A 143,483-nucleotide genomic window follows, 5' to 3' on the forward strand; every position below is an offset into this window, starting at 1 on the left:
ACACACACGCTGATACATACACAAGCAGTACTTGCCAGCTGTTTTATCTTAAACACTGCAATCTGTTGACTGTGGGTCACCTGCGTCAATAACGGTTGGATGCAACTCTTCCTCCAGATAAGTGCCTTGTTCTTTCTTTCTCAGCTCTTTCTCTCTCTCTAGAGAGATAATCGCAGATTTGTAACAGGAAAAAAAAATGCCAATAAGTGCGGCTGGATCATATATCACAGCTTTTGTGTTACGGCTGGCTGTGTATTTGTTCTCATAAGAATTACTGGTGTATATCGTACATTTTCCAGCTGTGGGCTGCCATTATCTTTCATTTCTGACAGGCTCTGTGGCATCGCTGGGGCAAGCTGGGACTTGCACAGCCAGGCCTCCCAAGGTCTAAGGCATGCACACACATAATCATACACGCACACACACACACACAAAACACAGCTTGCCCAATCAAATGGAGACCTTGCGAAAGCCCCACAAGTAAATTACTGATTTTGGAGAGAATGCAGCTCTTCAGTTGGGGAGCAATCATACATGGCTTCTGCTAAAGAGGCTACAGTTGCCTGCTAACCCGTCTGACCTCCAAGTATCACCAAGGAGAGCGGGCAACATTTTATGACTGCGTTTCTTATAATTTGGCAATCATCTGCACAAAACAGAATGACCTCCAGAATCAGTGGGTACATTACAGTTTCGAACGTCCTCATTTTAGACTGTCAGGCTGCATTTTTAAGGCAAGCTGGATTTTGAATTGACTTCTTTTCTGCAGCTGTAACTCATTTCTTTCAGAGCATTTTAGGAAAGATTTGTAAAAATGACCTAAATTATTGACACTAACAGTTCACCCATGGTGCCCAGTAATACAAGCCCCTAAAAAATAAGAATATTAGATTTACATTTGTCCAATGCATAGATGTGAGTGTGAGACAGTGACAAATGTGTAATTAAAAAGATAACGTGACAGGAAAATGTTATTTGAGTTTTTAAAAAGTTTCTCAAAATCCCACAATTTTCCTCTTCCCAGTGTAGGAGCTGAAATCACACGACTGTGCTACAGGTGTGCAGGAACAAAAAGGTAAGTTTTACTGAAAACATAATGTTACATCAACACATTACTATGTAATGTGTCTATACATGGTAATACTGGTCAAGATGGCAATAAAATGGCAACAAGATCACAAAATGTGAAAAATCAGCAAACACAGCAAATCTGTTGCTGTCTACATGCACAGAGATTCATTGCTTTTATGTAGGAATACAACAGGAATGCAAGCAGTTGGCAACCAGCTGAGTAGAGTTCCCCACTGCAAAACAATTGTTGCAAAAAAGTTGCAGTCGAGTTTGTGTTTAAAGACTGCGATTATTTGCAAACCTTGCAAATCTGAGAGACTGCAGTCATTCTGGCCATGATCATTTAGAGCCAGGTTGCCTTCCAACAGGTGACTCATGTAATCAAACTGCGATTGAAGGTGTTGGTCACCGCAGCTACCAAATAATTCGGTGCAGTCACCAAGCAACAGTAAGTAAATTACAGTTTTCGACAAATCTTGAATAGTAAGTAAGCAAGTAAAACTGTAGGCAACACTAATATAATAGTATATTTTTTATACTTAAACATGATAAGCAAAAGAATGTAAGGCTACAGTAGTCATATGCAAGTTTGTAATGAGTCTAAATTGATGAAAGGGTACAAAGAAATTATGTTTAAGTGTGCATTGTACCTGTTTAAGTCATATAACAGGCATTTCTTCATCAAGAGGCTTTGAGGCCTCTTTTTACATGACTTGAGGGACCAAGTTTTTGTCCATATTTTCCTTACTCAGCAAAAACAAATAAAATGGTTATATACTATTATAAATGGCAACTCCATCTGTCTTTTTACTGTCTTTAAAAGTTGGTAATGAGTTCAAATTTCCCTGAAAGTCAGAAGATAAATTAATGTGTACATGAAAAGTAGACATCATGTAGCTTACTTTTAGCTAGTTAGCTAATCTTAGCTAATCTTAGCTTATCCTTTAAAACAAGATTAGCTAATATTTTTGGACTTTCTATGACGTTTCAAGTTAGATGCGAACGGTCACATAGTTAAAAAGGTAACCCCAGTACTCGTTATACAGCATAGCTAAGGTTTCTCAGAGTAAATGAGCATATAAGCTCACATGAGCGCGTCTCATCTTGAAACAATCTGGTCATACACCATTTGCTTTGTTCCTCCTTTTCAAAGTAAACACTTGACAGTTTGTCCTTAACAGTTTTCCTGTCCATTCAATCTGCAGCTCTATACTGTTGGGCACATAAAGCTGAACCCCTCCTTTTTACCCCTGACAAAGCCAAGTATATAAACCCAATTGCTCTACCACCCTGACTCCCTTCCCTGGTAGTATAGCCGACAGACAGAACAAGCGCGGTGTCGACCATTTACAGGGGGGCCTGGTTGGTCTTGCCAGGGTCTTTATAGCCTGAGTCGAGTTGTGGGATTGAATGGGCTCCTGCCAGTAGCGGTGGTCGGGCTATACATGGGAGAGGGTCTCTGCAGGCAACTATTGTCATGGTAAACGGGGGTTTGAATGGAAAAGGATGAGCAGGACACACACATAAAACAGAGGAAAACACGAGGAGGAGAAGGAGGGAGCGGAGACAAAACACACGACCACCTTAGAGATGACACATGTGAGCGAGCAGAAAGGCCTTGTCTCGTTTCCCGTATTTAATTTGGTTACTCCCCTACGCCCCCACTAAACTTGACAAATCTTCCGTCTTTAATCAAAAGCTTTAAAAGTCCAGGCTTCAAGATTTGGCTATTATTACTAGGAGGAAGGATCTCAAAAATGTCCTCAAGTTGAAGTCAACAAATGACATCTGCAGAGCCAGTAATTGCAAGGGTGTCGATTAGGTGCAACAGTGCAAATTTATAAATTTGGAGTTGTGCGTTAGGTCTCGTCTCAGACACATGAAATGATCTTCATTTGATTAAATGTTAAATATGCATCTATTGGAGTTTTTTCAGGCTTTTTTGCCTTTGATTTTGCACTGCATTGCATAAAGGAGCTGCTAATGTGTAATCAGTATACAGACACACAAAAAATCTTATCAAAAGAACTGGAAACAATATATTAAGCATGACTGCTGATGCCAACGATGGTCGATAGTTCTCTGTTCATGCAACATTTTCAATTCCTATTTGAACTGTGAACAGGAGACGACAACAACAGGGTGTATAACAGCCGCGTCGAGTAACACGAGGACTCTCCTGTTGCTTAATAACTGTGTATTAATTTGTCGTTAAGGTTAGAAAAAAGTGCGTGTCAAAGTTTTTGGATGGGGATGTAATTGAAGCATTCATCAACTGCCTGCTTGCAGCAGGGAGGGCAGAAAAAGGGTTAAAAAGCGCCCGACTGCCTGATAATCCTCCAGCGTTAAAAGCCCTTCAGAAAGACGTGACGTGTGCGAAGTAATCAGTAAAAGATTCAAGTGTGCCAGAGACTGTGTACACACACACACACACACACACACACACAGAAGCACATACACCATCAAACGGACAAAAAGGGAGGGAAAAGTCTGAGGCTGAGGAGGGAAGAAAAAGAGAACAAACACTCCTCCTTCTCACTGTTTCTTCTCTCTGTATCGCTCAGCCCCTCTTCTGCTTCTCCTTTCTCCCACTCCCTGCTGTGTCAATACAATGTGACAGAAATTTTCACCGGTGTTCCCTCTCAATAAAGCAAACACACGATACAACCTTTTCATCCGTCTTGTTCTGCCCTTTCTTACTTGTGCTGTTTGCCGTGGCCTGTCTTTGCGGGCAGTGGGGCCGCCTCGCGAGACAAAACTTTCTGTATATCACGCTGCGGCAAGACCAGAAAAACGACCGTTATTTCATCCACAAAATGAGCCCGTAATGACAGCTGTATTGAAAAAAAGCAACGTATGTACGGGCAAGAAGAAGAAAGCGATACTACAAAGGTTACCTCTAGAGAAATGAAGCATGTTTTCAGTGTGTCTGTAGTTCAATATTTCCCCCAAAGCATATTCAGACCAATCAGTCAATGGCCAACGATCTTCAATTGCCCTCTGTGTTGTAGCATAAAGCATTCAGAAATTGGCATTTAGATGTTTAATTGACTGTCACTGATAATGGTATTAGGTTTATTGAACTAGGGTGCTATGAAGGGCAGCACACAGCCCATGAACCTGTCAGAGAGGCTGGAGAGAAAACATGATCCTCTTCCCTAATAACGTCCAGATTTCTTATTTTCATTTTCATCCCATAATTTTCAATAAATAGACTAAATTTTGAATTCATTTTCTAGCTTTTTAGTTTTTTGGGGTTTTTTTTTTTCAAATCCTCACTTTTGTTAAAGTGAGTATTCCCATGCTAACATCCTTTATATTTTTTTGTCAGTCATAACATTTAGATTTTTGATTTTTTAATAATTTATATGATACAGTGTTTGGCACTCTGACTTCACAGCAAGAACATCCTAGGATTGAATCCACGCTGTTCTCCCAGTATCTGCATGGATTCTCTCTATACGAGACCTAAGAAGGCGTACTTGCTAGGTTAACTACTGATTCTAAATCAGATGTAGGTGTGAATGAGGGCATCATTCATTGTCTGTCAGACCACAGCCACTTTATTCATATTAGCGACTTGCTAATGAGTTTTGACATTTATAGCGGCTGATAAATTAGAATGAAGAGTGTAAACGAGAGACCGGAGAAACACCCTTCAACTGTGTTGTAGGCGTTGACGTTGCATAGTTTAGCCACCAGAGGGCACTCTGCTATTTCCCTGTTTGCAACATGCAGAAACAAACAGCACCAGCCGATCCAGCAGGATCAACATAAATGTACATGTAAAAAATATGTGTGTATTCTGTTTACATATTCTCATATTTAGAGTTTAGAATGTACTTACAAAAATAATATATTTTGTGAGGTTTAATTAAAAAAAAAAACCTGGCTGAACAATACAAGGTTAGACTGAAAAATACAGAAATTTATGACACTGTTTTCATATATTTCTGTATGTATGTTGCCCTTTAATAACCTTGGAACAATACCACTTTATATACAAAATTATATACTTTATATCCTCTTAGCACCGCACTTATACATATACACCTTCCCCTATATTTTTTATATGAAGATTGCTTAAAGGAGTGTATGAAATTCACCACACGTTTCATTGCATTAGAGCAGCACACATTTTGACATTTTTGTCTTTCTTTGATTGCTATTTTCCACTGTTCTGGTGTCATTACCAGTGCAATAACGAGCCCATCATTTTGAAAGCCAGAGTACATTTCAGGCCTGAGAACCTATTAAAATGTTTTGTAGCTTTAGGTATTGGAAGTTTAGATAATTTCTGTGGGGAGAAATCATGATGGACAGAAATGCTGTGATTGAATTTCATGCATTATTCTTTTATGTAACCAGTGATTTAAAAGGTTCCGACTTTGGGCCCTGCAACTTGTGGTGCAAAAGCTTTTCAGCACCTGAGTCTAAATTGGGAACTAGCACCATAGCAGGGAAAACAATGCATTTTTGCGTCATATATTCTGCATCTTTTTCCTATCTTAATGCACTTTTACAACCGCTTAACGTTTGTCAGCATTTTAAAGGTAGGTTTCCTCTTCCTTCTCCCAGCTTCCCAGAGGAAACCTAGACGTTAACTGGTATTGTTGGGGTGGCGGAGCTGAGCTCAGGGTGGTTTTTAATAGCTCGTGATTACTCTGGAGAGGAGAGGCCATAATTACAACCACAAATGATTTCACGCCCCTCACCCCCCGTGCGATGTGCTCTGAACCTAATCACAGGGAAGCACAGAAGGGGTGTCGCAGAGAAACTGGAGCTTTCACAAAAGACGTTCCCCCCTCTTCCCTTTGTTTTCAGGCAGGATATGGAGAAAATGCAAAGTGCTACATTTTTTCAAGTCTCCTGCACCGCACACCGTTCGCAGAAGCGGTCGTAAAGTTAGTAACGCCTACATGTGTTACTGGTTAGGACATTTCCAGCATTTGTACATCATTTGTATTCATCTAGGATGTTTAAAGTAAAAGACACCCTTGTTTGTTTTATTTAATTATATTTACAGTTATGGGGGAGATATGAATGACATGAATTCCTTCTTGTGTAAACCCAGAGCAAAGGCTTCCCTTGTGACAGCCTCTCTTTGAGTCCATCATCCTCAATCACATGTATTTGTGTGCTCCTTTTCTTTGTTTTTTTCCTCTTTATAGCCTACTGACATCATCCTTTCATCTCTTCCCGAAAAGCTTCAGAGGGTTTACTTGTCATTACCTCATTTGTATCGGCTTTCTTCATCCATTAAATGTAGACTGGGGGCTTCCAAAATCAACCCAGTAAGAGAAGGGAGGGTGGGATTTTCAAGAAAAATTACCTTGGTGTCCTCAAACATGACTCAAACATGACTGCAGTCCTACACACCCACACACTTTTACATGCTTTGATAACACTGAACAATTAAAACCGAGTTAGCATTCCGCCCACACATACGCACCTCTTTCGCTCAGGCCTGTGCCAGCCATCTAGCCAAGCCCGGCCAGTCACACAAACACAGAAAGGCCAGACTGCATGCCCTTAATGGAGGTGCAGACAAACAGAGGAATGCTTGGAGAGAGGATGGTGCAAACGGTACGTCTGCCCACATCAGCCAGCACTCAATAGAGATTGGCCAGGAACGCGTAAACTGGCCCTGTAAGAGTAAAATAGTAAAGTGGGGTTTCTCTTTTTGTTTTTTTCTCCCTTTTCTCTTTCACTGTGTGACTCTAAAGTCTGAAAGGGAAAATGCTGGAACTTGAACAAGTGTCCTACACCTTCCCAGAAGTTTTACATTTCCTTACATAAAATCTTTGATTCCCAGTTCATCTTAAAATGCTTCCCAAAAGATCACTCCTAGCTTTTTTTCTTCCAGAATTCAAATGTAGTAATTTCGTTGTTTTTTTTTACTGCAATATTTACAAAGATGAATCTGCACTGAATATAAAGTGGATGGATTTTTTTTTCTCTCTTCTGCTCAAATACATGAAACTTTTCATCTCTCTCCCCATTAATATTTCCCTTGATGACGTTCTCTGGCCTCGGTGTTGTCTCTTCAGCTGTCTCCTTCAGGAGAAGAGTAAACAAGCTGAGAGCTTTCTGCAGCCGCTCACACAGATCACCGTGGCCTTTTACTCTCCCCACCACTAATTGACCATCGACCAAAGGACAAACCTCACCCCTTTCTGCTGCATCCCTCCCCCCGCTCCCTCTCATCCTGTCTTTGTGCTGGTCCCCCCCTTCACTGCTTCCTTCTTTGTCCTGCCTGTACCCCCTGTCTTTCATCTGCTTTCTCTAGACATGTCACTTACTTAGTCTCTATCTTCTCTTCATTCGTTTCCCTTCGTTCTCTTTCATTTTCCTCATCGCTTCTCTTCTTTTGCCGTCCCGCTCTGTCTGCCAGAGCTGCCTGCAGTCTTGCATAATTAGCTGGACCAAGCTGCCGTGGGTCTGGTCCAAATCTGGCTCAGGCTCAGCCCGACTCATTACAGAGAATATGCCTGTCTCTCCTACCTCATCCTCCTTTTCTGCTTTAGTCCAAGAGATTATATGGGGCGAGTTCATGGATTGAAATAGTAAAAAGACAGAACCGAGTCTCTTTAATAAACCGTCACACTAGGGGGAAACAGTGGTTGGAGATCATGGCATGATTGTAACCTAGGATTAGGTGCAATGAACTTGTGATCTTGTTGCCTTTGAATTAGTTGCGTGGAACCGGACCGGCCCCTTGCAGACTGTTGCCGTCTTCAAAGCAACTTTGGCAGAATCAGTTTGGTAAATTACTGCAGTTGCGTCCAACCTCGTTTTTTTATATATAAACATTACCAGAATACAACCAGATGTCAGACAGCTGAGTCCTCTGTTGGAACATGACATGAGCTGTGATCATCAGCGCAGACTCACTCAGATTGTTGCAACGTGCTAACAGTCTGTCTGTATTTCTAAATTAGGTAGCAATATTTGCAAATCTTCTCAAATCTGTCTGAGAGTGATTCCAGTCAGCCTTGTGATTGAAAGAGATCACCCACAGGTGGTATAAGAACCTTAAGGTTAAACATCAGAACTGGGTAGTTAAGTGTCCTTTTAGAGCTTTTTGTCATTATTGTTGTAGCAAGTGTTCTGTAACATGAATGATATACAATTTGTATACATGTACAAATTATATACTTACGGCTCAGCCTAATGATAGTATGGGCCAGGGGCGTAATTTCCAGGGGGCTTATGACCCCCAATTAATCAGACCCAACCAATATAACCCCCCCCCCCCCCCCCCAATAAAATTATGAATTATCTTGCATAAATAGGCTGTTGATTTTCTTTACTCATTTCAGGTATTACCAGCAAAATAGTTGTATTTTTAATCATCTGGGAATTTACCCAGATTTATTTATTTATTTAGACAGAGATCTTGACCCCCCCAATGTTCAGCACAAAGTTACACTGATGGTATGGGCACTGAGAAAGATTAATTCATGGTTCCTTCCTCATCTCTGCCCAGCATTCATTGTGAGTATCAGGTGAGAGTGTATCACTGGTTTAATCTCTTAACTTCACCCAGGTCAGTGGCAACTGATCTAAGGTTAGGGTTAGTAGGGTTTTGTTAACACCTGTTTTTTCACTTGTTTGGAAAAACCAAATGGAAGACATTTAATGATGAAATGTTTTAGAATTGAATTGAAATGTATCATCTTATTGTTTCCCAAGTGGCTAAAACAAAATCTAAAAAGGTTAAGAAAGTAGCAGAAACAGGCTAAGAGAAACCCAGCTAATCTGACTTTAGAAAGAAGTGCAGAGGATACTGGTTTCTGAAGTCATCTAACTATCAGATAAGCTCTGCTTCTAAAAATCAATAATCAAATTCTGGTCACTAAAGCCAAGCAACACGTGTTGTATTTGGTTGTTTTAAAGGTTGGTTAAGCCAAAAAAACAAAACCCTGTCAAGTCTCCTCCAGAAGCTACAGCCTCCAAATTCATGGGTGTGTATTGTCAATGCAAACCCAGCAATGCCATAGTTGACAAGCAGAGAAAGTGAATGTTCTGTGAAATTTCTAATGTCAAAGTATGACATGAAATACTCTTCAACTCAGTTTTATTCATATAATAATCACAACGGTCGCCTCAAGGCACTTCAAGTGGAAGACATTTGAAGCACAGAAAACAGAGTAAAGATTAGCAAGAATTATGTACCACAGTGAACAAATAAAAGAATTTAAGTTAATATATTGATGTTTGTCACGTGATATCAAGCACACATTGCACAAGAGGTTGTCCACTATATCTGATGTGATTCAGCCTCTGGTTGCTATGGAAAAATGTGCGTTCATTGATTAGGTTGCAGTTGTTCATGGGGGTTGCTGGCTCTTGCTCAGACTAAAAACCTCTTGGTAATTCCATTGGTTGCAGATTACCATGGTTGCCTGTAGTTTTTCTTATAAGTACTACCCGAGCAGTAGTAAATGCATGTTTCAAAAGGTGCAACTTTTAATTTGAAGGCAACCAAACAGTCCCCATTTCAATGTTGTGTCACACTTTTTAGTTTCACTACAGCTCAGAGAGTAGCTGGAAAGTGTTTGTATGCAAGTCCATCACTTCTATTCAAACATAACCATAGCAATATGCTAGCTACCAAGGGAATAACAAGCAGGTTTTTGCCAACTGATTAGGGAATATATGCTTTTCCCTACCACAAGATGGTTTGCGAACAGTCACAGATTGGCGATTGAGACCTTAATCACTTGTCACACATCCAAAATAGTGGGCAAGTTAACATCTTGTTGTTAGCGGTCATGTGTCTGCAAAACTTCAATAAGCTAACCTTAGCATGATAATCCTTATGTGCTAGCACCCTTGTGTTTTTAGATTGTCATGGCTATAAAGCCATTTGCAGATCTTGCATGGTAACATCAACCATCATGACATAGAGCAAACAACAACACAGAAAATAGAATGTAAAGTAGAACTAATTAAATTTAGCTAAGCAGTACATTAGCAAACTGTTGCTATAATTGCTGCTACTAAACTAGCATGTACAGAAAAAGAGACAGGTTCCTGGAGCCCCACAAACTCGCTATGCTCCCAACTGCCCTTAGCTGTTTGTGCATATCTTAGCTATGCATCAACACAGAATGTAAATAATTACTTAGCAGGGGTTTACAGGTTATGTTATGTTAAGTTGGTCCTTAAGTGTAACTCTAACTTATCTGTGTCAGTGTCAGCAACTCGACACAACAGTGATTGTGAGTATAATCTAATCTACAAACAGGTCCGACTGAATATTTATATTTACCGTTAATGTAAAGTTCCCCACAGCACGAAAAAACTTTCAATTTTGTGAGCCTGTTTGTAAGTGCCGTGATGCCCTGGTTCCAAACACTTTTGGAGAGGCTCACAACCAAGCAAGGGTTCAGTGATGAATGTGAAGGCCTGCGATTATATTGAGGAGGAAAAATAGAAAATGGAATTGATGTGTTTGTGTATGTGAGACAGAGACTTGGACTGATATAAAGAATGTGACCATGCATGAAAGGCTTTGATACTAACTGAAAAACAGAAGCCTTGTCCTTTTCATGGAACCACATTGGGCTTTGTATGACTTCTATGTTATGCTAAAGAGGCATAAGTAGAACTTTTGCCCTCTACATTCACATCTGGTGACCCCTGACTGTCAGCATGTTGCTTTCAAATGCAGCTCAGCCTTCAAAAACATGCATTTTCTGACATTACGTTTAAAATGAATCAAAGTGTAAAGTATAAAACGAAATCCCTTTTTCACAGTGCAGTCCCTAACTACAACGACTGCTGTGTCCTTTATTATTTGACATCAGAGGGAGAACTGTCTAGCCTTGAAGCATAACAAGATCTCTTCAGACACAGAAAGTGTTATGCGAGTCTATCTGAAGGTCAGCTAAACCTTTTTTTTATGGTGTGACATTTTATCCACATTATTAAATTAATTTCTCTTGCAAACTAACTTTGTTTGTGCACAAGTTGCTCTCTAAGTGACATTTTTTAAAAAGGTAAATAGTCAACAGCATGTAGCATATGCCAAAAATGAAAGGTTTTCTACATCCGAAGCAAGAAAAACTTGTCAGATTAAAACAAAAGTTAAAAGCTGTTCCACTGGGAGGTTTTCAATCATTACGCCACTATTAGGCAGCTTAGACCGCCTCATGTCGAAAACCTTTTAAAATCTAACAACATTTTTGGCACAACACCTACTTGCTCAGATGTTTTCAGCTATACTTTTGGAGCGTATTAGATGCACTGGGAATGAAATTGCCACTAACACATGTTCAGCACAGGGTGAACCAAAAATCCAGCTGCTGGGGACAATAAGTGAAGTCCAAGCATAGATATTATACTTACAACATTATTTTCAATAAGAACTTGAAAAGTATCTATTGTTGACAAACAGGACTTGTGACCCTGAATAAGATACTAGTTTTGATATCACGTAATCAAAACTAGTTTTTGTTTGTCTTTTTTTAAATGTAGAACACCGACATCTTTCAAGACGATAAAAGTGTACTGGTGTATATTTTGGTGACATTCAATTCAGCATTTGCCAAAACAGAAAATGATGATTTGGCAGTAAAAAATTGAATGTTGCTATGGATTCATTGTTTACCATAACCGAACCCAATGAAACAGAACCCAATGAAACAGAACATTTTGACAAATGATGTCTGGATAACATGTGACTATCATAGTTAGGCAAACTCTAGTCACATATTGGGACAGTTTGAAATGTAAAATATCTGCAATATGTTAAACCTACTTTAATCAATATTTACTAAACCGTTATGCATTAACTGAGTGCGCACCTTTACACATCATATGCGTAAAATCCATGCGAATATTTTAGGTGTTAACAATATTTTTTGGACTCACCTATTCTTAATGTTTACACTGACTGGATAATTTAGTAAGATTAAGTTGTGGAATTTATTTTGTATTTTTTCTCCAAATCTATACACCAAGTTATGAGATAGACCAGCTCGTATGTGTTATGCCCTCTAGAGGTTAAGCACCACGCCCTAAAACAATAAGGTCTGGGTTCACTCAATTAGCGCCCCCCTCAGTTGGTAAGGTAAAATGTAGATTGGCCTAACTGGTGGTGAGTGGTAACTAAAGGTTCTTGGCTGTTGCTAGGTAAAGCTGCTCAGTGGGCGATTGCTTTGGTCACTTGCAGATAGACACAGTCATCTGTAGTATGCATGGAAACACTAAGTAATCACTTAGCGTGGCGAAACTTTAGTGTGATGCAAACCAAATCGAGCATGTTCCACGGAGGAGGTTTTTGGTGTATACCTTTTTGCAACCAATTTCACCTAGAGTCAGGAGCAGCCTCCCTTCTGGAAATAAACATTTCGGTCTAGTGAACAGTAACTAGGGCTGGGGTGGAGGTCATTGTCCGGGCTCTAGGCTTGCATGACTGGAGGTTTGGCAATTGATTTCACAGCAACTGCCACTGATCTCCAGCAATAACTTGAACCTGGTTGGGAATACTCATTTTTCCAGGTGGTTGCCAGGTGGTTGTCAACCAGTCTCTAGCCCTTGTGTGACAAGGACCTAAACTCAATGAAAACCCCCAAACTCTAAGCAATGAACTGTTAACCCTAATAAACCTGTTTTGACAAAAGTTGATTGGCTTGCATAAATGGAACTTTAACATATTTAAATTTCTTTAGTAGCTAAAGATCTGCAAAATCCATTTGGGCAAGTTTTATCCAGGCCATTTATGAGATAGATTCCACCTAAACCTGACTTCTACATTGGCATCTGTTGATACACAGCCACATGTTTAGGGTTCTTAGCAATGGGGGAAATTTGGAACCAAGTCATCAAACCTGCTTCAAATGTTACCAGCCGTTAGATGGCCATTATCACTCCCATAGATACATGCTGATATATAATCCCAGTGTGAAACTTTAGTATACTGGAGTGAAATATTTCTTCCTTTTCACTGTCACTGTAGTTAATTCACTTTCGTGTTCTAACCTTGAATTACTTCAGTTAATAGAACTTTACATCTTGTCTCAAGATACAATTACATTCCTGTATTGATCTGTTCATCCACACAACCTTTCCTACCCCCCCCGAACTCCTTGCACATAAAGTCTCTCAGTTACCTCCTCTTCCTTTCTCATGCTCCCTACTTTTATTTTCTCCAACTCACATACAACTCTCAGTTGTGCCTCTCATCTTTCTGCACCTCTCGCTCCATCTCCATCTCAGCCTCTCTATTTCTTCCTCTGGCTTCTACCACTTTTTTTCCCTTTACCTTTTCCCAGCGGTGGTCTTGTGCTTTGTTCTCCAGTGGCTAATTTGACTGTTCTACTTGCCAACTTAGCAGCGGGAGCTCTGTGTATGTGTATGTGTGTGCCTGTTGCAATTCTCCCTTGCCAGGTGCTGTTATACAACACTAGTTCTTGTCTCTACACACAAACACATCCCTTGCCAGAACATATACACACATACACGCACCTACAAAACGACAGCCTTTATCACTCTTTCATTCATGCATTTCATTGTTAACATGCATATGTGCAAGCTTTGGCCCTATCAGCTTTCACATGAACTTGAATGATCCTTGAGCTGATTATACTTTATATTGTGTGTCTAATCTCAGCAGAGGTAAAGATGATGATAGGAGGTTTAAATCATATATATGTCCCTTCTTCAGTGTCTCTCTATGTGACAGACAGGTGTGAAGTTAAAGCAAAGCAGCCATTGGTTCCACTGAGCGGAGTCTAATCAGCCATCAAGCATGAGATCCTTAAGTGTCTCTGAAAAGATGGGAGACACACTATTAAAATGCATATGTATCTATCCACAGAGAATGCAAATGTAGAGTGAAATACTAAAGGCCACACACAGATCTAATGACATAAACCCACGCACACACTGAAAGCTGTCCTGGTGTTCTAGTGGGATGGGTATCAGAGCACATGATGTGCTAACAGCCTGATGTGCTAAGCACATATCCGCACCGAGTCATGCACACGCACAAACACACGTGGATCATATGAGCCTGATGCCTTACTGTCAGAGGCAGGTGTGGTCTCCAAGGACCCAATCAGTTTTAATTAACCCCTCGTGGTTTAGGGCGGGTGGGTGTGGGGTGTGGGAGATGGGGAGAGATAGAACAGCAAGGGTGGAGCGAGAGACAACCAAGTGAGGAGAAATTTGTGCTTGTCATTGCAGGAGACACGGATGACAGATGGGAATTAACAGAGAAAAACAGGAAAAACAATCCACCTCCCCTGGAAAATCCTATTTGCTGATATAGGATGTTTGGATAATGGGCTTCAGTATGTCTTGTTAAGTCACAGGTCTAGTTTTGCCTGAAAGTGATTTTTGTAAGTTTTAAATACGAGTCTTGGGTTCAATGACGGTCATGAATGTATCTGGAACAATTTTTGCCTAAAATTGATCATATTTCTGTCTTTGTACAAATACAGTATTGTGCAAAAGCCTTGAGTCAGTCATTTATTTATATATATATAAACATACATGGAAATGCAGTATGTAAGGCAAAAATTGAGATTGTATAATTCTAATGAGCTTGAAAGTCAATATTCAGTATGATCATCTTTATTCTTGAACACAGTCTGAACTCTCTCAGGCAGCTTCCTTGTCATGTCTTTAAGTAGTCTTCAGTAAGAGTTCTCCTGGCTTCTTGAAGGACATTCAAAGCACTTCTTTGGATGTTGGCTGCCTTGTGTTCAATTGTCTGTTAAGATGATCCCACACCACGTCAATGATGTTGAGCTCCAGGCTTTGGGGAGGCCAATCCATGACTGGTAGTGTTCAACTGTGTGTTTGGCAGTGTGTGATCACTGTCATGCTGATAAACGAAGCTCAAAATCTGATGGTAGTTTTCTGTATTGATAATTCCATCCTTCTTGCAGAAGGATCCTCTTTTCCTTAAGAACAGCTTATTGAAACCACTGAAACCAGGTTTGATGAGGCTTCAGGCTTCATGTCCTGTATCAGGTGCTTGCTGGATCTTTTTTTCTATTTCCTAAAAAAAGTGACTTTGAGACACCGATGATCTGCTGGAGAATTAGTTTTTTAGGACTGCCACTTCTTCTTTTGTCTTTCACTTGTTCAGTTTTCTCAGATTTTTTGAGGACACACTGCACCCCATATCAGCTAACAGCTCTTTGATTGTTGGTTCAAAATTACTATTTTATGTCTCAAATTGTGTTATTGCTGGCATTTTTTCATAGATTCTGTTATAAAATGGGAATAAATTGTTAAAGATTTAAGCTATTTTGAAATTTGTTCTTTGCTAAGACTCCTCAGCTCCCAGTTCTGTGATCTCAGTAAACACGTTCCTGGTGAGTTTATTGTCTTCGTTAGTGGTTTCACATCTTTCTAATTCCAAAAAGATGTTCACTTCTGAAATTGTGGTTCCTGTTTTTCAAAAGATGTCGTAATCCGCTGCCTGGCAGGCAGGTTAGGACCCAAACGCAGGACTCAAAAAGCACAAAGGTAAGTCCAAAAACAGCTTTATTGCTATGCACTCCCAAAAACACGAGATACAAAAACTCACATTCTATTGAAACAAAGAACTAATCAGTTCAGGAAACACAGAAACTCTGAGCACACAAATAGATGGATGACACAGCAAAGAACAAAGGGAAACTCAGACAATATACTCACACATGAGATAATGAGGGAACAGGTCAAAGGTGGGAACACAGCTGACATAAATCGAGGTTAACAAGACAAGGAAAGCAAAACTGATACACATGAAGCAGGAGACTATGAAAGCAAAACAGGAAGTAACACACACTGAGCCTCAGACACATGGGCTTGACAGAGGGACAGGAACAAAAGTAGGATGATACCAGCAATCTAAAGCCTAATTAACAAAACTAAGATCAGGAAATACAAATACAGAGCACAGCAGAATGACAACTATAAGACCCACAACCTGGAACACAAACTTAACCACATTATAACAAAAGCCTGAATGACAACAATACACAGAACTGTAATATAGGGATAACAAATTAGAAAACTACTAAATATTCCCAAAACTCTGGGTCACAGACCCGGAACCATGACAACAGAGGCCATAAAGCAGGGTTTTGCGTAGGGATTTATAAACTGCTCTGCGAAGATAAAAGTGTCCCTCAGTTTTTTGCTGTTGTTGTTGTTTTGTTTTTCCCAGATCCAACTCTTCCTCATCACATTCAGCTTAAAAAACAACAAGATGGTGAAGGCAAAAATGTTCAGCTCCTGGCCCTACAACTAGATTTCATTAATCAGTAGGTTCATCTTTTATAACATGCAGAGAAAGACACCACAACATGCACAATTGGAAAACCAAACAAAATACCTGCAGCAGACTCGAGCGCTACCCATCATTAGAACTGTTCTTGCTGCTTATGGTAACCCAACATCTGACACGTTATGCTGGCACAGGGAGCCTGATATTGAGACAATGACAACCTGTACTTGCGTGCATCTTTTTCACACACTTCTCAAAGTAACACACCCTCACTAACACAGTGACCCCACATTCATTATTGACGGGTTTACGGTTTGTGCGACTAAGGCCTGGTAGATAGAGTGTCACTCCACTGTCATTCCTAAACAGATGCTGGTGAGTCAGCATTAAAGAAACCGTTTAGTCATGGCTATGACCCTCGCGTCTCCTCACAGGTTTGGAGATGCCTGTTTCTTTTTTTTGCCGTTCATATCCTGAGACAAAGAGCTCTGTTATGTGATATAACTACTTGTGATGTAAGTTAGCTTTTAAATCCTCTGATATGCAGATCAAGGATGGAGACATGGTTGGGGTAATCTAGATGCGAAATACACTTGCGTGCCCTGTGTGTGTCTTTGTGTGTTTGTCTGAGAACCCACGCATGTGTCTGTCAGAGTGTGTGTGTGCGGCTCCCCTGGCTGAGCCAAATGCTTCACTGCTTCACAAAGCAAATCGCAGCTAATCAAATAAGAGCCCTCAACAGCAGCACAGGGACGAAGGGTGAAGAATGGAAGAACTGTGTGACTGGAGGAGAAGGTGCTGGAGGCTGTCTAGTGGCTGGATAGTAGGCGGGGGTGGATGGACACACACACACACACACGTGCCCGCCCACACACACCCACGCTCACATGCACACCTGCATGCAAGTGTGGTTTTTCTCATTTACACACAGGTAAGCGCGAACACATATCCAGTGCCTTTTGTCTGTCTTATCTTTATGTCTTAGCTTCTTAGAATGTCTTCATAACCTTCATTTCCATCATTTCCATGTAAGCGGTCTTCTGGGAGAAAGTTAAAAAACAGTATTTTTTTAAAATGATGATGAATGAGCAACACTTTTCACTAAGTCCAAGGCTTAATGGATGGCCCACAGCATAAATAATTTGTCTTTCTTTTTTTTTTACCTTTTTAAATGGATGGAATTGAGAAACTACGGTGGCCCTGAGAGATCAAATGCACTGCAACTTAAGAAAACACCAACACAAGGGAACTAGAAAAAAAGAGTGAGATTTTTGCAGCATTTTTTTTCAAATGCAGCAAATATTCAACTTCCATAATTTTTTAAAAATACTTTGAATGTCGTTTTTTCTATTTTCTTTGCATTTTTTTGTTTGCTTATTTGTTTTTTGGTTGGTTTTTTTGTGTGCTTTTTCAGCATTTTTCTTTTGCCTGCTGTCTTTTTTAAGGTGCAGTAAGTTTGACCTCTCAGGGCCACTGTCAGAAACAGTTTCTGGAGGAAGAACTTTCTGGTCAGAACGGTACCTCCAAAAACTTTTTGTGAGCTCCACAACGATCTAACCAGCAGTTTTTCTGGCTGAGAACCTGGCAGAGCAGCAGGCCACATTGAGGAGATTGGTCCAGACTTGTTTTCTGCTCTGCTTCTTGGCACCGATACTGATGCTGTGTGAGTGGCACAGCTCCAGGACCGTCCTGGCTCGATTTCTACGCTCTCGTCCACGCTCAGCCTCCTGACACGCTGCCCTCTGGCTAGCCCTCTGTGTGTGGGCACGATTGTTGGACCTTGCGAGGGTTCATGCAGTTGTATCTGTGTGACTGGCCTAAGTCTGGGTGTATAATTGTGTGTGTGGGGGGCAGTTGTGTGCCCTCCTCCTGTCTGCCTGTGGGACAAACGGCTGCTCCCTGCGACCACAGAGACCGAAGGCACGGGACAAGAATGTCTTTCTCTGACCAAGTGCTGGATGCCAAGATGCACACACATCAGCTAACAGACATATATGCTGAACCACAGATTTCTTTATTATTCCATTGTGAATATATTCTAATGGTAAATGTGAGTACATTTGTTCTTTAAGGACCTCCAGAAAATGTTACTTGGCACTTTTATTGCTGCCTTAATAACTTAGCTCTGTTCTCCCTTTTTTTTCTTTTAAAGCAGCTGTATGTAACAAAGGAATAACACAAGATATTTGGAAATGCAATCACTGACATTCTTGCAGATTGTTTGATGAAAAGATTAAAAATAAGACCTTTTGTGATAATACTTTTAATATGCAGCAAGTGTCAGGATACTGTTTCGCCTAGATCAGGGGTGTCCAACTCCAGGCCTCAAAGGCCGATGTCCTGCAGGTTTTAGACGTGTCCTTGATCCAACACAGCTTATTTAAATGGCTAAATGAACTAACCATTTGATTCAGGTATGTTGACCCAGGGTGATATCTAAAGCCTGCAGGACACTGGCCCTTGAGGCCTGGATTTGGACATCCTTGGCCTAAATCAGCACAGAGTCCAGCAAGGCTCTGCTCAAAGGAAAAAATACTTGATGACTAGCATCATTAAATTTTTATAAAGAAACACTGTTTCTGCTCTTGCATTACCTCGTTATCTGCTTGCAGTTATTTGTGCATGTTGGGTATAGTTTCCTGAGAGCATGTTTACTCTACAGCTTGATATTGGTAGCATCCACTCCAGCCTTGTAGCACAGCCTTAGCAACGCTAAAAGCTAGCTGTTTTGGGGCTGGAGAAATGATAGCACTGTACCTCAGAAAGTGTTTTGAAGCTGCTGTCTTTAACTACCAGGTGTCCTTGATCATGTCTGGAGCACATTTGGGATTTTTCTTTCAATATAGAGTGCATTCAATATAAAGTGAATACTTTCACAGCACAGTTTTGTTCTTTCTACCGTCTTGCTAGCTGAGGTTCACATGTGTGCTGACGCTAAAACATAGCTGTGTGTCAGGAAGGGAAAGAAAATGATAACAACAGATTACATAAATTTTACATCTAGTGCAGAATGTTACTCAAGTAGTAAATGTGTTACTTTTTAGTACATTACCCACAAACATTGCTAAAAAAGTCATATATTGTTGGTTAAATCACTACAGAGGCTGGAATGAATTTGCACACAAAGTAAAAATTTAAATTCCGTGTCCTACAACAATTCCTTTGTTCCTTTGTTTTTAAAAGCAAAGGGTGACAGCTGAGGATCTATACTATTTTTATATCAGTTCATTGTGTACAAGACCATTCGCTGTTTGTTAGCCTAGGATAAAGACAAGAAAACTTGGAGCAGGTGAATATTGTTCCATTTTTGACAAATTTGAAGTAACTGGAGAAGTGGAGAATAAACGAAGGGTACCAGAGAGATGGCCCTCCACCTGATCCTTCTACCGTTCACTGACCCTTAATGGTCTCAGTTAAAAGGTATATGTTAGGAAGCCACTCTTATAAAAGGAAAACAGGTAGACAGGTAGGATATTACGGAGGTCTTAATTTGAAAAGTTGAAAGTTTGGGATTAAATCTCTCTAAATATGTACAAAAGTCAAGAGAGAGGTACAACTGTGAGAGTCTACAGCCATCTGTAAAACATGGTGGAGGCTCTGTCATGGTGTGATGCTGCATATCAGCCTGTGGTGTGGGAGGTCTCATCAAGATTGTGTGAATGACTGAATGATCCTAAACACACAGTGGAACACTATCAGTCATTATTCTTCAATCTTATTGGTAGTTACCTGCATGGAAGTTAGGAAAGGTTTATCTCATGCTATACGCTAATGCTATACATTTCTTACATACCTGCTGCTCCTTTTGACACAATTGGCTGTTTTGATTCACTTTGCATGAGTAAAATACACTGAAAGCAGCACAGTCTGCATTAGGAGACAGGAGAAGGTGCCGTAGGCCACTTTTCTTTGTTGTTACTTTTACGCTTAATTTGCGTCTTCAGGCACCAAAACTACCTGATTAGGTTTAGAAGAAGAACATTGTTAGAGGTGAACTACAACACTCACCACCTGCTTCAAAGCTCCATTTTCTCAGTTATACAGAAGAGTTACACGTCTCAAAGGAGTCTCCATAAACAGAAGTGGTGCAGGCATTTAATAAACCTTCATTAAAACACATTTCTTTCGACATCACTCTGTCATTAAAAAAACGAGTAATATGAATCCATGCATGCACATCACATGCATTTTGTTAACATTCTTATTGATGTTGAGCTGCTTAATACAATGATAATCTTCCAAATGGGAATACAGTTGCAGCACTACACTGGAGTCGCATCCATATCGGGCCTAATTTGCTGATAGAGCCACTGAAGATGTGCGGTACGCGGTGTGGCGGGCATACTGTACTGTCTGTGTTTTTCTCAAGTTCGACCTCACTCATTCTTAGCAACACTGTTGCTGAGGGGCAGTCAAGGATAACAGAGTAAAGAGAAATCTAAACGCTTAGGCCTCCAAGGTTAAGGCACTCTGAACGCTGAAAAGCATAACAGAAGTAATGAAAATGGTTAAAAAAATGCTCCTGCAGCGAATGACTAGTTGAGAGCAGATGATCATAGAAACAGAGGAGAGAAAAAGGCAGTGGAAAAAAAGAATGGGACACATCTGATGTGACATAAGCCCCAAGCATCCCTGATATTATAAGAGCCTCTTTGGCCTTCAAGAACACATATATGTTTTTATATGTTTTCATGATTGCCATCTGTGCGTTGCTGTTGCAGTTGCACTCATTTGCACACCTTTTTTTTTCACATTATGCCCTGAATGAATAAAAATTAGCACATCAAAACTAAAACAACATCTGGGGGGTGGTTTCTGGATGGACGTGTGGAAATACGAGATCCAGTCTTCATTTTCAAGGGACTAGAGACTCCTCTGGAAAAACTACAACAATAAAGCTTTCATTGAAGGAAAATGTGTTTTTTTTTAAAAATCACTTGGAGTAATGATTCTCATCTTATTGTATATAAACAAGACCATTTGGACGCTGCTCAATTATGCATTTGGGTGAATCCTTGATAATCTTTTTCAATAAAAGAACCCCCCCTCCACTTACCCGTGTTACACCTCAGCCCTTTTATTGTAATTTACCATCCGTACTTCCTTTCAAAACGGATCAGGCAATCTAAATGGAACCCTTATTAGCATTTCATGCATAAACAACAGCCTTTTGGAAAGATTATTTAGGTGTATTTCCTCCCTAAGCCCCTCCTCTTGTGTCAAGCCAGGCTGGAGAGGCATTAACAGATGGCCAGACCACTGAATATCACCCCAAGTCTTTTTTTCCCTTATCAATATGTGATGGCCTTGGAAACCAGGGACGGATGACAATTTCCCGCCAGGTCAGAGAGGTGAAGGAGAATCCTAATGAAGATCTTGTATGAATGCATGTGCTTCAGTGCACCACGAGGAAATTTATTTTATCAGTGAGCTCCTTCTCTTATCCGTGCGTGTAATCACTCGTGCACAGGGGTTCCTCGGGGGCTATAAAGCAGCCTTAAGACGCTTTCCCACTGTTGGTTTTTGCTTTGTGGCACAGAATGTGTCTTCTGACTGCTTTCCCCTCCATATAAAGAATAACCGTGTGGTTTTGCACAATGAGCGGGGAGTTGAACCCACTGTCTATGTCAAGCTAGGAGGAGTGCTCTTCAGCAAAGCTGGCTGACCCCATTTATGCCTGACTCTAATCAGAAGCAGTCCAGAGGGTGCCATGAAGGCAATAAAACACTGACTACACCCTCATCTTGTGTCTGTTCCCTACCTCTGCCCTTCTCCGTGGACCCACAAGCACACACACACACACACATAGGCGCACTCAGACCGATGCACAGCCTCCCAGAGGGGCACCAAAGAAGAGGTTATAAAGCATTATAAGCCAGGTTAGCCTACAGTGACAGCACGACTTGTTCCTTCTCCTTTCAGCAGGTCCGCATGCTGGGCAGTCCCAGCCTCTCATCCTCCACGCTGAATAGAACCACGGGGCTCTGGCTCCACAGAGATAGTGTTATCTGGGCCACCACGGGGCTCCAATCGCAGCCGTGTACACACACTCCCAGCGGGCAGCACACACATCACCAGGAGTGCAGACAAAGAAGCCCGTGGACCAACACAAACATTGCAGGCGTATAATGTAACGACACACACGGACATGTGCACAGGGTCGCAGACAAACAGAGCCAAATGTGAATTCACACATTTGCACACACATACATAGGGTTGAGCACAATGGATGGCTTTTTCCACTTCACTGTGAAAGTGACACTGATCTTTCCCCTCCTGCTTTCAGGCGGAGATTTTATTGGTATAAACTTGCCTTCGACTCTCATAGTAGCTGCATGTCGATCAGCTGTGATGATTTTCTCAAATGCGGGGTGGTCACCGGTCACACGCCTCAGCCTTAAATCTGGCCGTAGTCCCCGCTGTTTTAAGGAATCCGAGTTATTCCACCCATTCCTGGAGATCTCCACACATGACCTGTCGCTATTGGAAGCCGTGAGCCAGAGGGATGGAGATAAGCCCATTTTCGCCTTTTACTCCAGCAATTTCAATTAAAAAGAGATTTGAGGTGGAAAAGCACATTTTCATACAGGGCATTCAAACAAAATCCTGGAAAAGGTTGAGATGAGATGTGGTGCTAAGTTATGAGGGCTTTTTCTAACTGCTACAGACGCATCTCTTTCTGGGGAGAATGGGCCGTGTAGTTTTCAACAGGCTTGACTTTATAAATGTGACGCTCCTACTGTCTCCTTCTATAGTTCTTATTTTCATAACACTATTGCCACTATATAATAATATATATCATATATAATACAAATCCCATAAAATAGGTGCATATTGATTTGAAGATATATATGCATATGTAGGAATTTTAGCTTGAGGCTTTCTTAATTGTGTGTGCACAAAATTGCACATTAGAATGCTTTGTAACAGTACAATGTATTTAATTCCCATAATCATTTGGAGTTGACAAAAGTGTTGATTAGAGAATTGTTGTTTGTCCTCTCATTAAACTAATTTGACCCTGAAACCCACAATCAACACATTTAATTAGCTGCAAAGACTGTGAACTTGCCACAAACACAGATGCAATCATTGTACTTTGCATAGCATGCCAGGGACTTATCTTTTTTTAAAACTTTTGAGCTCTTATGCATTGAGAGTCCTCAAAGTTGTCCAGCACCTACAGATCATTCGTAATTTCAGGCCTCCAGGGTTCGGAAAACGTAGCCTCATCAGTACTATTTTTTAAATGCATTTATAAAGTGTCTAAACGCTGACTCCAGATCAGCTAAATTCTCATCTTGTTTCACTAGCAGGTTAATTTCTTTTTCACTTGGCCCAATACTTGATTTATATATAGCATGCTTTGCTCAGTGTATCATGTTAAGCAGTCATTATGGCTATATTAGCAATCCCAAGTTAGCATTTAGCCCAGGTCAAATGCTAACGCATGCCTTTAGCACAAGACACCCAGTTTTAAAATCTTTTAGGCCGACTTGGGAGGCTTCAAAGTCTAAGGAAAATCAGAAGAAGCCTTAAAGTCTCTACTTTATGGAATAAAAACAAAAAGGTTATAAAGGATAAACCGATTTTATCTGTTCGCAGCATGAGGTTTCTTATTTTTAGCAATAAAACTGATCCATAAGCATCTACCTAACCTGTATCTTGACTTAAATAAGAGCTAAGTATTCTTTGCGCTGAGATGATCAAACATCTGCACCATCAGACAGCAGCAGGATCTATACGAGCGTCTCCCTTAGAACTGAAGTAGTCGTTCCTTTATTAAAGTGGGCATTCTGCAATCCTCTACAGAACAGAGCTGTTCAGTAGAGACTCCAGAGCTCTGGGTTGGCTTATTTCCCAGTTAACCACATTTTAATGGGCATCCATACAGGAAGTGATTCGCAGCAACATGGCAGCTCGAGACCACAGACAGTCAATGACATTTAACTGCTGGCAATTTGAAGAGCGCTTGTCCTGTGTTAAAGTTTTCTCATCTTTGAGGCAATTGAAGTGACTGCCACAATGACAGGGAGGGATACTGCTGATTGACATCTGACAGGGTGATAGATACATTCGAGGGTTACCTGGGCAACTGGATTCTGGAAATTCCACCAGTGACAGACCAGCAACAAGAAATATGCTGTGGACATGCTGTGGCTGTGGAACCTAAGAAGAATGGGTGGCTGTAGGTGATGGTAATACCTCCAACCTCATCAGCACCAGCACTGGATTATATTCTAATGGTGAAATTTTTAATACCACAGCTGTTCCAGTATGTTGCTTATACTGGAAAGAACACACTGTTAAGCCTTATTCATAGACCCTTACTGTACAATTAAGGGGAATGCGTAACATAGAATAAGACAGGAAGATAATATGCAGACGTTCATGCACTCAAAGGCCAATCACATGGTAGGAACTCAATAAGTTTAGGCACGTACACATGGTCAAGAATCAGAATGATAAACAAAGGTGATTTTAGTGACTTTGAATGTGACTTGGTTGTTGGTGTCAGCTGATCAACCATCTCTAGGATTTACACAGAATGGTCCAAAAAAGTATAAATGTCCAGTGAGCGGCAGTTCTGTGGGCAAAAATGCCTTATTGATGCCAGAGGTCAAAGGGAAATGGCTGGACTGCTTCAAGCTAACAGGAAAGCAGCAGTAACTCAAATAACCACTTCCTACAAATCAAGTAGGCGGAAGAACATCTCCAAACATGTCAAACCTTGAAAGCAGATGGGCTACACTTTCTGTCAGCTAAGATCAGGAAACCTGGGCTACAATTAGAACTGGCTCACCAAAATTGGACAACAGATGATTGGAAATTGTGTTACCTGGTCTGATGAGTCGATTATGTTAGATGGAAAATACAGGGAGTACAGAATTATTGGGCAAGTTGTATTTTTGAGGAATAATTTTATTATTGAACAACAACCATGTTCTCAATGAACCCAAAAAACTCATTAATATCAAAGCTGAATGTTTTTGGAAGTAGTTTTTAGTTTGTTTTTAGTTTTAGCTATTTTAGGGGGATATCTGTGTGTGCAGGTGACTATTACTGTGCATAATTATTAGGCAACTTAACAAAAAACAAATATATACCCATTTCAATTATTTATTTTTACCAGTGAAACCAATATAACATCTCCACATTCACAAATATACATTTCTGACATTCAAAAACAAAACAAAAACAAATCAGCGACCAATATAGCCACCTTTCTTTGCAAGGACACTCAAAAGCCTGCCATCCATGGATTCTGTCAGTGTTTTGATCGGTTCACCATCAACATTGCGTGCAGCAGCAACCACAGCCTCCCAGACACTGTTCAGAGAGGTGTACTGTTTTCCCTCCTTGTAAATCTCACATTTGATGATGGACCACAGGTTCTCAATGGGGTTCAGATCAGGTGAACAAGGAGGCCATGTCATTAGTTTTTCTTCTTTTATACCCTTTCTTGCCAGCCACGCTGTGGAGTACTTGGACGCGTGTGATGGAGCATTGTCCTGCATGAAAATCATGTTTTTCTTGAAGGATGCAGACTTCTTCCTGTACCACTGCTTGAAGAAGGTGTTTTCCAGAAACTGGCAGTAGGACTGGGAGTTGAGCTTGACTCCATCCTCAACCCGAAAAGGCCCCACAAGCTCATCTTTGATGATACCAGCCCAAACCAGTACTCCACCTCCACCTTGCTGGCGTCTGAGTGGGACTGGAGCTCTCTGCCCTTTACCAATCCAGCCACGGGCCCATCCATCTGGCCCATCAAGACTCACTCTCATTTCATCAGTCCATAAAACCTTAGAAAAATCAGTCTTGAGATATTTCTTGGCCCAGTCTTGACGTTTCAGCTTGTGCGTCTTGTTCAGTGGTGGTCGTCTTTCAGCCTTTCTTACCTTGGCCATGTCTCTGAGTATTGCACACCTTGTGCTTTTGGGCACTCCAGTGATGTTGCAGCTCTGAAATATGGCCAAACTGGTGGCAAGTGGCATCTTGGCAGCTGCACGCTTGACTTTTCTCAGTTCATGGGCAGTTATTTTGCGCCTTGGTTTTTCCACATGCTTCTTGCGACCCTGTTGACTATTTTGAATGAAACGCTTGATTGTTCGATGATCACGCTTCAGAAGCTTTGCAATTTTAAGACTGCTGCATCCCTCTGCAAGATATCTCACTATTTTTGACTTTTCTGAGCCTGTCAAGTCCTTCTTTTGACCCATTTTGCCAAAGGAAAGGAAGTTGCCTAATAATTATGCACACCTGATATAGGGTGTTGATGTCATTAGACCACACCCCTTCTCATTACAGAGATGCACATCACCTAATATGCTTAATTGGTAGTAGGCTTTCGAGCCTATACAGCTTGGAGTAAGACAACATGCATGAAGAGGATGATGTGGACAAAATACTCATTTGCCTAATAATTCTGCACTCCCTGTATGGTGTAAACAACATGAAAGCATGAATCTCTCCTACCTTGTATCAAGTGTTCAGACTGGTGGCAGTAGTGCAGTGCTGTGGGAGTTTATTTTCTTGGCACACGTTAGGCCTCTTAGTACTAACTTGTAAATGCAGCAACCTAACTGAATATTGTTGTTGACCATGTCCATTGTTTTATGACCTCAGACTGGTTCCTTGAACTTGACAAATAGTTCACTCTACTCAAATGTCCTCCACAGTCAGCAGATCCCAGTCCATTAGAGCACCTTTGGAATGTGGTGGAACTTTTGTCAATAAGGAATAAAAACTCTGAGAAATGTTTCCAGCACCTTGTTCAATCGATGAACAATTAAAACAGTTCTGAAGGCAAAAGGGGACCAACCAGGGACTAGCAAGGTGCTTCTCTGCAGTGAGTGCAAATGATGTAAACATACTTTTTTAAATTTATGGGGATGTCATAATAGTTTTTGTTCATAAAACTGATAATTTGCCACTTTTATGACCAAACATATTAGGTTTTTTTTGGCCTGTTTGGGGTTTTTTGCATTTCAATAACATGACCAATAGTTCCTAGATTGTAAGATAGAGCTTGACCCCTGTTCATCCTATGACCACACTGCAGATTTTTTGCTTGATTATTGCATACTGAAAAAAAGCAAGCAAACACTCAAAACTAAATGCAAAACATGGTCAGCTTCATGGGTTACTGGCAGCTGCCTCCCAGAAGGTTTTGCTATCATGTTGTTATTAATTTGTATCCTCTTCAACCTCATTTAGAGTTAAAACCGCAGTGCCGTTAGCTACTCAGCAAAATGAATGTCTTTTTGAATATTATGTGAAAAAAGGTTGTAAACACACTTTTAACACAATTGTTTAAAAAGTGTGAGTCTAAAGGTTGAATGAGCTATTGTCTTATGTTTGCTGTACAGGTGTTCATGCTATTATATCTACCTGCGTATGTTTCAAATGCCAGGCAAGTGCAGGCCTGTCTGGACTGATTAATGATAAACCCTGATAGACCTTTTATCTGTTGATTGCACGCACACACACACACATGTACACACACACACCTTTAACTCAAACAATAATCCTGACCACCCTGCTATGTTGCTCACCACCACATGTAGGTGTTTTAAGATATTTCAAGTAAAGGATGATTTCTTTAATTGACACCATTTATTGCATTAAGGCATGATTGCATTTTCAAACAGCTTAAAAAAGGTACAAATGAAATAACATGGTAAGATTAAAGAGGTCATGTCACCCACCATAATGATACAATAAGAAAGTCTGGCCATTAACTGATGAATTTATGCATCTGTCCCTAAACCCTCCTCCAAGATTTCTGATCGGATTTCTTTTAAACAAACCTCACAAATTAAAGAAAAGTAAAACCTACACTAATGTAATCAATAAGGTCAAAAGAATCCATCACCCTGTGATAGAAAACAGAACTCTGAGAAAACTCCAAGTTATCTCCAAATCTTCTCACAAAAGATCCATGTGCTGTGAGGGCACAAGAGATGAGACACTTGGGAAAAATTGAGAAGTACAGCGAGTCCGTACGCCTCTATCATCAGGCTAAAGACTGATTTGAAAATCTTCAGCACAATGTGTTCGTTCCCACCTGATATAAAAAAAAAAAGTACATTAGAAAGCAAATACCAGCGTTCTAACAATGCCAGTGACACTGATGTTATTAAATCTGCTCCCTAAAACAATCTCAGCTGCAACTCTGCCAAATGTGGCGCAACAGAACTGAAGCACAACAAATGCTACATCCATTTTAATCCTGGTGGTAGGCGGCCTCTTCACCGTATGTGCTTGGCAGCCTTTCAAAAATGGCGGCTTGGCTGATTTTTAATAACAGAGACGGCCCGGTAGTGGTGGGATGGGTTAATCGTCACAGAAACTCTAATAAGCTGCATATCAACAAATTTGGCGGAATATTGTTTTATAAAAAATCCTGCTATTATATATATATATATATATATATATAGATATATATATATAGATATATACATATATATATATGAAGGAAAGGAGAACAACAAACAAACTCTTGCCAGTTTGAATTATTGCAGTGTCGAGTTCATTTGCAACACATGCGCATTGTTTTAATCATGTGGTCAGTAAACGTTTGAAAGTATGACTTTAATACCGTAAAAAATTAAACTAAACATCTTGAACATAAGCTGTCTTTCTTTCCTAAAAATTGCTGCCTATCAAAGTGCATAATGTTCCATTTCATGACCCCACCATCTGCTCCGGTTTTAGCATTGCAATACATAACTGTAGACAAATGGCAAATGAGCTTGCCTAGCTTCATGCTATATACTTATATATCTATATGTATATATAGATATATATATATATATATATATATTAAATTGACTATATAACAGCATCTTAAACGAATGAGTTCTAATCTCTTACAACGATATATATTTTTTTCCTTCTGTCTCCATTTTTGCTCCTTCATCCTTCATCATCACACAACATCAACAATTGAGATGAATGGCTGATTTCACTGCATGTTAGTTAAAAAAAAGAGTTAATGCTAATGTAGCACAATAGAATCCAGTATGTCAGTCCTGTAGTGACAGTGCTTTCTCAATAAGCTCAGAGGGACGAGCAGCTGCAGTCCGGCCGGGTTCAGCGCTCATCCTCGTATTCAACCTCCACCAAATCCAACTTAAAGGGTGAGAATTTGTCTCTTCTTCATCATCCTTCCTCCTTCTGTTCCTTCTACGCTGTGATATGAGTACATCTGAAAATTGAATTTGGTACGTAAAAGTCTTTCTGTTCTTTTTGTCAGTTCTCTGATTGTTTGAGTATCAGTGCTGCGTCGTGCTGCACGCTGCTCCCTGACAGGGAAGACAATGGAAGTCTATGCCAGGTAATGATCAATAATCATCCAACAAGCTTTAAAGTCTTTTTAAGGGAAGAAAAAGTGACAAATTAAAAATGCAGAGTGCACTGCAGTAGAACTGAGGGGTGGGATATGATTGTAAAATGGGGCTGTAGCTCTAACTTTTATCCTTAAAGATAATACAGACCACATGGACCAGCAATCAGAGAGGTCATTGAATGTAAAAAAAAAAAAAAAATCAACAAAAAAATCAAACAGAAGTCAGTGTGGTTAGGGTCAAAGGTCACAGGTAGCTCTCCACTCGTTCCCATGGCTGCATCTCTGTGAAGAAGCCCTCGCACAGGCCGAAGCCCTGATCCAGAGTCAGAGGAATGGCCTGTGCCTCCTCTTTTATCTCCTCCCACGTTTGCAGCATCGCTTCTTCTGGCTGCTCCGGGAAGAGCATGGAGGGCTCGTCGAAATGCTGCAGCTGCAGCTGATGGTGGTGGTGGTGTTGGTGGTGGCTCTGGAGCAAGTGATCTGGGTCCAGCTGTTGCTGCTGTGGCTGCGGATTTGCGTGAGGCACGTGGAGCTCTCCCATGCTGACCGTACACTCCATGGAAGCAGCGCTTAGGTCCATGTAGCCGTAGGATTGGTGATGGAGGTTCATGTGCTGGCTCTGACCCATAACGTCCACTCCTCCACACCACCTCCCCTGCTTGCCCGGCCCAGCGAGCTCCATCTCGCAGCCCAGGGAGCTCAGCGCCGTGTTGATGTCCAGATCTTCGAAGGTGCTGCAGCTACCGCCGAGGACGTCGTCAAACACGGAGGACAGGTCAAAGTCCCCTCTCAGGACGTCTGCATTGTTGGCCTCTGTGGCTAGCAGAGGGGACTCCGTGGCCCTCATAACCTTACTGTTGCTGTTTTTTGAGGGCAGGTGCTTCCGTTTGCCTCCCGCGCCCTGGTAGGGGCAGCTGTTTTGGCTGGCGTGGTAATTCTGAACTAGTTTGCTCTGCCTGTGGGCACTGCCGCTGGTTCCGCTGCCACTGCTGTAGTGGTTGGCAGACATCCTCCTGCGCTTGAAGATGCCATTGACAAACATGTCAGCATACTGAGGATCAATCTGCCAGAAGCCTCCCTTCCCTGGCTCGTCCTTCTGTCTGGGGACCTTCTTGAAACACTTGTTGAGGGACAGGTTGTGACGAATCGAGTTCTGTAACACACACACAGGAACACAACGTGATTTAGCGTGGACCCCACCGGCTTTGAGCAAATTTAAGTCAGTCATGCAAAAAAGAAACTGAATATGCCACTTTGAGAGGGAGATGGGCAGGTGGGTGTTGGGGAGGTGGGGCGGTGGGGGTGGGCATTGTTGTTGTTTGTATGGGGAAGCAAATGTACCTAATGAGGCTTTCTAGTAACAGGCAGCTCTGTGCATTTCAAACATGATCAGCTGTGCTTAGCTGCCATCTCTCTCAGGAGCCCTCATTAACACGCACGCACACACACAGACACACACACACAGATTGGAGTGCTTTCTCCACCCCATCACCGTTCCCTTCAGACAAAAACCCTGCGAAGAGCACTCTCTAGGAGGATGGAAATTTCAGATGGATTAAAAACACTTGTCATGGAACTCATCAAAGGCAGAAATGAGACACTAATCCTGCAAAGAGACAGAGAAGGGGGGGAGGTCTGAGGTTTTCAATTATTATAATTTAAGTTTCCCCCCCACACTGATAAAAGAAAGGCCTCGTCTGATCTCCTGTGGCCTGAATATGCCGTGTGTGGTGGTGACACTGAAGTCAAATTGCTGGCCCTTCTCTCCCTCACTCCACCATTTAGCAGATTCATAAATAATAGAAGAAGAGTTATCCGGTCTCTGTTACCTGCCAGCTGGGCTCCGCGTGTCTGTAGTAGCAGAAATTCTCCGTGATCCAGTTATAAATGGTGGACAGAGTCACTTTGGGCTGCTTGCTGGCCTGCATGGCCATGCAGATGAGAGAGGCGTAGGAATAGGGCGGCTTGACTTTGGGGTTGGTTTTGTAGTCGATCTCCACCGGCGGGCTTGGCTGAATCGGGATCTGCGGGTAGCCTGGCGTGGGGTGCGCACCGCTGGCAAACCGCGGAGCCGCCGCGGTGGAGTCGCTGCCAGAGGTGACGGGGCTCCCGAGGTACAGAGGCATCCCGGTTGCGGCGGTGTCCCCGGCTGGAGGGCTGGAAGGAGAGTCGGTGCCCGGTCCGGGGAAGCCGAGTCGTTTGATGAAGAGGTGCTGCTGCGAGGACGGACACTCGAGTCCCGCGCCGCTGGGACGCTCCGGGTCTGCGCTGAGGATGGAGAAATTCTGGAGCCAATGGAGGCTGGTGAGGCTGTCGTCAAGGGGGGCAGACTCAGACCCAGAGACGTGATCCTCCGGGTAAGCCGCCAGCCATCTCTCCTTAAACTTGTTGGCGATGTCGGGGCTCGTCAACACCGGCATCCTGGCTTTGTACACGCGGCAGAGGCTGAAGACTGTCAGAGGCTCCTTAAAACTGGCATTTAAAGTTCAGCGCTGTCTCAAGGCGAGAGGAAAAGTAAAGGAAAAGAGCGCAAACACGGTCAGATAAACGGATCAAACCGTGCCTCGCGTAAAGGTGTCGAATGGATAATCAGCAATTAGATATTTGCGAGCATAACACTCAGAATGCGATGAATAAATGTGCTAAAGATGCCCGTTTGACCTACCTGCGATGTAGCCTCGCTGGAGGAGATGCTCCGTGTGTGCACCTGTTGCAGTGAGTCCCTGCCTCTCCTCTCCAAGGACTCAGCGGCGCATCCACTCTCTGCGCAACAAGTGCGGCGGGGAGGGTGGGGCGAAGAGCATCCAGCAGCCGAGGCAAGCTCACATGGAGGCAAAAAAAACAAAAAACATAACACACAGAAGAGAGGCGGCACTTAGGACAGATCCATGCTACCGATTCGACCGCTCGGCTCTACTGGAGTGTCCGTGGGAGGTCAAAGACGTGAGGAGGTGTAGGGGTTGTGAAATAAGTCTTCGAAAAATCTCCAGGGACTGCCCACTATCCCTTTAAATGCGTTCTGGGGGAGTGATTTCTGATTGGTTGGCTGTATATCCTGGCTTCTCGCCTTTACTTCAGGTCTCTCTCTCTCTCTCTGTCTCTCTCTAAAGACGGCCTCAGCAATGACTGTCAGGACACGAGTGGGGTTGGTGCACGCAGACTGCGGTGCAATAAGGTCAGTTTAGTGGTTTCCTGTTTGTCTTTATTCTAGGAAGCAGGCTAAAATTGTGACACCCCCACCCCCACCTCCTGCGCGCGCCTCACACACAGCATCCCCGCCGGCGCTGAAAGAGGCGCGCCACAGGTCCCGCGTGCAGTTTGCACCTGCAAAGAAAGCAGCAGTTAACTGATAAGCTCACGCTTCACGTAGCTTTTTAAATTACAGCTGATACTGTGGTGCTGTCAAGTTTGAAAAGGACACTGTTTAATTGAATCTGGCTTTAACCTGATGTGTGTTACTGGAAATGTTGATATCGATCAACATATCGAGTAAATACAGAGCCAATATTGCAATACAGATACCGATACTTCTAACCTATGATGGCAGCTTATGGGAGAGCAGTGCTGCATGATTTACCAGATGAATCATCATCAATTTTTCAAATTCTGAACACATTTTAATCACCATTAAATGACTGTGAGTTTTACTTTCCACAATAATTAGTTAATACAACAAAACACACCTTTTAGCTCTTCGTGTATTTTGAAACTGGGCTTTTTGTGATCTAAAATGTAAATATAGAAGCAGTTTAAGTCAGCTTCTGTTGTTTAATTGTGATATGGTCTATAAATCGAATAGACATTACAGCATAAAAAGGATCAGACATTTCTCATAGTGCATGTTTGAGGTATACTTTTTCAAACCCGCCCCCAAGAAAAAGAAAAAATATTTTATTTAATGCAGTTCAGTGGGCTGCATACTGAATTTAGAGGATAGAAACAAGGTATCGATGTTATCATGTATCGATCCAATACCGTGTTGATATCGATACTATTGATATGTGTATCTGTCATCTGTCAACTGCCACTGTTTGATTTCCAGTGTTCTGCTCAGTGATGCATTGCCACAGGTTCAGGGTATTCACTGGACTCTCGTCAGATAGAAAAAATAAATGAATGGTTGTTTTTCTACAGGTTTTGTTTTGCCCTGCAGGGGGTTTAAAATGATTTTTTAAAAAGTTCTGCAAAATATCCACAAAATATTTTTAATACTTTAATCAAGTGGCAGTATAAACCTAGACCCCTAAAGCCTAAAGCCTCATTGATTACTTTATCATTTTATGCATGCATATGTTTAGAGTAAGGTGCATTGACCTTAAACACACACTGTGAATATTTTAAAATGTGTGTGTGTGTGCTGTAGTCATATTCTGCACAGGTTAAAAAAACATTACAAACCAATATTTTTCAACTGTATGCAGAAGAGCATATTTGAATCATGAGGAAACACTGCCTCCCCGTGGATCAATTCTGCATTGCACCTACAAGCCAAATACAGGTAGAATGGAAGGAAGAAAGAAAGCACTGATCACTTTCTGTTGGGGTACACTTTTCTCCCCCTTTTTATTGTCACAGGCTCATGGAGTATCATGCAAAACTGTTTTGCAAAATGTGTGAAAGACTGGGACAGGTTGGCATCTTATCTTGCTCTTGAAACATTGGATGCAAGTACCTGGGAATGTGAGGGGAAAAAAACTGTAATTAAACCTTGCATATTACATCATTAATGGTCAACAGAGGCAATTTTACCACTGCTGTGGCCTGCATGCATTAATAATTTTCCTTAAATCCTGGGAATATTTTCAACAGTATGCAGAGCCAGCTAAATCTCTTCCTCCTCCTCCTCTGACTTACTTTAGCAACACATCTGCGTGAAGCTTGAACATTTGGAGTCCAGAGGCCGAGAAGAGCTAGCTTTTCATCGTACTGCACCAGCAAGCCCTTCAGGCTCTACAAAGCTTGTAGAGCCTGCGCATGCAGGCCAGGTGACACATCCCTTCAAGGAAGCCTGATTTCTATAATGTTTCCAGGTTTATTTAGGATCTTGACAAAGGGCTTGCTGGTGAGACAGGCAAATGTTTGTACAGCTGTCCTTATTGTTGCCAGGATTCCCACTGTCCCTCAGCAGAACCAAAGCACACATCTCAAGGGCTGAAAGAGATGCAGAAGGCTGGTAGTAATTCCCTGAACTGAAGTCCCCCACTGTGACTCAACAACCCAACATTACCTTTTTTTTGTAGCAGAGGAGACTTTCGTTTTTAACACTGCAGGTCTTCCTGTATCCTTAGAGAGCATCTGTTGTCCTTCTTCTCATGTCCTGTAGTATTATGGTACATAAGTCTACATATACACTGATGGAGGCTCATATTAAACATGGCTAAAGCTTTAAATAGTCAGTAATCCCCGTGATTCAAAAATGTATTCTTCAAATTTCACTAAACAAATGATTTCAGGTTTTTTTTTCTACCCATTTAATCTATGCCATGCTAAAACTTCCAGTTTCAGACAGTGGACAGACAGAAGTGCTGTATCACTGCACTGCCCAGCATAATATAAATAAGGATCATTTTCATGTGTGAATCACACAAACAATCTAAGGATAAAAATATTTAGAAATGATGAAAATGATCTCAGTACTGTAATTTAACTTCAAAGTTTCTTTTTTTAAATACTTCCTTTGACCAGCAGGTGTCTCTCTTTCCACTCTTTGCTCCATCAAACAGCCACAGCTGCTACAAACAAATGTTTACAGTTTACATCCATCCATTCGCTTCCGCTTATCCTTTTTCGGGGCCGTGGGGGGCGCTGGAGCCTATCCCAGCTGTCTTAGGGCGAGGGACAGGGTACACCGTGGGCAGGTCGCCAGTCTGTCGCAGCAGGACTAACACATATACACAGATAACCATATATACTCACATTTACTCTCTTTGGGCAATTTAGAGTTTCCAATTCTTTGGAATGTGAGAGGAACCCGGGGAGAGAACATGCAAACTCCACACAGAAAAACCCCGGCCTGATGGTGGAATTGAACTCGGGACCTTCTTGCTGTGAGGCACCGTGCTGCCCTTACAGTTTACACTTACCCACAATTCCAAGCGGCGTGTGTGATATCAGAAAGCTCGTTTTACACACAGTCTGCACTAAATCTGCTGTTTTAGAAGTATGCTGCCTTTGCACACTCTAATCCGCCCACGTAGTTGCTCTTTATTGCCTTTGACTTAAATGCTGAGCGCAAACCAGACGGGAGTGTTTCCAGTCATTTAATTGGCCCAGTGTAACTACCCTAATAATCTATTGTTTATTCATTGTCACAGAAACCAGGACTTGACTGTATTCTCACATTATTTCATATTAATTTCATTTGTTTAGAGATTTGAAATTATACCCTCATTACTGTGGTAATTTCTAACTACTGAATAACTACATGTAGATTTAAAAAACAAAACAAAACACAGTGTCCTGTTTACTAAAAAAGTGAAATGCTACCCATTAACTAACCTGTTGGCAAGTCCTTGGGCAAGTGAAAGGGAAAAAAAGGGGAATTTGCCCTGCAACCCATCAGTGTAAACAGAGACTGTTATTTCAACAAAGGAGAAATGGGGATGCGAAAGGCTGTAGTACCGCCGCAGTCCGCACTGATACGCTGCGGCACTGATATGACACGCGCGCGCGCACACACACACACACACACACACACACACACACACAAGTGAGAGGTAGTTTTGTGAGAAACTGCCCAGAGCAGACACGACGCTATTCACCCACGGCTGTCGGCTGTCCCTAATTTAACTCGGAGCGATGTAATTGGCGATGGTGGATTTGTTTACCATATTTGGCGAGGTAGTGACACAGCGAGCCTGGGAATTGGACGAGAGCGGCCGTCATTCACAAAAGCCTCGCCTTCTGGAGCTTTACAAACAAAGCGCGTGCTCACGGGATTTGTAGTCCAAAACAAACCGTTTCTGAGATTCCTGCGGTGGGAGGTTAGCCCCCGTTCGCGGCGAATTTAACACCGTGGGTGTGCCGTATTTTCAAACCGTTTTACAAATGTAAACTATTTTCGCTTAATGTGCGCGTAGGTGTCAAAATTAACCGGAAACAGCCGGATAAACACATGCCGAAACGAGACCCTTCCCTTGCGGCATACAAGTCCCACCGGCGGTGCTCTCACGTGATTGGCTGCGTGCTTTTGTCAATCACGTCTTGTTCCTTCCACTACCGCTCCTACAGTAAATATTTGTGTTTGCTCAACCGGCTGTAATGGTGGACGACTGAGGCAGAGGGAACGGAATACAACTCGAGTGAAGAAAGAGGAAAAAACGATCGAAAGTCTGCTTCAGAGCCAGCCGCCGCGAGTAGGACACGGGCTTCGTCGAAAATGGATGAACTCAAACATCAAGTCATGATTAACCAGTTCGTCCTGACGGCGGGTTGTGCGGCAGACCAAGCGAAGCAGCTTTTGCAAGCGGCACATTGGCAGTTTGAGGTAAAGGAGTGTGGGGGGGGAGACAGAAAAGAAAATAAAGCTCGAGCGGCTTAACGTTAGCAGCCACACGGCTAATGTTTACGTCTCACCCACTGCTAGCTTTCATTTAAGCGTGTCTGCCTACCCTTACCCACATTTATTTATTTATTTATTTATTTTTTTTATGTCTTTTAAGCTTTTTAGCACTAAACAAAGCGTTAGTGTTATCCCCCCTCCCTTTTTTAATGTGGCTACTTTCATGCCATAACTTTGGCTGTATTTAAAGTAGAGCTATCTGTGCTTTAGCTGAAGTAAATCCGTTGAGAGTACACAGTAACGCAGTACAGCTATCCAATTAGACCTCACTCTAGATTAAATACTATAATCCGATACATGACAGCAGTGAACAGGCGAGGCCAGAGTACTATTACGCAATAAAGATGACCGCCGTGTTGTATCGACTAGCCTACAAAGGACTACTTTGGTACATTATAGTCTGGTCTGCGCTCAGTCGGCCATAGATCAAGCTGTACTTTTATTTTTTCTCTTCACAGCACGCTCGTTGTATTGTGTCATAAAAACGCGCATTACAGCAGAAATTGCCCGGTAGCTGTGTTTCTTGCTTCTGTCTGCCAGTTAAAAAAAATGTCATTTGTTTTCTGTGTTTCGTTTTAGACTGCCCTCAGTGCCTTTTTTCAAGAAACAAATATTCCATATGGCCATCATCATCAAATGGTGAGTGTGAGGAGGAGGGGGTTGATGACAATCTAGTTTTTCTAAATACATACCCTTCCTTCTTCTCTTTAGACACAGAATGTTGTTTAGGCTGGTGTTTCTTTAAGGCTACCTGCTCTGCTTGTTTTGGGTGGGATGGGGGCAGGGGAACAGCCCTTATAGGCCGAGAGATATGATGTTGTACTAACAATAACAAAGCACATGTCGGCCATGTTGTGAGCTTCCAGAAATAAACACACTAGCAGGCATGCAGCAGCTACACACACAAAGCAGAAGAGAGAGAGGAAGAGAGATTGTGTGTGTACATAAAGGAGGAAGAGGAGGGAGAATGTTGAATGTTGGATTAAAAAAACACCTCATTTTTCATTGTATTAGCTGGGCTGCATAACGGAAGGAAGGGCCTCTGTTTCTGAGTAAGCGAGAAGAGAAAAAAAACAACTCTTTCCAGGAAGACAGCTGCCTCTCTCAAATAGACCCTCGTGCTGCTGCTGCATTTGCCGTCAGTAATTCACCCGTTTTTCTCTCATTGGGTTGTAGCTGCTCCCCCCCTCCAACACAGTGCACGTTACGGGGGAGACGAATCAGAGCAGAGTTAACAGGAAGGCGTTTGTGCTGTAGGAGACTGTGTATACACACACACATGCACACACACACACACACACACACACAGGGGTTGAATATTATGAAACATGAGCAGTATTTGGGCTCTTTGCAGCAGTGCACTTTGGCAGCACACATGCCTTTGTTTTCAGCTGCATTGCATGGCAGCTGGAAGAGCCTGACGTAGACGTGAAAGGATTGTTTTTATTTTATTTATTTTGGACAAAATTGTCCGCCATTATGTTTTCGCATTCTCTCAAAGTCATTAAACTGCTGATCGTTTTAGCCTCAAGTATAAGGAGGAGGGAGAGATTGGGATGAAAGAAAAGAGGATTTGATTTTTTTGTATTGCGTTGTGTTTTAGTGTGCGCTCGTGTGCACTTTTATGCTTTTGGGTGGTAAGTGTTCACACTGAGCGCAGTCTTTTTTTCTTCCTTTATTTTGTTTTTAAATAAATCAGCATTTTTGTAAGAAAGCAAGGCAGGCTTCCTTTATCATCTGATCACTCAATAAGAGCATCTCAGGCTTCCATTTAGCTCATGAAATGTCTCACTTTAATTTGCGAGTAAACACTTTGCCAAGAGCTGCCCTGTGCTGTGTGCCAAACGGGAGCTGAGCATGCTGCAGAGACCGGATGAGGAAAGTCAGAATGCAGCTCACCTGTGTGTGTGTGTGTGTGTGTGTGTGTGTGTTTGTTGTGTTATTGTTATGGATGTGATCTTGCATAATCACTGGTTCACGTTCCTCATTTTTTTCCTTTTGCATGTCTGTTTGCACTCACACACTTCTTTCATACACAGATTTGTATTTTGTGCATGCGCAAGTGTGGGTGTTTTTGTGTGAGTCACAACAGTACTACAGCAGGGCAGCGTGTCCAACCTTCCTGCAGCTTATCGTGCCACAGCGTTCGTTGGTATACACATCTAATCCACTTTGCTCTCACTCCTAACTCCAGCACACACTCTCTCTCCCATGCTGTCTCTCTTCAGCCAGATTTGTGTTTTAAATGCGGCCGCGTCGCTTTTTTTGTGTCGCAATACAAACTGAAGCCTTTAACCCACGCACTGGCATGGGTTTCTTGGCAGCGGAGCAACATTAGGACGTCACGTAGGTCAGTTAGTTTACAGATGCCATTCGGTGAACTGATTTGTGCCATTGTGGGTTTTTGTTTGTTTGTTTTTTTGAAGGGGGGTTAGTCCCAAAGACAATGTGTGAGCCAGAGTAAGGTTTGGCGAATCATGTTCCTATCTAAATTTGGCGTCCTGAAATTGAAATCACCTCAAGTTCAAAAGTGCTGTTGTTTAAGAACATGCGTTTTATCTCTAAACAAAGTGCTGGCCGATAAGGATTTATAAGCTAGCTTGAGCCGGATTTTTGTTTATCTGCGCTTTGGTAATGAATCATTTGTGCGTTCTGTGTCAGAGGGTTATAGCCCATATCAAATAGTGGGGTTAGTGGGTCCACTCACCAGTACAATCTTACGTAATGCTGTGAATGCTGGAGGAGTTAGCTAAAGCTCTTGTCATTATAATTTCCTTTTACCGACTCACAGGAGGGCCTGCGTGTTGGTGTGTCACATTTAAAGAGCTGCAATTTCTGCACAGACATGCATTTACCTCCTGTTTGTTTCTACATACGTTGCTGCATGATTCACAGAGTACACAACCACATGTGGATGCTATCTGCACCAGATTGTCCATTCATTTCTGTGTTTTTGAATGAAGTCATCAAAGCTTGCACCTACTTCACATGCCCTAATCACAGCCCAATCTGCTCTGTGTTTTGTGTAACCTCCTCCCAGTCTACTCCCAGATTTCTCCTCCAAGCACACACACACTGTACATACAAACACTGCAACCACATTACATTCCTGCAGGATGCAATGCTTGCACTAACCCAAAATGGACCCTTTCACATTGAACGTAGCAAGTGCACCCTCGTGCTCAGTCTGCACGGCTCACTATGTTGGCTTTTTACAGATCCAACACACAACAGTTTTAGAAATCATTCTGTATTTCCTGTTTTATAACCATCCTCTTTTCAGCAGCCCTACAACAACATATCGTTTCGTTTCATTCACACTTGGAACGCGTGTTTTCTGGGTTGTACGTCTGTTGCTGCGGGCTGTTTTGATGCTAATTCCTCATATCAAATATTATGGAAATTCTGTAGCACCTCTGTCCGTTTTGTTTTCATATGTATTTAAGAGCCGTTCTGAGCTTATTTTCCCAGGGATTTTATAAGAATTAATTTAAGGTTTAAAATTTTGAGCTATTTTTGATTTACTGTATAGTTTATCCTGTTAAAAATCTGCCACATCAGTGGTCAGTAAATCCTCACCCTTTTCATTATCTTGTCTCAGGACTGTAATTAACAGAAAATGATTGGTCATTTGTTTGAAAAAAGCAAAACAAAACAAATGATTTCATGGGAAAAATGTACATGAGCAAGTCTGCGAAAACCTCATCATCAATTCAGTCATCATGTTTTCTGATTAATGTTGTCTAGACGGTGTAACTCCCCGTCTCCATGTGGTTCTTTGTGTGTCTTTGTAGGGCAAACACTGATGCTGTGTGTTCACACTAGTATCACTGTTTTCCATGATTAATATTTCTCAATGTAGGGCATGCACAAACACACATACAGCCACAATAAAGTGAATGAAGACTCATGTGACCACAGATGAGGAAGTAGCCCAACAGGATGACTTCCACATGTGACCCCCATCATGTGACTAAGCCCAGTGCAAACTAACTAAGCCACAGAGCCTGGTTTAAATGAGTGTGTTTTTTGTCAGTCACTGCTTTTCAAGGAAGTCTACTGAGGTCCTATTGAATGAAGTCAGGGCTGTGGTGTTAAAAAGCACGTTGGCTTAGTAGGTCAGGATAAAAAAAAAAAAAAAAAAATGCTCCTCAGGAAATATTTCACCCTCCCTTTTCCCTTTTGAACACATCTAAAGTCACGTCCTTTGTGACTGTCCCCTGTTCATGTCCTGTGGATCGGGCCTTGTCGCTTTCCGATTGTTTATGAGTGTAATGGTTAAATACAAGCAGAAAGTAACCTTCAAAACATGATTTTAAAGGCCTTTGAATGATTCTGCTCCTAAGACCAACTCATCCTGGCCTACATACTGGCAACATGATGCAGTCCAAAACAATGTGCTATATAGTTTGAATGATCACATTTTTATTGTGCTCTGATTGCCTTTTGTTGCAAGCATCACGCGTGAGGTGGATGGAACCGATTTTATGAAGGGCAACGTTCAGCGGAGACTGGCTGCGTGCAGTGATGTAGAAGAACAGTCTAGAGCACTGCTGGGCAGTGATAAAAGTAGGCGTGAGGTTGTTTAACGGCTGTTTCCCAGCAATATGAACACTCAGCAGGAGAAAGGAGGAGGGTTTGGTGTGTGATTGTGTGTTTGAGGTGTTTTTTTTGTTTTTTTTTGTAACTACAAACAGTGGGTTTTCGGTGTCCGGGTGTGGCTTTAAAAACAAATTTTTTTTCGAAATCCCAACTTTTCCCCATCCATGTAAGAGCTAATTCCTGAGAAGTGTGCGGTGTGCTCATGCAGAAGAGCAGAGGTATAATTACCTCCATAAATCACTGTGTGACAACATGGACGACTGTCTGCTCCCATTTCTCTCCCTCTCAGTATCTCAACCTTTATCCGTTCATCAGGAAAGGCTAACCAAAGTTAATCAAGGATGCTTGGACTGTTTCTTTAATGCCAGCGAGGAATGAATGAAAACGAGCAACGCTGGGTGTTTAGCTTTGGGCTGAAATGAGGAAATGGTATGGCAATGCCAGGTATTTGGGTGGAAGATACAATAACTGAGTTAACACAAAGCTGCTTTGTGTCTCTGTCACAATCAAAACAGGGTGTCCTCTGTCCTGACAGAAGTGCATTAATTTTAAATCCAGTTTGTTTTCTCACAGCGTTTTGTGATGTCACGTGTTCATGCTATGTAATCCCATGGGTGTGCATGCATCAGTGTCTCAGATTGCAGAGTTAATCGTGTCTAGATCTGCTAATGTTGTTAACGCATGTGCATGCATCTGTGCCTGGATATCTGTGTGTGTGTGTGTGTGTGTCTCACATAGCCATGCCAAGCACCTAACCACATCAGAAGAGGCTTGGCCTGTGCTCTGCATGCTCCAGCATGTTGCCCTGCATGTTTCCAGGAGAACAACTTCCCAGAACCCTTACCACACACAGACCCACAAACACACACACAAAGGCATGCATGCAGCTACACACACCCAAACACACAGGAACTTTGGCTCAAGGGACTCAGGCAATGGGAATCCATGTGGGATGGTTGCGAGGACCAGATGTGTTTATGAGCGGTCGAGTTAGATTGGGTTTCACTGTTTCTAAGAGTCACAGGGTACACTTATACATACACACACACACACACACACACACACACACACACACACACACACACACACACACACACACACACACACACACACAGGAGTTAGGCATATGGCTCAGAAAACACAAGCAGCACATAGCACCCTTGTGTGTTGAATGAAGGCAGTGTTGCCACATTGTGTCTGCCCTGTTTTGCTCAGGTGGCTGCAGCACTGCAATCAGGCTGCGGTCAGCTGATTCTCAGCCATGTATCGCTGGTACTTAGTCCTGCTATTCCAGCGGGGTTCTTTCCGGGCCATATCCATCCCTTTCCTGCTTTCCCGACTTGCATTCATGACCTTTAACTCATCACCAGTGTCTATTTGGTCTCTCTTGCTAGCTAGCAGTCATGGATTTTATTGAAAAGTTAACAAATTTTGATGTTAATTGATTTGCAATATTTTAATGCATTATTTTTTTTAGGATAAAACAGATTAGTAGTATTGTGAACAGGAATTTTGGATGGAAGATGCTCTTTGCGTTTTGTATGGAGCCAACACTTTGAACATTTGCACATTGAGCATTTCTTTTGTGTCTTAATATGTACAAAGGGTTTTAACTTCAACATACTAATAATGGCTTTTTAAACTTGTAGTTGGCCTTATTGGGTTGCATCGATACTGATAACAAAGATCTGATATGTATGTTTTTGAGGTAAAACAAAAACTAATTGAGATGTATCTGAGTATGCACAGCTTTAAGAAGGGTGTCTTTTAGGCAGGCTGAATCCGAGTGCACCTGTGATTGGTTCTCTGTCACGATGACCTTTGGGCTAATTGTTTCCTTACCAAACTCCTTTTTCTAGATATGAGTGCCACTGAACATCTATTGTTAGCCTGTTAGCCACTGTTGTGAGGGGCACAGTGTGTGCAGCTGGTCACACTCCCAGTTCTCCTGTATTTGTAGTTCTGTTGCTGTTATTTGACTTTCATTGCTTCTCACTTCTTTGTTTCTCTTTAGCATTCTCCTTCCTTATTTAACGGCGTCATAACACATGCACACCAAAACAGAACATCTGAGCTAATGATCAACAGAATTTCTCTGGAGCACATTCCAGACAGAGCTCTGTGCGAGTGTGTGTACAATATTAGCTCACGTACATATGTTCAAAGAGTCAGCGGGACTCGGCTGCTAGAAACTGAGGGGAGGCGATGGTCACTTGAAACGTTCAGCGGCACCTGTTTTGCTTCCTTTATTTAGTTCAGCAAAAAAACGGCCAGATCTGACGTCCAGCCACTCCCAGAAACCCCAACTGTCACCTCATTGTTGGTAAGCTGTGCGCTGGGATGATAAAACACAGAGAGAAGCTGCCCCGTCTGGTTTAGGTTGCTGCGATGGTGTCGATAGTCAGACCTCGAATACTAAAAGAATCTACAGTTTCTTTGAGTTTGGAGAGGATGTTAGCAAACGGATGAATGGAAATCCAGTTGTTTAGAGTTTCTCCACTATGTGCAAGCGATACCTGAAGTCCAAGCATGCTTTGAGAAGCAGTTGTAGTATTATAAATGTGTCAGGTGTGTCAAGTTTTTTGACAGTTTTTTGTGCTATTCTTGGTTTCATAAGACTATTGTTTCTAAATGGTCACATCCTCTGTTTAAACAGGCAGCCTGGATGTTTGTTAAATAGCAGTTTTAATCACAGGGCTTTTCAATTAACATAAAATCCTCATTAACATTTCTACAAACATGAACAAAGCAGTTATTTTATATTTACTGATTTAGCGTCAGAAGCAGAAGAAGCAGATTTTAAAATGAAATGCCCATTTATTCATTTTTTCCCTTTATAATAACTGCACTGGGACCTAACTACAGAGCTGCAGCTTCAACACAAAAAACAGTAATGGCTCACACATAAGAACACTCCCTATTTAAACATTTAAAAGGCAGGCAGGCAGAATCATGTACTCCTAATGCAGCAATGGGCTATTCAGCATTTTCTGCTTTTTTCTGTCTGTCCTCCTTTCCATTTTGTTTCAGCTTTGTCTTGCCAGAGCTCCTCCTTCTTCTGCCATTAGCCTTTTAGTCATTTCTTCCTCTTTATAATTTCTCTTCTTTGTGGTCCACAAATGGGGAAGATTTATGTTGATCCATCTGTTTGTGTTTATGGTTTACAATGTCAAATTACAAGTAAATCTGGTGTCGAACATCAGTAATTAAATTAACTTAAAAACAGTGATTTTATTTTTTTTATTTTTTGCTGTTGTTGTTTTTTTTTTTGTTGTTTTAAATTGGACATAGTTTTGTTAAACTGTCATCATGTTGAGGTTACCCCGTGTTTTAAAAACATGCTATAGTCAACACTAATTCCAGCTCCCAGTCTCCACACTCTGCCAGCAGTTTAATAAATTAAGGAGGCATTTCGTGTCATGTTGTTGTTCTTGGCTTTCAAGTTATAAATACTTCATGTCAGAGATTAATATCCATCCTCTTTTGCAGTAGTGTGCGAGGTCTCTCACACTGCTGCAGTGTTCCTCCCGAGCGGACACAGATCTGCGTAGTTTAAAGCGGCATTTTTTTCCTTACAAGTCCAAACAAACACAATACAATTAAAGCGAATGTTTCACAAAGCATACACACTTCTCCAAACTTGTGTAATGTAAATAAACCTAAGACTAGTCCTGACCTGGTGTTGCTGGGAATCGCACATCTTCCCACACATCCAGCACCTTAGAGCACTCATGCACATCCTGCTGTTTTCTTTTCTGCAGATCCAGAAGAGCCCATTTAAGATCTGTAACTGGAAGCTGTGAAACAGTTGAATTAAGGCTAAGCACCTTCTTGTTTGAAGACAAACAGCCAAACCCATGAACCCTGAATAAGATGCTCCTAAACATGAGTCTGGTAAGAGCATGCAGGAATAGCCTGTTGCAAGGAAGGGAATGTCAAAATGATCCAAGGAATCCTACACAAGTGTTTGGGATCATTTGTAAAGGAAGTTAAATTTAGCGTACCTTTGTGTCAACGTTTGTAGATACATTTTGACTCGGTGTTTCCTAAAGATTAGGTGCTATTACAGTACGGTATGCAGACATGCAGACATGCATGTGTGCATTGTTAAATGAATTGATAAACAATACAGTTTAAGGTGCTCCTCTGCAAGTTTAAGCCAAACACTTGGTGACAGCTAAATTACACTTTAGTGGAGTCAGCTGTCTCTCCAGTGAGTTTCTCAGCATGCAGATGAACTCCACCATCTTAGTCCTTGTGCTGTTTTTCTTTGGTGCAGCCACACATGAACCAGCGCTACACCGCCATTCAGTGGCCCTTCAGCTCAGTGTGGCTTGCAAAAAGAGACTCACTGGAGATCGAGTCTCCAGTCTACCCTAGTGCCCCCTCCCACTCCCAGGAGCCATTACAAGTAGATGTCTGAATCACTTAATTTGACTTCTTTTCATGCTACAAAGGAGCAGTGACTCCACTTCAAGCTAACTCCAACTGTCTGAGCTTCTCACCCTTTCAGAGGGTACAGTTTAGGCTGTACCATAGGAATCATAATCCACTTCATTGCCCTCATTAAGATAAGGTTGAGGGCTATTTTGAAAGCTGACAGACTTGAAGTGATATAACATTTTTTGACTATGCAACCGAACACTTGCTGTAAGTATTAATGTGTAACAGATACATTTATAAATCCTAATTATCTAAAAATGTAAGAGGTTATCTGAAACAAAAAGCTGATTTTAAAAACTCATTTTCTGACGTGATGCACTCACAATGAGTTTGTTTTTAGGGTAGAACTGTGCGTTCACATGTATATACGGCAAAGAGTATTTGAGCAGAGAGGATTTGCACGTCAGCTCTCACTATTCGTGTGTCTCTCAGATCTCACAGCTGAGTTTGCTGCGAGAGCTGACATAGAATGCGTGAAGTGTATGCAACAGGTCGTAGACAGAAGGGAGACGGGAAGAAGGAAGTGAGAGAAAAAGAGGTGAGAGAAAACGGATATGTCATAAGCTTACACTAATATTCACTTCAGTGGAAAATGATGGAGAAAAAGAAACTAGGATTACATGTCATGTGTTGCTGTCGGGCGGTGTGTTTGCACAGGCTTTAATTTGGTTTCTTCTTCCATTTTTAAATATCTCTGTACATGTATGTTCATGTTTGAATGAAATAGACGAGTATTATTTGCTGTACGTGAATATGAGACATTGTCTCATCAAAGGAGCGTTTGTTTGCCTCGGTTAGATTAATGGAAACAAACGGATGACGTTTCATCCGTTGCAGAATTTGGCTTAAAATCACTCAGCTGGGCGGAAAAATCCAGAGAGGCTGAAACGGGCTCTGTGTGTGTAAGTGTAAAGGTTAACGTTACATGGAGGTGGTCGGTTAGGGTCGCCACTTGCAAAATGTAACCAGACCCTGAGCACAGCTTTGAAACAGGATAAGCACGTCCTAGCTTTCAGCCTGCCTGCATGGCACTCAGACACACGCACACGCTTGATATTTCTGAGGAATGTCTTTGGTTAGACTGGAAATAACTTCAGCTCATCTGTGTTTGTGGACACACACATACACGAAATGAGGTTTACGTAGCTCCAGCGCAGGCTCAGCCCAGGCGTCTTTCGAGCGGTCGCTGCCAGTAAGCCGTACGTTTCTCCTCAAACAGTCTTGAAGAGAGCGAGAGTGGACGAGGCCGGGCTGCTGTGACCACAGAGTCTGCCTCAGTCCCGTCCCATCAACGGGAGATCTGTACTGCTTCCTCATAACAACCGTCCCCATGGTAACCTCTTTCTGTTGGCTCTGTTTTGAACACAAACGGCTTCTCGCTGTCTGTTATTCCTCCCCGTCTCTCCATCTGTATATCTGCTACCAATAGCCAGACCTCTGTGCTGTAGCACTTCTTATGCTGCTACTTTCACTTATACACACAGTCTGCTGTCTTGAAGGTTGTCGCTTTAATGCAGCAGTAACATGTGCTTCTGTTTCGAAACATTGGCTGTCTGAACAGATTCGACTTCCAGGAATATAAGCTAGTATTTTACTCTTTTTTTTTTCTAGATTGTTAACCCATTCAAGTAGTTTCATTTATCTTAGCAAGTTTACCTCACAGAACTAAGTGAAGTATCTCATATTCTTAGATATCAAATAACTATTACTATCCCTAACTGAGCCAATCTAATACTCGCATGGTTCCCATCCTACTTTACTTAAATGCGCATGACACAACTGCAAACCTCCCATGCAGACACATTTTATGTCAACATGCGTATGACTACATGCACCCCCTGTGCGGTCTCACTTAAATGTTAAATTGTTGTACAATGACTGTTGCCTGAAAAGCACAAGAGCAATTGTGCAAGCTGTTTGCACATGTGCAAGCAGCTCCTTCACAAAGAAAAGACACTTTCGGCCGCTCCCTTATTTTCCAAGGGGTTAGCGCAAGAACTGATCCACACATTTGATTTGGTACTGCATGCCCTTTATGATGGAACACTCCTGTTTATCCGGGCTTGGAACCGGCATTGGGAGTACATTGGGTTTTGTTTCGTCACAGTTTCAAACCAGGGGATTTTTTTATTTTTTGTTTGTATGTCAGGTGACTGTGTTAACCTGTGCAGTTATACTTGCATCTCATCTTAATTAACTTTCATTTTAATAATCACCAAGAAATGCAAAGAAATGCATGGGTAGACTCACAAAATATAAATTATAAGATTTTAAATTGAATCAAATAACTGTTTTTCTCTTGTTAGAGAGACAAAAATACAAAACCAAACCAAAAAAACAACCCCTGTCTATGGATGAATGAAATCTGTGGGTAAGTTCCACAACAGCAGAGGTGGCAGATAATAAGGTAATGGTAAATAGTTTTAGTTATATAGTGCCAAACCACAACAACAATCACCTATCACAAGGTATTTAAGTTTGTAAGGTGAGACCCTACAATAATACAGAGAAAACCCAACAATCAGACGACTCCACTGCATTTGGCAACAGTGGGAAGGAAAAAAATTCCCCTTTAATGGGATCTCTGCAGATGTACGTTATATGAGCCACAGGTCAAAAGGCCTAAAAGGTTGTATAGATCAGTTTATAACCATATTCATGGAAATCAGAGGTGTATGGATTTTTTTTTTTTTGTTACATTTATTCACCTTTTGTTGCATTTTGAATTTAGGACATGCTTACTTAAGTGTGTGCCCGTTGCTTGTTCAAGGACCAGCTGGATTTGAACCCTGGCCTGAAGACGCCGGTCTCAGCAGGTCTTGCAGTGTTAGTCTGTCCTTGAGTTAATCTGCTACTTAATACACATGAAGAGAAAACACACATTAACCTGTTGCCTCGGTACACTTCACCCGAGCCATGCCTTTAATCTCTGTAGGATGTGTGAGAGTTTACCTCTGCAGGTGGCAGGTCTGATGTTTTCTTTTTTTCTCCCCACTCTAATGCTCTGCACATAAAGCATAACACTTGTTGTCTGGAGACAAAACAAAGCCTAGCTGTGCTAATATCATGTGGTATATCCCAAATTTGGTATGGAAGACTTCTGTGTGTGTATATAGATGCGTGATTGTGTGTTCCACTGTAGCAGTAGTGACACTGACAGGTCTGGGCGCTGCTGAAGCTTTTGTCAGTGTGAAGGTGTTTAATAATCTGTCAGATCCACACTGAGACATCCTGGCAGAGAAGACAGCTGCTGTGATTTTGAAGCAGATCCCCATGCCTGTGGGTCGATATCGTCTACGTCCCCGGCTCTGTCCAAGGTCTCCTGCAAGGACGACGCGCGATGTTCGAGTCTTTCTGTTTAAAGCTGGTGAAATGTATTGTCGCATTGCTAACTGCAGGTGTATATTTGTACCTGCTTATGTGTGTGCTTATGGATGAGTGAGTCAGTTGCAAAGGTCTCAGCAGACAAGCACAAAGGTCACGTGTCAGCATTTTAATCCTCATTTTTCATTCCTGAGCCGAATGAAAAGGAGGCATTGTTTTTTACCTGAGTTCACACACTCACCGTGAGGCTTAAGAAATCCCGGCAGCACAGGAAGGATCACAGAGGTCACTTCAGCATTCCAGGGTGTCTCTTTACTGCAGGAAGCGGCCTCAGAGACATGAGCCAGCGTTTCCTGTCGGCACAGTGGACGCGCTCACCTTTCATAACGGTTTGCCTCTCAGAGAACCTCTGGCTCAGGTTGGCCCGGCCCGGCTTGGAACCTGCACATTAGCAGGACTAACCTGCAAGCCGCAGCACTCTTAGGGGGCAAGGTGGTTTGATTACAGTCCCAAGGGGAATAATGGTGTTCCTGTCACTGTTTTCTTTGACTTTTCCCTATGATGGCTGTTTGTGTGCCAAGACTATGTGTCACAGTCTGCACATCCTGGGTGGTGGAGCTCAGGGCTGATTAGATACCACAAGTTGCCCTGAGTTCTGGTCATCAGCAAGGAAAACATTTTTTTTTCCCCCACATTTGTCTTGTTAGCAATTTTGTTTTGTCCAATATCCATGTGTCACTGCAGCTGTTATTCCTCATAGCTGATTCATGGAGCCTGTGACTCTCCATTCTGGGAAACTTGTAAAACAACTTCCAGTTAAATATGAAAGAGCCGAAAATGTTGGATATTTTGTTTAAGTGTTAAGGGGGGAAAAAAGGCTTGGAGGATGTTTATGGGAAAATTGGAAGTTTGTATTCAAAGTTCCAGTAACACCGTGAAGAATGAAAAAGGGAACGAAAGATGTTTTTATGAAGCTGGTTAATTTGAAGAATGGTCAGATAGTTCCTAGCATATATCAAACAGTAATTTTCCTCGAGATGCCCATCCCAGCTCAGTCATACTTAAATAAATTCGGTGTTATATAACGCCGCTCCTCTGTGTTGCCAAGCTGTTTTCTTCCATTGTTCAGGCCCGATGATTTAGGGTTATTTAGTCAAGCAGATGCTCGCCCTGCCCTCCCAGCCCTGGCTCTTATTTTTAGGTGGCGACGCTCCTGCCTAAACAGGGCTCCACCTCTGCTTCTCCCGAGGAACAGTAGGTTGTTGTTTTTCCGGTCATAAACTGAGGCAGGGACACTGTGGAGGAAGCAGGTCATGAAGCAGTGCGCGAGAAGCTGCGTTAGCGAGGATGATAAAGGCTTTCTATTTTTGATCTGCCAAACATGTTGTTTACATGGCCTGGTAACTGCAAGCTGGTTGGCACATGGGTGTAGTGTGTGTGTGTGTGTGTGTGTGTGTGTGTGTGTGTGTGTGAGTGTCAGTGTGCACGTTCTGGGTGGCCACTGAAACAGCTCTTGTGGCAATAAAACAATAACAGTGCTGGCACAGAGGAGGGTCAGAGCTCAGGAGTATAATAAAGTCAGGGAGACTGTGTGTGTCTTTTATATAAAGGTATATTTGTAGCAAACAGTTTTTATTAGCACCTGTAAATGCTTTTACAGGTTCAAGTGGGGTATTTAAGTAAAACTTTTAAGACAGTAACAATAACTAAAAAAGACCCTATATCCTAGTTATATGCATGCTGATAACTCTAGTCTACGGCGATTATGGATACTTTGATTTTTATTTTAATCTACTGTTTAAATCTTTAGTTTGTGAGGGGCAACCTATCAGAAGCAAGTTGCCATAAAGGGAAATGGAGATTGTTCTTTTCAGACAGCGGAAGAACTGAAAGGCCTGGTATAAGATGAATAACGATAATTTTGAACTGTGAATCATGTAGTAATAAACACTTGGAGCTCAAAATGAGAACATCATGTGCACTTGTATGCTTTTTTTGTACGTGTCCACAAAACAAGATCAGCAACCTAACCAAGTTTATTTGGTCTGCTAAATAAAACTGGAGGCCATTCTAGAGATGAAACAGGAAGTGGACCTAAACAGCAGGCCGTTATGTTATCATTAGGACCCTCGGCAGGAAGCAGAGGGTGGCTGGGATTCCCCTAAATTCCCTTTCAGTTATGTAAAACAATCTGCCTCTCTTGGAGGAATAACTGCCTTTAAGCACTGTTAAAGGCTACTTTGTATGTACATTTATGGAATAGGGCTTATTTTTTATTATTTTTTAACTATAACTGGCATGTGCAGCTACATTTTTCTGCACCACAGCTGCACTGGTGTACAGTGAACTGGGTACACGAGTTCAGTAATAATATGAGAGGGAAAGCCCCTCTCTGGCCCTCCTTTGGCAGAGTTTTGTAGAAGAAATCATTAGACACTTGTGGAAACACTGGAAGTAGTGTTAATAAAACACAAGTTATAGTGTCACAACTCAAATCGTGTCACTGTCTCAGCAGACTAAACCGCAGTTTGTTTTTTTGTTCTTTACTATATTCAGTCATTAAGTGTAGAACATTAGAAAGTAGTGATGTTGTGTTTTCAAGCTAGCAGGATTCAAAGAAAAGAAGCACAGATTTACACGTGACAGGGGGGAGTGGTGCTTTCTGTGGCTGTTGCCTTGAAATGATCAAAACTGTTAACTAACAGTATTACAGTAATATATTATCTGCTGTTTAACTGAATGATTTATTAACTTTTTATGTCTGCTTCTAATGCCAGGACAGTTTGTCCTTGCTTGCAGTTGGTTATACGTTATATGGTTATTATACAGTTTTGCATTATGACAGGGTGATAAAGCAATGTTGAAATTCTCCTGTAATTCAGTTACTGATGCACTGGAACCCAATTTGAAAAATCATAAAACCTGAAGGCACAATGTGACGTTACTGATGACTTTTGTTTTTTTGTGTGTGACACCAATCAAATGAATGCCACGTTTACTGATTTGCAGTAAATGCAGAGGAACTGAGAGCTGGGAAATAAGTGACTGCACTAGAGATAAATGGAGATATTAAAGTTCAGTAACAGTGAAAATTCACATATAAACTGACACCACAGTGCAGAGACTACATATATCATTCCTGCTTTAGCCTTTTAGTGATAATGGTTTTCTATGTCATTTACACAGATAACATGATGTCTCACAGATTATTGTACTGCAGTGCAGTGTGATTGTTTTTTTTTTCTAACCTGTTTCTTACCCGTTATAAATAAAAAATTGTATAATGCTGCCCCACCCCCCACCCAGTTGGTTTCTGCCTGAAATGTCATTTATTAATAAACCACAACAGCTCAGTGAGGATGTGTGTACTCCTGCATTGATCGTTGTTGTTTTTTTTCCCTCTTCATCCTCAGATGTGCACCCCAGCCAACACACCAGCGACGCCCCCCAACTTCCCTGACGCGTTGACTATGTTCTCCCGGCTGAAGGCCTCCGAGAGCTTCAACAGCGGCAGTGGCGGAAGCCCCATGGCCGCCGCCATGGCCACCTCACCTCCACCCCACCAGGTTGGCGGCTGGGGGGTCTCATCAAATGTACCTAATGTGCCGCAGCCTCCACAGGGACTCTGGACTCAGGGGCAGCCCCCCACACAGCCCTGCCCAGCCTGGCCAACGGGAGTGAACCCGCATACGGGCGCAGAGCAGAAGGCTAGTGTAGCAATGGAGGCAGAGAGATGAAGGCCGCACGGGACTGAAGAACCCGCCCCCCCCATGCTCCCATGTTGGAGAGGGAGAGGGGAGGGGAATGGGAAATGAATGTGGGAAGGGTGTGTGGAGAAGGGGAGGAGGGGGGTAAATGGCTAGAAGTGGGTTTGGGATTTCCCCCCACCTCCCAAAAAACAAAACAAAATAAAAAAAACTGATGATATTGAAAGAGACAGATTCTACGCAAACCAAGAAAAACTCAACGTGGACAATTTGAAGAGGAGGAGAAAACCAATGCAAACGTCAATACAGAAAAAAAGAATAAAAAAAGATACGCACACATAGTAATAAGAGAGCAACTGAGATCTTTGTTAGTTTTTCCTAAGTAAATGCATAGATAAAAGAAATATTATTGAACTAAAAAACGAGAAATGAAAAAAAAGAATCGTCACGCCCAAGGAATCTATGTGCAGTTCAAGGACATTCGAGGCAGCAAACATCAGTTTTTCATTTAGTTTCTTCTTCTTCTTTTTTTAATCTTTTCTGCCGGTGTTTTTCAGCCACTGGGGTTTGTGTTTCCGCAACAGTCTTTGCTGCATGAGGAGACGGGAACGTGCGATGCAGTTGTTTTTTTTTTGTTTGTTTTTTTTTTTATTTGTTTTTTTTTTTAGATTGACTCAGAAACCATCACGCACTTGAGTGTGAGCGTGGACGCATGTGAGCAGATGTTCAGTTTGTAATCAGAAATTTACACACACACACACTTTAGGCTTTTAGAGGAAACACCTCCATACTATCATCCCCATCGTGAAAGGTGGGACTTTTCTTACCTCACCTGGTGGTCACCTGACTTCTTTCAGCCAATCAGGGATTCTTCTTAAACCAACTGTTGCCACCGCTGCCGCAGGACATGTTTTTAAAAGGTTTTCTTCTTAAAGGCAGCAGCCGCTCTGGTTTATGCTCACTGATCCTCGCTACAATGGCTTTTCCAGACACAGATTTAAGACCTGGACTCAGACGCCCAACTGTCCACTGTATACATTTGTTTTGTTTTGGGGTTTTTCCCTTTTTTTTCCTGGAGATTCTGGTTAGTACAAAAGGAAAAAAAAAAATCATGGTTTAATATCGTTTCTAATGCTGATTGTTATGTTTTGTTAGTGGGTAAAGGGAGAGGTGGCTTTGGAAATGGGTGGGATTTCAGGTAGATCTTTTTTTTCTTTTTGGGGGGAGGGGGTTTGAATCAAATGCAGCTAAATGGCTACAGATTTAAAACAAACACCCACACACACGACTACTCCATCTTTGTAAACCGAATTGCCACTTTGCATGATGTGTTCATAATGTGTAACATCTTTTGTAGCAAACATACATGAGTTCGAGACACGTTTCGGGGAGAGGGGTGGACGGAAAGGTGACGGTGGGATTCCCAAAGGTAACTGAAATGCAATAGATGTCTTGCTGTAAAGGCAGAATTGGGGTCTTAGATGCGAGGAGGAAAACGAAATGGGTGTGAGACAGCGTCAGGAAGCCCACCACGGGCAATATGGGGACACTACAGACTACTTTGAGATATACAGTGTATATATAAATATATATACATACCCTCAGATACTGTACTGTGGAGGGGTTTTTACAACATTTAGGTTTCTAGTTTTGACCAGTTTCGGTCCATTGATACTGCTGAGGGGGACACTTCAGGGATGACCCTGATATACGGCAATATTTTAAATGCAGGGTCTGCCCCTTTCTTTTTTTCTTTTTTTTTAGTTTGGATTATTTTTTACATTCATTAAAGATAAGTAAGAAGAAATATTTTGAATAGATGAGGGACTTGTGTTTTTAAAGGCTAAAAAAACTCATTTGGAAAATAATGGCTATAATAATGAAAAAAAGTAACCAACTTCCTTTTTTTTTTCATAGACTAAACCAATGTTTAAGTTCATCCTTTCTCCATGCTTCATACTTTATTTGGTAATATCAGAGCGTTTCTGGGTGGGCCTGTTCCTAAATGGTTTCTCATGTATGTTCCCCCCTGCCCCTTGTATGACTGTATGAGACCATTCCCACAATATTTGTGGACTACCTGATAATTAACTTATCATTTTTGTGAACCTAAATAAATATTGTATGTCAACCTATTTGGGATGGTTTACTTTTGTGTGCAAGGATTGGCATGAAAGGTGGGAGAAATGGACCTGAGGCCTGTTACATATTCAACATAACCAGGATATCTGGATTTACTTAGCCTAACATCAGCGATCAGGATAAGCGGTCGGACGAAGCTGGGTGTCAACTCAGTAAGTTAACCCAGGGTTTCCAGTGTGTGTTGCTATGCACTAGAAGACACTAGAAGCATTTGACCAATCACAAACACAGATAAATCTACTGTCATGAAAGATGGCCGCCCCTCCTCAGGCCTGTTTCTGCTGGTGTTTCCTGTTAAAAGGGAGTTTTTCCTTCCCACTGTCGCCAAGTGCTTGCTCATGGGGGGTGGTCCTCTGATTGCTGGGGTTTTCTATTTCTAAGGTCTGTACCTTAAAATATAAAGCGCCTTTAAGCTACTGATATTGTGATTTGGTGCTATATAAATAAATTTGTCAGCAGAGCAGCTCGTTTTCCATTAGGGGGTAAAACTATGAGAATCATTTAAAATATGATGAGGTTAAGTGCATAATACACACTTGCAGAAACAGACAAAGCAGCAGCTGGAGTGTGTGTGAGAGAGGAAAAGCTCTGTATGTTATTATAAGTGTGCAGTTTAAGCACTCCGGATCTTCTATCCTTGTTTATAGAGCACTGACCATTTGTAGCCTATCATGGGAAAAATAAGTTGTCTAAGACTCCATCGCTGACATTATAAATGCTACTTAAAAATTTTAGATCACAGATCAGTCATTTTACATCACGGGCCACATATCTTCTTAAGTGACCAGTGAAACTATATGATAAATGTGTCAAATTGGAGGTAAACCTCTGGTAATCCATTACACAGACTGTACTGTAAATATAAAAGATAAAGTTTTCATTAATTCACAGAAAATGACCTGTAAAAAAAGAATATAAACAGAAACCTTTCTTTCATTTAAGTGTTAATCTGTTAGTTAATTACTTAGTAATTAGTAATGACGTGGTATGAATGGCTGTGGGGGGGATTTAGGAAAATACACTAACAAGCTGTGCACTCCTTAATATTTTCAAAGCTGTCCAGTCTTCACTGGACCGATTCAGGACCCCAGGGCTTCATGTTTGACACCCCTGCTTTAGACCCTCCTGCTATTCTCAGACATAGGTCAGAGGAACCCTTGGCAATACTGACACTACTTTCTAAAGAACTGATTGGTCAGCAGGCAGTTAATTTGTATCTGTTGACCTCTAATCTGGAATCTTATGTTACTATGGCGATATATACAGTGGGAAAAAGTGAGCCATCGTTGTAGTACAGAAAACCTGGACAAGATGAAATCCATCTTTGTAGTACAGGCCTCTTGTATAACTTGTCAGCCCCTGTGTGTGTGTGTGTGTGATTGTGTGTTAAATAATGACAGTAAGAAGATGGATGCATCATAATCTCACACTTGGCTACCTCTCAGTCAGCTGGATTTAATACAGTCGCCCAGCCAGACTACACAATCATGTTCTACAAACCTCATTTTCTGCTCCTCTGTCTGTCTTTCCCTCTGTGTGACAGCTAAACAATCTGCCTGACACTCTGCAGCGAAACATGAAGGGGCAGGAGATGAAAGCTAAAACGGAGAGAAGGGGAAAGGAAAGCTTTTGAAATCGGCCCCTTCGCTGTCTTCACCTCCCTCAATCCACAGCTCTGTGGATGTAAACACAAACAAATACCAGCTGTCCACACACACGCAATCGGCCATACGTAAACACACCACACACCCACGCATGCCAGTGGTATAGTGGTGTTGGTGGTGGTAAACGAGGGGTCAGAGAGGCCTCCGTGTCCTTACTTCACCTCCTGATTCGCCTCCTCTGCTGGATTCGAAAGATTCCTCCATGCTGACTGTCTGTGCCAGTCTTTCTGAGAGGGTCACATGAGCTTGCATGAGTGTCAGCAACTTGGTATCGGGCTGGGAACAGTAATAAACACAGCAATAAACGCACTCTGTCCAAGAGCAGCACAGAATCATGAGGGTGTGAGGCCACTATAACCATCATGTCATAAATGAACGGCTATCTATTCAGACGGGGCTTTGCTCGGTTTACAGGTACATTTGTAGTTCAGTGGGATCTTTAGCCAGTGTTTTTCCACAAAACAATTGTGGTTACTGTTTAGCTGCTCATGCCAAGTACCCGGTTCTTCTTCTGTTTACCCCGAAACAAACTGCACAATACAACGCATTTTATTCTTGCCACCGCAGCAGGAGCTATATTTGTCTTTGTAAAGATATATCATAGCTACAGAGTTCTATCTTTTTATTTGGTATTTTTATTATTACTTATTTTACTTCCAACCTGACTACCTCAGAATCTTAAGTACAGAAACTTAAGTATATTTAATTTAGCTGTACAAAAATGTGGCAATTGTACATGATAATTATGATAAAATGAGGGCGGGTTGAAATTTTATGTTCTTTATGTGCCTCCTAAAAAACATAACATTTTAAAATGACTTAAACATTATCAATTTCACAACCTCAAAGTGTCACAAATCGTTTGTTGTCTTTGTATAACCAACTTTAAACATCAGTATCATGGAAAATATCGTCTGGTTGGTGTGGTTTTAAAACTGAAACAAAACCACACCGATTTATCTATGATGTAGGAAGCAACCAAAGCAAGCGCTGATGTAGATATTTTCAGTTTTTCCGGTAAAGCGTCTGTGCCTTCCTCTACAATACTCTGGCATACAGAGGAGCTGACGTTCGACTCTATGGCTGCGAGGTGCCCAGTCCCTGTGGCTGCAAAACAAGCCCAAATTATCACCCCTGCACCACTGTGCTTGGCAGTTAGTGTTTGTGCTGATATGGTGCATTTGTTTTTTTTTTTCTCCAAATATGGAGCTGTGTATTATGGCCAAACATCTCTACTTTGGTCGCTTCTGTCCACAGGACATTGTTCCAGAAGTCTTGCGGTTGTGTAAGATGCAACTGTGCAAGCTAAACCATGCTGCCATGTTCTTTTTAGAGAGAAAAAGATTTCTTCTGGAAGCCCTTTCAAACAAACCATACTTGTTCAGTCTTTTTCTAATTGTACTTTAACATTTAACATGCTAACTGAGGCCTGTAGATTCTCAGATATAGCCCTTAGGCTTTGTGCAATTGCTCTGAGCATTGCACAATGGGTCTTGCTTGGATGCCCACCACTGTGTTAACAAACACACACGGATGCTCCAGGCCAGCAAACTGATGGTCAGTTAATCAAGCGTATTTGATTAGCAGAGCCTGGCTGGAAACAGTAAAGGTGTATCTTAAAAAGTGTGAAATGCTGATTGACTTTTTGCAAAGCCCACTTACACATTTCATGCACAGCTCTTTAAATCCATGGGTTGATAACTTACTTGCACATTTAAAAAGCAAAAGTTACAAGCATTGTCTAAACATCAGTGTCTGACAGTCAGGCCTGGACATGAGCAAACACAAACATACACAAAAGATGTAAATCATGTCCACAAATATTAAACACAGATACATAAATTAATGCCGTAATGGCACAAATTTCCTGGGAACAGGGGAGCCCCCAAGGGGGGCCTGTGGGGCACTCGCCACCCCCCAAAATTTGCTGGCCCCTCCAGTGCCCCCCCTCCCCGGGAAGACTGCCCTTTGTTGGTAATAATGTAATAAGGTTGCAGAAGAGCTAGTGCCTATCCCTGAACAGATCATTGGTGCATCTCAGGGCCCACATAGAGACAGGCAACAGTTCCCACTCTTACACGATCTCATACTTATTTGTCTTTCCTGAACAAGTTTGCTCTTAAAATTAACTTCATTCTGTGAGAATGAATCTTAAATTGAGTCTGCTCAGCTCTGCTGAGAATCGTTTAAGCAATGGTTTGGACTTCCAGAGACTTGTGTACATATAAAGACATATGTATCTGTTTTCAGTGATATCAGCTTTAATTGTAGGACATTAACTAGGCATAAAATTATTTCATTTCTCTCTTTTTTGCCATATTTTTCAAGTAACCTATATTTGACAACAGCATAATAAAAGTGGACATTCTGTTTTTGGTGTGCCACCCCAATATGTTTAGTGGCTCACATATGGCCACCCCATTGAAAAAGATTCTGGAGGCAGCCTGGGAGGAGGAGCCACAAATCCCCCCTTAACTTGCTCAAAGGCAACCTATGCCCTTGAGTATATGCACATTACCTCTTGTTAGCATAACAGAGTAATACAGCACAGTTCATTTTATCTGTCTTTCATAAACACAGCAGGCTGCTGTTTTCTGGGTCACTGAATGTTGTGGACTCAACACAGTACCACAGATGGCACACCACCAGCAGGCTACACCTGTCTTGTCTCATGTGCAAACATCATCATATTACTGCACTGCTGGAAGGAAATTTTGCTGTTGGTAAATTTATTGGTTTGTCTATTTTCTGTAAATTATTGGAGACTAGACTTGAATAGCTTCTCCTGGTCATTGCAGTGAAGGCAACAAGGCGTTTAAGATCAGCTTTGTGAATGTTTTATAAGAAATTTTGTATCATGCGAGAAGCAGCGAGCCTAAACAGAAACAGGTTTTGTCTACACAAAAACTCCGCAGGCCACGATGTATCAGATGTGTACACTGGGCAATAAATCTTGGTCTAAAACCTCCTGCTAATCCTCCAATTTCAAGACCTCAATGGTGGAGCTCAAGAGACAGCAAATCAGCCTTGTTTAGACATGCTAAACGGTGTTAACAGTCTAAGGTGTTCCTCTCCTTCTAAGCTTCATTTCACGGTAGATAAATCGCTTTAAGCTTTCTTTTGGTTTGTGGCATCCACGGAACATTTGCCCAGAAGCACTGTGGTTTGCCTGAGTAATCGAAGATTGATTGTTCCTTATTTTGTGTCTTTTGTTTCTTATAAAACCCTTCTTGGTTCAGCATGCTTCATCTGGTAAGTGTTGCAATCAGCACACCAGACTCTTCCAGGTCAGACCTCAGCTCCTTGGATGTCTTAGGTACCGGTAGTGGTTTTCCACAGTTCAAACCAACCTTTGAAGTATTCTCTCCTCTATTTTCCTCTTCCTCCTTCTCTAGGGGGGGTTCTCGACAGTTGCAAGTTAGTTACAAACTTCTTAATAATTCAAATACCGAGGTCTTTGAAGATGACCTTGTACCATTTAGAGATCCTGTGTTCGGTGATAATAGCGCTTTGATGTTCTCTGACAGCGCCCTTGTGTTTGCCATTGCGAAAAGGAAAAGAGAAGCGGCTTAAGCTGTTTAAGTCTTCGCCGGCTAATTTGAGTCATGTGGACAAATACCATTTATTACTGCTGAGTCAGAAGTAGTTACATTTTAATTGATATGAAGGGTGCCAATGGCAGTTTCAGCTAATTAGAATGTTATGTTAAAGGCTTGCTTGATTCAGATAATCAATGATAAAGTAAAAGTTAAATAATGATTATTGCTGAACTCTGACACCCTTTATGACTCCCTTTATTCTTCAGCACACCCTGATCTTTTTTAGGCAGCTTTTTAACCATTTTTAAGTAGTCTTCAGAAATAGTTCTTCAGACTTCTTGAAGGACATTCAAAGCTCTCCTATGGATGTTGGATGACTTTTGGTTCTGATCCCACACTGCTTCTATGATGTTGAAATACTGGCTCTGGGGAGGCCAATCCATGACTGACCATGTGTCCATTGTGTTTTTCTATCCAGATATGCACTGTTTGGCAGTGTGTTTGGGATCATTGTCAAGCTGAAAAACGAACTGGCTGCCAGTCAGATGTTTTCCAGATGGTATTGCGTGGTGGATCAAAGTCTAATGGTACTTTCCTGTATTTATTATTATCTGTTTTGATAAGACCCTGAACACCACTGGCTGAAATGCTGTCTACACCATGACAGAGCCTCCACCTTGTTTTAGAGATAGCTGGAGACACTCACTGTTGTACCTCCATCCTGACCTCTGCTGTACATTCATGATGGTCTGAATCAAAGTCACCTTGTTGGTCCAAAACTATTATTTTATGCCTGTCAAACTGTGTTATCTTTGGTGTTGTGTTTTAGTGACGTTTGCTAGTAGGTGGCTTAACAAAAAAGGTCATGTTCAAGGACTCACCTGAGAATGAGTGAAAAAGGAGCCATTCTTTAAAAAGCCTGGAGAGCTATTGCTTTAAGACCACTTTAAAAAATGATGAGAAAGTCTGGCTCCTTAGAAGCATAATGTTGAGAAATGAGTGGTGAATCAGGACTTTTACAAAGTAATAATTAATTTTAAGCTCGTATTGTATAATATATCATATATTAGGTATACTGTTAAAAGATTAGAGATATAGAAATGGGCAGGATGCCTGTGAGGTATGCAGACATGGGGAAGACAGAGGACACTGTGCAGTCTGTGGAGGAGGGCAGGGAAGTAGAATGGACAGAGTGACATTGGGTGCATTTGTAACCTGGCACCTCACCTTCCCCTGTTCTCCCTACAGGTGGAGGCTCCAGCTCAACACTGGAAGAACTGCAGCTGGCAGCAGGAAGTGGGGGAAAGGTGACACACACACAGGATACATACAGACTGAATACACAGTGTCTAACAAAAACTGGGTGAAGAAAGTTCAGAATGAGAAAAATATTTCATACTTGCTGGTGGGGTTCTCTCCAAAAAGGGAACTAAAAACAAAGGAATACTGAAAAAAGTCAATCGAAGGCGTATAGGGTGATAGCTTGAGAGATAAAAACAAACAAGAGGGCTCATAGATCCACTGCAGGAGCTATGCATCATGCTGTCTGGTTGGCAGCAGTCACAGTTCAGCGCCGATAGAAATGACTTGGAAAAAATGAGCATCTGTGTCTTGATGTTGCCACAGCGATCACTCAGCCTGTCGTCTTTGTTCTCTAAGAAAAATAACATTCGCTCCAGTATTATAGTATTTAGAAGTCACCTTGAAGCCTGCTACTTTTTCTAAAACTTACTAACATATTGAGATACTGCTACAAAGTTACACAGCAATAGCAAATATGGTAACTGTGGCTACCCTGCCCACACGGTGTCTGGCCTGGTTTCAGCAGTTATGGCTCTGGCCAGCGTTCGGTGAAGCTGCACATGTGGCCTACAAGTCACAGGCTGGGCTCGACATGAGTGACCCCAAGGACTGGGCTGCTGGCCAGAAATCGCACAAATGTCACAACGTGACATCTGGCAACATCTAGGTGGCTGTATGGTTGAGTTAAAGTAGCCAGAGTCAGTAGCTGGCTACTGGTGTGGAGAAAACTGCAGATATGGGCTTCATCTGGGCTGTCCTCGTGGCCTCAAAGGCCTTCCTCCATGACAATACAAATTTAGATATTTAAACTAGTTTGCTTATGCTCATAAAATCACTAGTGATGGTCCATAAATGTCAGGGATAAAAATATATTTTAAAAAAGACACATTTAATTAGTCCCGTGCCATACTGCAGATTTTGGTATTGTACCGATACGGGGCCAATATTGCTGACACCAATACGGATGCTTTAAACCTGTAAAGTCAGCTTATGACCTTAACTTTGTGCAATCAAAACTGAATTTGAATAAGTTCAATTCGAATTTGAATTGCTCAACTTGAATAAAAGCGTCTAAAACTGAATTTGAATTAGCGTAAATTGAAATCCAGTGTAAGTCATGACGTGAAGAATCCTGCTTCCGGGCCCAAACTACTATGTGTTTAATAAGGCTGTTGTGTTTTTAACATGTTTTAATGCTTTTTATCTTGTTCTATTTAATCTCCACAAGCCCCTAAAAACAGTCAGTGATCACTGTCGGCTTGTCTCGGTTTTTATTACCGCTATTCATTTTAAAGCTCAGTTTTCAATGTAACTACAGCGCAGCAGTATATTAATGACTAACCTTATATTGCAGTTGTTCTCCTCACTGAAGTGTGGTCCGTTTACAGCATCCTGCCATGCGACTGCATTTGTCCCTAACCATCGGGAACCTTCACGTTAACTTTTATCGAGTGGAAAAAAGTTAGCGTTCACCCTCCAGCTTCACTGTTTATATTATGCTAACATAGCTGTGTCGCTAGCGATCACGTAGCACATCATTATACCAGCTAGCCAAACTTCAGTAACCCTACAAGCGTCACTGCTGTTTAGTTTTCTGTCTTCATTTATGTTGGAAGTGATAGCAGAGCTGTACGTCTTAATTTTTTTCAGAAATCCCTCAGTCAGGACATGCTATATTATATTTAGATGGAAACTAGTGAGCTAACTTCCTGCTAACTTCTAACTCTGTTAAATTTAATAAATTCTGTTTTCTGGATGCCTGGATGTTAAACTTAATTGTTACACCTAGTAGAGCAGCCACACTGATCATTTTATTACAGATGAATGAATTTAGACAGTTTTTCAACTCTCAGTAATGCTGCAGTGATCGTTTGACTTTGGGACCTGCAGCGGAGTTTGGGCCCAGACACGGCTAATGACGTCAGACTTAAAGACCGGATGGGTTTGAAAATGATTGTGACTAAATTGAAATTTAATTTTATATTTTGAAAATGAATTAATTTAATTTGAAATTGTATTCCATACTTCTTTAAATTTAGCTCTTGAATGGTTTATACCAGTCTTGGTATCGATACAGTTGATATTTGGATCTATCTACCCACCTCTACATTTAATTACCAGAGACATGCACAAAGACTTCTCCAAGGTCTCTTATGTGTTGTTGTTCTCAGTGTCTCCTTTTCAAGTCTGCCTTGAGGACACTTTTGCGTTTTAGTGCACTCTTGCTTGCAACTGTTTGTAGAAATCTTTCTTTAAGATGGAAAACTTGCTGAAAGAGGGTTTTTTTAATGCACAAGTGCACTCGATACCAAAGTAAAAAGCTGCAAAAAGCATTAACAGTTTTAGTAACTGTGTGTCAGCTCATAGTTTTGGTTTCTTAGCCTGCAGTGTTACCGTTTTCCTGCTGCCAAAAATCTCTCATCGGCCCTGTTTCCAGATGCAGGCAACAGTCTCACTTGAAGAACGGCACTCTTTGTGCTTTATCACACAATCTTTCATATTTCCTCTGCAAACAGTTGCAGTAAGATAAAAAGCCACCAAGTCAAATGATGGTTGTATTTGCAGTGTATTTGCAGTGTTGCTATTGCACCTTTAATATCTGTGGTTTCAACCAGCACTGGTGTCGCCAGCTCTCTCTCTCTCTCAGTCTCTGTGTATATGACCGCAATGAACCTGTGACAATGGCTCTGTGCCATTTCAGCCACTCTGTGCCCGAGATCCTGAGTTGGACACAAAGCCGGCTTTATCCCTGCTCTCAGTGTTGTATCAGTGCTGCCTGGCTGGATGCATAAGCACCAGAATTAGCAGCCACATACACAGACACAAACACACACGTACACACACAAGCACTAAAACAATACATTACACTTAGACTGGAAGCAGGGGAAGTTCTTTGTGTTCACACGTGAGCATGTGTGGGAATAACACCAGAGCCCGGACCGCCAGGGGAAGAGACAGACATGGACATGTGCTGTTTCAGTTCCGGTGTTTTGCGGTTGTAGTTGGAGGAAAAAACATGAAGTAACATGATGTACAATCTGTCTGTGCAAGCGGACGCCACACCTCAACGTGTCAGCTTTACAATAGGGCTGTCTATTAAAGTGTTCCTTTCAGTTTCTTTCTTTCTTTTTCACTTCCCTAGAAATCACCGCCACTGTCATTCTCATTTTTCTTTGACTCCTTCACAGACGGGCAGAGACCAATAAGTGTGGAGGGAGACATTTTGAAGACACAAGAGGAGGGAAACAAGTCATAAACCTCGTTTAAAAGGTGAATTAGCCGGTTGTTACGCTGCAGGATATCGCAGCCAGAGGTTTTCACACTTAAAAGAGTGAATGTCCCTTGTAACCTGCAGTGCCACGCATCTGTTTCGAGGTTGTGTGAAACATACAACTGAATTTGAGCTTCTCCAGTACGATTTTCTGTTACAGTCCTTGCTCACTGACTCTGCAGTGCTTTTATTTTTTCTTGACTGTGAGGGAGCTCTGTGGTGACAGCAGGGGTTCGATTAGATCAGATGAAACTTTAATGATTTCTCTGGTGAATCAGGCCATTGCAACAAGCCAACACAGACAGCATACATCAAAGTTAAAGAGGGTGCAAGCAGAGAGACAGCAAATCAGGTGTATATACATACAGATGGAAGCAATATCACCAGCAATTACATGTTTATATATATGTAGCAAGACTTAATAAATACATTATCAAGAGTCCTTTTTTTTATTTCTACAAAATTAATTCCTAAAACATTTTTGGAAACTTTATCTAGTTGCACAGAATGAATCTTACTTACACCAAATACCAACATTTAGGTTTAAAATCCAAGCTGGTCTTACGGCAGTCCTCCTCTGCCTCATTTAAAGCTGTCAGAAAGTCAGAAATAATTAATGATGAAACATATTTACATCAGAGTTATCCACTCACGATGTATCATTATTAATATTTCCGCTAAAGAGCTGAGAAAACCTGAGCTGATTGGCTAGTTTAACTCAAAACCTTTGCTAATCAGCTAATAATAGCTGCAGGGCTGTCCACATTTAAAATGAATTACCTGTGACCCCGCCTCTTCTTCAGGTAGTTGCCTTAATTATTTGCTTCAAAGTTAATGCTAGCTTAATTTGGTTTAGTTTAACTGTTATTTTATCCGTCATTGTTGTGAGTTTCATTGACGCTGCATATTTTGTAGCCACCACAACGATGCTAGCTTAGTCTAGATAAAAGCAGCATGTTTCAAAATGTGCAACTTTTACGTCACTTTAATTTTTAAGCAAATCTTTGAAAGTTTGCATTGCAATTTCAATTACGATGCTGCACGCTAACATGCTAGCATACCAAAGTAGGCGCAAGGAGGTTTTTGGTACAGCTTTGTGACCAATTTCACCAAGCTAGCAACTTCTTATAACCACTTGCCAACCAGCTTTTCCCCTAACGACTGGTGGTTCCCAGCCTGTGTGACCAGGGCCTTGGTTAGCAAATAGTACCCTAAAAATTGCTAATGTGCATTTGTTAAGAGAGGGTCCAGCTGTTTGAAAGTGTTTCCAAAATGTTTTTAAAGTGGCACAGCGGGCATAGCGGGTACAATGAAGTTCAAGATGTGATGCCAAAGTAGTGGTAAAATATGGCCCATAATCAAATTTCAGATTGGGCCAGTGCCTCCCAGCTCCCCCCTTTAGCCCTGCCCCTGTTACCAAAACACTACATTATTGATTTGGTTGATTGTACTAGATCACCAAATTAATCAAGGTTTATCTTCAGGAGAACACATTAAATTTGAAGTTTAATTTCATGGTAAATGTGGAACTCATTATGGACCTAGAGAAAAGCTGAGCTAATATATTCCACTAAGGCTAACCAACCATTAGACCGACACTGTCACCGCAAATATAACATAATCCAGCCTTATCCTTTCAGATTCACCAGATGAACAGATCCCACAAAATACTTCTCACTCTTTTTGTCTCTCTTACTGCAACCCAGTGGAAGCATCTACTTAGAACTGTTGAATGTTCATGTTCATTGCACATCTCAAATCCAACATATCAGCCATGCTTTCATGTTAAAATGAGATATTTGTCTTGTTTAACAGCGTCTGCAGGCCATTTGCACACAATTGACTGCAGATGTGCAGACAAGTCAATCCACCTCGGGGGGGGGGGACTCTGAGCCTTCACCCTGAGGTTGGGACGGCGTGGTAACCAAAGCTTGTGATTTGTTACAGAGATTTATCGTAGCTGTTATATGTTCGAGATATAACAATGAGGTGCTGCATGGTTTTAATCTCTGAACATCACTGCTGAGGGATGCCGCACACAGACTTGGAGAGATGCCTTGTTACGCAACCCTCTTGTTCCACCAGACGATTTACAGCGGCGATATGAGTGTGAGCATAAGTTGCGTGTCTGTGATATAGTGTCTTCGATGCAGAACAGGATCCATCCTCGCTCGCCTGTCGCTGCAGCCGCAGACATCGTTTTTCATATCAGACCTGCATGGCTGGCAGCGTGCCTGACACCCTCTCTCATGCCCTCCTTTCTCTCTCTCTCTCTCTGTCTTTCCTCCCTCATTTTCACCTCCTCTCACATCCCTTTATACTTCTCTCCTCCCTCACTTACTTTACACAAACACACTGCACCTCCTTCATCCGAGTGTTGCAGAGATCTCGCCTGTCTGCCACCAACCTCCCAAAAAAAAGGTGGGGGCTGGTGGGTGACTGATGGCCCATTTTTGTGACATCATTGCTGCCACTCGCCTTCAGTCAGCATGCTCAAGACTGTGATGAGAACCAACTGCTGTGACCGTGAGAGCGTGTGTATTCAAATTCTCTTCCCATTAGTCAGTGTGAGAGTCCAGCTGCGAGCTGCTGCACAGGAAACGGTTCTTAGCATGGTTTTTCATTCAGACAAAGAGAAGAGGAACATCCGCACATTGACTCACTCCTGCTCTAATACCACATTTGAAATGATGACAAATAGTCCCTGGGTCATTTTTTTCTAGGAAGTTTTGTTTGGTCTTCATAAGTACAGAAATACACACACACACACACACACACACACACTCACTAATCCAGGCATGACGCAACCCTCTAAGCAACTCTACGTCATCCTCAGTGACGTCCTCTGGGAGGGAGCAGGCCGGTCCATCACACTGAATACTAAAGGATAAAGAGTTTGCTAAAATAATCTCCATTACAATACAATGATGGCACAGCTGACATATATGACATATATATATATATATATATATATATATATATATATACTGTCCTGCTTAACTGCTTTGAACTACCACAGTGTTATTACAGTGATAGTTTAAGTTGATTTATGGGCCACCTCTGCCTATCTGTTATGCAACAGTCCTCTGCCAGGGCCGGTAATTATAGAGGACTGTTCTAGCACTATGGAAAGTGTTACTCTGGTTTTTCTTGCTAACGTCTGTGTTGAGCCTTTTACTAATTATAGTGTTCTTTACTATACTCGTGCTGCTTTGAAACATTTAAGCCATGCTACTTTGGAAATAAATACCTGCCGCTTCACTCGGTAGCTGTCGTGATCGTCCTTTTGTCAAACTGAAGCCTTTGTTTGTTTGTTTGTTTGTTTGTTTGTTTTTTAGATTTGCAGTAATCCATTTTTATTTGGACACTTGGGGGCAGGATAACAAGCTGTGTGCATAAAGCTAATACATTACTAGCAGACATTAATCAGCTGCCTGCATTGGAAAACCTGTCAGTCAATATGGTGATGTCTCTAATCTCAAGGATGATTTCTTACAATATAGATATAGAAGAAGGGAAAGTGTCTGCAGTGGACAAAATGGGTTTTTTTCTTGTTTTTTTAAAACAACAATATATCCTTTATATTGCTGTAACATGGGCTGATTTAACATGGCAGTCTATGGACTGTTTTCCTCTTGGAGCCAGCTACCTGTGGGACCTTGAGGAACTGCAGTTCCTAGAGGAACTCGTGTTGGCTTCATTGTTAAGCTCCAAAGGTTGCCCCTGGGTTTCTACTGATTAGCTATTGACAAATCGTGACAAACCTCTGCTCCATAGTAATGCATTAGAGCGGAGACAGCGTGAGAGTTAAAATGGAAAGAGAGTGCAAAGAGCAGGCCATCCTGACTGATATCAGGCAAGCAATGAACATCTGCTGAAACAGAAAGTTCTAGTAGCAAAGATGAGAATCTGGAAATTAGTTTGGCATGAAAGTCACTCATTTTTAGGTCTATTTTTGGTCTCCAGTTTTGAGAAAATTATTCGCTTTTTAGCACCTAAATGGTCCGCTGTGACCAATAGCTAGCTGCTCATGTTTAAGACCTGGCAGGAGATGCTTTCATCTCTAGATAATACCTGAAAGACCTACTTTGAAGCATTTAGGGTCCAATTATTTAACATTTGCGCTTTGACTGTAACACGACTGTCAAGTGACACACGAGGAGTTTTGGTTGTTGTATAATGAAGCTCATTAACCATCAATGAGTCTGTGTATCCTTCTCTGGGTGACTAATACCCTGACAGGTGGTGCTCACACATACTTTACTGTTACTTGATCTGTGTGCATCTCTTTCCCTTAACCACACACACACACACACACACACACACACACACACACACACACACACACACACAGAGGGTAAAAAGCCAATTGAGAAGGTAGGTAAGTGCGTGTGTTTTTTATAAAGTGGATAAAAGGTAAGCCTGACCAAATGACAGAAGAAAAAGGAAACACTGTGCATAAAGGTCCTGTGAAATGAAAGAGGAGGTGGAGGGATGGATATATAGATGCTTGCAAGTGCCGAACCAGTGACGTCAAACTGTAAACTAAAGACTTAATCCTCTGTGAGCCTGACCAGCTCCTTGTTCTATCCTGACATCTAGTGGTCAAATCATACAACAACACAGTCAGCCATTCAGAGGATGAGCACCATCATTTGGTAAGTAATATAATCTAATGTTGTGTGTTGCTGTTTATTCAGGCAAAGCCTGGTGACCCAAATAACTTCCCGAGTGTCAGCTAAGAAAAACAAGTTAATGATGACGCCTCATCCCACCGCAAAGTGGGAAGTAAAAATGAGATCATGGAGAAGGTTTATGAGAAAACCCTTCAGGGCCATTACCTTACTAGAGTGTTTACATGGAGTGATTCGGTGGGTGGAGTATAGGTCAGCCATCATCCTCTCTGTTGTTGTTATAAACTGGCTCCAGGCTTTACTGATGCTACGGTTGCTCTCTACTGTACCGTCACATGGGGCCAAGTACCACATTACACAGTTCAATGAGCGCTTATTTTTAGATCACTGTATGTAAAAATTGTGACGCTGAGCTTTGAACTTTCATCACCTTGACACATAAGAATGACAGCTGGAAAAAAAAATCTCTGTGCGCTACTACAAACAACACCTGTAATCTTGATGTTTATGTCCACATTGAGACCTGAGCTTCTTAACAATGTCTCCCTCCTCTCATCCGCAAACTAGTCACGACACATGGCTGCCACTCCCCGAGCCTGGTTCTGCTGGAGGCTTCTTCCTGATAAAAGGGAGTTTTTCGTTCCGACAGTTTTCTCTGTATTATTGTCGGGTCTTTACTTTACAATATAAAGCATCTTGAGATGACCGCTGCTGTGATTGGTGCAATATAAATAATGTTGAATTGTACTGGAAATCAAATTTTCAGGTCATTTAATAAAACATGATGATTATTGCCATTATGACCTATTGCCTTAAAGCTGCCCTGATTGAATATTTTTATAATAAAAATGTGATTCATATGACATCGAATGCTTCAAATTTCAAATTCAAATGTTTTCTTCAGATTTTGATGATGACCAAATCTAAGCTAAAAGGAGATTGAATAATGGACTTCCATGGTAGGAAATGGCAACTTCAAATAAATGCTTGTGTTTATCTGTCCTGCGTCAAAGTCAAAGTCAGCTGGCAGATGCTGTACATGAGCTGATGGCTCAGCTGCTACCCTTCTATGCATGAACATGGCAAATCTGCTTAAGTTCCACAAGCGTGCCAATGTTTGCTGTGCATCTGCATGCTGCTTTGCAACCCACCTCCACCCCAGCTCCTCCTTTTTCATGCTTTTCATAAGACTCGTATTGCGGGAGTTGTGTAATTTCATCACAAAGTTAAGTGGTGCAGATTCAAAACACACACAAAAACGTTTGTTTATGTATATTTGTTCTCTGAATAGCATCAAAAACGTTAGCATAGGTTAGATCACTAGAAATTATAGGTGTTCTGCTGCCGTATTGCTAGCTGCCAGCCACGGAGCTGGTGTACTTCATTACATTCCTATTCTGCTCAAACTGGGCTTCATTATTTGTTTACAGCACAAGAGGACTCCAGAGCTAGCCAGAAGGATGTTAGCTATCAATGGCCAGTGGAAGTCTATATTCACTTAGAATAGTATCATAAAGTGATGTAGTTCAGCCTTTTATTGGGCTGTAAATTCTGTTTCACTGTCACATTTACATTTTGGTAACAGCACGAAGCCCGAGAGAGGAGGATAGAGAGGGTGAGAAGGAGAGAGAGCAGGATGAAGACAGCAAAAGTAAAAAAAAGCTCAAAAAGAAACAGATAAGAGCAAACATGCAGTCAAAGATCTAATATTGTGATATCCTGTGCTGATTCTACACACTAAGGGGGAGGTTGTATGAATTTCAAAATTTAATGTAAAAGCACCTCTGTTACCAGTTTGCTTTTTGTGCTCGTATATGGAGTGTGAGTGTTTTTTTGTTTGCTTGTTTATTGTTTTTTAAGTCTGTACTGAATTGTGCTATTTTAGTGGCTTAAACAAAAATGAAACTGAAAAAATGTTGTGCACGTTCCTCTTCTGCTTTCCTACAACACAACTGAGCCTTTGCCACAAGCTTAACTGAAGTGTCCACCAGATTACAGCTGATCTGCTGCTATGTTGAGATGATGTGCAGGTTCCTTCCTGTTAAAAGGGAGTTTTTCCTTCCCACTGTCGCCAAATGCTTGCTCATAGCAGATCTTTTGATTGTTGGGGTTTTCTCTGTATTATTGTAGGGCCTTTACCTCACAATATATAAAGTCCCTTTAGTGTTTTAGCACTATAAAAAAAAAACAACTGAATTGAAAGAACTGTTAAATTGCCACATACAGGTCGGTAATAATGCGTTTTGTATGTGATAACAGAAGCAAATCTTTGAATGCGATTATTTTCATATTTACTTCAGTAAAATTATGATAAATAAACTTTATTTACATTTATTCAAAGAAAGCCTAATGTTTAAAATAAACACATATTAAAGCACTCTGGGGATGCAGTAAAAGGAACCCTGATTTTGGGGGCAGTTAAAGATACCTTCCACCTTCAGTGCATTGCATTTAAACTCTCAGTTCTCCAGTACTGTGGAGGAACCCTGCTTAGCTGGAATAGTTACAGCAAGGCATTGCTTTTAGCCTCTGTTTCCATCTTCTAACATCTCTTATGATCACACTTTTCCTTTAAGCATTATGACCTGCACATGCTCCAAGCTAGCGGCATTTGCATGGATCACGGACGTTTGGATACTCATTTGTTTGTGCACACTGTTTACTTCATTTCAGCGGAACTATCTGCTATGAGTCCTGTGAGGTGAGAATGGACAGATGATGAAAATATTTCCATCTGATGAGTCTGTTTTTGAAAAATTCAGAAGGTGGACTAATTCTTTTTACAGAAGAAATGTTTGTCTTCAAGCAGGTCTCCCCAATCTCTGAGAAAAATGAGAAGGGGAAGTCTGGAACCTAACCTTGCCACAGACTGGCTTGAATTTGGATTAGGATCGTGGGTTTGAGCTGCGTTCTCTGTGGATTTTCTTTTGTTTTTACACTTCCATCAGTTTGAGGACTATATATTCAGGTCTCTGTCCCAGGATGGAGAATCTAATCCTGGACATGGTGTCTGATCAGAATTTAGAGGAGCTTCCAAATGTGGAGCCAGATGCAGGTGAGATGCAACAGCCAGAGGAGGAGCAGCAGGACGAGGCTGACCCTGATCCCCAACCTGAATCTAGCCAGGAGACATTGGAGACGAGAAGCGGCCCTCCACCGCTGGCTGTCATTGAGTTCCGCATCCAGCAGCTTCAGAACCGCCGTTTCCTCCTGCAGAAGATGAGAGAATTTACCAAAAAGTCACAGCAAAAGATGAACAGCCCTCCAAAGCAAAGTGAGTCAGATTAAAAAACTTGACAGTTGGTGGTGGTTCCTATAAAAGGAAACCATTGTTAGGGTGCATGTTGACATATATTCATCAGCAGTTGACTTAAACGGCAACTTTCCTTCATACACAAAAAGCTAAGAATCTGAAACTAGTGTGGCTGTAAATTACAGCCGATTATGTGACTGTCTCTTTGTGTTAGCTCATAAAACAAGCATTCTAACGCAGTAATCACTGAGTTAATGGGCCAAGCAGCTAGCTATGCGTCAGTCTAACCTTTGGGGTACTTTATGTGATGTCATCAGCAAACGTCGAGGATGACGATGACAGTGAAGACGAACTGGAGACCATTCAGAAAGAGTTGAATGTGCTGCTGCTGAAAAAGGAGGAGCTGTCGAAAGAGGAAGCGACTGCCACACCCACAGAAAACGGAGGTACGCTTAATTTCCTCATCTCACCTTTTTTTGTGCTTTATTTAAAGGGACTGTGCACCCTGAAATCAAATTTGTATATTAATGATCAAGAAACTGACCTCACAGCCCGTTGTTTGTCATTGGTGCCACCTTCAGTCATTATGCAAATGTACTGTTTATAAGGCTGGGAAACGTTTCGTGACGAAACGTCTCCCCCACTGGCAACACTACTTCCAGATGAACAGAACCAAGTTTTTGGGAGGCGTGCTTTTTTTTTTAAATGCACAAAATCACAACAACGTTCGCCTGTCATAAGTTTGTGCTCCAGGTGAGGCTCGAACTCACAACCTCGGCATCACTCTACAGGTTACTGTCTTATAAGTACCGCGCGCTGACCGATTGCGCCACTGGAGCCCTTGAACACTCTTCTTGAGATATAGACTTGATGGCTTTCTGAAGGTCTTTCAACGCTTTTCTTTGGACATTGGCTGCTTTTTCATTCATTTTTAGCCCAGTCCTTTTATTTGACCATTTCTATAAGAAAGAAGTCACTTAATACTAACACATCAATCATTCAAATATAAAAAAGACACCTAACTGTAACAGACAATTTAGCACAGAACCAATTTAAAATAGGTTCTTTAGGGACTTTGTTACTAGAACATAATTCATTTCTATTTCTTTACTTGAATCTACAGAACATAACAAAAAGCTTGGGCTATCTCTTATGGTGTGCAGTGTGCATTTAAAAGATTTGAAACAACTCTAGACATCGTGGACAAAAGAAGATGCTGCATGGGTAAAAACTATCCACAGGAAATGAACGGTAACTGGAAGAAACAGAAAAGAATTCAAGCCTGAGAGATAGATTTGACCGTTCACTTGATCAGAAAAGAAAAGGAAACAGGGAGAAAAGGCTGAGGTATGGCAAATTACACAAGGACTGGACTGAAAGTGAAAGCTATTGGGTGTTTTGGAGTGATGAATCTTTGAAGTCATCATAAATATTATTGAAGCAGCGTAGGATCATCTTGACAGAAAACAGAACAAAGAAGAGCTTTGAATTTCCTTCAAGAAACCTGGAGAACTATTCCTGAAGACTACTTAAAGAAATGAAAAGAAAGCTGCCTAAGAGAGTTCAGGCTGTGCTGAAGAATAAAGGCACTCATACCAAAGACTGACGTTCAAGCTCATTAAAATGAGCTCGCCATACTCTGTTTTTGCCTCATATACTGTATTTACATGGTTATTTGCATGTTTCAGTAAATCATTGCTTTAATTTCCCATTTTCCTTGCAAAATACAAAGAAATGAGGGGTGGCTCAAGACTTTTACACAGTATATTCATAATTCCTTACATATTTATATCTTCAAAATTGGGTAACTCACAGGAAGCAAGATGCACACGGATGTATAATTAGTACTGAAAACCACAGAGGAAAAATGTTGGATTGAACTGTCCCTTTAGAAACGACTGCCCCTCCCCAAACCTGGTTCTGCTGGACGTTTCTTCCTCTTAAAAGGGAGTTTTTCCTTCCCACTTTCATCAAAGTTCTTGCTCATAGAGGGTCATATGATTGTTTTCTTTGTGTTATTTTAGGATCTTTACCCTACAATGAAAAGCGACTTGAGGCAACTGTTGTTGTGATTGGGCACTATATAAATAAAACTAAATTGAATGGAATTGAACGTATGAAAACTTTCATACTGTTGCCAGTTTATGAAGAAAATGATATTCTTTTCCCTTTTTCTGTCTGTCTGTGTTTAATATATAATGATACACTGTCAGATTTTCATATTAAACATATTAAAATAATCAGTGAAAGTAACAAAGGTAATCTGAAATGGAGATAATGGCGTTTTCGGGGAGGGACTACATAGAGTAATCAGCTCATGGCTGAAGTGAAATAGACAGAATGAGATTTTTTAAACGTGGCCCGTTTAAATCTAAAGTTTGAACTGCTTTTGTTTTATTCTTTTTTAATCACCAAGTTCATCAAGCAGACCCCAGTTTTTATAAAAATGAAACACCCAGGGGAGGGATCTACACGCTGCCGCCTGCAGAGGTGACCCAGGAGGAGAGCGTAGAACCCGAAGAACCTGAAGAACCCGAAGAACCCGAAGAAGCTGTAGAAACTGAACCTGAAGTAGAAATACCAGTAGAAACACCAGAAGATGACATCGCTCCAGGTGTGTTACACCTTTCCTCTAGGACACAAAGTAGTGTTTTTATATGTGGACACCTGATTCCCCTTTTCTTTAAATATTGTGTAACTTTTTGGACAAATATCGCTGCAACGAAATATACTGAATGCATCTGTTTACCAAGCTGTATGTACACGCCGACACCTGCATTTGAATAAACCGGCGGGTTGTTTTGGTTTTTAGTTAAGGTCGTTCCAGTTTTTCTCTCTTTTTCTCTCTTTCCCCGGCAAAGTTGAAACTCTGTGCAGAGACGCCAGGCTCACCCAGTGTCCGACCTGCAAAGAGCTCATCATCACAGAAACACAAAGGAAAGTGGGCGAGACAACTTGGTTAGCGTGCTGCTTGTGCTCCATGATAGGGTACGTCTTCTACCTGGCCGGGATGATGTCAAAAAAATTCATTCATTAAGAGCACATGCACATGATACAAGGCACACTGTAGCACTAACTAATAGCACCAAAACTAGTCTCCTCAGATTGATCTGTGACCTTTCCTTCTCTTTCTAACAGCTGTGTTGGCGGCTGCTGTATAATCCCTTTCTGCCTGAAGAACTTCAAGGACGTTCATCACCAATGTCCACACTGTCAGTGCACAATACACACCTTCAAGCCATTCTGACAACAAGATTACTGGAGTAACAACAATGCAATCCTCACTTCCTGCACTCGAGAGACCTTTTCCTGCATCTTGGAGCTGCTTGGGTCCAAACAGCGTTTGTCACCCTGCAGTATTGCTCTCAAACTTTGACCTGTGAACTGGAATAATATGGGACTGTGCACAACACCTGGAGAACTTTAGAACTTTTTTTTTGGCATTGATGCTACATCTGTACTGTCCAAAGGCTCAGGATAGCAGAGCTGCTGTAAATAGTTCCTCTCCCTGGAAAAGTCTGCTCATAATTCAGTGAGATATAGCTAAAGGAAATATGTGTTTGCTGCACAGTTATCTGGTTATTCTATCTTCCAGTAAGCAGATGCAAATTGTGGTATTCAAATAATACTCGCTTCAACAGTTTGACAGCTTCATGTTTGTTCATCTTAGCCAGAAATAACTTTGAGCGAACTCAAATCTAGGATCAAGATCTTCATGCTGCTATTTTTAGATCAATTATCTGACGGTTTCCATGATGAAGTGTATTTGTTGTAAATACAGTTCTGTACAGATGCAAATGATTCACGTAGTCCCACAACAGCTTCACAAAATGCTGTTTGCTATGAGATAATCACTCTAACTCAATGATTTAATGATCTCCTATTACACCAAGCACTTGGTGATAGTAGGGAGGAAGAATTCCCTTTTATTGTGAAAAAGTATTTTCTCTCTTCCTGATTTCTTTTTTTTTTCTGCATATTTGTCACATACAGTGGTATGCAAAAGTTTGGGCGCCCCTGATAATTTTCATGATTTTCCTTCATAAATCATTGGTTGTTTGGATCCGCAATTTAATTCAAACATATCATGTAGCAGATGAACACAATGATATTTGAGAAGTGAAATGAAGTTTATAGGATTTACAGAAAGTGTGCAATAGTTACTTAAACTGAATTAGGCAGGTGCTTAAATTTGGGCACCCTTGTCATTTTATTGTGAGAATACATTTAGCACTAATTATTGGAACATACAATTTGTTTGGTAAGCTCATTGACCCTTGACCTACATACACAGGTCAATCCAGTCGTGAGAAAGTGTATTTAGGGTGGCCAATTGCAAGTTTTTGTCCTCTTTGCGTCTTCTCTCAAGAGTGGGTGGCTACATGGGAGCCTCAAAACAACTCTCAAATGACCTGAAAACAAAGATTGTTCAACATCATGGTTTAGGGGAAGGATACAAATAGCTATCTCAGAGATTTCAGCTGTCAGTTTCCACTGTGAGGAACATATTGAGGAAATAGAAGACCACAGGGACAGTTCTAGTTAAGGCCGGAAGTGACAGATCAAGGAAAATCTTATATAAGCAGAGGCAAAGGATGGTGAGAACAGTCAGAGTCAACCCACAGATCAGCTCCAAAGACCTGCAACATCATCTTGCTGCAGATGGTGTCACTGTGCATTGTTCAACTATTCAGTGCACTTTGCACAAGGAGATGCTGTATGGGAGAGTAATGCAGAAGAAGCCTTATTCCAGCTTCATTTTGGAATAAGGTGCTGTGGACTGATGAAACTAAAATTGAGTTATTTGGGCATAACAAGAGGCGGTATGCATGGAGGAAATAAAACACAGCAGTTCAAGAGTAACACTTGCTACCTACAGTAAAATGTGGTGGTGGTTCCATCATGCTGTGGGGCTGTGTGGCCAGTGCAGGTACTGGGAATCTTGTTAAAGTTGAGGGTCGCATGGATTCCAGTCAGTATCAGCAGATTCTTGAGAACAATGTTCAAGAATCAGTCACAAAGTTGAAGTTGCGCCAGGGCTGGATATTTCAACAAGACAACGGCCCTAAACACTGCTCAAAATCTACTAAGGCATTCATGCAGAGGAACAAGTAGAACGTTCCGGAAAGGCCATCTCAGTCCCCAGACCTGAATATTATTGAAAATCTATGGTGTGACTTAAAGCGGGGTGTCCATGCTCGGAAACCATCAAACCTGACTGAACTGGAGATGTTCTGGAAAGACGAAAGGTCCGAAATACCTTCAACCAGAATCCAGACTCATTGGAAGCTATAGGAAGTGTTTGGAGGCTGTTGCAAAAGGAGGATCTACTAAATGTTGATGTAATTTTTCTGTTGGGGTGCCTAAATTTAAGCACCTACCTAATTTAGCCTTCCTCTTGTGTTAGCTTTCTGTTATCATCTCTTATGTTAACGGGTCGGTTTTGACCCGTGAATTAAATCAGCTGTAAAATACACTAAAAACAATAAGTTATCATCCAATTTGTTTCTCATCTCTTGGTTACCTTGTTAGGCTTCCTCATCCATGAAAATGTTGGTTTTAATACCTTTGGTGTGGGCCTCTGGGTCTTTTTTTGTCACAATACCCCTCGATTTCAATTAAAAAAAATAGTAAAATTAACCTCAAGTGAATCATATTAATAAATAAAAGGTTTTTGTGTTACCTGACTATTACTGAGGGGTATAGGACACATCTCTTAAATAAATCTGTTTTATAGATTTTTTCATTTTAAGATTAATAACTAAAATGACATCTATGGTGTTACGGGTCAATTTCGACCCATAGATATTTACATCAAGAAAAGACAAAAAAATGTTTTTTTTTTCAGCAGTAGACCTTTAATATAAACTGAAAAAAAAAGAAAAAGTCCACTCCTCCTTTGTTTTGGTTATAGTCATGGGTAATTGTGGGCTTTTTATCACTTCCCAATGATACAACTACACCTTTGTGAAGTTTCCTTTGTGAAGTTCTTGTCCGAGGTCATATCTGGTAAAAAAATAAAAAATAAAATAAAATATCACAGCTGATACTGTGACCCTGCAATCCAGTGGTCATATCAAGGACCACACATTTTCATTGGTTCTTCTCAGGGATGCCACTCGCAGCTTTGACTGTGAAAATCTGTACATTCCAGGCATAGTTGGTTTTTGCATCACAGGCTGCCCAGATTTTTCTGCCGTATTTCCCTGGCTTACTGGGTATGTATTGCCGGAAGGGGCATTTTCCTCGAAAAGTGGACAAGACGTTCATCCACTGTCACCTCTGGCCCTGGGATGAACATCAGCGGAAGAAGCTGCACCCATCTCACCCAGACATCCCTGATGGGAGCAAGCTTGACAGACCTCGGTCTGGTCTCTCTGTTGTCAAATCTGAGGTCTCTTGAATCAAAATGATATCAAATGTGTGAAGTGACATCGTTGCTCAGAAAATATTTCTGCCTGTCGATGCATCCCATAGGCTATCAGTGGCCTCGTTGCAGCATCTGTACACTCCAGCAAGAAGAAGAACACATCCAGGTATTCCTCATCAATATCTTTCCACATGTCGCCATGGACTTTTTTTCCTTCAAAGGTTTATCATAGTAATGATGATTCTTTTTAGTGACAATGGCATAAATGGCTCAAAACATCTCTTGATGTCACTGACTTTGGTCAGAGCAAACCTTGTGATTCCAGGGGTCATTTTGATGACATTTGCAGCAGCTGCCCTGCTATGTACTTCATGAGGTACTGAGCTCCAAAAGATTTTACCATTTTTGGACTTGAATCTTTCAGCAGGAGTAGCTTCAGCACCAGCGACCTCCACCTCTGATCAGATGTGTCTGTGTCTTCTGGATGATAGTCCACATTGCCTTCCTCCTTAGAAACCTGCCGATCTGAATCGCTGTGCTGCTCTGTGTCCTCTTCTTCATTTTCACCAAAAATATGATCCAGAACTTGGCTCACTGTGAATCTTCTTCTCATTTTTGTATGCTGGAAATTGTAAATGTGCAGTCTGGAAGTCAAATGGCCACTCAAATGAGTGAATTCACCTCACATGTCTTGACATGCCGTCTTTATTTTGTTTTGTTTTTGTGCAGGTATACTGGAAAAACACGCAAAATAAGAATCCCCTAAAGCTCATATGATTAGGAGAGGAGCTTGGTGTCAGTGTTTTAGCTGACAGTTCACTTATGATTTCAGTTTTGGCTTTAATTATTGCTGTATACTCATAATATTATACCTGGGTCGAAACCGACCCTAACAACACAAAGGTCATAATTTCAACTAGGGCATTTTATAATTTAGTGAAAATATTTTTTTTTGTTTTATTTTGTAGAAATAGAGGTTCCTGACAAAGTCAAAAAGCCTTGATACAATAAACAAATGTATGTGATTTTTTTTATGCATTTGAAATTTAAAATGGGTCGGTGCCGACCCTAACACAAGAGGAGGGCTAGTTAGTTTAAGTAACTATTGCACACTTTCTGTAAATCCTATAAACTTCATTTCACTTCTCAAATATCATTGTGTTCATCTGCTACATGATATATTTAAATGAAATTGCGGATACAAACCACCAATGATTTATGAAGGAAAATCATGATCATTATCAAGGGTGCCCAGACTTTTGCATACCACTGTAAGTAAAATTTAATAGTAGTCAAAAATAACCAGAATAATTACAAAATGCAATTTTTAAATGATTTCATTCAAAAAGGGAAAAGGGCTAACCAAAGCAGGCTGGCACAATGTGAAAAACCGATGCCTCCCAGTTTTTAAATCATGAATTAATTACATTTTTAGCAGATTTCAGTTTGTCGAGCTACACTGGATCACCACTAGAAAAGTGGTGAACCTTCTAAGAGTGATCGGCCTGCTAAAATTACTGTAAGTGCTCATCGACTCATCCAGCAGGTGATAAAGACCCAGAACAACATCCAAAGAACTGCAGGCCTCACTTGTCTCAGTTAAGGTCAGAGTTCATGATTCAACCGTAAGAAAGAGACTGAGCAAAAATGGAATCCACTGAAAAAAAGGCTTCATCAAACATTTCCATGAAAAGATTGTCTGGACTGATGAGACAAAAGGTTGGAGTCCCATTACATCTGGCGTGAAACCAACACGGCATTTCATAAAACATCATACTAACACTCAGACATGGAGGTGTTGTGTGATGGTCTGGGGCTGCTTTGCTGCTTTCCGGACCTGGACGACTTGCTGTAAGTGACGGAACTATGAATTCTGCTCCCAAGAGAATATCTGTCCCTCAGTGTGCGCCCTGAAGCCTAAGCAGACTTGGTTTATGCAGCAGGACAATCGTAAATAAACCAGCAAGTCCACCTCTGAATGGCTCAAATTACTAGTAAGGACTCAAATCCAACTGACATACTTTGTAATGATCATAAAGAGGACATTAATGTTCAAAAATCTTCAAATATGGCTGAATAACAACAACTGTTCAAAGAAGAGTGGGCCAAAATTCCTCCACAGCGATGTGAAAGATTCATTACTAGTGATTACAAACGCTTTACTGCAGTTCTTGCTGCCAAGGGTGGCACAACCAGTCATTAGGTTTAGGGGTAATACTTTTTCACACAGGGCCAGGTAGGTTTGGATAACGTTTTATACCTTAATAAATTTATTAATCTTCTAAAACCTGAACCTTCTATTCAGTTGGGTTATCTTCCTTGAATATTAAAATCTGTTTTTATGATGTGGAGCATGAAGTGTGAGAAATATACAAAAAAATTAAGATATCAGGAAGTAAAAATACTTTTTGACGACACTATACACAATACTGTATACTGACGAAGCTGACCATCCGTGTGCGTGTTCATAATTGTTACTCTTGATGCAAACAAATGCACTCACCATCCACTTTGATACACCTGTTTAAATCTCCTATATCTTAACAAGCAGTTAATCAGCCAATCACATTGCAGAAACCCAATGCATTTAGCCAAACAGACATTTGGGGGAAAAAAAACTGCTCAAGTTTAACCTGAGCACCAGAATGAGTTAGTAAGGTGATTTAAATGAGTGTGACGTGGTTGTTGGTGCCAGACAGGCTGATCTGAGTATCTGACAAACTGCTGATGAGCTGGGATTTTCCCCACACAAACATTATTAGTGTTTACAGACAAAATATTTTTCTATACAGAGAAAATATCTCTGAGTAAAATGCATTGACGTCATTTAAACGTCAAAGCTCAAACAGGCTCTCTAAACATGACAGAGGTTACTGTCCTCAAAAGGCCTTCACAGTCAGCAGATCTCAGTCCAACAGAGCATCTCTGGGATGTGGTGTAACGTCTGCGCAGCCGACAAATCTCAATATGGACCAAAAGGTTTTCACAGTACACCAAATTTTTATTGACACATAAAAGCATACAGTACTTATATACATCTTTTTGAGTATTTACAAAATAGAGAGCCCATGGATGTTACACATGTATAAAAATATGCATTACATCTATATAAATATGTACACAATGTGCAAAACATATGGCGTTACAAACAACAAGAGGCATGGCATGGGAGGCGGCGATAAAGAGAGGGGACTCTGGAACTACTAACAATGCGAAGCCTTTGTTTTTAACCTTTCAGCGTCAATCTGCGATTGAGGATGGCGCCTCTCAGTGCCTCATTTGTAAATTAAATATCCTCCACAGAGCTTTGTTCCACCAACAAATATACAGTGTTCACAGGATGATAAACAGAGCAGGTGAATAACGACGAGCAGGAGCAGGCAGCTGAAGTCTAACAAGCAAACAGCAATGTTCAGAAAACCTGCAGGAATTCTTCCACGAGAAAAATGAGTTATTTAAATCCTGACACCCCCCCTCCCTCCCTCCCTCCCCCTCCTGGATAATGAAGTGCGTCTGAACTGTATTACTCTGTAGTAAAGGCTCTTACACGAATAAAATCAAGGCAGGATCTGACATACAGTACAGCATACATCGAGGGAGAGCAGCTATTATTGCTTTTAGCTGTCCTTGCCTGGGCTAGTCAGCAGCCATAATAGCGAGCTGGGAGTTGTGTCGCATCACAAACGTGTAGATTTACTGCAGCAAAGAGATTTATGTTTATCTGATATGAAAGATTTTGTCTTAGAAAAAAAAAAAATACACATAAAACAAGATTAAATGTTTAATCTTTTACTTCAAGAGAAAAGAGATACAAAAAAATAAAAAAATGAGACAGCCTTTAACGCTGACAATCAGAAGGAGGAAAAATGTGTTGAACATGAATCAGCTAGTGACTTTCACCTTACGTCTTACGCGACGCAGTGCGCTCCACAAAGCGGAGGTAAACGAGAGGACGAGATCATCTCTGAAGGAGCGCGGGCTTGACGAGAGTTTGCCAAAACAAGCTGAAAGACGAAACAGCAGAAGCTGAGAAGGTGTGCAGCATTTGGCGTTTCTCTTTTCGTTTGGGATCCCAGCAAATCCGCGAGTCCTGGCCTGATCAGGTGGTGGACAGAGTCCGCTCTGGCCTCCACATCACGCCTTTCACAGGCAAAAAAATCTAAACATTTTTGCCTAATTTGCTAGTTTTTCCTGTTTCTGTTACCCTGAAGTATCAAAAGCTGCTGTTGAAGATGTGCCGTGAAGCCACAAAAGAAGTGAAACATCGCCCTCTAGTGCCTACGACCATAATAACAGGATAAAGTGGTTAAAATGTAAACGTGATTTCACTGACTGATATAAAAAGAAGAATAAAAAAGAAAGTCTTATATAAAAAAAAAGTCCCACACAGTTACACTGCATCTGTCCCGAAAACATAAACAAATACAAAGAATTAATATTCAGGTGAGTGAACTTTGATGCCTTCAATTAAAAAGCCGCCTTCACTGACTACTTCCTGCTGTGCATCACACTGTAAAGGTGTCTGCGTTTCTCTTTTTTAAACTTTAGGACTCCAAATGAACGACACAGATAAAAGAAAAAACAGTAAAACAGTCATCGGGAGCCTTACGAAGAGACAAATTTGGAATATGCAAAGCAGGTTGCAAATGATTGGAGTTGGGAGAGGTTTTGCAAATTCCTTTAGACAACTTCAGGGCGGCAGCCGAGTTTGAAGCAGCCAGAGGCCAAACGCGAGTACGATCATGCACACGGTGACACGGCTGTAACATGCAAGAGACGGAAAGACAAAGACAAACAAACACACACACACACACACACACACAGGCATGCTTCTCTCACACACTGCCTGGAAACTGACTTTGTCTACAAGCCACAGCAGCTGATGTATCGCCTCTTCTTAAAATAGCTGAATATTACTTTAGAGTGTTCGGATTCCTCCAATCAGCAGTCGATCCCGTATTGAAAAGGCTTGTGAACCAAAGCAACCCATCTCTTTTTTAAAAACTAGAACAATTTCCTCTCCTGTCTCACACACACAAAGTGCAGGCATACTGCGGGACACCCAGATTTAAAGCTCAAAGACATCTTCCGATAACTGGCAGCACACCTATTACAGATGTGTGTCTGCAAATTGATACTTGTTCCCTTTCCTGTTTTGCTAATCAGAAGAAGAAGGAAAAAAAAAAAGCTGCCAACTTTTTTTTAGAGTTAAGTCCCACTTTTTGATATTTTTAAAAGTACATTCAAAATATGCGACTTGGACAACTGCAGTATCTGCGCAGCCAGTGGCAACGTGATCTTATGTCACGGTCGTGACGATCGCCTTGGATATGCAGTGTTCACATTTCCTTGTTCTGAGGTCAGCGAGGCGCGTCGTCAGATTTGTGCGCCTCTTTAGTGCATAGCTCTCACGTCGATGGGAGGAGCCACCGCCTCCTCCTCTCGTCGTGTTGTTCTTTAGAGTCATTGGTTGATCAGCTTGACTGATGGGAGTCATCGATAGGTCAGGAGAAAACAGTCACATCTGTTACAAACAAATCACGGAGCAGTGTGAACAGAGGCTCGACTTCAATCAGACATTCCTTCACTCCTCAGTCTGGCAGCTAGCTGAGTGTATAACCCCAGGCTTAGCATCGGGTGCGTCGTTATAGAGAATCAAGTCTCCTTTTACTTTAGTCTGAGCCTCCAGTCATGTTGTAATCACCAGCTTTTCTAACCTAGCATGTGACAGCATTCACGAGTGTAATTCATATCAGACCTTCAGGAACTGTCTGACACGTTGATCTATCACGATGAGTAAAACAGATGCAGTTTCCTCTACCTCTACTAGAAATGATCCCCTCAGCTCAGTTTTCTTAGTGTGGTTTAAACTATTTACAAACAGTCTGTTCTTCCATTCAGCATTTGGCTCTGTCTCCTTGGCTCTGTTTATGATTGCTAAAATCATGACATCAGATACTAAAAAGTCTATTCTGATTAAAAATCCCTTTATTGCAGCGCAGCGTGACCGCAGTCACCTTGCGGCGGACGCTTTCCTGGCCGCTGAGCCGTTACAGGACTCTCTCCTATAGCTGTGCAAACTCCTGCTTGTAGTTCTGCTTGGATCAGCCTCTCTTCCTCTAGAGTAGTGGGAATATTACAGATGGTATGGATGTACTGGTAAGAGTGGTATGGCACTTAAAGGCCATGTTTTCTCCTTTTATGTATTATTATTACTATTCTTTTTTTATTTAAGATCTCTGCAGCCTTCCCTTCATCCATCCATCCATCTTTCACACTTCTCCATCTTCATCATCCAAGCCTCCATCAGTCCCAGTGCAGGTCATGTGTATCCAGGAAGTCCGCTGGGATCCCCAGTGGTGTAAGCATGCCGCCAGGAGCCGGTGGCATGGTGAGGTCCAGCCACTCCATGTTGTCCAGGGCCGGGTCTGACAGGCCCATGTTGAGTGAGGACGGGGGCGAGGAGGAATCGCAGAAAGACAGCTCTGATGTGTCCATGGGTGAGAAGGGCTGCTGCTCCATGAGCTGGGCCTGCAGCTCCGCCATCAGGCCCTGCGTGCGAGGGTCTGACGCAGACGGCGTCTCGGCCAGCGTCCCCTCTAGAAAGGCTTCCAGCTGATTGTCTGTGGCCAGGGACGAGAGACCGGGCAAGCACGGGTTCACAAGTGTGGGAGGAGGGGCTACCTGGACCTGCGGCGGCGGTCTGGATAGGACGGTGTTGACTGGAAGGGTGGTGATGCTGGCTGTGACAGGGAGAGTCTTGGGGTGAGACACCGGCGAGTTCTGCTGGATAAATGGAGTGATTTCTGCAGGCAGGAATACAAAGATCAAATAAGGATGCAGGTTAAAAACTGACATATTTAAACACGTTAGTTTGTCCACAGTGGATCTAAAAAACGAGCAGCTCACAAGAAAACTTCAGGAATTAAAAAAACCTCATTTATAAAGTGATCTTACATCGTATCGGTTTTTAAACAGAGTTCAGGCTGTAGAAATAAATCACATCCTTTAAGATCAGCTCAGGTAACCAATTATGAGGCTTACTTATGGGTCAGTAACTTTTGGGCTACTGCTCATGAAAAAACAGCCATTTCAAAGGATGAGTTTCCTTCTTTGATCATTGATCTGCTTGTGTGCTTTAAGTTATCGTCTTATTGCATCAGCCAATCTCTCCTAAGCTTCAGGACATGGACTCTTTCCCTGATTCTCTCCAGCAAAATACAGTTTTAAATGATTTGTTCCTTAAATGCTCACAAGGCATCCACACACTCATGTAGCAAAGCAGCACCAAGCCTCTGCCCCTCTGAAAACATGAGAGCTGCGCAGTTAAAAGAGTAACAGCGACTCTCACATGTCTACACAACTTTGTTCTGGAGCTATCAGCTTTGAACACTTGTACTGAGTTTTTAGTTGGACACACCAACAAAGATTTCAGAGAAGTTATGGAGGTCGGTGTGGCTGTGTTAGTGCTCTCTTTAGGTTCTTCTTCACTTCTTTCAAGATTGTGCGTCACTCTCTCTGTGCCCACTCACAAGCAGAATAGCAGTGGTGCTTTGTGAAGTGGGTTTTTAGGGATGTGCATCTCTAATTTATTGAGGAGGTTTATTTTTGAAGGAGGAAAGCCTCCACAAACGTCCCTTCTAATCTCGTCTCATTAACCTTAAAAACAACTCCTAGAAGCTTTAAAAGAAGCCGCTGTCATGGTGATTTCAGAGATCCTCTCCCTTTTTATTAGTCTACAGTGTGAGGATGATCGGAGCATTTTATGACTCATCAATGCAGAAAATGTCAAATTCACATTTCCAAATTACTTGAGTAGAAGTAACCCCTTTTGGCAATCTGCGGTTTACATGGTCTCTGTCATACATTATATCCAAAAGGCTGATATCAGATCAGCCACAATCAGCTCAAATCTGCCAATTTAAAATGCGTGCTATCAAACTGACATCTAATCTGCCCACACAGCAGCTTATTCAGTGTTTCTCTGACACTTGGGGCTTTTTAAACTTCTTCACACTGAACAGAACGTTTTGCTTTGCACCGTCAGTGTGCACCAACTTACCTCCGCTCTCTATAAGGATGTCAAACAGGTCGTCCATTTGCTGGCTGGTTGCTGTGGGAACCTGAAAAGACATTTAAGGACGTTAAGAGACTCGACGCTTTGTAACCAAAAATGAAAAAGCTCCTCAAGGTTGGAAAAACTGGAAGTATACGCCTACGTTTTTTTATGCTTCTTTGTACTCTGCACACATCAGTTTCAGCAGTGTGTGTGTGTGTGTGTGTGTGTCAGCTGTGGCTTGTTTTCATCTAACCTGTGAAACGTTGTTGATGTGAAGACTGCGGCTCTGTTTGATGGCCTCCTCATAGCGGGGAGGCTCTCTGGTCTTAGGAGGCTGGGGAACCAGGGAGGTGGGCTGGAGGATGAAGGTGGGCTGAGGAGAAGAAGGCTGCAAAGATGAGAGAGAAAAGATCAAGTCAGATAGAGAAATATGTGAAGATCTGAAGAGTTAAGTTCAGAAAAATGCTGAATTCCTTATAGACACCTTATTGAGGGGCCCGTTGGAGATTTGATGGTTGGGTGATGCTCGTGGAGAGAGCTTATTCTCTGGGGAGCTTCTCAGAAAGCACTGGGGATTCATCTCAGGTCTACTCTGGTTCTCCAAGCCAGCAGTGTTATTGCACATAGTCAGAGTCTGCCAAGACATGAGAGAGTCTGACATCAGACCTCTGTGCATCACAGGTCTTTGTAGCATTTATGTAGAGCTTTAGAGAATAATTACTAATCTAACTGGAACTACTAATGAGACGTGACTCACTTGTAGCAGCGGCTGCTGGCTGGGCGCCATCTCCATCTTGGTGGTCTGCAGCTGAGGGACTGAGGAATGGACCAGGCCTGGGTTTGAGACTGTGGCCTGGAGAACAGGCTAGTGCAGAGGAAAGACATGCGAGATTTTAAGACCTTAGATTTACAGAGATTGAGTTGAGATGGTTCTTTCTAGATTTTATATTAACATTATCATTAATAATGCTGAGATGAGTTTATAGTAGATCAATATGCTGTTACTTTTTGACACCCTCTGCCATGCTACGCCACTGGCTCACTCACCTGCAGGCTGACGGTGGTGCTTGGCAGCTGGATTGCAGTAGCGCTGTTGGGCAGTGAGACTGGAAGGAGGATCTGGGTTCCAGCTTGGCCAGTTGCTGTCAACAAAGTCTGAGGCTGACCCAACACCTGGGAAACACCACCCGAGTGGCTGATGAAGAACTGCTGCAGACTGGGGGGTGCGGGCTGGGACTGTGGCTGGGCCTGGAGTTTGGGACTTTTCTGGGACTGCGAGAGGAGCTGTGGGCTGCTGGTTATTTGAGGCTGACCTGAGGCCTGGATTTGTGTGATGAGCTTGGTTTGGGTCTGCAGCGGCTTGCCAGAAGAAACAGTCACATCCTCCAACTTCACCACTCCTGGCACGGGTGCTGAGAGTGCCTGTGAACCCAGGATTGAGCTTGGGATGGCAGCAGCGGTCGATGAACAGTTTGACGGGACTGCACCTTCGACTTTCACCAGGTTAGAGTTGAGGACAGGAGGAACAGAGTTCACAGCAGCTCCCGGAGCGATCTTTGGGGACATAGAGGCAGAGTCACCCTGACCTCTCTTCTCCACTTCCAGTTGCATCTTCAGCTCCTCCACCAGCTTCTGCTCCTGCTCCAGCTTCCTCATCAGCTCTTCTATCTGCCGCTCCTTCTCGTGGAGCCTTCTGTCCTTTTCCTCTGGGACTTTGAAAGACGGTGAGGACTGTTGCCCTACCGAGGTCAGCATTTGAATTTCAGACGGACCCTCAGACATACCTACATCCTGCTGGAGGGTGGAGAGATCAAAAGGAACAGGTGAGACAGGCGGTGTAGAGCTCATGCTCTCTGGAGCCACCTGCTGGACTGGGACTACACCAGGCGTGGTAGTTGTGGTAACCTCCATGGGGATGGCAGATAGGGTAGTAGTGGCAGGAGTGGGAATGCTGGCAGCAGTGGTGCTGGGATTGTCCTGGAAAGGCTTCAGTCTTTCTATCAGATCTGTCTTTGTTCCCGACACTGGGAGGCCACGAAGCTTCAGCTCTAGTTTCAGCTCGGCCACCTGGGAAGACAAAAGGAGGATCACGTCAGCATCAGATTTTAGACTTTAGTCGTCTATTTTTACAGGAGCAGTTCACTCTCTTTGGAAATTTTATTGCCAAGAATTAGAGGAGAAAAAAAGATTAATATAATTCATCTGTGTTTGTTAGATTTGTAGCTGGAGACAGCAGATGGTTGGCTTTGCATTAAGATGCGGAAAAATGTGGAAACATGTTGGCTGTGCTTAAAGGGACAACAATCCACCAAACAGCACGTCTAAAGCACATCATATCTTGCATGACTCATGTGATGATCCATCATAAAACCAACAAATACCAGCCACAAACGCCCGGCTTCATATGTGCTGCAGTTTTCAGGCTTTATGCTAAGACACGCTGCTTCAGGTTGGAGTTTCTGATTTAGCATGCAGGCATCATAGTGGCATTAATCTTCTCTAATAACGCTGTAATAAAGCAAATACCAGACTTCAGCACATTTCTGAATGCTTAGCTTTACGATAGGGAGTTGATTCACAAAGGATCGTGTTTTTGTTGTTGCTCTACTTCTTCTGCTCTTTTGGTAAAATGAAAGGTTTCCACCTGAACGGTTAAGTGAAGTTTTCTCATTTTAGAAACATTATATGTTGGACTTCTTTATGGTTTTTTTGTTAAGATTTATTGAAAAATGACAAAACATAATGGGAGTGTGGCGACAGCGCAACTGAATGCTGGACTTGATTAATGGAGTTTTGCCTACCCCACTACAATCATAGTTGTGAGTCGTGAAAAGCAAAGATTTCACTCTTTTCACTTCTGTGCAGACACAGAGGGTGAGAGACACAGAGGGTGAGAGACACCGATGGGTTTACTTTCACCTCAGATCCATGTATTATGCTGCAGTCACACAGGGCGATGGTTGATTTACCAGACTGTAGTTAGTCAGTGGACATATCACTGATATCAGGTCAAAAAGTACGATGTATTCAGTCACCACAGAGTCTTTCCTACAAACGTAAGTACTGTGGCACCTACACCTACAGGAGCTGCTCAGCCCTACATGAATCTCCCAGCGTGCAGTTTTTGTCCTGATGTTAATGTTTGGAACGCTGTAGTTACTGAGTCAGCAGAGCACAACTTTACACACTTTGTGCATCAGCACTCTGCAACTTTACATGATGTCAAGTTTTTAAAATGGTAAATGGCCTGTATTTGTATAGCGCTTTACTCAGTCCCTAAGGACCCCAAAGCGCTTTACACTACATTCAGTCATCCACCCATTCACACACACATTCACACACTGGTGATGGCAAGCTACATTGTAGCCACAGCTGCCCTGGGGCGCACTGACAGAGGCGCACTGACTAAGGATTCAACAAAGGTCACACCCACAGGAGCTGCCATGCAAACCCATGTCAGGAAGCTCACGGTGCACCGTTTTTGAGCTGATGTTAATGCCAGAGGCGGCTAGGCCTTCCTCTGTCAAGCAAGCCAGACTAGTTTAGACTTTTACATCTGCTCATGGTCTGACACTCTGTGGCTGAGCTGCTGTGGTTTCCACTGAAAATTTGATTGTGGAATATCTAGGAGGAAATTTCAGGAACTGACTTGTTGCAGGGTTGCATCTTATTATAGCAAAACACTCCAATTCAGTCACTTCTTTAGAAGGCCCAGTTTTTTCACAAACATTTATAAAGGCTAAATGCACAGCTAGGTGACACCTGCAGCAATGGGACTGAAAAAAAAAAAAACTGAATTCAAAGATTAGGGAGTAGTCGTCCAGTACTTTTGTCTATGTTAGTTTTGCCTGGGAATGTGATTTTGAACAAATACCTTCATCTCCTCCAGGTTGGCAGGCAGGACACCGGGTTTGCGGTTGGACAGTGAGTTGTTTTGCCGGGCCGATGCTGAAGGCAGAGCAGCAGGGGGAGGTGCAGTGGGCAAAGACACCACAATAGAAGTTGGCAGTGTGCTCCCACCGTTATTCTGACCCTCTGCCACAGGTCTGCAGCAGAGAGGGGAGGGAAAAAGACAAAGAAAGATGAGGTGATTGTTTTTTGAGGAAATGTTTTCTGAATTACAGGAATATGAAACAAAAAAAGAGGAAGTGGACGTGGGAGAGAGGGAAGGTGTTGTTATAGAGACAAGAAAGGCAGAAAGAGGAAAACAAGGAGAGGAAATCGGTTCAAACAGCCCATCCATCCTGTTCTTGCCTCACTAACAATGCCAGTCAACCAAATCACAGGCCAACAGCGATTTCAAAGACAGCTTCGCTACGCCGCTGCTGCCAGGACTTTCACGAAAACAGCAGCTGGTTCATCAACATCCTGTTAGTTATTAATATGATTAGGCACAAGCCTGTTATTGGAAAATCGCTGATGGCCCTCTGTGTTGAAAACAACAATATCTGGCTTTGTTTCATCATTAAAAATCAAATGTCAAGCAAGCCAAACTAGTTTAGAAACACAAAAAATAGAAAGAAACCTGTCTGAAGTACAGGTAGAAATAAAATAGCAGAATAACACTGGTTTTAATGTTTACACGGGGGCCGGGGTTAGTATTTGTAGTTTGCTTTGCACACGTACTTGAGTGGTGCTGGTAATATAGTTTGGTAGTTGTAATGCTGCTGCTGCTGGCTGAGGATCTGCAGCTGGAGAAACAGCTGCTGTTGCTGCAGTAAGCGGGCGTATGAGGAGTCCATAGGTGCTTCGCTGGCCTCCTGCTTCTGGTCTGGGGGAACATACTGGTGGTACTTGAGCTTTTTCACCCTCGGCTTCGGCTCCTTGCCCTTCTTACTGCGACTCTTCTCTGAGGGAGCTTTCTGCTGACTTTGCTTTGGTGGAAGGAAACGTGGAGGGAAAAAGTATTAACATGTGTTAAACTCAACAACAGTCAGAGAAAAGCAGAAAATGGAAACAGATGTGTTGTGCTTACTTTCACCAGTGTTGGGCCTGGTTTTGGAGGTACAACTGTAGCGACTGGATGAGTGAGGGTGACAGCTGGGTGGCTGGCAGGCGGCTCATTGGTGGCGATTACTTTCATGAAGTCTGTTGTTGGGAGGGGCTGCAAAGAAATAACGGGTGGAGGGGGACACACTTAAAACCTCCAATATCACTGTCGTTAAATAACAACAGTCTGGGCCTCCAGCTGACCTGCAGGATGGTGCTGGGCAGTGCTACTGGAGAGGGCGTCTCGGGTCCTCTGCTCTCCACCGGTGAGGGCACAGAGCTCTGGGACTCCTGGCTGGCCGGTTGCTCCGGGGACAAAGCATCGTTGCTGTCTTCCTCAAGAACCTTGGGATAATTCACCTGGCCCACTGAAAGATGACCACAGATTTGTATTTTTTACTATTATCAAAGGCCTGCATGGTGGATCAAACAAAGACATCTTTTTGTACCGATGAAGTTAAACGTAAACTAAAATCATGTATAAAGGGAATCGGCATCACTGTATCTCACCGATGATGGCTTGTTTAACGCTGGAATCCACCGGCAAAATGTTTTTCTCCACCAGCTCCATTGGGCCCGGTCGCTGGGCGATCTTCTCGTTGAGGTTGTCTGCTAGTCGGGCTCTCTTCAGCTTCATCTGAGTGGCCTGTAGTGAAGGTTCTGCTCCGGTCTCTGGGGATGACAATACAAACTGTTACACAATCAGTCATAAATCAAATCAGCTAAATGCTCTAATGTCAAGTTAAAAATACATCCTTTCTTGCTTACATATGACATCAGTCTTTCTATTTCAACACCTTAAAGCACCACAGGAAACAGTACTTAAAGCCTTGTTAAAAAAAGAAGTTTGTGCATTGTGAAATAGACAATTATTAGAACCTTGCAGGATGTGCATCCTGACCAGCTCTGCTCTTTCTGGACGACTGCGGATCTTATGTTTGAGAAAATTCTCAGTCTGGAGAGGAAGGCAGACACAGATCAGTTAATTATTTAAATTTTACTGTTACCAACAACAACTCAAGTTTACATTCATGTCGTTTTTTCCCCCCAAACTTACCCGGGCTCTCTCCAAGCTGCGAATCTGCCCGTGGAAAGCTGCCGGACTCTTCAAAGCTGCAATACAAAACATTTTCATCAATCTACTTTATTCACAAATTATTATCATCATTTTTTTAAATGTCTCCTGAGTTATCAGTATGAACCAGGGTACCACTTTGTTATTATTTCCCACCCACGCCACAATAGCTTCCAGCAGGTGGCTGTTGCAGTTACTCACGTGGCATAATGCCCTGCTCCACCAGCTGCTCCCGGGTTCGCCTCTGCTGGAGTCTCAGCTGCAGCACTGAAAGCAAACATGGAAAAGCAAATTTAACTGCAATGTAGAGAAAAAAAGATGAGAAATCATGCTTAATGAGAACTACGAAAGCGGGGAAATAAAATAAGGAAGAAAAGCACAAAACTCAAATGATGACGAGAAAAATTTCTCACTAATGCAACTCATAGCGTACTCATCATGCTGACGTTACGCATATTTTCATGTTTAGGATGACTGCGCAGACTTTCACACTACATGCTCTGCAGCTGATCACATCTTTACAAACAGGGTTAAACAAGGAGGTGCATGCTAGCATGGCGAGTCTGTCCCAGGTATTATAATTCTGGCATTTTAGGCTGTTCAACCTAAGACCCTGTTATTGTTTTGTTACTTCACTCCTCAAATCTGCCTGGTAAGACTCCAATCGTGACTGTAGCAGTCGCTGCTGAGGGATGGGAGGCAATAGAAATTCCCCTGTCATAACTCATCACTGACAGCCTGCAGTGTGAAGATCTAAAGCACAGCTATCTCTTAGTTAAACAAAGACACACAGACAAAAACACTCACGACTCAAAACACAACATTTTGTTTCATTATTTTGTTGAAATGTTCTGAACTACATGAAAAATCATGGATAGGAATATTAATAATGGGATTATGTGTTTAAAGAGATTCTATCAACCATTTATTCACCTTTGTTTTAAAAGCCGAAAGCCAGTCACATCGTCTTGACCACAGAGTAATAAGACCATCCAAAGAGCTTGTCCTCCCACAGTGGTATGTTTATGTTTAACCCCTCCTCCACCTCTACTCCCACTACTCCCATTTTCACTGAAACCAATTTGAGATGAGCTCGTTTGCCTCGTCTGTATCGTCAACACATCCTATAAGACGTAAAAGTGTTTTTGTAACTGCAATAAACGCCTATATATCGTCTGCTAAGACTGCATTTAATACTAATGAAGAAGAACAGAGTGCGAAACGGGAGGATGGAAGAAAATGTTAAAAATAAAAAACAAAAGTGTTGTTTTTTTTTTTTGTGAAAGCACAGAAAACAAATTTAAATGCAGAAAGTGCAAAGCATTGCCGCTGCTTCATTACAAGCATTTAAATGCCGCATACTGGAGCTGTGATGTCATCACTGAGCGGCGCAGTTTTAGAGTGCGGAGCGTTGATACCTCGTTTATGCTGCTGTTTGTACAGTAATGTTTATCTTAGCTTACCTGTAGGAAGCTTCTCAGAATGATGTTTGCTAAGCCAACACGATTTCAGTTTTGTTACCTAATGAGTGAAATATGATAGTAAACCATTAAACAGGAGCAGCTACACCGTCTCCTAGTTTGTTTGTCTTTCTTCTCATATTAATATTAGCATTTATTCCAAATAACTAACCTCTTCAAACTAAAATTAGGTAGTTAAACTGTGGGTGGGATCACAATTAATTAATTAACTAACACTACACCATCTGGAAAACTACGTTATACAACCAAATTAGAGATTAGTAACGTTCTTTTCTGATTCTGTTCTACTAGTATAGATGAGTTTGTGCTGAAAAGAGTCTGCACCTCTCAAATGGCTGAAGTCACGACAGATAGCATTGTTATCTGCAGCTGGGAACATCGTCTCAAAGATAAGAGCAGGCCTCACTCCAGAGCACGTCCACTGAATCATCTGGAAACTTTGGAAACTTGTTATTTTGGACTGGAAAATAAAATCTTTTTGATTGAATTGGAAGCTTTATTTGAGCTTGGACAGCAGCCATTTTTACTTTCCTATTTGCACATAATTTTTTGTTTAAATACTACGAGGACTTTAAATAAAAATACTAGCCATTTCATTTTTCACAGCTGATTATTTTAAAATTCATGTTTCCTGGGTCATTATTTGAATTTGCTGTGAGACGAGACAACAGGGTGACTTCACAGGTGGGCAGACTTCAGCAGGTGGAGCCTGGAACAGGAGGTTTGCCCCAAAGGAGCAGAGATAAGAGTTATTGAGATAATCGTCGACTAATTCAAGAAAATTTGCAGATTAGTCGACCTTAAAAATAATGTTTAGTTGGAGCCCTAGACCAGACTGCACTAGTTCCTTAGAGTTTCAAAGCAAAAAATCAAGTTGCTGACTCAGCACTGCCAGACACTGAACGTAAAAAGGCAGCAACAACTGCATCCTCAGCAGAAATCGCTTCTCTCAGAAACACCAGCACACAGCTTTAATGGAATTTCGTTAAGAGAGACAGTAACATGGGTACGTATACACTGAGTGGGAGTTGCAAATGTCCACAGATTAGGCACCGGGCACAAGTACACTCACTTCTGTATTCACAGGAAGGGACACGTCAAAATTACTCTGAAATACAAACTCCTACGACACAACAGGAAACAGCTGCCTCACCAATATTCTGTCTTTCCCATCTGTTTACCGCCCGATCGTTTTCATAACTGATGCTCATTTTACAGACGAAACTGGCATTAGCGGCACCGCAGCCCCGGTCAAACATTTACAGAAATCACTGCCGATTGCAAAAATCAGTAACTCAGTGCACTCTGTAAAAACTGCGAGCGAGGTTTCGGTGGAGGCATGTATGCTTAAAGTGATTCAGTTAAGACTTCCAGTAAACAGCGTTGTCCCCGAATTCCTCCGGGAAACGGTGCTCAGACTGACAAACACACGATGACCTGTGACCTCAGCAGTGTGAAGGAAAACTGTGGATGATATGAATGAGGCGTTTATGCGCACACACAGAACCCCACACAAGAGAAGGAAGTAAAAGAAATGAGTGGTGCTAAACCAGTACCAGTGCCACACACGATATATACTCGAGAGATTATGTGTAAGCAGAAAAATCTTAGGAAAGAAACACTTTGGAGACGCAGTGCAGGTTTGACTGCCTTTGTAAAGCGTTTGCTTTGCCTGCGCCTTCAGTGCAGCCTCCCTGCTCAGATTTGCTAAACTAAAAGAAATTAAAAGATAACTACTTAAAGGTTTAAAACTCAGGACACCTTTGGATTTTAAGCCCTTCTTTAAAGTGTTCCTAATAACAATCCGCAGCAATCAGACACTGAAGGCAAACTCGTGAGATAAGAAGAAATGAGACAGGAAAAAACAGCATGGTTACTGTTAAAATATTTCAATGCTGGACAGTACAAGTGTTTCAGAGTACGGAGGAAGTGGAGACAACCAGGGTGGAGTAAAAGATAAGGTCTTTATCACAGAGTCCCTGCTAAGTTCCAGTATTCTGTATGAATCAGGCATACTGATTGCTTCCCGGCTGCAGCTCCTAAAATGTGGAATAATTTGCCTTTGCACATACGACAGGCCTCCTCTCAGTCCGTTTTTGAAACCCACCTTTCAGATGTTTTTATTCTATTTTTGCTCTATTGTCCTTCTCGTTTTACGTCTTTCGTGTATTATTCTGTACAGCACTTCGGTCCTTCGTGGCTGCCTGCTCCGAGTGTCTTTGAGTTAGTGTGAGCTGTCCTGAGACAATTAACTGCTCACAGTTGTTAATAATTTTAACAGTAGGGAGATTACACAGCCGCTGGCAGAGGCGCACATTAGCAAACACCCTGACAGCTGCTTAATATGACGCTGAAATGGAAAGTGTTGCTGGTGAGCTCAGCAGTTTGTCAAAAGCACTCCTAACCACCGCTGTGTATTTATTTGGACAGTATTAAATGAGTAATGATAACATCCTAATGAAACCCATCATAAATAAAGATTATATACTTTTTACTTGCAGACAGCATGCTTTTTTTTTTTTTTCCTGAGCAACTGCAGGATTTCAGCAAGTATGAAATCACAGCCAACATCCAGGAAGCAGCACAGATGGGACGAGCTAAAGTTTTTACTAGTGTTCAAAGCCTTTGTGTTTCCTTGATAAGCATCAGTAAGAAATACAGATTCTTGTGCACAGCTTTTCCCCTCTCTGTGGCTTTCAAACTATTTTACATGATCTATATATAAGCTTCAATATGTGATCCTAAAACAGAGAAATCATTGGTATTTGTGGACACGTGACTTGTATTTATTTCTTTACTTGCTCTCAGTCTGATAAACACTAATTTCATAAAATACTTGATTAAATTCAGACACGTCCACACCATCTCTTCTACCAAAACCCTGTACAGGGTGGCAGGACAAACTTCATATCTTAGAAGAGAGCCAGAGATCAGTAATAACTACTGATAAACACAGAGTGTGAAAAGGTAACTTAAGAAGAAACACTCATTAGTGCTTTATGGGAAGTCCCCAGCAGCCCAGGTCTTTTTCAGAATAACTAAGGCAGGGTTCAGAGTCACCTGATACAGGCTTTATCAAAAAAGTAGAGATGGTGTCTGTTTCCTGTATCCAAACAGGTTCCACAGCAGAGGGCTGAAATCTGACACTGATGAACACACCGTTACTCTGTTGATCCAAAACTGATATTTCTGAGAGGCTTGCGAGCTGCCCATGTGACAGACCATCCAGCCATGAAACAGTTGTGCATTTCTGTATTACTCATGCTTAGGCACGTCAGCCTGTCATGTGACATCCAAACGGAGACAGAAAAGTTTGTGAGTTGCAAGAGATCAGCCAGCGCTACACTTGGCTAGAGAACACGTGCGATACACGTCTATCACCCGTTCTGGTCCATTTCTTAAAACTGTGAATTCCAAAAATAAACACCTCAAGTGAGACGGACTTCCTGTTCAGAGAAGTCAGTTACTCAAAGCTAATTATAGGTAGAACTCACAATTTGCAAAGATTAAAAGAAAATCAACAGCTTGGTGGAGATTCATTTTATTCTTATTATTTGTTTGCATATAAACTTCTGCTTACCAACTTCAATTTTTAGGCTACTTCCTTTTCAGACTCCTAATCTTTGTCAAAACAACCTCAAACCCTTAATCTCCATACTCCATCCTGCTGATAGTGGTGCTGTAATTCTCCTCCTCTCCCTCCAGACTCTCTGAGCTCGACACAGCTTAAGACTCAGAGCTGTCTGATGGCAGACAGATTAACACCTGCATGATAAAAACCAATATGAGAGGAGGGACTCTGCGGTTGGCAAAGTGCTGTGGTGGACTCAGAGGGTGGAAAGTATGAGGTATGTTTTCTCACTGGAGGGGAAATGACAAAAGCCGAGATGATGAGTGGGTGCTACTACTGTTGACATTCCACAGAAATTTTCCACCGTCGAGCCCTTTCTCCTGCGAACTCCTGCCGCCGTACACAGCGGCGCAGAAATCCTACAGTCACCCAGAACGTGTTAAATCCCGTCTGGAGCAGCTTCGATTAAAACCCACTGCATTTGTTGACTTGCATCTGACGAATTAAGATTTTCTGGGGAATTATGATCAATACAGCAATGACTGGACTGAATGGCTTAACTGGTCTCCATACGCCATTCTAAGCCACGATTAGAAGCTGGCGGTGAATCGAACCCGCTCCCAAAGCCTGGTATTTGCATAGCCGTCCATCAGTGTCATATTCAGTCCCGTGTGGATGCCAAAACAACACTGACACTGTGAGGATTTAGAAGCCGAGCTGGTGGAGGAATCAGGAGTTGAGGACTGAAGCGTGATTGGCTGATTGAGTGGAAGTTAGTGATTGCACATCTTTGTATTTACATTATTGGACAGTGTGTGCGCTATCAACAAATGCAATCTTCAAGTATTTTGCATCTTCAGTTTACACGGTTTCTGCTGATTTTATCTACGAAACTATTTGTGTTTTATCTGTATGCATGTAGCTGATAATAATGCGTGTTATTCTCTAACACCTTAGAATAAAGAAAGACAGAAAGAGGGATTTACACATATCACTTTTCTCCGTTTTTCACTCCTTGTTAAATAACGTCACTCAGCTTGTGCTGCAGCAGAGACAGGAAGTGTGGGAAGCCAACAGAGATGAACTGTGGATGTTGTGTGGCAGCAGTGTATCCTCACCATTTTTGCGTTCACTGAGCGGAGGCAGGCTCTGTGTGGGCTGCAGCGACAGCTCCTCCATCTCATGGGTCACAGCCTCGCTCTGGGGACTGGGCACCAGTAGATTTGACATCTCACAATCCCCCTCTGCTCCTAACTGCCTCTGGGAAGCCTGGGGCTCCATCCTGCCTCAGAAGGGGGTTGGGGAGGCTCTGAGGCAAGCAACCAACGGGTCACCGTCCCTGTGTGTAATGTCTCCCTGCTACCTGTGTAAGAGCAACAGGAAAGAAGAGATAAAGAGGAGTATCAGTTAAAAATCTGTCCTCGACAGGAGGAATGCATCACTCAACGATACACTGTGGGCTCCTCGAAAACAACGCCAATTCAGAATAATCAGCATCATCATCCTGTTGGTATGACTGCTTCACCCAACTGGTGAAATGCTAAGGGTGGCATTTCATTTCAGCCATCTGGAACAGCTCAGTCGCAGCCCAAATTATTCATTAAGCCAGCTGGGTTGGCTATTATACTGAATAATCACTTCAAACCGCTGCTCAAGAGAAACAACGCCAATTTGTGCATGAATGTTCTCTCTGTTCCGACAGGCTTCATAATCCGGAGCATGACGTCGTTGTGGTGGTTTCAAACGGAGGGAACGGAAACATTTCGGGGAGCAACACAAACAGTTTAGTATCCATGGCGTCCCAACAGTCTGCTCGGTCTGAGCCATTTATCGCTCTCCAGCAGCACCCAAATCTATCCATTCCTGGACCTAAGCACTCTTTAATAACCATCCTGATGTGCTGCTTTTGGCTGAGAAGCACCCTGTTCCTTTTGCTGCCTTCTTTTCTCCCCTCAAGTGTCAAAGGCATCACACAGACCACAGAGACTGCAGCACCATAAGACATGCAACAAATGCTTGGACTTGAAATCAGTTTTCATTTATAAGTCTCTGCTCTCGCAGCGCTCCACTACACTGTTTTCCTTTAAGATCTGTGCCAGTTTCACAGACCAACATCAAGAGTCTGCAGCTCCATTAATCTGGCATTAAGTACTAACAGGGGAGTCAGTGCCAGTTAACTTGACATTTATTCTCAGTTGGTCCATGTTAACTGCTGCAACCACTACAAAATCCACCCCAGTCGCCAAAACTTTGGTTTCTAATCCATCACCACTCACTGCCCCTTATATGATGATTATGTGCTATTAAAACAACCTGGTTCAGCGATAATTCAGGCCTTGAAGTTCAGCAGTGTAACCTCAGTGGCTTTCTGTGGTAAAACTGCAGAAACAGTGTTTCACAGTGTTTCCCACAGTGACTGCAGAGGTCAGACATTTTCTAAGAAGGGTGCATGTGTCTAAAAAGAGACAACTTTTTAAGTTAGCAATTTAAATTAAGTACTTTGTAACAAAAAGCAACAGGGTAACATACTCCAGTGCATTTCCAGTGAGTCTCATCCTCTGGATGGAAGACACACTCCTGGACCGGTTATCCCTCCAGTCTGTCCAAAAGACCAGACTTAAACGCAAAAACTGCCACATAAACAAAAACAGCCTTGAAATAGAGAAGTGATCAAGAAAAACGGTTGGATGGATGCTTGTTCCCACACTACTCGTTAAAACAAATGCAGTTTGTCTGTTAGCTTGCTGGCACACAGCTGGGATGCTGCTGCAAAGAAAACCATCGCCTTGTGTGGTAACTGTATATCAGCTGTTGATGGGACCGTTCCTACCTGAGGAAGCAGCAGACAAGGGACGGAGAAAGAAGTCTTGGCTAGTTGCTGTGAAGAGTCACACTAAGCCATTGAGTCGAATCTGGAAGGAGAGAGAAAAACAAACATCATGAGAATGAAACTCACAAGTGCAGCACTTTTTCCTTTTTTTCAGATGACTCAGTGACACTGGACAGTCAGTGTATAATCCTACACCGCATTCAGTGCTACGCCTGTTTCACTAAAACTCTCTTCTGTTTCTGTCTGGTCATAATGGCTGTTACATTTAAAGGAGGAAAAAAAAAGCAGCAAGCTTTATTTTTCTTTATTTCTGAAAAGCGGTGGCTGAATATTAGTGTGTTTTCAGAGCACCAGACCAGAGTTTAAGATAATACAGGGGCAAGAGAAACCACACTGGGAAACAACTACTTGAACCTAATGAGAAATTCGATCTGCAAAACATGGTGCCACTGTGATGCTGCTTTAAAAGGTGCGGCGAATAAAACAGATGGTAAGCACCACTTCAAAATGCTGCAATGGAAGCGGCCGACACTCAAAGCTTCATCTGGGTCTGAAAAATCACGTTCAAACGTTGCACGGAAAACATGCACACTATGATTGTCTATACAGACACAACAGAAACTGTAGCTGTGGTGCAGCATCATACTGCAGCATGAGGCAGAGAACAGGAATCAATCAGCCACACACAGAAGCTTTTAATCCACTCTGAGATGTGTGCAAAGTAGATAACTTAATTAGGATAAGACTCATGCATCAATTCACTGACACTCTGGAAAGATAATGGCCTTGTGCCACATTTCTCATACTGCATGCCCATGTACATACCCGTGCTTCTGTATGGCCTGTTTGTGCAGTGAAAATGATGCTTTTATAAAAGGTATTCTAAGTGCATAAATGCTAAAAGTTGGTTATTTTAGCCCATTGCTGTGTGGCTGCTAAGCAGTATGCCAAGATCTTAATACCTGATATAAACAAGAACCTTCAGGCACCTGTGTGCCACATCAAGTTGCTCAACTCTCCACCATGCAGGGGCCAAACAAACAGATTTTGTGCATTACAGTAAGATTGCCAGTTATCTTGTTGATGTAGGTTCCTCCCTAACAGCAGTAACAAATGCAGTTTAGCATATTTTAGCCTGTTCAACAACTTCACTTCAAAAACTTACATCGGTCAGACTATAAAAATGAAGCTAGATTGGTTTCATATCACAAGAGTGAACGGCAGGAGAGAACAGCAGGGCAGCATTCCAGCAGCCAAACCTCTGTGACATGTGCGAGTACATGTTGAGCGAACAAGTGAGTGCGAGAAAGGGGGAAGTGAGAGAGAGAGGAAGGGCCCTACAACTGTCACAGCTGAAGAGGTTTTGTGGGATAAACATCGGTGGTGCCCCTCGCAGAATCAAAGAGCAGATCCAGATGGCAGGCGCAGCATGTTGCTGCGCCCTCTGTTCTTTTAATGGCACAAGGCAACAAGCTGCGCATTCTTCATCAAGGGGTAATGTGCACACAAACACACCTCTAGAAACAAAAGGGTGCTTAACATTAGCGAGTGAGTAGCCGCTACTCATTCACACAGGTGATAGATGTGCCGCACGACTGGCTTCACCTTCCAGATGCAGAAGCTGCATGTATATTTTACTGTTTATGATTCTGCCCATGGGCGTGTTACAGACACACAGACCACTGTTCGGTGCAATCACAAACACATAAACAAGGACACCCTTCGCTTCCCTGTCAGCACACATTTGTCATCCAGTTTTCTCTACAGTAATGTGCAAAATAAGATCTTGAGCAACGCCTCACTTCTTTATATCGTGATAGGAAAATGGGTGCAGTAATTTATTGAAATGTGTGCAAACACACATGGAAATGGATTATAGGAGACTAAAACAATTTTTACAATTCCAGTGAGCTTGAAAGTCAATATTTGTTCTACTGCACAGGCCGAATTCTCTTAAGCAGCCTTGTCAATGTTTTTTCCAGGAAAAGTTCTCCAGGCTTCTTGAAGGACACTCAAAGCTCTTCTTTGGATCCTGCACAAACACTGTACAAACTACGAATGTACAATACATCAGTTTGAGTTAATGCTGGGCTTGTTGATATTTACAGATGACAGTGGCTAAAAAGATAAACACTTTTCACACGGGAATTCTGAACAATGATGCAAGAACCAGGTTAGCACACCGACTGCAGTCGTCTTCACATGTAGCGCACAACACGGGATGGTCACCTTAAGACAAGTACATGAGGGAGCTGCCCGGGTAGGACATGAGCAGGCGGGAGTTCACCGAACAACTACCACTGCTGTGCTCACGTGTACTTTAACTTTGCATTTGTTTTGGACAAAGACCGTTTAATGGTTGATTTGCCTGCATCAGATTTCTCCCTTCTCACACGCAGCACCATTATGCAGTATTTACGAAAGTTCAGGGCTGCGGCGCACATGTGCAAACATCCATTTCAAACCAGCTCAGACATGATTATTGTTACAATGTGTTATTTTGAGGAATTTCCCTTTCAACAAAATAAATGCCTGTACAGGGTGATGACCACAAACACAGTCAAGTTAACTTTAAGTATTTGCATAGGTAGGGATGAAGACAGCGAAAGGGGTTTTCAAAGCATCTGGAGCTCAGCCGAGCTACCATGGAAATAACAGGCTATGAATGACTACGCCATCCTTAGATCATTGTGCTTGATAAACTAGAGCTAAAAATAAATCCTCCTGGTGAGACTTCTGAAAAGTCAAACAGATTTCAGTTTTCAGATGGTGGTTCGGAGGCATTTCTCTACATTATCAATGCTGACTGGACATGTTAGCACAGTGCGGTGTTCTCAGCTAAAGCCAAACGAGCCACAGAGGATTTTAAGATTAACTAAACTAACACTGGCTTCAAGTTTTATCTGTGTCTGATTATCTGCAGCGTGACAAAAGAAGATCATTTGGGTAATAAGTCAAGTCAACCAAGTTGTCCAGGCTGATGACAGAATGTGGGTGTGCCTGCTGCCTCAGGCTCTTGTTTCTCTTTCACTGCCTTATAAAAAAATAAAATAAAAAACAGGCTACACTCATGCCATACAGGTGACATAATTTATGGCATTTTACCGGGAACAGTGTCTTGATTGTCTTGATTCTCTCAAGACAATCAAGACACTGTTCAAGAGATAAGCCTATACAGAAAAAAAGACAACATTTCTTAAGCAGAGAGCAGGATTCTAGAGGTAAAACATTTATACAATATTAAAAGCAATGGAAAGTGTTTTGCAATCACAATAGTTTTGCAGCCATCGCTGCAGCCACAGAGATATGTACCCACAGCAGTTGCAAACATGCCTGAAGAGAAGTTCATGGGCCACCTTACAAATAGCCCTGTAGAGAATCCCAGTGATAAGGCAGCCACACACACCCATTCTCTTAAACAGCCTGAGATAACTGAAATTCTGAAACTAGGCAGGAGACCTAGTGTCCACACAGTCTTCATAGAAAGACGCACAGACTGAACATCACCTCCGATGAACTGCCATGTCATGTAGTCCTGTTTAGGACAGGCCTGTTTGGCATGGCACAGCAACAAAAAGAATATCAAGTACTCTATTTTATTTTATTTTTTAAGTCACAGCATGCTATTCTTCAGTATGAAACCAGCTCAAACACTAGAACAATGTGTAGGGTGTACATGAGAGCCGCTTTTGAGCAGTTTGAGTCTGCAGATTTCTGAGCCTTCAATAGACCAGGTCTTGCCGGACAAAAACATCTGCTTTTAACCAGAGATAAGACAGGAATTATGTCATCACCCTGCCTCATTCAGTCACAGTCACTGCTCTGCTCTTGTTTCCCCACAGACACACATGTGGTGTCGTTTCCTTCCTGGCTGCCTTAGGGGACTTTGCTCAAAAGATCCCCTTCAAAAGAAGGAAAGAAAGAAGAAAGAACCCATAGAAATAGACCAGGTAAACCACACTAAAAGTTTCAGTGTGGTGACCGCTAAGCAAAATTAAAACTGCGACTCGGAGGATTTATAAAAGCCCCTAATTTCCCAGAGCATTGGTCTCTTTCTTTGGCCTGTTCTATTTTGCATGACAAGCACCGCAATACTGGAAACCGCAGTACTGTTGCAAACTAACCCTACACTAAAAGGCAGAAAAAATAACCTACAGCCTCCGTATATTTCCGTTCCCATGCAACCATATGCACAATGTTTAAGATAACGTGAATAATTCACACTTTACAGTGACACGCCGCCTCTGAATAAACGCTTCCTGCCAGTCTGCATGACTCACACACAGACTGTTTGGATTTGGTGCACCACAACCTCTAGACATCTTTATTTTACTTCTATTTATTTTTACACTTCATTAGACTAGGAAGGCTGGAAGAGAACATGCCGGTGTTTGCGTAAGCCAGAAGACTCTCTGCGACAGTATTAGTTGAGAAATTGGCCTGTCGAGTGTGCGGCAGCCTGTTACAGCAGCTCTGCTCATTCTGAGTTTCTTTCTTTCTTATCTTTTTTCTTCTCGTAATTTTTATAACTAACGTACTAGTTTTCAACAAATTTCCCACCTGTGGGACTAATAAAGGTCATCTTTATCTTTAACACACTGTATGCCATGCCTTGCAATTCAGACAGTATCCACAGTTAGCTAGAAGGAAACGGCTGAAATAAAAACACACCTTGCACAAACAACATACTCACAAAAGGCTAGTCTGTTTAAGCAGCAATATTAGATTTTCCCGAGGGAGTGTTACTGAGTGAGACGGCTGGGCTGTTATCGCAGCGGCGGAGGCGAGTGGGTGTGGGATAAGCTAAGGCTGGCTAGCTACTTTAAATCTGACAGGTGAGTGAGTTACAGACAGCGATGACCATAAAATATAATGAAGCGCTTTCATGATTGTCATTTCTAGGAACAGGAATAAATACACGTCCGGTTACAATCAAATGACCCTTGTCCATGCTTTCCTTACCAAGCCACGCTCTGCTGTCTCGGTCTGCATATCACGAATGCTCCTCAACAACAACCTCCTCACATTTTCTCCAGTTAGCTCGCTCCAGCTAACACGGGCTAACATGCTAAAAACAAGACAGCGCCGCCCCGGGTTTGTGCTCTTACCCAAATGTGACGACTTCAAAAGCGAATCCATCCGAGCCGTGGTCCGCAACGAGGTATCCAAATTGCGTCAACGGAATTATGCTAAGTATTCAGTTTTTTATTCGTCTAGCTCTGAGATTGAAGTTTATTTCGCGGACTAAAATGGCTGCGACTGGTCTAGGTTCGGATGCAGAGTGACGTAATGACGTTGTCGGACAGGAAGCTCGGGAGAGGTCGGCAGGAGAGGCCAGGGGTGGTCCTCTGCACTGGGCAGCATGGTCACTCCTTAAAAATCGGAGTTTCTCCTTCAAAGTACAGACGATTGCAATATCATGGATACGTAATTGGAAACACATGTCAACAAGACCAAAACGAACAAAAAGAAAACAAAAAACAAACATAAAACGTGACTTTAGTCCTTTGGTATGTTTTGAATATGTTGCATAACTTTCCACAGAGTAGACCTGCACTGTGAAGAGCTGAAATCAGATCTCAAGTGCGCTGTGTGATTTTTTTTTTCTAAATAAACAAGTCATGGCCACGAGATAATTATAACTGTACATGATTTAGAATGGCCCCATTGTCGTGGAAAACCAGCTTTATTCTGATTGGCTGCCCGCCACAAGCAGAAAGTGTAAAAACTATTGGGTGGGGCATCTGTGCTCAAAGAGTCATGTCCCTGAGATCTGATCACTGTCATGCACCAGAGCCAACAGCATTTAGCATAGAGGGGTTACTTGTACATATACTGATATCATTTTAAATAAATGTTTGCTGTATTTAATATGAGCATCCCCCACTGTAACAGTATGTTATGTATATATTGTCTGTGAAGGTTCTCAGTCATCCAGGTCATCGTAGTCAAAGGAGTTTGCAAAGAAAAGCGTCTGGACTTCTTTAAGTTGCTTGAAGACGTTTCTTCAAGGATAAAGGTCACTCTTTCGAGGATGCCAGTGTTCACATTTTGGACAGAGAGGACAGATGGTTTGAAAGAGGAGTGAAAGAGGCCATCTATGTCCACTGTGAGCGACCATTTTTGAACAGAGGCGGTGGTTTACGACACCAACTGTCTGCCATCTATAATCCAGTTTTGAGTTCCCTCCCCAGACGCCTTAACGCCCACTCACATCCTGGGCCATCTGACCTCAGGAATTCATATGACAAGGTGGGGCCAGGTTTCACAATGAGCTCACCCGAAACCCTGGCTGATTAGGTCCCACACCCGCTTTCACACCTTGGCGCATGTGATTAGAGGATCACCAGGGGGTCCTTTGTCCCTCATTGGGGGGATACTCCCACTGGGTTTAAATCTGGGACTCTCGGCCATTTGACCTTAGAACTGAAGAAGCTTCTCGGATGAGAGGTGAAACGTCTTCAAGCAACTTAAAGAAGTCCAGACGCTTTTCTTTGCAAACTCCTTTGATTATGTATACATTATTACTAACAATTGACTCTATCATGCCTCTCAAAGGAAAAAAAAAAATCACGTTAAAGGTTTGCTTAAAATAAATTAAGTGCATTTTATTTAAAAAAAATTAAATAACAGTTTTTTATTATTTATAAAAAGACTTCGATTTTATTCTTTGACAATATAAAAACAGAAAAACGATAAAAGTCACACAGTTTTACAAAAACTGTGTATCCAAATGTAACATCTGCATTTTTTAAAAAGTTAATTCTGTGTCCGAATATGTCAAATACTCTTACTGCAATAAATTAATCACAGTGGCAAAATATTCCTTTGTAGTCTGCTCGTCATGTCTGTTTGGCCTTCTGTATGGGAGCAGGGACATTAACTACATTATGCAGGAACTCGTACAGCAGCTTGGCATTGTTAGCGTTTCCGAGTATTTCCGCCAACTTGTCCTGGCTGATTTTTGCTAAGTCGACCAAGCTGTCTGCGTTTTTTATAAGAGCCCTGTAGTTTTTTGTGTTGACCCCAGGCATTTTCATCAGGAAGTCATAAGGTCCGGGATTGTAGAGGTCTGCTGATTCACCCACAGTGTCTGACTCGGCCGTTACCGCCTGGGCTGCTGCGGCGTCAGGTTCGGGCTGGCCTCGCTTTAGTTCCAGGAAGAGCTCGGCTGTGGCGTGCGGGGAGGGGCACCACAGTATACGTAGCCGGGGGAAGTGTAACGTAAGCAAGGTGAGCTTTGAAGAAACATCATTTGATGAAATCTCGTGACGGAAATCTGAGCGGGCCATTAGGGAAAATGGCTTAGCTGGGTCAAACTCGATGAGCAGCACAGGTTTCTTGTAGTAGCGGGTCATTGAGAGGCACTGGGTGTAGAGGCGGCCGCTCTGCAGCGAGCCAATCAGGTCGCTGACGCTTTTGCGCTCGACGCATGTGTCCGGCGTCAGAATGTAGTCGCCTACTTCAAGGGTGACCGGCTCAATGTCCAGTCCGCGGCGGTGGAGCAAGGATGGCAGCTCACTCCGGAACTCGCGCATGTCCACAATGACTCGTGAGGGCTCTGTGGGCTGCTCCTGGCCACCTGGTTATTGGACAGAAAACGGATATAAAAACACAAACCGTTCCAATTCATCATGAAGACGATTTAGCACACAAAGGAGAGAAAAATCAACAATGCATAACAACAGAGACTTGCCTGCTTTGCGGGTGTTGGTGGTGGCATTGGCGGGATCTAGATTCCTAGCAAGGTCTAGGTTGGTGTCTTCTCGCCCTTCTCTCTCCTCTGGGATCACCATAGTAGCTTTTTCCCTAAACAAGAACACAAAAACAAGAAATGGTGAGCAAATGACCCTCAACAAAGTACACTGCACCCGCTTAACGCAAGAGAAACAGCTCTGACCTGATGAGGTGTTCAAAAGCCTTCTTTTCCTTAGACAGAGCCGTCAGGTACTTCTGTTCTTCGGTCGAGCCACCATAGATGAGGAAGTACACCCTAAGTTGCTTTCCAGGCCGGTTAGCTTTGTAGATCTCAAGCTGGCGCACAAAACTCAGCTCGGCATCGTAAAGCACCACAAAGCTAGGCTCCACCTCATGGAGAACCCGGGTCAGACTGTGGGGATCGGTGCAGCCTTTCAGCGGGTGAATGACAGTCAGCGGTTCCTTCAGGACGCCATAATAAGCATCTGATGACAAGTCTAGCTTGAGCTGCTCTTCCTCGCCTCCGTCTTCATCCGTCAGTTCATCCTCATCTCCGCTGCTGCCCATGACTGCCGCTTCACCTGTCTCCTCCTTCCCCACCATCTGGGTCAGAGTCAAGGACGGTCTGCTTTTGCCTTTTGTCGTCTTTGCATTTTTTTTCTGCGCAGGTTGCTTTCCCTTCGTTCCTTTTTTGACTGGACCCTTTCCCTTTTGTTCCAAATCCAGTTCTAAGGCGCCGAGTGCAGCAGAGTCCCGTTTCCCGATCGTGCGGTGGTAGAGCCGGTTGAGCAGCCAGTCGGAGCCGTGCTTGATGTACTGCTGCAGCTGAGCACAGGTCCGGTCGTCACTGGCACAAATCAGGACTCGACCTGAGGGAGGAATGTAAGGCAGTTAGAGAAAGATAGATCTTTACAGAGAGATTGTCAGATTATTAAAAAAAATATAAAAATGTAAGGATTCGGAAAACAATATTCCCCTGAAAGACTAAAAACTACTTTAATGTAAGCTGACAATGAAAAGTGAAGCTTTTTTATTTAAAATAATAATAATATTAATAAAATAACAAATAACATGAAAGGTATGGATAGTGACAGGTGCTTTCCACGTCACCAAAGCAGCATATTTAGGCCTTGAACTGGTGCATCTAAAGTGAGCTCACACAGAATCCTAACAATGGGGCTAAGGCCAAAGATTTTCCCGCTTCGAAAGCCAGTGTGTCCACGGGGGATAAAGAGGCCTACTCTATATTCTGCAATTGACCCAAATTCTGGTGGACTACTTTTCCTCAGTGTGTACAGGTGTACAGTCAAGTACTGTGCAGCTTCAAAGCAGAACCACAACACAGTGAAGCAGGACAAATCAGCCCACCCTGAGGATGACTTTGTAAAATGCCAGCTGTGGCTCATGGTTTTCTTGCTGCTAAAAATAAATAAATAAAAATAAGAGGAACACTTTTTAATATGGTACTGAGTGAGTTATACTTCTGGGATATTGATCTGCTCAGTTTATTAGCAGAGGGGGTTGTTAATCAGTTTCAAGATCATGGAAGAGATTCCAGGAGTCTTACTGGAGGAGAGCTGGACAGGGCCGTAGAAGGTCCTTATAACATCAGCAGGACCATTATCTGCTCCTTTGTGCAAAGAGGAACAGGAGAAGTGCCAGAGCTACAAAATGTAGCTTAAGGGCATCCTTTAGTGGGCTCCATGTCACTGCCTGGCACTTGCCATAGAATACCAGAATTGGCAGGTCCACTGGCAAGTGGAGGCAATATAAACTATTGAGTACTATTTTGAGTTGCTTTCAGCAGATTGCATTAGCCTGCAACATCATTTGATTTTCAGGGTTTGTTTGAATTCAGCCCTCTGTAGACTGATATATTTCATTTCCATCAAACGATGGCATCCTTCCAGTCTTAACATATTACCCAATCTGTATCAGTATAGATTTCAAGCATGATTTTTTTGCCCCATTGAGCTTTGATGTGTTTTCAAAGTGTTACATTTTTGGCAGTGTAGATTTCAAACGAGGAGTTTTACCGTCGGCTAAAATTTACAAATCTTTAGATCTTTACAAATGACAACAACACTACCTTTTAAAAATCAAATCGTATTAAAGAAAATCATTTTCAGATTCATTCATGATGACACTGTAACAGTTGAACATCACTGAGGTCTAACCTGGCTCATGCTGAGAGCTCTTGTTCTCCCTCTCAATCTCCTCCAGGACCTCAGTCAGAGCCTCCCACTTTGGGCTATTCTCCAGCACCAGCTCCCGCTTCACCTCTGAAACCCACACACAGACTGAGCAGTTAGTCATGCTAGCATGAATACACAGACAAGTTCTACTCTGATATCACCGTATCAGAGATTGGCCTACTGGTCAGTTACCTGAGGCAGAGGATGGCTTCTGTTTCTCTGCCTCTGCTCCCACTTTAAGTTTCTTTTTGCTCTCGGGAATACGGTAGACTCTGCTCCTAGCGTTCACAAACATGGATGTACTGGAGTCCAGAAAGAGCCAACCTGATGGTAACAGCAAGGTTGAATGCAAAGAATTACAATTAATTTAGACATTTTAAACTCTTAATTGCCTCCAATCCGGCATTAAGGGGCAGTCAAATAAATGTAGTTTACCCGAATTAGAGCCAAAGATCTTTTGGCTGGAGTGCAACGACTCAAGGAGATTGAGGAAGGTGATGCAGTCATACTGGGTTAGGTAGAGCAGGAGGACTCTCAGCACCTTCAGATCCTGAACCAGTGCTTTGGTCTTTGCTCCCAGCTGATGCCACAAGGGGTCCAGATAGTGACGGATAGTCTGAATGGGAGTACGGCAAAGCATACAATTGAACTCACCTACAACCAGAGGTGTGTTTTTCTAACTCTCCTATCAGGGGAAGTCACACAGATGTGCTCCAGCTTATTCAGCCTGCAGGACGTGGCACCATTCATTATAAAAGAACTCAGTTCCTCACAGAACAGTGAACATCTTTACCTCTCACGGCCTCGCTCGGATGCTCTTTCCATATCCAATCATGCCACTGACCTGTTGCCAATTGACCTAATTAGTTGTGGGATCATACTGTATTTGTACCATTTTCAATTTAAATTTAAGAGGGTTTAAATGGATTGCAAATCGTTTTGCAGTGTCCTGAATTTTCTTTTAGAAACTGGGTTCTCATAAACGCTGTAATAACATTTAACATGCAAATTAAAGAAGCTCATCTCAACCTGCTTTTTTCTCGGTGCAATTACCATAAGCCTTCTTAAAAAACAAAAAAATCCTCCTTTAATAATTTAATCAAAACTGTTTTCACGCACTGAGGTAAAATTTGTCAAGGCAGCTTAAATGTGTCGTATATGTTAGTAACACACTGTGAAACCTTTTCAAAAGAATTCCCCAGCGTGTTCTCCAGCGAGAGGTCTTCAGCCTCTAGAGTGGGGTTGTAGCGTTTCAGCTCCTTTAAACAGGCGGTCATGATGTCCAGGATGGAGCTCTGGATGGCCCTCATGGCTGGAGTTAAGGACACGTGAAGCTCCACCACTTCTGGTTTGTGCCTGTCCAGTGCTGTGTTCACTGATGCTTGAAACCTGAGTGCAAAGGTTAAAAAAAAAAAAGTAGTAGTAAAAGAAGTATTATAAATGTTACTACAACAACAAAATACACAAGAAAAAACATCTACAGTGAAGTAGTTTGACAGTACCTGGGCCACAAGTAGAGCTTCTTGACAAAGAGGTTTCTCATTACGCGCTCCACTTGGCAGAAACCCGAGGAGAACGCCGTGGCCTTGTCAGTGAAGGCCTTAATGAAGCCCGTCTTATTCTTTTGTCTGAACAGACGCAGGATGAAGGCCTCCTGGCATGACTCAATGATTTTATGGGCACGATAAACCAGAATGCCTAAAGGGAGCGGAACAAATAGACAGTGAAGGTAGAGCCTGAATAATATATCAGCTGGCTGTTAGTTGTTTGATTTTTAGTGACTTTGTCACCTGATAAGTTTGATTTTTCGTGCTCATTGTGGTTTATGCAAAACTGAAATGGCTAAAGTCAAGTTTTCCAAGTTGGTTTTCTTCACAGACCAACTAATGGAGCTGACTGTTCTACTGAGTGAGGCCTGTAATCCTGGAGCAGCTACAGAGCAAACAACAGGGTTTCAGTGCTGGAGCTGTTCCAGCGAATGAGTGATTCACCATCAGGGGGAGGGAGCTGAATGACTGAGTGTAGCTAGATGAGCTTTAAGCAGGATTGCATTGAGCTGTTACCGCTCTCACTTCCTGGATACCAGTGTGAGCATGCATGGCTTCAGGACAGTTTAGGTGAACGCGTTCTCTAACATCTGCCATAAAGACAGATACAGAAAATCTTTATCGACTTAAACCACAACACCCGTTTAATCTCCTTACTGTATCACATTTAGATTTTTATTAAGCTGTTTGCTTTAACTGCACTCATTTTCCCTTTAAGAGCCATTTTACGCTGTTATATTGTATTTATTTTTTGGAGATAAATTGTTTTTGTCATATTTGAGGCACTGTAACACAATAACTTACCCACATAGAGATAAATAAAATATTTCCCATCTTATTATTTTCCCACAGAAGTAGATTGTAACTGTGGCAGTAGTAAGAGGTGGATGTGTATGCCAGAGCATGTATTCAAATTTTTTTCAACAGTTAATAAATAATACTATAAATACTTGACAGTATAACCATAAAACACTACGTCACTATAACGACATCAGCTGTCCGTCCACTAACTTCCACATCCTGTGGATGGACTCCAACTTCCCAGCCTTAGACTGCAGCCTATTCTCTACCCGCTCAGAGTGACTCTCCAGAGCAGAACCAAGACGACGGTTGCCAAATGCAGTCCACAATAGTGCAAGAAACTCAAAAGAGCTGAATGACATCATGAAACGCTCATAAGACTGCCACAGCTGCAAAGTAATCAGGCAGCATGCAGGAAAACATTAGATGGGAAAGGACAAAGTTAGCTGTAAGGAGTGACTAACCTCTGCATAAAGAAGGAATTTAGTTTAACTATATGTCATTCAGTCAACATGCTGCCACTGAATTTTACTGATAACTCAAATGCATTCCATATAACCATATGTTGCAAATACAAGTACTCAAACAAGTATTGCAATGCAATTTGGACTGCTAGTGATAAATAAGGCTGCAAATAAAATGTTCTCATATGAATTTAGCCATGTACAGGTGGAGTGTCTGACCTGTTATTAGATGAGCAGGGATGCGGTCCGTGAGGAAGTCCACCACCAGGATTCTGCTGGTGACAAACAGCACCCCTCCCTCGGTGTAAACATTGTAACGCTCAGTGCTCTGGACATCACTGGTCACCGTCCTGGGCAGGTGGGTCACACCCTCCACTCGCAGCTGCTCTGTGAAATATTCCTGAGAAGTGAGGACGAAAAGAAGCAAGCGTTTGGTTAAAGCTGTATGCTATGTTTCACACAAACAAGAGGTAAAACTGTCTTCGATTATCTGAACCGGGTCTTCTAACTCTTATTTTAATAATGAGGCGATCACGCTTCTGAGGTTGTAGCCCTCAGCCCGCCAGGTTGGCTGAATGAACTTGTTGGCTGAAAAAGTTTTTTACAGAATAATTATTCCTTAGTCTTTCACCCATTATTTTTGGCTCCTGTTCTTCTAATGTGTGTATGGAAGTGTTTATGTAGTAACTGATGTAAGGACATTTACACTTATATCTTTAATGTGTGGTTTTATACCAACTGAACCACTTTGTAATTGTGTGTTTTAAAATGCAATACTTCCTGTTTCAGCTGCTCCTTTTCGGGAGGATCATCTGCCTCCATCTCACCCTATCCCCAACATTCTCCTCTGTCATGCAAGTCCTCTCCATGTCCTCCTTCACTACACCCATGAACCTCCTCTGAGGTCTTCTTCCTTTCCTCCTGCCTCCAGCTCTATATTCAGCATCTTTTGTCCAGTATAACGACTATACCTCCTCTGCACATGTCCAAACTCTTTCAACCTTACCTTTCTAAATTTCTAACCCAAACTGCTCAACTTGAGCTGAACTACTCATTTCGAAACCTGTCCATCTTCATCACTCCCAATAAAAATTAGAGCATCTTCATCTCTGCCACCTCTAGCTCGGCGTCCTGTGTCCTCGTCAGTGCCCCATCTCCAAACCACAAATCACAGCAGGTCTCAGTACCACCTTGCATACCCTCCCTGACACTCTTGCGGTTATCCTTTTGTCACAAATCACCCTGACACTCATCTCTACCCACTCCACCCTGGCTGCACTCTCTACTGCACCATCTGTTGCTTTGAATGGTCAACCACATTCACTACCTCTATTCCTTGCAGCGTCACTGCTACACCCGTCTCCCTCTCATTCACACACATGTATTCTGTCTTTCCTTCGTCTCCTCTCCAGACTTTCTTCCACCTGCTCCCACTACAGATCGTAATGTCGTGTGTCCAAAGACACTCCAGCCTGACTTCATCTTTCAATCTGTCCATCACCATTGCAATTTGAAAAAAAAAAAAAAGACGGGGTTTTCACACCTCACTGCTTTCTCGCTGTCCTCATGCACGATACTTCTGACTTCCTCATGCAGTACCAGTTACACAGATAGTTACTGTTAATAAAATTATCTTTCTTAGACGAGCTCCATCACAGAGGGGATTCTATAACAACTTTCAGATGAAAATAATACACTATAATACATTTTAATATTACAAAAATGTATCAACAATGCCATCTGAAATAATGTATGAATCCGAGATGGCGCCAAAATTGTTAGCAGGTGCACATCTCTTTTATCTTCATTTATTTTAGCCACCATGTCTATGGACAAAAAAATGACCCCTTCCAGCTTCTAACATTTTCTTTCTTTCTTTTATTTTTTTTTTAATGTATGGTTTTATTGTTAAGGCACTGTTAAGTCGCTTTGCTGGGGCACATCACCTTGCAACGGGTAAAGTGTGAGATAAGCATACGAGCTGTGCCTCTAGCTAATCCAGCCTCTCCTGACCTGTTCTGGTGTGGTTGTGTTGAGCAGAAGAACCAGGCTGCCCGGTTCCGAGTAAACCCGCAAGAACTGCAGCAGGATTCGGTCTATCCCCAAGCCTTCAGCCGTTACTAGCAGCCCGTCACTGCCGAAGAGACTCAGGAACATCTCGGTCTCAAACTCCAGCAGCGGCCCCGCCATGCCGGACCTTAAAAATGTCCCCAAAGCGCAGAAGTAAGTAAATTATCCCTGACTTTCAGAGCTAACTATTTGCCCCAAAGCGGTCGAAGTCACTGCAAGACAGCCATTGAAGTGTTTTGAAGAAGCATTTCCGGTGACGCTGAAACAAACGTCAGTGCAAGCGTGACGTTTACGGGCAAGAGCGCCATCTAGTGAAAGGGAGGTTTATAGCAGCTATCATCAGGATACTGTGATGCAAGAAAAAGGCAGTGATGACCGTTCAGAGATACTCTCAATGTAATTTAGAGTTAAATACCAATTTGCACAAAAGTATTTACGTTTCTAAATGCACGTTTTTATAGGGAAAACTCTCTCTCGCTCTAAACATATCATGTTTTGGTGTGGCACGTAGATTTAAAGTTATTTATTAGTCTGCATAAAGCAGAAAATGTGTGGCTTTTTTGTGTTGGTCATCACCAATTGCTGTTTTAGTGGCAGTTGTAATGCATTTGGCGGTTGATTATTCCTCTAATCAACTAACACACACAGAGCTGCAATGTGCTTACCTAACAAAACCTGGTGAATGGACTTTAAAAAGCTCTGTTGTGCCAGCTCTCATGTCTCTGTTAAAGAGAAGGCAGAAGGGACCAGAAAGGATCTTTGCCCACAGGATAATGCTAATCCAACCACCGCTATACTCAGGGGGACATGCTCATTTATACCTGTGAGACTTCAGGCTTTAATTTAGCCACCTTGATTTTCACACTGCGATGTACCTACTCCGAGGGAGTCGTTGTGAATTATCTCTGCAGGTCTTTTCTTTCTTTCTCCTCTGTTCTGTTGTATTTGATTAATGATAAGGTTAAGTTATTTAAGCGTATCATTGATATGATACAGAAAACTTGCATGTGTGTTAACTCTCTGTCTTGTGAAACCATCAGGAAACAGAATATCTTCCAATATCCTGATTTTGAATAAATGAACGATAAAGAGCTGTTGCAAACATAAACTAAGCACTAACTAAAACCCACGTTTCAGTGACTGTTCTATCACTAAACAATGGTATTAATGGTGTCGGTAAGTAAAGGATGAGTGATATGATCTGAGTCAGTGCTTCTCAAATTTTTCACCAATAACAACTTTTTACTGAATATTAACCGATTCTACTTAAACATAGGATCAAATCATAAAAATAGCATGCTCTTGACACTTCCACAGGCACCAATGCACCACTGGACCATCAGAGATGCACACTGATAAGCCTGAAGATCAGGCATACAATAATGTTTCGCCTTCTCTCTTGTCCTCTTTTGTTGATATTATGTACAGTCAATGATGAGATATTCAAGGTCTTTTTATTTTATGTTGAGCACCGTTATTCCGAAATTGTTCAATAATTTGTAGACACATCTTTAGGTACGATTTGTTATCAGTCAGTACACTACAGTCATATATGTATGTGATTCTTCAAAATCATACTAGAAAACAGACCTACTGTCTAGTATGATTAGGACTTCTAAATAAATACGCAGCATAGAAACTGTTTTCTCGCTCTAACAAAAGACACAAAAGAGCGCCTCAGTACATCAGTCCTGTGTTTGTCGGCTCAGCAGCTAAATCAATATATTCAGAGTAATGCATATTTGAAAGCACAACAGTATGCCTGAAAAACTTACTTACATTTGAAATTCTAACCTTGTGCCTGAAGTTTGTATTTACACACGGATATTTCCACTGCAAGCTGTGAAGCAAAAGCACAGATTTGCACATCAAGTTTCACCAGAATGCAGAAAATGAAGTGTTTGACTTTAAAAATTGACGTTGCTACCAACCATATAAAAGTCTGGAGCTCGTGCAGAATAAAGAGTTAATCACAGATGCAGAAAAAGTGTAATTACAGGTTTTTAAAATGATTATTTAATGTTTTCCATTGTTTACCCGTAGCTAAATGTACAGAGTACCTCTTACATTATTGCTAACCCCACAAAGCTGTTGTGTTTAATGGAATTGAATCATTACACTTCCAAAATCTTATTAAAAACCTTTCCTCAAGACTGGATGTTAATGTAACAATTTCTATTCTATTTATAAACCACAATCTGCAAGTATATGACAGTCTGTCTGTACCTTAAGGTCTATTAGTAGTCTGTGCATATAATCTAATGCTGACATTTCTCTCAAACTGAAGGCTAAGAAGATGTTGTGTAGAGAGAGAAAATATTAAAGCGGCAGCTGCAGCAGTCCAGCCAACATCACAGGTATCTTTGGACTAGAAGGGGACACAGCATTCAGCCTGTGCTGCGTGGACAGAGTAATGCTGCCGGGAAGGTTTGTGCTTTGAACAGAAACTGAGCTCTCGCACCTGTTTTGAATGTTATAAGCTTATTAAATGGCCCGCATCAGTTGTTTTCACTCCTAGACATATTGCCAGTAGGCGGCCTCCTCCACCAGCTAGTACACTCTGCAGGTTTTTTCATCATTTAAGTTTGAAAGTGACGGAGCTGCTATGCTCTGCTAAAAAGGGCACAGCTTGAACCTCTGACCTCTGACATCAACAAGACATTTTAGCCCAGATCTCAATGGTTATTTTCTCTTTTTCAGATAATTCTCTGTGAACCACAGAGATTTTTTGGTGGTAAAAATCCCACTAGATCCATTTCTGAAATGCGCAGACCAGCCCATCTGCACCACCAACCGTGCCACATTCAAAGCCACTTTAATCACCTTTCTTTCCCATTCTGAAGCTCAGTTTGAACTTTAGCAGGTCGTCTTGACCGTGTCTATCAAAGTGGGCAGTGAGTGTGCATTTTTACTTAGGATTGTTTTGGATTCCATTTACATTGCAGTTTAGTCTGTAAACCTTCAACCTAGCTGTGAAATTGAATAAAAATTATCAATGTATGACACAATGGGTAAACTGAAAGTGCAACATTCTCATTGTTTAACTACAAGGGTGTCTTGAATTGAACAGCATAGTTAATGTTAGCTAGTAGTGTATTTAGCTAACTATAATAGCCTTACAAACAACTGCCTGTTAGCTTGCTGCTAAGCTAACTGGTAGCGTATTTGTTAATTTACGTATTTTTATTAAAATGTTAATCAATTCTAGCCAGCACATTATGTGAACGTAAAAGAATGTTGATAGTATTTATATATTTAGGCAACAATACACCAGCAGTAGCCTGCTATATTCAGCATCAAGTATATAAATTCAGTGTTTTAAAAACCTAATAATGAAGCTAGGCTAGCTGTGTATTTACATCATAATATGTTATTAACCATTTACTTAATTTCGATGTTGGTTTTATAGGTTTGCAGGTATTTTTGCTAATTCACTATAGTGCATAGTGTTTACATTTTTTGCTCACCAGTTTTCCAAATAAATTAGATCTTATGACTGCAGTAGAATCTTTATTTCACATGCTAATGAGCTAGTTATTCCAATTACACAAACTGCCCGACATTCAAGTCAACGTTTTTTGCAAGACAGAATATGTTTGTGAAGTAGAGTGAATCCGGCATTAGAAGAAAAGTATGCAGACTCCAGTGTGAAAGGGTTAAATGAGGTCATTGCCTAGAAATGTTAATGTAAGGGGACATTATTAGAATTTTTAATCATATAAAATGCCTAAAAGAAAGGAGAAGAAAATCAATCAAAGAAACTTAAAAAAAAAGAAAACGGTTTAAAAACCTTTTTTTTTTTTAAAATTAATTGTTATTTTTAGATCAAGTTTCTTTTTAAGACATTAAAAAGAGGATCTGCTACATCTCTTGTCAAAAGTAGTCCCTGGTAACTCAAAACAATGAAATCTTTCAGTTCAAGGGTAACTGTACTACTACACTATTGCAGCCAAAGAACACAAAATTGTTGATACTGGTTTGTCCATACTCTGAAGATTGAAGTACTGCACTTTCACAAAAAAGCCCATAGAGAGCAGTGGAGTGCTTTCTTTTGCACACTAATACATCTTCCAAGACGTGTCTATCTCGTCTGATCAGTGAGTGAGAACGTTGATGTTTGTCCAGCCTCTTTTAGGGAGACGATCCACAGCTCAATGTCAGTATGAACACATGAAGCAGGCAGCTGTGGCAGTGTGGTTGAGAAAGAGAAAGACAAAAATGCAACATAATTGATTCAGCTGTTACTACTGTTTCATGCCATATGAAATTAAATCCAGTGATCCATAAATGTGTTTGGAGGAATGAGCATGTTTCCACGCATGGAATGTCAGGTCAGCTGGCACATGTGAACGATTGTGCTGAAAACTGTTCATCTGCCTCTCTTTGCACTAAGCCATATGAATGAAAGGGTACGTTTCATAGCTGATGCAAATCCTGATATCGTAGTTGGTGTGGCACCATGTAAATGAGAAGAGAACAGCTTGAAATTGATGGCAGCCCAGAGGATAAAATAAGATGAGATATTTAACACTGCCTGCCTGACTGCAGTGTAGGAGGCAAAACAGACACAGAGAGAGAGAAAACAGAAAGAGAAGAGAAAACGGCTAAAGGCCTGATGCATTGCTGCAGCTCTCATTAGGGAAAAAGAGAAACAGCAGGGTTAGGTTGTAAATGGGGGGGGGGTTGCCTGAGAGTCAACAGGACTCTAAGGTCCAAACTCAAAGCCTCCGAATGTTAACAGACACACACTCGGTTTCTGAAGAAATGCAATTCATTGCTTTATTATTTCTACAATAAATATGCTGGTAGAGTCACCAGCTGCTTAGTTTAGCATAAATATCAGAAATGCAGGGAAAAATGGCAAAAGCACAGACACTGTCTCTAAAGCTCAATGACTGCTGACAATGCTTGCGAAAATGTTGTGGTTTTATAATATATACGGTTTATTCTGCAAGACTGGGAACTAGCGATTGAAACCATAAAGTCCTTAGGTCAAAGATCAATTCAGAGGGTCAGCTTTGTACATTTCTGTGTAACCAGATTTTTTTCTTGAACCAGTGTATAACATCCTACAACACCTTTCCAGCCCTTTAGGTCTAGAAAGCTGTCAGTTGCTGGGGAAAATTGGCCAACCCTCTATGAGTGGTTGCTGAAAGTTGATGACAGTTTCCACACTGGAATTGATTGCTAAAGCCCCAGTCACGCAGGCCTAAAGACCAGTCTTTGACCATCTGGTAAACACTGGTTGCTAGGTAAAAAATAGATTTTCCCTGACTTGTTTGTGAGTGGTTGATGGAGGTTGCTTGTTGAGATTGGTCGGGAGAGGGATATGCTGTTGTACTGAAAATATCGTTGTGATTGCTTTGGTCACTAGCATATTGCCATAGTCACCTGTAGTTTGCATTGAAGACACTGACTTGTCTATAAACACTTGTCAACTACTCACTAAGCAGTAATCAACTTGCGAAGAGCACACACAAACCGTGAATAGAGACGGTTCAACTTTAAAGTAAAAACTGTGCTTTTGAAACGTGCTTCAGTGATGAGGCTCTCTTAATCTTACCCTCTCTGCAACTTATTTCACTTGGCAACAGCCAGCAACCTCCGGCAACCACTCACTATCCGGTAAGGGGATACACATTTTTCCTAAGTCAGGTGGTTGCCGACTGGTCACTAGGCCTGTGTGCCTAAGGGTTAGTAGCAATGGTGAGTGTAATTTGTTACTTTTAACAGAGCCTGGCTAGCTTAGCTAGGCTAGTCTTATAGGCTGCCCATGATGAGGATTCACTATTTATGCCTTTCTCCGTGCAGTAGAAATGTAGATGTAATATTTCTGAAACTGAAACCAAAACAGCCAAAACATCTATAATATCATATCACAATTCCATCTTATCGTCTGGTGACCCCCTTGTGGAGCCTATAGCTAGCTCGAGTCTAGCACAAACTGGCATGATGTTAGCTTTTAACCAGTTCATTGTCAGCTCTCTGGAGACACATGGTTGACTATCTAATATGTCTGTAATAAGTAACTGAGAATAAATTGATATTATTAAAAATGGGAATAAATGAGCATGTTTATGTAAGTTTTAATTTGTTAGAAACCTGACTTCAGTTCAGGAGATGATACTTGAAATGAAGGAGGAAAGGATGGTGTTTTATCAAAATGCTGGTCATTTTGTGTCTTTCCTTTGCGTTTTCACTTCTTTGGTGAAGACACGCATGGCACATGACCACCTACAAGTTCCTATGGCCAGTCTTTAGCCACATACATGGGAACACATGGGAAGAAGAATTCTGTTTAAGTCACCTGCAGTTAATGCAAACTACAAAAAATTAAAATTAAAAATCATAAAATAATGTCCATACTTTTTTTGGGCCATTAATAAGATCTTTGTAAAATTTTCTATAATATTGGTAACATGACTCACTGAAAGTCTTTCAGCAATAAGAGCAGTCACGGCTTCAGAAATTGTGAAGGCTAAGCTGAGCTTTTAGAGGAAATAAAAGTACTCCAGCAGCACAGGCGATAGCTGCTGCAGACAGTGCATGTACAGTATAGGCTTTCAAGCTGTCATGACCCTTGTTCCCTCCAGCCCCTTAGCAGAATGTGACTAAAGATTATGGTGCTTGGAAATAGCAGAGTGGCACCACTGCATACTTGCAAATTGGGATTATTACAGAACACCCTCGGTGCGCTGAAATATAGATGAGGTGGAGGAGCATTTTGGCACTTAGAGTTGGGTCAAGCAGCACCAGTCAAGCAGCTCCTGTGATGCTCAAATGTAATGACATGCAGAAAAGCAATTTCTTTGTTTATGTAATGCTGCGAGCTGATTATCAGAAGCGGAGCGACCTACGTTTTTTTTCCAGGGTTGCAATTTGCATATATTATCACTGAAAAAAAACATAGGAATAGACATAAGAGCAGAGAAGTAAAAACCCCAACACATTCCTATCATGGTCCAAGAGTGCAAAAGCAGAAGAAAGTTAAACATTACTGAAGCAAATGTATGGCTTGTATAAGAAAGAAGCATGAACAAGACTTGCTGCCTTTCACATCCACTTTAGCAAATCAGTGTGACAGCGGATACTGATAAAGAGGAATGGAATGTAGCGTGAGCGCTGAGGGATGAGGGACAGGAAGTTAAAGAGCAAGAAAACATAAACAAAAATTTCCTGCTTCTAATGTTTGCTGAACTAAGTGAAACTGCTGAATTTGTCAAATAGGCATATTAGATGAATAATTCAAGGCGGCTGGCAGACTGGATGTTTGGAGGATGGTGTCAGGAGGTGACAGGGGAGCCACGTTACAGGCTGGAGTGGATGTCAATGACGCATTAGAGGGAATAGCTTCTGTGTGTGTGTGAGGGAGAGACAAAGGAGGAAACACATGAGACTTGTTTGGTGAGAATATGAGACACGTATACAGAGCGAAGAAGGGGTTGTGTGCTTGTTAGATTGAGGAGCATGCACAAACACAGAAATACCCACACTTGCAGAGGGACTCACACACAGAGTTTTCAAGATTTATTAGCATATCTCACTCACTACGGACTGGGAAGCTAACTCTGTGTGCACACCATCCCCACCCCTACCATTCTGTTTGATGTTGATGTGGACTCACGTTTTCTCTCATCCATAAACCAATAAACTCTTAAATCCCAACAAATCCGGGGACTGTTATCGACCAGTGGACCCAATGCTACACTTCCTGGGCGAGATATAGAGAGATGAGGAAGAACAAAAAGCACCAAAGGAGAGAAGCAGAGATCAAGGCAGCTCAAAGGCTAATTTGATCTCTACCAGTGATTTCCTGGAGAGGCGAACAGCTAAATTCTGTGATGGCGAGGAGTAGGTAGAAGTTAGGAGGAAGCTTGCATGGAATGAAAAACCCAAGCATAACTGCTTATGTTAACAAAATACATCTAAAAGCATTTTATAGTCTCATAACTTTTCTAGATAGCTGACTCATAGCTGACTTACAGTAGACACTTTCATCCGGTCTGCCCGCCATGTGGAATAATGGCAATGGGTTGGTCTGCTCCTGTTGCCCAAGGTTAGCTGCCCATGTCAACTAAAAATGACTAAAAATACTCCCCATTATATTTGGGAGTTCCAGACCATATTTGCTATTTTACACGTGGGCCATTTGCGCCTTACATCAAATCATTGCCTACACGCACTATCTGGGTTTAATGGCTTTAGTAATTTTGTAGCAACTTCAGTAAAATTGTCGTGTATTCTATTTGCCAATGTGCCTGCATATAGATGCTGTGCTTTATTGTCTGTAGAGTCTCATCACATTCACATACACATCTTCCGCAAAATGAATTGAATACAACTGCCAGCTTCTTAGATGAAAATGTTCATCAGTATGCTGCTGATGTGCTGGACTTTACAAAAAGATGTAGGTGTTTTGATGCCCATTATACACAGGTGAACTGCATCCATCTCAAAGAAAATTATTCTGAACTCGGTTTCACCTTACAGCATTTATAGTGGTTGAAAGATGAATACACAAGTCAGAGGTTATCAAACTTTTTGAGGTGTTTTGAGCACGTTTTAATTGTGAATGTTTTGTGTCTTCTTGATATAAAGCAAAAGTGTCCTTTTAAGTACCAATTAGTCTCTGTCTTTTTTTATCTGTGGACAAGTGATAGTGATCATAAATCATCATTAAAAGATCATACATTGAAACCTCATTTCAAGTATGTTTTAATTTTGCCTAATTATACCTCTCATTAGGATTGTGTATATACCCTCAGATTGGACCTGATCTCTCTCACACAACTTCTATTTACAGGAGGACTAAAAAGCGACACAGGTACAGCAAATTAATAAATCAGAGCCATTATAGATACAGCACTAGACCTTGTTAAACCAAAGTGTAATCAAAATTAACAAAATTAATTCGTTTTACAGTGTGTTTTATGATCTATGGTCAAAAAGTCTTTCAAATGAAGACATACTGATTATTTATTCATACTGTGTGAATACTGTAAGCAGTCCTATGACTGCAAAGAGCAATGTTTCCACATTAGAAGCCAAGGTGAAGCAGGCAAACAGATATATAGACACACCAAAGAAATCAATGTGAACAATAGACTGCAGTGTCTCAAAGTCACGTAACGTCAAGCCTGCTTCCAGAGACAATGGGTAACTGCAGCCACAAGATGGCAGTAAATTGCTGAATGGAAACAAGCAGACAATAGGAGATGACTAGATGAACTAACTTTAACTGTGGTAGCTTTTCCTTCATGTTTTAGATTTCACATTTTTAGATTTCAGAGGGCAAGCACTGCTTGCCTTGATTGCCCCAGTGAAGAGGCATGAGAGATAGTGGTGGAGTATGCAGCATCCTCTAGGGCTGACGAAATGCAGCAAATTTAAAAGTAATGTTCCTGAAATGACCAAGTGAGGCTGCATCCATCAAACTCACTGCAAAAATCCATCCTTTTTCTTACCACCTGGCTTGGTAAAGTTGCCTGGATCTGGCACACATCACAACTGTTACTGGGTGGTCAAGTACTGTGCATCCTGAAACAATTAACATTCCTTCACAGGGTCAACTGATAGGTCTTTGTTTTTGCTAGACAACATTACCATCCTATTTAAATCAGAATAAATTATGCATACATCTTGCTAACCTACTTAGCTAGTCACTTCTAACCTCAGATCATAACTCTCTAGCTTGATCAATTGAACCTAATCTAAAAAAATCTGACAGGGTCAAAACTGTCAAAATGCCAATTCAAGGCTTTAAAAGTTCTGCAGAGGTCTTGAGTATTGTGCAAGCTGCCTCACAAGGTTTATTAGCACTTAAGCCATTCGTAAATTGTAACACCTGTGCTTTTCCATGTGGCTTTCCTTTCCTTTTCAATAGGCCCTGGCAAACATCCACTGAAATTAATAATTTTATTGGTACCTTTATCTTTTATTCATATCCACAAAATCACTTTGGAAGTCCACCAGGTTTGCTCATTATCAGTAATGTAAAGAGCTGCAGTCTATGTCTAATTTGAATTCAGGTCACCAAGCCTAACCAAATAATGGAGAAAATGTATTTAGATATATATGGATTTTCAAGACTGAAACCTATTTCTAGAGTCTCAAAGGAGGTAAACTACGAACAAAGTTCACATCACGACAAAAAACCCCAAACATATATCCTCATTTGGATATATCTCAGCTAAAAAGAAGGGCTGCAGAATGGTGCAAGGTGTGGATGAAGTGTATTTAATGAGTGTCAGACGAGGTGCTACCATGCAGGGAAGATTTAGGAAAGATGTATATGAATTATTTAATAAACACACAGAAATACACACTTATTAAAGCTAGATAGCTGTCAAGTGTCCAATGCAGTAAGTCAAAGGCAAAGGAGGATTTCAAACATTCCTCCATAATGCCTCTTAATCCAAACACTAACATAACAGTAGGAAGTTCAGTCTAATTGAGAAGAGGATGAAAGCCAAGGAGATCCTGTGTGGGAAAAGATATCTGGATTAATTGGTATTGTAGTGCTTATGTATCTGTGTGTGTTTGATTGCGCAGCTGTTTGTATGGGGTGTGTCTGTGTAACAGTGTATACGCGTAGACCTGTGTTTGTGTATTTGACAGGATAATTGTTACCGTATTATATCCCTATGTGTGGAGCCGCCACCTCATCAGTGAACGTTCAGTCATAAGAAGCATGTTTGATTGGATTTTCTTGTTTTAATCACTCTGCCTCTATTTTTGCTTACGGTAGCGGTAATTACAAGGATGGATTAAATTTAAACGGCAACATGTTAAAGGCATGCAATAACCGCCATGAGCACCATAAACTTAATAAGAGGGATCTAGAGGCATTGTTTAAAATGGAAAATAACACATGCCAGTGTGCACGTGTACACAGATCAACTACAACATTGAAACTGCCTGTTGTTGTGTAGGTCCTCTTAAGCGGATGGCACATTGTAATAGGATGCTCTACATATACATGGGGGGGGGGGGTCCTCATGATGCACTGAGCTTTTCTTCTTCACTCATCTTTTTTCACTCTCTGTATTTCTCTTTCCTCTCTTCTTTTACCCTAACCCCAGCTGGTCTTGGCAGGTGGCCACTCCTCTTTGAGCTTGGTTCAATCAGAGGTTTCTTCCTGTTAAAAGAGAGCTCTTCCTTCCCACTTTCACCAAGTTCTTGTTCATAGGGCAAAATTTAATATCCTGTGTGGTTCCATCATAACAATGTTCCAGGATCAATATTGCAACTGACCAATCATGTTGTCCGAGAATTCAGTTAGCATTAGCCAAAAAGTTAGCTAATGCTTTAAAAACTATCACTATCAAACCTCAGTAATGTAAATCTGACAAACAGGAAACTTAACTTAGTAATATATTTATGATAAACCTGAAGTGCTTTCAATTTGTTCTAGAAGAGCATTTTATAGAAACATTTTAATCCTTTTTTTCTTTTTCCTCCACATTTCAAAGATACAGTCCCGATCAAAAGTTTAAAACCACTTGAAAAATGGCAAAAAAATCCTATTTTGCATGGTTGGATCTTAACAAGCTTCCAAGTAGAGCTTCAACGTGCAACAAGAAGAAATGGGAGTGAGACAAAACATGCAATTTATTGAAAACAACGCTTAAACTGAAACAGGCTGTTTTACAGCTGAGCCAACCATGCAAAATATGATTAGTTGAGTTTTCATTGGTCTTAAACTTTTAATTGGGACTGTATGACATCACAACAATGTGACTGATAAATTGCAATGTTGATCCTGGATAAACATGATGATGATGCAGAACCAACAGCAACATGTGGATATCAGATAGACCATTTATAGGGAGTCATGTGATTGTTGGGGTTCTTTATAATATTGCCTTACAACATAAGTGCTTTGATGTGACTGCTGTTATGAATTGGCACTATGTAAATAGTACTGAATTAAATTGAATTAAATACAAACATATGAACATTTGCTTCGGCCATCAAGGTGTTATAAAGAGTCCTTAAGCACTTACTTTTACACAGCTCACAGTCGATTCATGTTAAATTCATAAGCTTGTTGATTCCAGTCAAAGTTACAAGTGATAAATTGTCATCATAAAAACATAATAACAAGTAATGACTGATATAGTGTTGTAAACAGATCATCCAAATAGCATTAATGTGGTCACTTTAATTGATGGACTAGCTACTTTGAAGTCTTTCAGACACATTTGTCTTTCAGACATTTGTCCTTGGTGATTTACCAACAAAATAGCAGATAGAAGAGAGCAACCATGCTTGAAGATTTGTGGATTACAAAATGAAAAGCAGGCTAAGTTGTAGGCTTGATATTAAGTACAGCGTTTCCCTGGGGTGTATGTCCTTGTTATTCCCATTGCTCCCCATGTTTTCTACATGTTCTACAGGCTCTACTCCTTTTACTGTTGATAAATGTGACTGACTGAGCGAGTACATTAGGTCTGGCCTTTTCTTCTTTTCATCCTTCTCGGAGAAATTGAGGTATATTAATATCTAGAATGATTGTAACCTCGCCTCGCAATGCCTCGCCCCAGAGGCGCTTTCAACGATGCGCGGCAAGACAGCAGCCGTCAGTTTAGTGTGTTGTTAGTCTGCATCTTGGTCGTTAATGTTCCCCTACAGTTTATTGCTTAGTGAAATGGCTCCATTAATGTGAAAAGCCACAATAATGGCAGGCAGATGGGCTGCCATGTGCTAAAACCAGCTAAAGGTTGTGAATGACTGATAGACACGAAGTCAAAATGTCTACCTGGCTTTATGTGTGTGTCTTTTTGTACTCATATAGCCCTCACATGTCTCATGTGTGTGTCTTCTTAATATAATTAAGTGAGTTAACACTGTGTGCGTGTGTGTGTATGAGACCATATGTGTGTTTATGCATGTGCAGTGTCCTGGGGGACGGTAGGCAGTTTTGAGACGTGCTCACCTCGATTCAGCTGTTACACTCTGCTGCTCCTTGGGGGACACACTAGTGAAGGCAGAGTGTTGTGATGACAGTGCGAAATGGCCACCATGCTACAAATAGCTTTGCTTGGCAAAAGAAACTTTAAGTTAGTTAGCAGTGGCCTGAAGGAACGCTGAACTTGATGTGAAATATATCTGCCTCTGCAACTGCAGCATATTGATGAAAAAAAGAGAGAGAAACAAGGCACAATGCTGTTTGTGAGGAATGATGCGACTTCTGAGACTGCTGACACTGATACTTAGGATCATAAGGGTATCTGACTATCTATCTACACACAAACACACATATACTCTATCTACCCTCTTCCCAACAATAGTCCAGCTGTGGCTCAGGAGGTTGGGCAGTTTGTCTCCCAATTATATGGTTGGTGGATTGATTCCCCAGCTACTATCCTTGAGCAATACAAGGAACCCCCAGTTGGCCTTGATGTATCCATGGAGTGTGCATATTAGACAAAGTGCTGAGGTATAGAAAAAAGTGCTTGTATGAATGTGGAAGGCTGGGTGACTGAGGCTTGTAGCAAAAACCAGTACATTTAACATGCACATCTATATCTTCATCATGGTAAACGGACTGATTCTTATATAGCGCTTTTCTACTCTTCCAGAGTACTCAAAGCGCTGTATACAACATACCACATTCACACCCACTTTCTCTATACGTAGTGCTTTCTAACTACTTTCATTCTCCAAGGGATGCATCGGAGAACAACCTGGGGTTACTATCTTGCCCAAGAATACTTGGCATGCAGACTGGAGGAGCCAGGGATCGAACCACCAACCTTCCGATCAGTAGGTGACCTGCTCTACCTCCTGAGCCACAGCCGCCCAAAAACAGTGCCACATCAGTGCTCAATAAGTAAATAAAACATGACTCCTGCAAAATAACTCTAGCTGAGTCCAAGAATTAAAATCATAGAGCTGAAAATTAGTGGAACAAGTTAAGTTGAAACTGAGATATTTAATGTAATAAAGATCTTGGACTTCTATCTGTGCAGATACATGCTGGCTTTGTTTTACAGTTTGTGATCACATTTCAGTACAGGAGCTACTACATACTGTAGACTAATTTGAGTACTTGATTCAATTCATTTCAATTCAATTAGATTTTATTTATATGGCGCCTCATCACCTCAAGGCGCTTTATATTGTTTGGTAAAGATCCTACAACAATACAGAGAAAACCCCCACAATCAGAAGACCGCATGTTAGCAAGTCCTGGGTGACAGGGTAAGAAACCTCTGGCAGAACCAGGCTCAGGTAGGGGTAGCCATCTGCCATTATCGGTTGGGGGTGAGGGGAAGGAGACAGGATAAAAGACGCGCTGTGGACACTTAAAGTTTGACTTGTCGAGCTGTCTCACTGTACCTTTTTTGTACATTAAATGGTAATTTGATCATATAACTCAAGCCTCACAGAAATCACTGTGGGTTTTACCTCTGAAACTGATGCACAGGCGTCAGGCGGTGGCTTTGTAATGATGAAACGAGGGTACTTAAAGGTTCCAAACAGTATAACAACTCTTTGAAAAGCTTTCTTCTAGTTCTGGGAGTTTATGTGTCCATTAATGTGTGAAAATGCTGCTTAGCTCCAATTGCTCTTCAACAGGTGGCCGGTCTTTGCGACTGAGCTAACTTTAACATATAGCTTTGGTTTTGTGATCACAGGAATCGCAGGAGGCCGGGGCCAGATTTGCACATCAGATGGACACAAATTCTGCACGACTGTGGTATTTAGGTGCAGCGGTAGTTTCAATGATCCAGCATACCCCTCGTCTGGGATGCCTTCCAAGCTTTAATGAATTCTGGTTTTCATTTAAAATATTAGCCCTCGTTACGCTGCAATTAAAGTAGATGTTTCTCAGTTTCGTGCAGGTGTTTCGATTCATTGTCTCGGACTCACAAACATCGCTCTCGGTGCAACGATGACACGTACGGAGCTCTGCAGCCAGGTGGGCGCAGGTGCTCCTTATTGTCCTGATGAAACACTGCTGTCTCCGTGCGCCTCGCAGCCACTACGTTCACATCCTGTGTGCTGGTAAATAACAGCACTCGGACATTTATAGTCAGCAGGTGGCTAGTTGAAACAATCTTCCTTCTTCACTTTGAAAGAGAGTGGGAGTCCAGTTGGTGGTGGTGTGAAGAACAGTATTGTGGGTAAATGTCACAGAGAGCCTTCTGTTCCATATCTGACTAAGTGAACGAAGGAAAAAAAAACACTTTGTGTTGCCTATGACAAAACAGGCAGATAGAAAGAGCTGCTGCTGAGTAGGACAACAAGCTGACTTAACAAACACATACCTGCAACTGCTGATTATTTAGTGGGAAACATCTTTTTAGGGAAAACTGACTCCTGCCTCTTGCCTTAAGCATCATTCCATACTGTACAGCATGTCCCCTCTGTGCTATGAGCACATGCAGAAGGCACACTGAGGACTCATCCAGCCAGTGACTGTTGCAGACATATGGCTCACTTCCTGTTTTTTGTGTCTAGTGCTGCACTCGTGTCATGTGGGATGGAGGGCAGACATGGAAAGTTTCTCATGTTCGCATCTTGCAAGCGCTATTATGTTAGAATTATGTGCAGAAGCTGGCGGTGCGCTGATCCCAGGTCAGCTGGCACTTTGTTATCTCTCTGTAGTTACACTGCTCCATGACTCCGCTCATCTCTATGCTTTTTCCTCTGTCAGAGGTTGACTTTAAAACAGCAACAGCGGGTTTAATAACTTGAAGTATGAACTTGAAACAGCGAGGTGATTTGACCTTTTAAAAATGACCAGCAAGAGGAAAAAAACAGGTTTATCAGCGCTGCTAAAATGTTCCCTACTGCAACTGCGGTGCCTGTAATACAATTAAAAGACTGAAATGAAAATTTGTACGTTGTGTTGACTTATCTTAATATAAGAAATGTTCAGAATTCATCCAGAGAATGGGTGCTTTATGAAAAATAGCCTTGGTCCACGATGTTTTTCTCCATCATTATGTTTCTGGTCGTGCCCTTTCTGTCTTTCATTGTGCTTGTCTTCTCTCGCTCATAATATCTAACGCCAGCTTCTCAAACACTCATCACTTATTTATTTCTTCTTTTTAGCCCTCAGCCTTTAGAACTGTGTATTCTGAGTCTCAGAGCAAGGTCAGATTAGAAATATGGTCAGTGCACCAGATTAGGCTACTAACCGAACGTCCACAAATATTGCATTTTATGGGACTGAGTGACTACACGTTGCTCCCCAGTCAAATTGTGTTTGCTCCCTTTCATGACTCTTGAGAGATGTGGATGGAGATTCAAAGGAAAGGAATCAAAACAGTATTCCTCTTTAGCTTTGCCACATTTGCAGCTGTGCAAAGCTGAACGGCAGTCGACTGTTAGCGGAGCCTCTCTTTTCACATTGGTCAGCTTCACAGAAGTGACAGAACTGTCAGATGACCCCAAAAGACTCGAACTTGCTAGTCTTTCTGTTGGGAAGTGTCCCAGATTCAGCATCGGTTTTCATCCCATTATGACACACCGGTCAAAATAAACGGAACATAGTCTTTTCCTGACCTAAACTAAAATCCCACATTGTCTGGGTCAGGCTATATGCTGGATGATACAGTATATTCTGAACCCAGCATTAGTTTAACTCTGTTGCTCATGTTCAAGATCAGTACTGACTCAGCCTGATCCTCTGTCAGCCCAGCTTCATCTGACCCCAGCCCGTCTGCTCCACACTCAGCGTGCCCCTGTGTGCTCTCATCCCCGACTTGCCAATCTGCTCCCTCAGCCAGTCTGTTCTTCATCCAGCTAACCCCTGCCAGTAACCATCTCCCTGTTGCCCACTGCTCCATCTCTGACTTTCAGCCACGACATCACTCAGCAATTAGCTGACACAAAACATGATCAGATCTTGTCTGATCTGATTTTAATGGTGTACCCATGCACAAATGCATGCATCAATCTTAGTCTATAGTACTTTTGGTTTCTGCAGCTGTGCAAAGCTTGCCTGGAAAACAGACTTCTGCACTCTGAAACCCAGAATTTTACAAAATTACAAAATCAGTGCATGAAGCACAGATGCAGCAGAAGTCAGGGGAGCACGTGAGGTGCATGTTGCACACATGAAGACCATGAGTGGGTGCAAAAAAATGACAGTACAGATGCAGTGCAGCTGCCAGGTCAATGCTAATTTTGGCCCACCCTCTCTACTGTTATTAGACTGAAAACTTTCCTTTTAGATAGAACTTATAGCTAGAGCTGGATCCGGTGACCCTGAATTTTCGTTCAGGCGTAGGCTGCTGGGGGCTTCCCATCATGCACTGAGTGTGTTTATGCACCACTCTGAATTTACTTATTAGTTATGGAGGATTCCTGCCCCTCCCTGAGCCTGGTTCTGCCGAAGGTTTCTTCTTGTTAAAAGGGAGTTTTTCTTTCCCACTGTCGCCAAGTGCTAACACAACAGGTGGTCCTCTGATTGTTGGGGTTTTCTCTGTAGTATCGTAAGGTTTTTACTTTGAGATGACTGTTACTGTGATTTGGAGCTATATAAATAAAACTGAATTCAACTGAACTGAATGTCCCCCCACTGTACACTGATGCTCTTTCATTAGAAACTTCATACTGACATACTGATACTATACTTATACTGAGCCACATCTCTAAGTCCGACTTACGGCTAGATAATAAGGCAGATAGGTTTAAAAAAAATAGAAAAATAACTTTTAACTTAACTACCCCACAATTATGCTTTGGACAGAGAAACCAAAAACAAGCCTGTGACGAGCCAACACCTCCATACCTAGAACCACGCTGTCGGCACGGCTGCAAGGTTTGACAGCTGAAACAGAGCACACTTTAGTTTAATGCCCGTTTTGTCAGCTGTCTGGCAACAGCACAGCACCTCTGAGACTTTGGAAAAATCTCAACGTCTCGCTCCCAGACTTACCAGCAGGGCACATGTCATAAAGGTTTAAAAATAATTCTTTTTAGTATACTCTATGGACTCCTTCAAGTGACTCATTTGAGTTCAAAAACTTTCCTCTGGAACTTGAATGAGAAAACGGCAGCTTTTAGTTCAGGAAGGAAGACAATTATCATTTTAATTTTCTCATCACACCCATCTCCACCTCTCAATTATTTCCCACAGAACTCACTAAGTTACGTGCACGTACACCACTGTCGACCATGATTAGCCAAGCTGGAGGGCGTTTGAACTCGCTTACACTTCTTTAGTGTCTTTGCTGTCGTTGCTGCTTCACCGCTCCACCATCGGGGTCTCTCGCAGACTTTCATTCACCCCGGTATGCATGTAATAAGGCCAAATGTGACATATCTTTTAAGGCGTATCAAAGCATTTTCATGTTGAATTTGAGGAGCTGCGGTCAATCAAGCAGTGCGCAGACAATTCCGTACTACTGTGTCTCATCTGATATTAGTGAAATAAGAAAACAAGGAATATGAGTAACATTATTTATGGCATTAATGCAACAGTTGGGTTACATCTGTGACCAGTCAAACCGAGTGGGTGAAACCAAACAGTCGCATTAAATAAAGTGAATCGTGCTCATTTTTGACCCCAGTGATTTGTAGAATGATCAAAACACGCCTCGGCTTGGTGAGCGAGCGAGGAGCGCTGACCCCAGCCAGCTCTCCCAGTCTGTCTTACTGGCTGCAGGCCCGGAGGGCAGGGCACAGGAATGGATGGGCCTGTCGCCGCTTCTCTGCTGCCCAGATGGCTCGCGCTGTCAGCGGGCCCACCGCCATAATGGGTGGCACCCTGACGTCAGGCCATGAGTCGATACGCCAAGTTTCATTTGCTCCTGCCCCTTCCCCCCCAACACCTGTGGACAGCGTGGAGAAATGAAGGGGTGGCGATACTGGAGCCTGGCCAAGTGTGTGCATCTCTGTGTTCTCGTACTCGTCTCCTGGTCTCCATACTTGCAGCAGGAGGATCCAAGTAGGCTGATAATTTACAATAAATACACGAGGTTTAATGGTACTGCACCATCTTCTGAGCACGTTATTGTCATTCAGTTGTAGATATTCACATCTCCATTTGTGGTCATTTTAAAGCTGCTGTGGATACAACTTGCACAGTAACAGTGGAACAAATTATTCTGTGTATGTCATTTCCCATCAGCTCTCATTTTGGACTCTCTAAGCTCACTGGTATGTTTGGTTCACAGAAAGGAGAATGAATGTTGGGCTTACAGCCTGGTTCTACAATAAAAATAAAACATAAATTTGTTCCCAGATTTATGAGGTTATCGCTGGACGTAGAGAAATAGCCTTTTTATGTATGTTTGTATGTGTGTTAGAGCCCGGACTTCAGTTCAGGAGATGAGGCTCGAGGTGAGGAAGGAGAGGATGACGTTTTATCCAGATGCCGGTCGCATTGTCTCTTTCCTTCACGCTTTTGCTTCAGTGCTTTATCACCTTATCAGGTGATAAAGCAGCACGTGAATGCTTATGAGTTCTCCTCTCTTCTGCCTTTGGCAATAATACATATGTGGAAATCTTTATCCACATACATGAAATGCCATTAAGTGGATCGAAGATGTCCAACTCAGCCAATGAGTTCCACAACCTGGAACTGACTCATATCTAATTAATTTTAGGATTATGGGAACATATGAGTTTGTTAAAAATGTAATTACACCCTAATCAATGTATATTTATTCTTTTTTTATATTAAACAAACCCAAAATGTTACTAACTGTCTCTTTAAAGCTGCTGAGTTATGTGGTTAAACTTCTGGGTAATACATAACTGTTTCTAACAAAAAAAAGGTCCCTTCCTGGGAGCAGAGCAGACGTGACCAGATGTTCAATTCAAATGAACCGCTTTCTTTTAAGCTAATAATCATATCACACAATTATCGGGACGTATGCCACAACCAGACAAATCCGTTTAGAGAGCAATTCTCAGTCTGGGTCTAATTTTTGATAAAACTCTCAGTGCTGTCATTGTTTACAGCACAAATCTCCCATTTACTGCAAGTCCCTTCAGACTTGCGCATGAAGTAATTTTAGAGAGCCAAACAATGTGGATTTAAGTCCTCGAGTATTATAATTCAGAAGATTTGTGTTGTGAAATTAGTTATTTTTATTACAACAATGGGAATGAGAGCCCTATCTATGGGAGCATGTAATTTAACTGCCTCGGCTGTCGCCGCTTTGAGTGTAAGAACTGTGATGAAGGGTGCCAAGCTGAATGTTGTTTCTTTGCTTTGCCGACTGGTTGCCTCACCTAACGCTCTGTCTGCTTTGTAATTTTCCTCGCACATCCAACACCACGGAGGACGGCCAAATTATTCTTGCCACCATGTAATGATCACTTCTTGGATTCCATTAGGACCCAAAATATAAAATAACCTCTTTAGTGTGCCCCTGGTGATTTATTGTTCTCACTTTTGAAATGTCAGCCCCACCCCTCCATTTCATGCTGTCACCCTGCATGTAAGATTGTCACGGGTGTTGGAAAGCAAGTGACCCATGACCCGCGTCCTCTACGCCCACTTCTGATATGCTTTCGTGTGAGAAAAACAGTGTTGTGGAAAAGGCTTCTATGCATGTGTAGTCTGTTTTATAGGTACGTGTGTGTTTCTTTTCTACACCTGATTTGATTCCAAGACACTGTGACAGCACTTTACATCAATAAACAGGAACTAGCTTTCATCTGTCACTCTGTCACAGTAAAATAAATGTGTAGGAATTGAGCAGGAAGCACATTTGTACACAAAGCTGCCATCCTATGGGAACTTTGTGTGTCTGTGTAAAAGCCTTTATATTATTTCAAAGAAATGACACTGAGCAACAAAGAAGCAATAAAAGCATTGGACTAAAAGCTGTGTGTGGGGAATGTGTGGAATATTTGACTAGAATTCCACTTAAGTTTGAGGTGTCTGTACTTTCATGTGAAAATACCACATTTTAGCACAATCCCTGCTGACGTGGTATGACTATGATCCCCGGGATTTCAGATTAAACTCAGAAATGATGGATTACAATCATCATTATTCACCTTTCCCTTTGAGCCAGGCATGTTTCTGTTTTGTGGAAAGGTTAAAAATTGGTATTTATGTGAAAATGGTACTCTTAAATACTGGATCAGTGTACTTCACAAAAACATGGATTACATTTTGCCATGACGGGTATTGTAAAGTGACATGGCATAGGGGTTTATAACATCCCTTAATCTTGTTTATACATTATATGGCCAAAAGTTTTTACTCGACTTTACATCGAATTTAGGGGTTCTAATTCCTTTCATGGTCACAGGTGAATCAAATCAAATCAATCAATTTTACAAACATTTCGGGGGATTCACTAATAAATATTCCACAGTCCACTGTTAGTGGTTTGATAACAAAGTGGAAGCAATTGGGAACGACAGCAACTCAGCCATGAAGTTGTAGGTCATGTAAAATTACAGAGTGGAAACAGCAGATGCTGAGGCGCATAGTGCCACCGACTTTCTGCAAAGTCAATTGCTCCAGACCTCCAAACTTTATGTAGCCTTCAGATTAGCACAAGAACAGTGTGTATGGCTGAGCAGCTGCATCTGAGCCTTACATCACCAAGCACATTGCAAACCGTAGAATGCACTGGTGTAAAGCACACTGACATGGACATGCTCTGGAGTGGCTTCTTTGTCTGCCAAACCAATGGACGAGTCTGGGTTTGGCGATTGCTAGGAGAACAATACTTCTCAGACTGCATATGTAAAGTTTGGTGGAGGAGGATTATATTGTGGGGTTGTTTTCAGGAGTTGGGCTCAGCCGCTTAGTTACAGTGAAAGGAACTCTTAATGCTTCAGCATAGCAAGACATTTTGGACAATTTCATACTCCTAACTTTGTGGAAACACTTTGGGGATGGCCCCTTCCCAACATGACCAGTTCACAAAGCAAGGCCCCTAAAGACGTAGATGAGCAAGTTCGGTGTGGAAGAACTTGACTGGCCTGCACAGAGTCCCGACTTCAACCCGATAGAACACTGGATGCAAAAATGTTGTCACTCAAGCTCATACGTGTGGTTTTCCACCTTGTCACACAATCATGACATCTGTTTTTAAGCAGTAACAGATTCTAATCTTTACTCACAAAGAATTTGAACAGTCGATATGCATGTCATACATCAGGTCTGATACATTTTCTTGTGAATGGCGTCATGTTGTCCTGGGTCTCTATTTTCTTCGATGTCATAAATAACCAGTCCTTGAGGCAGTTTCAATCTCACATCAATCAGACCGCCCGAAATGGACATTCATTTGCTCCGACCTGAACAGCACAATTGTGCTCATGTAGAGACCCTGCAGAGCCGGGGCTCTCAACCTGCGGGGAAGGCACACCTGGTGGCGCATAGAGCCGCCGCAGGGGGTTGCATGGACGACCAGCGGAGAAGCAAACTTTAATGAATAGGAGTACAAGGAAAATAAACAAGACTTTGCTGATGTTATTGTGCTGACCTTTCTCTCGCTAAAGTTTAACTTTTCATCCCTTTGTTCTGCTTTCTTTTTTATTGATTGATTAAAAATGTGCAACTGTTTGCAGGTCATATTGGATGAAGTTTTGCTGGAGAGGAAGAAGAATAGTCATCAGTATATTCTGAGGTGGTTCATGTATTCAGTCTCAGTTAGGCCTGCACAGTCTGAGAGATATCTGAAATGCTGGATTGAATTGGTCAGTGCTGTAATCAAAGTTTGTTCATAGCTCCAATGTTTTTGTGGATTAAAAGGTAAGAAGTGTTTCTTAGAATGTGTTTCAGGCAGTGATGGTGATAAAAATACGATATAGCCCCACTAATCTCAGTCTGGACTGCAGCGCTATAAAGAAGCTGGTGCTCTCTAAAGGTGATGGACATCCTTTGTCTTCACTGATTATTGGAGAAGTTCTTAGAAAAAGTGTCCTTTTGATGATGATATAAATTTTCTGCTTTATGACTTCCTCTGGAGGTTCTCAGAATGTCGTCAATTTGCCCTGAAGAGTTGCCAAGTAACATCCTCTGTCCCTCAAAGATGTGCATGCTGAGAACGTCACCAGGCGGCGTCCAGCTGAGATGTTCTCAGAAAGTCAACAAAACACTAGCTGAGACGTTCCCTTTTGGATTAGTGCGCAGATAGCACCTGCTTCCTGCCGTCTAACTCCATCATGGGGCAAATTTAACCAACATTGCTTCTAGACTGAACCTAGATCTGCTTTAGTGAACCATTGCTTAAACGTTACAGTTTTATAGGAGTATACATTCAGCGCCCGCTTTATTAGGGACACATTGTTAGTCCAAGTTGGACCCCTTCTTGCCTTCTGAACTGCCTTAATTCTTTGTGCCATTGACGCAACAAGGTGCTGTAAACATTCTTCAGAGGTTTTGCTATCGTGTCATGATGACACGATAGCATCACACAGTTGATGCAAATTTGTCAGCTGCACATCCAGATGTGAATATTATGCTGCACTGTATTCCAAAGGTGGATTTAGGTCCGATAACTGTGGAGGCCATCAGAGTCCAGTGATTTGAGCTTTGTCACATGGAACATTATCCTGCTGATAGCAGCCAGGACAACATGAGGAAACTGCAGTCATAAAGGGATGGATATTGTCAATAATAGTACTTGGGTAGGCTGTGGGATTTAATCCATGCTCACTGGGTACTAAGGAGCTCAAAGTGTGTAAAGAAAATATCCCCCACACCCTTACACCACTAGCACTAGCCTGAATGTTGATGTAAGGCAGGTTGAAGCCATGCTTTTATGTCGTTTACACAAAATTCTGACTCTACCATCCAAATGTTGCAGAAGAAATCCAGACTCATCAGACCAGTTAATGTTTTTCCAGTCTGCTGTTGTTCGATATTTGTAAACTTGAGCAAAACGCATATTACAAAGTCAATCTAATAAGAGGGAGCCCTCAGCGCCAACTATATATATTTGTAATTTTGCGTAAGATACTGGGATATTTATAACTGGAGCTATTCTGTTATTTTGTAACTTTGTAATATTTTGTATTGTTTAATTTAGTTACCTACTGTTGTCACTGTCTTGGAGCAACTGTGAGCACATCACTTCCTCAGGGATTAATAAAGTATTCTGATTCTGAGCTAAGAGTGACACCAGCTGTGGTCTTCTGCTGCTGCAGCCCATTTGTTTCAAATTTCCGCATTCAGAGATGCTCTTGTGCATTCGTTTGCAATGAGTGCTTATTTGCATTCCTATCAGGTTGAAGCAGTATGGCTGCTCACTCCATTTTCTCTTTTTCACACCATTCTGTAGAAACCCTAGAGATGGTTGTGTCCATTCCAATCCCAGTAGATCAGCATCTGGTACCATCTGGGTCAACTACCATGCCTTTCAAAACTACTTAACTATCTTTCTTCCTCATTCTGAATAAATGGAATTTAAGTTTGCAGGTCGTCTTGACCATGTTGACGTGGCTAAATGCATTGAGTTGTTGCCATGTGATTGGCTGATATTAGGACTTGAACATGTGTAACAAAGTAGCCACTGACTGTGCACCTTTAAACCGTTTTCTACTTGTACTACTTCTACTTCCTAAAAAAATACGCCTTGTTTACTAAAAGAAACTGGCCTATCTTGGTTATAAAAGTATAAAATATAACAGTACTTCAGAGATGGCTCAACGTTGTTTCCTTGGAGCGGATTTCAGAAGTGTCCAAAGTTCTTGTATAACACAAGTAAACACTACATCTCACTGCTGTTTAGACACATGCATGAGAAATTGTTTGTGTGAGCTGAGCTTGTAAAGTAGTAACAGCTACAAATGAATGAACATGAAAAAAAAAATCAGAGTTAGTCACTGTTAGAGAAAAATCAACATTTATTATAAAAATACAATTGGCTGTCACAGTAATATTGTTCAGTATGGTCATTCGTTAGAATTCAACACAGGAACAAGTCAAAGTTGTGTAATGCCACCCCCAACATATATACACACACACAAATTTTATGGAAGAAACGTGCACAAAAACGAAATTTAGACACACATCCTCAAAACAGATAAAAGAACAAAGTGGCTGAGCTCGTCTACCGGGGAGGATATAAAAATAGATAAGGACATAAGGTTCCTTCTCAGACAGGAAATGAAGGAGATGGACTCAGTCGTCTTTCACACATCACGCTCATTATCCATTCCTCTCAGATGCCGCCTCCTCCCTCTATCGCACGCCGACTTTTTGGAAAAGAGACAGAATCCGTCAGTGTGAAATGAGGTCAGTGATCACATCGCCAATGGAAAATCACCTACAGTACCCACCAGACCAGGGACACACACACACACACACACACACACACACACACACGAGGAGTAAGTAGACTTTCTCTCCGACACTCGCAGTTTCTCTCCGAGACACACACAGATGTGTTGCTAAATGGTTGCCATGACAACTCTGTTAGGTTCCCAGTCGGTCAGGGAGAGTGTGAGAGTCTGTGTGTGGAAAGTGTAATTGAGTAGAGTGATTTAGGGCTCACAAAGAAAGTCATTTAGTTTCAGAAACATCCATTTTAAAAGACAATTCCAGGACCGTTGGCTCCCAAATAAGCCTGCAGCGAGTCGACCGTTAACACTGTGACTAAACGGTCAGGAAATACTGTCCTCCCACCGACACACCGCAGCACCGTCACATCATCGGTCTGACACCTCCTTAAGTTTGGCTTTCATCGGACAATTGCACTTCATTTCTTTATTTACGTCTCCAGGTCTGCTTTGCGGCGCAGACGCCGACGTGTGCGGATTAAAGCGAACTAGGTGTGCTTGAAGTGTGAGCTGCCGCGTCGTAAATTTCGACTCAAGCTCCAGCCTAATGATGAAATATTTTCATCTGAGCCGCATCACAGCGAGAGAAAATCACAGTCAGTTTGATCTATGCTTCAATAAAATCGTAACTGGGAGCCACTGGTGGATATTGCAACACTCGCACTACAGAGTCATTCGTGGGTAATATGCCATCTTAAATTTTTCGAGAGATTGTGATTAAATCACGAGCTATTATAGAAACTATTTATGGTCTCAATTCCTTTGCCATCCAATTTATTTACATTGTGTAATCACCTATTCATCTAGATTCCCTTGTTAGTGGCGGGGTCCACCATTCCCCCAGGCTAGGCTTTAAATTGCCTTTATGAGCACATTAAGTAGCGCAGCGTGTAATCTGTACAGACATATGAATATGAATGTGAATATGCAGAGTGGAGCTTTAATGTCCACTCCCGTCTGAGCAGGTTTCGGCTGCAAGTTAGCATGTCTGTGGCGAGCTTATGCTGGAATTAAAAATGAAAATCAAGCTTCAGTCTAAATTCTGCATTTGTAAACAACGACTACGGCATGAAACATGAAGTCCTGGCCTGGAGATTTTCTTTGTTTGGCAGTTTTTCCATTTTATCACACAGATATCAACCTCACTGTTTACTTTCTCTCCAAACCTGAGCCAGAGCTGCAGCTCAAGTGTATAAATGTTCAAACATGGGCAAGTCTGTTTTTTATTCTAAGGTGGTCACAGCAATTGTATTTGTTTAGTGTTCCAATGAAAAACCAGTAAGCTTAAAACTAGTCATAGTTAAAAGTGAGATTGTCAGGTTTGACAATGATAAAGAACAATCTGTGAGGTCGACTTATATTAAAAGACTCTTAATAACTGTTAAAAAAGAGGGAGGGGGGGGGCTACAAACAAAGAGATGACAGATGTACAACATTAAACAGAAAACAAACACATACACACATAAGGTGATGTTAAAGGTTGCATAGGATGGCCAAAAAAGTCATTAGACTGCAGGAAGAGCAAAGAAGACAATTTAGGAACATTAAAAGGAAAATTCCAACTGTTCACAATCTCGAGCTGATTACATTAAAGAAACAAGAGCTGAGGTGGACCTTTCCTCCCTCTGTCTCATCCTTTTTACATACTCTTGTTGTGTCCTACATCTCCCATCATGCCTCTGGAACGTTCCAAAGGCAAACTGAGCAAACAAAGCCCAAGCCCGCTTCACTGTTTTAAGTTGGAATCTTCTTTTAAAGATGGAAAACTCTGGATATGCTCAAAGTCACACACATAACACATGCACTGGACTGCACAGACAGACTGAGCTAGTGCCTGAGGATGTGATGCTACTTCAGATACAGGAGGTCTGTACTTGTCAATAGAAGAACCCACGAGTCTTAAAACACATTCAAAGATCTCTGTGTGGCGTTTTTAGGAGAGTGGGAAGCACAGATAACATCTAACCCTCCAAGAGATGCTTGCAAGAAAACATTCAGTCAAGACAACATAAACTG

At 41.9% G+C, this 143,483-nt stretch overlaps 5 protein-coding genes, 2 long non-coding RNA genes and 1 other non-coding gene across 17 annotated transcripts; 2 read left to right on the forward strand and 6 right to left on the reverse strand.

Annotated features, from left to right (window-relative positions):
• Nucleotides 1-28,815: 28,815 nt before the first annotated feature.
• foxj1b (forkhead box J1b) lies at nt 28,816-33,235 on the reverse strand. The gene is made up of 3 exons (XM_003438711.5): nt 32,323-33,235; nt 31,487-32,149; nt 28,816-30,810 (listed from the first exon to the last, which is right to left on the reverse strand). Exons 2-3 carry the CDS (start codon nt 32,075-32,077, stop codon nt 29,902-29,904), a joined length of 1,500 nt encoding a protein of 499 aa, XP_003438759.1. The 5' UTR covers nt 32,078-32,149; nt 32,323-33,235; the 3' UTR covers nt 28,816-29,901.
• A 965-nt stretch (nt 33,236-34,200) lies between these two features.
• LOC102080307 (uncharacterized) lies at nt 34,201-42,543 on the reverse strand. Of its 3 annotated transcripts, none has more exons than XR_265738.4 (4): nt 37,911-42,543; nt 34,885-34,974; nt 34,512-34,808; nt 34,201-34,329 (listed from the first exon to the last, which is right to left on the reverse strand). It is a non-coding gene; the product is annotated as an uncharacterized LOC102080307 (long non-coding RNA). The 3 variants fall into 3 exon arrangements; XR_003221455.1 differs by lacking the exon at nt 37,911-42,543 and adding an exon at nt 36,156-36,502; XR_003221454.1 differs by lacking the exon at nt 37,911-42,543 and adding an exon at nt 36,156-36,502 and having other exon boundaries at nt 34,512-34,974.
• ubald1a (UBA-like domain containing 1a) lies at nt 36,883-55,429 on the forward strand. The gene is made up of 3 exons (XM_003438710.5): nt 36,883-37,143; nt 37,798-37,857; nt 53,001-55,429. Exons 1-3 carry the CDS (start codon nt 37,036-37,038, stop codon nt 53,322-53,324), a joined length of 492 nt encoding a protein of 163 aa, XP_003438758.1. The 5' UTR covers nt 36,883-37,035; the 3' UTR covers nt 53,325-55,429.
• Nucleotides 44,840-52,992, reverse strand: LOC109203279 (uncharacterized). Its single transcript, XR_002063223.2, has 2 exons — nt 45,497-52,992; nt 44,840-45,391 (listed from the first exon to the last, which is right to left on the reverse strand). It is a non-coding gene; the product is annotated as an uncharacterized LOC109203279 (long non-coding RNA).
• Nucleotides 55,430-61,127: 5,698 nt separating the features above from the next.
• LOC102080095 (cytadherence high molecular weight protein 1) lies at nt 61,128-76,897 on the forward strand. 4 transcript variants are annotated; one of them, XM_025910007.1, is made up of 7 exons: nt 61,128-61,226; nt 61,888-61,946; nt 72,865-73,120; nt 73,417-73,545; nt 75,516-75,713; nt 75,961-76,087; nt 76,238-76,897. In XM_025910007.1, exons 1-7 carry the CDS (start codon nt 61,196-61,198, stop codon nt 76,344-76,346), a joined length of 909 nt encoding a protein of 302 aa, XP_025765792.1. In that variant the 5' UTR covers nt 61,128-61,195; the 3' UTR covers nt 76,347-76,897. The 4 variants fall into 4 exon arrangements, with proteins under 4 accessions (XP_025765792.1, XP_025765795.1, XP_025765794.1 ...); XM_025910010.1 differs by lacking the exon at nt 61,128-61,226 and adding an exon at nt 65,130-72,547 and having other exon boundaries at nt 61,694-61,946; nt 72,656-73,120; XM_025910009.1 differs by lacking the exon at nt 61,128-61,226 and adding an exon at nt 65,130-70,805 and having other exon boundaries at nt 61,694-61,946; nt 72,423-73,120.
• Nucleotides 73,845-73,938, reverse strand: trnai-uau (transfer RNA isoleucine (anticodon UAU)). Its single transcript has 2 exons — nt 73,901-73,938; nt 73,845-73,880 (listed from the first exon to the last, which is right to left on the reverse strand). It is a non-coding gene; the product is annotated as a tRNA-Ile (tRNA).
• A 5,552-nt stretch (nt 76,898-82,449) lies between the features above and the next one.
• On the reverse strand, nt 82,450-106,776 carry mrtfba (myocardin related transcription factor Ba). Of its 5 annotated transcripts, none has more exons than XM_005448087.4 (17): nt 106,583-106,776; nt 101,475-101,556; nt 99,763-100,003; nt 93,794-93,859; nt 93,575-93,630; nt 93,397-93,472; nt 93,028-93,189; nt 92,722-92,885; nt 92,504-92,632; nt 92,155-92,402; nt 91,403-91,574; nt 88,576-89,595; nt 88,286-88,393; nt 88,013-88,162; nt 87,782-87,916; nt 87,532-87,592; nt 82,450-86,275 (listed from the first exon to the last, which is right to left on the reverse strand). In XM_005448087.4, exons 3-17 carry the CDS (start codon nt 99,923-99,925, stop codon nt 85,776-85,778), a joined length of 3,210 nt encoding a protein of 1,069 aa, XP_005448144.1. In that variant the 5' UTR covers nt 99,926-100,003; nt 101,475-101,556; nt 106,583-106,776; the 3' UTR covers nt 82,450-85,775. The 5 variants fall into 5 exon arrangements, with proteins under 5 accessions (XP_005448144.1, XP_005448143.1, XP_005448145.1 ...); XM_005448086.4 differs by having other exon boundaries at nt 99,763-100,007; XM_005448088.4 differs by lacking the exon at nt 106,583-106,776 and adding an exon at nt 106,437-106,562 and having other exon boundaries at nt 99,763-100,007.
• A 1,331-nt stretch (nt 106,777-108,107) lies between these two features.
• On the reverse strand, nt 108,108-116,520 carry ercc4 (excision repair cross-complementation group 4). Its single transcript, XM_003438709.5, has 10 exons — nt 116,193-116,520; nt 114,399-114,579; nt 112,870-113,065; nt 112,549-112,756; nt 111,803-111,983; nt 111,560-111,691; nt 111,350-111,454; nt 109,375-110,041; nt 109,171-109,283; nt 108,108-109,056 (listed from the first exon to the last, which is right to left on the reverse strand). Exons 1-10 carry the CDS (start codon nt 116,367-116,369, stop codon nt 108,317-108,319), a joined length of 2,700 nt encoding a protein of 899 aa, XP_003438757.1. The 5' UTR covers nt 116,370-116,520; the 3' UTR covers nt 108,108-108,316.
• Between the last annotated feature and the right edge of the window lie 26,963 nt (nt 116,521-143,483).

The sequence above is a fragment of the Oreochromis niloticus genome, linkage group LG8 (genome assembly GCF_001858045.2).
Source record: "Oreochromis niloticus isolate F11D_XX linkage group LG8, O_niloticus_UMD_NMBU, whole genome shotgun sequence".
NCBI classification, from domain to species: Eukaryota; Metazoa; Chordata; class Actinopteri; order Cichliformes; family Cichlidae; genus Oreochromis; species Oreochromis niloticus.

What these genes read in the sequence shown, in the direction of transcription:
- foxj1b (XM_003438711.5), bottom strand. Translation starts at nt 32,077, where the DNA reads ATGCCGGTGTTGACGAGCCCCGACATCGCCAACAAGTTTAAGGAGAGA. An exon ending in ACGCGGAGCCCAGCTGGCAG is followed by an intron (nt 30,811 to 31,486) that starts GTAACAGAGACC and finishes TGTGTGTTACAG; the next exon opens with AACTCGATTCGTCACAACCT.
- ubald1a (XM_003438710.5), top strand. Translation starts at nt 37,036, where the DNA reads ATGGATGAACTCAAACATCAAGTCATGATTAACCAGTTCGTCCTGACG. An exon ending in CGGCACATTGGCAGTTTGAG is followed by an intron (nt 37,144 to 37,797) that starts GTAAAGGAGTGT and finishes GTTTCGTTTTAG; the next exon opens with ACTGCCCTCAGTGCCTTTTT. An exon ending in ATGGCCATCATCATCAAATG is followed by an intron (nt 37,858 to 53,000) that starts GTGAGTGTGAGG and finishes CTTCATCCTCAG; the next exon opens with ATGTGCACCCCAGCCAACAC.
- LOC102080095 (XM_025910007.1), top strand. Translation starts at nt 61,196, where the DNA reads ATGGTATTGCGTGGTGGATCAAAGTCTAATG. An exon ending in TGGTGGATCAAAGTCTAATG is followed by an intron (nt 61,227 to 61,887) that starts GTACTTTCCTGT and finishes TTCTCCCTACAG; the next exon opens with GTGGAGGCTCCAGCTCAACA. An exon ending in GAACAGCCCTCCAAAGCAAA is followed by an intron (nt 73,121 to 73,416) that starts GTGAGTCAGATT and finishes TGATGTCATCAG; the next exon opens with CAAACGTCGAGGATGACGAT.
- mrtfba (XM_005448087.4), bottom strand. Translation starts at nt 99,925, where the DNA reads ATGGAGCCCCAGGCTTCCCAGAGGCAGTTAGGAGCAGAGGGGGATTGT. An exon ending in CAGGATGCACATCCTGCAAG is followed by an intron (nt 93,190 to 93,396) that starts GTTCTAATAATT and finishes TGTCATCCCCAG; the next exon opens with AGACCGGAGCAGAACCTTCA. An exon ending in GCCAGCAGCCGCTGCTACAA is followed by an intron (nt 88,163 to 88,285) that starts GTGAGTCACGTC and finishes ATGTCTTGGCAG; the next exon opens with ACTCTGACTATGTGCAATAA.
- ercc4 (XM_003438709.5), bottom strand. Translation starts at nt 116,369, where the DNA reads ATGGCGGGGCCGCTGCTGGAGTTTGAGACCGAGATGTTCCTGAGTCTC. An exon ending in CCCTGCTCATCTAATAACAG is followed by an intron (nt 113,066 to 114,398) that starts GTCAGACACTCC and finishes CGCTCCCTTTAG; the next exon opens with GCATTCTGGTTTATCGTGCC. An exon ending in GAAGCCATCCTCTGCCTCAG is followed by an intron (nt 111,455 to 111,559) that starts GTAACTGACCAG and finishes TGTGGGTTTCAG; the next exon opens with AGGTGAAGCGGGAGCTGGTG.